The 144,179-nt window shown below is 40.8% G+C and overlaps 5 protein-coding genes across 7 annotated transcripts in view; 3 read left to right on the forward strand and 2 right to left on the reverse strand.

The window, feature by feature from the left end:
- LOC121298543 (zinc finger protein 710-like) overlaps window positions 1-3,216 on the reverse strand; it is a gene marked incomplete at its 5' end in the record, with an annotated part of 10,269 nt that extends 7,053 nt beyond the window's left edge. Inside the window, 2 exons of the mRNA XM_041225669.1 lie at window positions 1-258; window positions 3,081-3,216. The exon at window positions 1-258 is cut by the window's left edge and continues 1,220 nt beyond it. Coding sequence (XP_041081603.1) covers window positions 1-258; window positions 3,081-3,216 — 394 coding nt within the window. The remainder of the gene's footprint in view (window positions 259-3,080) is intronic.
- Window positions 3,217-57,080: 53,864 nt separating this feature from the next.
- sema4ba (sema domain, immunoglobulin domain (Ig), transmembrane domain (TM) and short cytoplasmic domain, (semaphorin) 4Ba) lies at window positions 57,081-91,930 on the forward strand. The gene is made up of 15 exons (XM_041226861.1): window positions 57,081-57,228; window positions 71,348-71,733; window positions 82,359-82,519; window positions 82,822-82,884; window positions 83,013-83,111; window positions 83,652-83,763; window positions 84,179-84,295; window positions 85,101-85,258; window positions 87,420-87,601; window positions 88,325-88,475; window positions 88,694-88,904; window positions 89,084-89,199; window positions 89,381-89,538; window positions 90,132-90,217; window positions 90,931-91,930. The coding sequence occupies exons 2-15, from the start codon at window positions 71,613-71,615 to the stop codon at window positions 91,716-91,718; spliced, it is 2,523 nt and encodes an 840-aa protein (XP_041082795.1). The 5' UTR covers window positions 57,081-57,228; window positions 71,348-71,612; the 3' UTR covers window positions 91,719-91,930.
- Window positions 91,931-101,313: 9,383 nt separating this feature from the next.
- Window positions 101,314-112,243, forward strand: zgc:162879 (ras and EF-hand domain-containing protein). Of its 2 annotated transcripts, none has more exons than XM_041227039.1 (17): window positions 101,314-101,962; window positions 103,986-104,135; window positions 105,330-105,420; window positions 105,951-106,046; window positions 106,647-106,724; window positions 107,077-107,192; window positions 107,448-107,516; window positions 107,729-107,810; window positions 108,059-108,141; window positions 108,270-108,495; window positions 108,754-108,867; window positions 109,221-109,365; window positions 109,848-109,929; window positions 110,424-110,538; window positions 110,987-111,100; window positions 111,198-111,274; window positions 111,559-112,243. In XM_041227039.1, exons 1-17 carry the CDS (start codon window positions 101,637-101,639, stop codon window positions 111,659-111,661), a joined length of 2,067 nt encoding a protein of 688 aa, XP_041082973.1. In that variant the 5' UTR covers window positions 101,314-101,636; the 3' UTR covers window positions 111,662-112,243. The 2 variants fall into 2 exon arrangements, with proteins under 2 accessions (XP_041082973.1, XP_041082974.1); XM_041227040.1 differs by having other exon boundaries at window positions 101,315-101,962; window positions 103,989-104,135.
- A 1,017-nt stretch (window positions 112,244-113,260) lies between these two features.
- On the reverse strand, window positions 113,261-116,447 carry LOC121299255 (small EDRK-rich factor 2-like). Its single transcript, XM_041226921.1, has 3 exons — window positions 116,342-116,447; window positions 114,110-114,218; window positions 113,261-113,690 (listed from the first exon to the last, which is right to left on the reverse strand). The coding sequence occupies exons 1-3, from the start codon at window positions 116,346-116,348 to the stop codon at window positions 113,624-113,626; spliced, it is 183 nt and encodes a 60-aa protein (XP_041082855.1). The 5' UTR covers window positions 116,349-116,447; the 3' UTR covers window positions 113,261-113,623.
- A 110-nt stretch (window positions 116,448-116,557) lies between these two features.
- Window positions 116,558-120,204, forward strand: LOC121299254 (putative nuclease HARBI1). 2 transcript variants are annotated; one of them, XM_041226919.1, is made up of 4 exons: window positions 116,558-116,645; window positions 118,061-118,854; window positions 118,953-119,358; window positions 119,851-120,204. In XM_041226919.1, exons 2-3 carry the CDS (start codon window positions 118,167-118,169, stop codon window positions 119,351-119,353), a joined length of 1,089 nt encoding a protein of 362 aa, XP_041082853.1. In that variant the 5' UTR covers window positions 116,558-116,645; window positions 118,061-118,166; the 3' UTR covers window positions 119,354-119,358; window positions 119,851-120,204. The 2 variants fall into 2 exon arrangements, with proteins under 2 accessions (XP_041082853.1, XP_041082852.1); XM_041226918.1 differs by lacking the exon at window positions 116,558-116,645 and having other exon boundaries at window positions 117,806-118,854.
- Window positions 120,205-144,179: the final 23,975 nt, after the last annotated feature.

Here is a 144,179-nt window from a genome sequence, read left to right on the forward strand (position 1 = left end):
GAAGGTAGTCTCCATTGGCCCCGATGAGCTGGTCAGTAAAACCATATTCCAGTTGCTCCTGCTGTGGAGGAGGGGACACTTTGGGTTCTCCGGTGTAGAAGCCATTGGGCGCTATGGTGGCTCCAAACACTTCGTTCTGAGAAATCAAGCCTAAAACAGCTGCCTGCGCCAGGGAAAGCACGACCACGGGGTCCGTCTGAGTTCCACTATTGATCAACTGTTCCATGACTTTAGTGTAACATCTAGTCAGCCTACAGTCTTCCAAGCAAAAAGAAAAAAAAAAAAAAGGTTAGGCTCAAAATAAGACAGATTTGCAACTCTCAATTTAGAAGGCATTCACTCCACACTAACTAAATTCAAGCCCCCCTCATATTATGAAATCGGGTTTGATGTCCCAAACGTTCTTGTGGGTGTATTATTGCTATATTATAAATATCAAATGGTTCTCAGCAGCAGTAATCCAGAGACTCTGTGACTATCGAGTCTCTCTTGCGGAGAACAGAAAACACATTTGATTAGCACTGTAGGACAAGGCTGAGACTGGTTAGGACTTCCTTCCTGCTCACTAAAAATGAAAAATACAATCCCAGTCCAACCAGGAAGCCAATTTCCTTAAGAAATCCAGATGCCTTCCTGTTCATTTAATAATGCAGCCAAGACTCATGTAAACAGCCACAACCAATAATGAACTTATTCAAATATGTTTAAAATGACATGAGACGTCAATGTTAACTGCACAAGAAGCATGGGAAAGCAAAGCTCAATATGTGGCATTCTGCCTCCCTGCAGCGACTGACAGCCCAACAGGAAATCTGTAAATAAGACAGAGAACGCAACACTCTTACATAGTGAAGGTTTGTAATATAGTGAAGGGTTAAAACCTAGCATGATCCCCAGAGAATTACTGCAATGCTGAAATCGTTGCAATGCTGAAACACAAGTACAGAACCCGGACAAAAACCTCAACCTGCTTCCTGTTTGGTCAACCGTAGACAGAATACAGAACACTCCGTGACTCGTCTGAATTGTTGTTCCTGAAAGCAGTAATACTGTAGTTGCCTGTGTTTCTGAACATGCTGCAGTAGAATTGTGTATTCTATTAGGTTCTGCCCCTTTAAAAAGTAGATGTGATATAACCTTCTCCATCTAATAATACTGTACAAGAGTCTGCCCCTTACCATTGAATTTCCTCATTCTGAAATTCTATGATGCTGCAAGACCCCTTCAACACGAAAGGATAGAAACGAGTTCCTAATGATTTGTTTTTGGAAGAGGGAAGGAGGTCCCAGTGCTTTATAATTAGGGAGGGCTGTATGTGCTTCCACACATACTGTACTAGGCAAGTTTGAAGCTACCATTTCACTCAGTGGGGGAGGAGGCTTCCTCACTGCACATTGTGCAGCTAGCTCTCTGTACTGCTGCCACTTAAAATATTCTGCCAATGCAGAACAGAAAGTAAAAACAAAGAAATGAGAATTGAGAATAATTTAGCAAAACAATACAACAACAAAATAAATAATGAAAGCATGCCAGCAGAAACAGGTATATTAGAGGAGTGCAGCAAGAGAGACTTATCAGGTAAAAAGAAAAGGACAGCGAGAGAGAGAGAGCGCAGAGGAAAAAATAAGAAAAGGGAAGGTAGAAAAGAGTGAGAGGGGGAGGAGGGAGAGAGAGAGCAGAAGATAATGTAAGAGGAGAGAAGAAAAGAGGAGACCGGGAGATTGTGTGAAAGAAGGGAGGGAAAGAGAGGGGGAGGGAGAGATGGAAAGAAAAGGGAGACAGCAAAGAAGAAAGGGAGGGGAAGAGCAAGAGAGGAGAGAGATGGAAAGAAAAGGGCAGGGAAGCAAGAGAGAGATAGAAAGAAAAGGGAGACAGCAAAGAAGAAAGGGAGGGGAAGAGAGGGAGAAAGGGAGAGGGTAGGGAGAGAGAAAGAAAGAAAAGGGACACAGCAAAGAAGGGAGGGGAAGAGACAGAGGGAAAGAGATGGAAAAAGGGAGACAGCAAAGAAGAAAGGGAGGGGAAGAGAGAGACAGAAAGAGAGAGGGTAGGGAGAGAGACAGAAAGAAAAGGGAGACAGCAAAGAAGAAAGGGAGGGAAGCAAGAGGGAGGGAGAGAGAAATGGAAATAAAATGGAGACAGCAAAGAAGAAAGGGAGGGGAAGAGAGAGGGAGGAATGGTGGGGAAGGAGAAAAGGAAAGAGAGGCGGAAGAGATAGGAACAGAATTAGAATGAGGGTGAAAACAAAAATAAGGGAGGGAGTGAGCAACTGACAGTAAAGGAAAAAATGAACCCCTTAACTCCCAAACATTTCAAGACTAAATATAATATGAGATTAAGTCTTAGCGAAGCAAAGTACAGCTACAGCCAAAAGTTCTCCATCACCCCGTAACATTTTACAAATTTTGCTTCGTAGAGTCGAATGAAACCTGCTGAATAATGTTACGTTTTACCATTCTGAATTACATAAAGCTTTGTAGTGTTCCATATACCTAAAAAACTAACAAAACTGAAAAACGTGGCATTTCAAAATCATGAAATACTGGACTACTATTACAGCTTCCAGCGGACTTCTGCGATATAATAAAGTTGATAAAGTCGAATATATTATATATATATATATATATATAGTTCAGTATATATATATATATATATATATATATATATATATATATAAAATCACACACACCTCAATCCTAAAATTCTAGGTGATGGTGATGCAAAACATTTGGCCATAGTAGTAAAAATAATATAATCAAAGTGCAGAGTAAATGTGGAGAAATGAGAATACAATGGGTGGGGTGAGAGAGACAGCAGAGAGAATGAAGAAACAAAGACAGAGATGAAAGGGGTAGAAAAGTAGAGAAGAAACCACAAGGGGTATGGATATAACACACTACTGTGAGAAAAAACAAAAACACTGGCAATGTTCCACCGCAAATATTAACACCTGTTCACTCCAACTCTTAACTGGAGCACAGATAGAGAGGGGGACAGAGTGGAATTTAGGAAACTAACCCCCCCTCGTGTAAAGAAAAAAAATAGGTGTAAAGACTTCAGAAACCTCTCTCTCACATTCTTACCTCTTTTTGATCCTTTTGTTTTCCAGGACACTGACTCAGGTAAAGCCCACCTAGTCCTGTCAGAATACAAGTGAATGGGGAGAGGAAACCAAGAGCCCCTTGAAGCTACAGGGGTGTACAGCAGGATTAAGAGACGTCACTGAAGTGAAAGAAAACATCTGGAAAACTAAGAGCTGCACAACGATGACAGGCACCAGGGAACTCTTACGCAGATTAAAAGGAGATTTTTTATTCTAGAACTTATTCGCCTTTAAAAAAAGAGAGAAGCGAGAAGGAAACTAAAATGAAATGAAACTCCAAGGGGAACATGACTCATATCAAAAAGAGTTACTTCTCTCGGGACTTGAAGACTTGAAGCTGCCGGTATACAGGTAGCCCAGCTACAGCCTGATTGTGAGTTGATTACTCACAGCACGTGCATGACTAGATCGTACCTTCCTGTATGTAGAATAGCAGAAACAGTCTACCTAAAACCTTCAGTAAAATAAGAACTTTAACGAGCTGAAGCGCTGTAAGACCAGAAAAAGACAGCGGTTTCAGCAAGTGCATTCATAATTATTACACTCAATTTAACTGATGGGTTTGCGTTTAAGGTGACCTTAACAAAAAACATCATCTACTATTAGCTGATCTTTCACACAAGCTAGCTGCAGTCAGTATTCTTTACAGCCACACATGCAACGAGCATTCAAGGAAACACGGGACAATTCGATTAACTGAACTGGGAAAAGGCATTTTAGGAATACATAAATCCATGAAATAGCTTAGAAATGTGGAGAGATTTTTATTAAGATTTGAATTATGCCTCCAGCCACAATTTTCCACCTGATGGGGAGAAAGGCAGTACTAGCAAAACATAATTAGAAAAGACACGCAAAAAGAGAGGGATGGTGGTTAGGGTTAGGGTTAGGGTTAGGATACATCCCTGCTCCCCTTTGTACTGTATGTTTAGTACAGAGTCCACAATAATAATTCGACATTCTGTATTTTCTGTAATACACAATTTGTATTTGCTTACGGGCAGTCCTGAGGTATAAATTAGGTTGTTTGAAGAACACTTTTGGGGTTACAAATTATTCTCTTTATTATCTGTGTGCACTCTATTAAATTTTTTACATGCTGATATTAAAGATGAGCTGGGAAAGACTGTAGAGGAAGAGATGGAGATTGTGGAGATTATTTAGTTTGCACTGTACTGGAAATGTTATTGTCTATATATGCAATCCAAAGTCAAACTAACTAACAAACAGAACAGTTCCTTCATGGTTTGACATTTCCTCTAGGAAAACCAGCTACAGTACGGGAACTAATTAAACCAAAAAACACAGGAATGCTTGATAAATAAGAAACTCCTCCGCTTGAATTAAAAGACATCACACTGTACATGACAAATTGAACTGCTTACTTTATGTGGTATGCATGACAGAAACAAATGTGTTGGACAGCTCGAAAGTAGAGGGTCCAAAAAGCAGTGAGCTATTGTAGTTATAATTCTGTTTTTAGCAATCAGCAAATCAGTGTGATGACTATATGCAGAATTCACAATCAAAGCCTGTACTGTAAACCACATACAATGTGTGTGTGAGCGTGAGAGTGAGAGAGACCACACAGACAGACATAGAGAGATGTACCTGAGTAACCATCACTGCACAAAGAGATTCAGAAATCCCAACGCGAGTGAATACCAGCAGATAGAGGAAAAAGGTGCAGTCAACAATGGGGGGGGGGCAGAACAATTTAAGAACAAATGGAATTAAAACGAGACAGTAAACGTGAAAAAAAATTCAAAACCACAACTCAATTAAATGTGAGTGGGGAAAAAAATTCTAATAGTTAAGATTTTATCTTAGAAAAATGCCACTGTTGCACAACTGGATCAATCTTTTGTAACCCTTCGGAAGACTGTCACTAGTACAGTAGGTAAGCCAAGCGTTCTGTCGCGCTGGTGATATTTAATACCAGGATTGGTTTAGTACCAGGTCTAAATCAGCATGCAACACTTCTCTCAGTTCTAAACATGTATAAAATGCAGAGTGTAGTCTACAGCAGTATTTAGCATCTTTTGCTTTTTCTCAAAAATACCCTCTCCCCTGGAAACAGACTATCTGCTACCAACTCTTTCCAACTACAGTATCTGAACTAATAACCACCTACAGTAACTACAGGCAGCAGGGGTGGACATCAGCAATGAGAAAGCCTGTATTTCTACTTTTATCTTGAATCACTTCTTCAGATTCTTTAAAACTGGAATGCTTTGTCTCTGGCAGTACCTTCTTCCCGTTCCCATGGAAACTCATCTCTGCTCTGTATACAGCATCTCCCCTCTGTTTCTCTCTCTCCTTTCTCTTATCTTCCTCATCTCTTTCATCTCTGCCTCTCTCTCTCTTTATATACTCTTCCTACACTCTCCTCAATTCCAGTTTTTATCTCTTCTCTTTTATGTCTTTCACCTTATATATATCTGAAGAAAGGCTAATGCACTGAAACCCAGACACACACACAAACTTGGAAACATGTGTGCTCTCTACCGAGACATACAGTAACCCAACCGACCATTTTCAATGCATTCATTTTCACTTCCACTTGTTTCCCTGCTGAAGCATGTTTATACATGTTGATCTGCATTAGGAGTTACCCTATTGATACTCTACTTGTTGAAGGGTAGTACAGTATATAGTAGTAGATTGTGCAGTCACAATTGTCACAGTAGAGGAAGTCCTTTTTCCTTTAAACATGCCGTGTGAAGCCTTTGAACCTGGGATCACAACGCCCATGTGCTGTGGCGTTTCCATCAAAGTGGCAGCCTTGCTATGCATTGGTCCATCCTTGTACTAGCAGCTTGTGTAATACACTCCTTCTGCACTTAGCAGCTTTATAGAAAGACTACCCCACGAGAACTGACTAAACACTTTTAGTGTTTTATTATGAAAAATAAACAGAAATGGGCAAAGGCATACATATGTAATTTTTTTTTTTTTTTTTTTTTTTAAGAACTGTTTTGAGTGGACTCCTCAACTACTGGTCTGCAGACTAGAAGGGCATTTCTCATTCCCAGACCGGTACATACTGTAGCTCTGTACTGTTAAAACAGAAAAGTGCTTGATATAGTGTAAGTGCGAGATATAATAATAATAATAATAATAATAATAATAATAATAATAATAATAATATCACCTTCCAGCATGCATTCCAGGCCTGGGCAGTCTGAGAAGCCCCAAAATAATCTTAAACAACATCACCAGCAGTATTTTGCTAAGACCCAAGGTGAAAACGTAGATCTCGTATGGCAGTGATGGACATAGACTTAGAAATGCTGATGGAATAACTAAGCCTCCAGAATCGCTGGATCAGGATTATACTGTACATGGATCAAGCAAGCATTTTGCAGAGTGCTGAATGCGGAGGTGGAAATACAGTCTCCTGTTTGACTTCTTTCCAGATCTGTGTTGTTTTCTGGACTGGAGGGCCAAGGGGTGGGGGGAGGTCTCTCCACAAGAGTGTTGAACCTCAAGCGTTGAACTTCACAAGCCTGAAGCAGGGGCTTTCTGTAATCTGCAAGGTGCCTTTAGGCCTTTATAAGCACTGGTGTTTTTTTTTTTTTAAAAGAGTTCTGAAAAATACACTTTAAATGGGAATCTGGGCACATAGGTATATGTAAATAAAGGATTATGCACTTAAAGGACTGGAGCAGGGGGAAAATATGACTGTTTTGATTATAATGAGGAGTGTGCGCAAAGGAGGTAAAGAACTTCACGTTCAATATTTTGGTTCCTGTACATGAGTGGGGGAATAAAAAGTATTTTTCTGCTGCAGCTGTGATTGAAACTAACCCCTCCCCCAACATCTCTTAAAATACCAGAACTATTCAGAAAAGAGAAGAAAGAGGAACTGAATAGGGGAGGAGAAGAAAATGGAGCCCCAGAGAAAACCAATGAAAAGAAAACAGCAGAGAAAAGCAGGCAGAAAGAAAGAAAAAGAAAGGCTTTGAAAAGAAAGAATTGAAAACACAAGTGAATAATGTGTCAGTGAAACAGACCCATGCTAAACGGGAGTACAAGCATAAAATAACCTCCACTTCACTGAAAATACAACTAAATTAAAAATCAAAAAGCATCAATACTCTGTATTTGAGGCCCTTTCTGTTACCTATTTTAATTACAGCAAAGCAAGAACAAGTTGCGTTTGCATAATTACCAATTGTGGTTCACCTTTCAAAGCTAGCTAGTGCAAACAGACCTTGACTCACACCTTCAGCGATGATCAGAAGCTCCTTAAAATGAACCCCAAATTCACACTCTACAGTCAGGCTCCTGCTTATTACCAGGTCAATGTGCATTGCAAGATCATATTGTATATTTCTAGAGATAAAACAAATCATCCTGCCTGTAATGAAACAGCCCCCTTCACCAGGTGCACTTCACTGTTTTCATAATACAGTCCCATGTTCTGCTACTAGGAGTTATTGGAAAAGATGAATATCATTAAAATGAACGCTGTTCATTAAGGGAAGCACTGTAGTACATCTGGAAATGATCTAGATCTGTATGCTACTTCTTCACTGGCCAGCCTGCAATGAGCTTTTACTCAACACAATGCAGCATCCTTCTCCTCTCCTTTACACCACAGCCAGTAATTAACCCTGACTGGGTTGGTCTCCACGAGGCTGGGAAAACCCACTGCGCGCAACTCTTTTAAATTTTTTTAATTTGCATTTAATTACAGTTTGTTTTGATGATCCTGGGTAATAGGTTTACAGTTGGAATGACACTTTGGTGTTGACTGCCAACAAAATCTAACATTGCCCCCACAGCCTGTAGTGCAATGTGGTACGCTGGTCCTTATACAACCAATCATAATCAGCCTAGGACAAGGAAACGCTGGTCCCCATCAAGGACTCTTAAGGTATCTGAGAAAAAAACAAAAAACACTATTACAGTACAAATCTGTGATAATGCATTCTTGGGCTGTCATGTCACAAATCCCCAGAGAGTCACTGGAATACGGTTTTACCGACCAGCTCATGGGGCCAGTGGAGACCTTCCATAGCCAGAGCATGGGGAGGCACCGGACGCAGAGGAGAGGAGGAAACCCGGGCGGAAAGGGAAAAGAAAGCGGAGCAGCAGAGTTACAGAACCAGATACAGTTGCACTGCACCTCCCTTGATGTAGCCTCAAATTCAGAAATCAAATATTTATTTATTTATTTATTTTTAAAGTATGCCATGAAACAAAAACGCTTAAGAGCAAACATACAGCAATTCTGGTCTTTTCACCAATCAAGTAAAGCACGTTTGATTACCGCTGGTACCCTGGCTGTATAACGTAGTTTTATTACAAAGAACAAGATTCAAGTGCTCACTAACTGTTCACCCGTTGACTCTTGACAGTACGAGTTCAACAGAAATTTGGAAACTAAACTCGTAGATCGCTTGGAGTGGTTATTCATGTTAGTAGCGCCCAATGTTTAGTTCAGTGTGACTTATGTGGACAACGTATTTTAAGCACAAACAAATTACCAAAACTTTGTACATGAACTTCAAATGGAAACAAACTTTTTTTTTTTGTCAACAGAAGTTATCATGGCTTAGTTTGGGATATAACACCGTGCGGTACGAAGCTAGTGACATGCCCAGCACGGCGTACAGTACAGTCGGCTATACATCCAGCTTGCATTCGTTTCTGCTCTTCTTTCTCCTTCTCTCCATTTTTCCCTCAGACGCCATCTGTTTGTGGCATGAGGGAATGTGGAAATGAAAGAAAAGACGACATGTTGGCTGTGTAAGGACTGACCTATTTCGTTTTTTATAGAAAATATACGCGGCAAATAGCCACAAAACACACAGAGAAAAAAAAAAACCTCACGAAATCGTATAGATGACCGTGCCAAATAAACACACGAGCAAATTGAAATCAAAGGCGATTAAAAACAAGCATATTCTTTTAAAACGAAACTGAGCAGGCTCGTTTTTTTACCGTTTTGCTGTGTTTATCAGTTATACAAAACCCATGAATAATAACCTTAAGGATATTGAACTCACCTGGTCCCGGTGGAGTGAAACGCTGCTCGGAATCTCTTTCTTCGCTTTACTGATATTATGCACACCCGTTTAGCGAAGCGGACGCTCTCTCTCTGCCTGTGTATTGCAGGAAGGAAGAAGGGAATGAGATAGAGGATGACGTGAACGAATAAACAGCTCCTCCTCATCGGCAGCAGAGAGAAGAGAAGAGAAGAGAAGAGAAAACACACAAACAGGGGATTTTAATCTCCTTTGTTTTTCGCTTCCTTTAAAACTGCTTCGCCTTTTTTTTCATTCAGCTACGGCTGGGTGTTTCGTACTGTCAGTAAAATCCCCTAACAGTTTTCATAACTTTTCACCACCATGTAAGACTTTTACCCTGCCCCGGCCGAGGAGTGTGTTTTACATTGTACCCCCCTTTCGATGTATGAGTCTGTATGTTCTCATATAACTTTGTTTAAGCACTGAAATACACTACCACACACTGTTACAAACAAAATATTATAAAAGATACACTACTTTAAACATCGGCCTGTAGATTGGGATTACTTCACTGAAACTACCAAGGACACGTGTGTTGTATGAACGTATGCATGCTTGTATGCATGTGTATTGTACGTGTAAAGCAGAACAAAGTATATTAGTATACAAAGGAACTACCTGCTAGCTTTAGCTAATGGTTATTTGTAATGCAACGGAGATGTGTTTTGGAGTTCCTAATAATTATATTGCGTGGATCTGTATAGAGCTATAGGAGACACAACCCACGTTTCTATATCAACACGGTATGTGTAAGTGTGGAAACACAGAGATCCGCAGTCCCTAGGACTTGAAAAGTTATAAAACAACTTTAATCTACTATAATCTGCATCGCTTTCAACGTTATTTTTGGGGCAGACCTTGACCCGTGCTTCAGCTCTCCACATTGGAAATGTTACACAGCTAGGGAATGCAATTATTCTGTAACCCCGAAAATACTCAAAATACCCTGCCGAGAATCCGTGGTCGTATACCGGAGACTGGCGTGCACCAACCAGCAGCACCTCACGCCTGGGGCACAGGGTACTTCTCTTTCACCGTCTCCCTGGTCTCCCTGCACCCAGGAAATAGCAGAGCGGTCCGCTAAATTATAAAAGCAGCACGTCACACCCGGCTGCTGTAATTCTGCTGACTAGTATAAAAACGCGCCTCCTGATACCTGAGTCCCGCATACAGAGACCTCTAGATTAAATTCCTGACGTGTCACCTGACACACGCAACACACAGCCAGTATATTAGGGTTTTTGTTTGTTTGTTTGTTTGTTTTTTTTTGGGGGGGGGGATGTTGGAGTCAATCCTGTTGATTTATATAATATCACAATACTACATATTTGTTAAATATTAACTATTTCATGTGGTATTTACATGCCATTCCTTACTAGCCTGGAGCCGATATTACTAATAAAACTGTCAATAAACAAACAAACAAACAGAGGCTTCATTACTGAATTATTGATGAAGAAGCTCTCTTGGGTTCTGGGTTGTACCATTCTCTGTCTCCCCTCTCTGGAATTCAGTAACAGCACTCAGAGCTGTGCTGGGTTTGCGCAACTCCCCCTATCTCAGGGCAACAAGGGGCGGTCCAGCGTCACTCCGCAGACTCGTGATTGGATGCGCTCCCTGGTCGCGTGGGCCACACCTCCGCGCGCTGCAGCTCTATAAATACAAGGGAACGGTCTCTTCTTCGCAGTGTTTCTGAGAGCGTCTGTGTGAGTGGCTGTGTGGTGATGGGAGTCTCGAAAAAAGATAAATAAACATCTATACAGTACATCAGTGACATACACCACACAGTACAAAGGAATCTCACAATAATACCCCCCCCCCCCCGGGTTCTCAGCTTTTGCTAAATAATATCCATACACAATTTAATCAAATTCGAACAACAGTTTCTCTCTGTGTATGTAAAATACAACAAGGGTAAATATGAAATAAGGCCGAGCACGGTGCTGCTGGCCTCCTTCTGGACCAATTATCTGGGTTGACCCTTTTCACAAAAACGCCAAAACCAGCCATTTCATCCGTCAACTAATCTGGAATTTACCGTCCTGACACCTGGCACCAGAAATCAACACAGCGTCACACAATACATATATTGATAAGTTATCACACACTATTATTCCGATATTATAAATAACTATTAACTAGAATTATACATTATCAAACATCGAGAGAGAACATCAAAAAGTCCTGTCTCATACAATATTTGCATCGTTTGAGGTCAACACACAATCTGTCTGAGGCCGTTGCTTACCTAATGAAAGAAAAAAGCCTTAATCAATGAGAACAAAACATTATTATCAAGAAAAACCTGGAAATAAAGTTTTATAACTGTTTACAGTCTCAGGGGGAAACAAATGTAACAGCTATTTGTAACAAAACGAGCCTTGTGTTTGGAGAGAAATGAGCGAGGTCGCATGAGAACGTTAACTGTGCGCTCCCTCTTGTGGTGGGAGTGGTGCCCTACACATATTTTATTATTATTGTGCTTTTTAACCACAAGGGATCAGATTTTCTGAATGACGTTCCAGTGATCGTCCACATCGTTTTGCAGCAATTAGCCTGTCGCATAGTACATTGTTTGTTTTCACTGTGAATGTGTATATACAGTAAATACACACGTAAATGTTAATACTAATAGTTCATGAAATAGTTACAAACAAAAGTAAAATAAAATCAGTACATATATTTGCCTGGATACGTAGTTTATCAATATCATTTCTGTGCAAAAAAATCATTTAATAAAAATTATATTTCAAGTCTATAGTGCTACTCGGTGGTCAGATGGGAAAAAAAAAAAAGTTGTTTGTATTCAAATGCTTTATATAATATAATATTACAGGCAAGCAATTGAAAAGTAATAACCCAACACAATATATATTCGCTAAACTGCTAAAAGTACGGGTTGTTTTATGAAATAAAAGGAAATAACTATACGGATACAATCAGTACAAAATTGCAGCCTGGAAAATATCTATTTGCACTGCTATCCATTCCCGCTAGAGGGCGCCAGAAGCCCATTAATCGCTCATCAATAGTTGTGGGCGGTTCACGGTAAAACGTAGCCGACTGAGATGAACCGTTGACTGAACAGACTCGGGTTATGATATTTTCTAGCTAATAAAACTTTGCGAGCTGTATTCTTTTTCCAGAATGTATCCAACACCCATACTGCATGGCTGTCTGTCTTCTTTGTAAGCGAGTAAGTTATTCCATTTGTATTTGTGATTTTACAGCGTGGTCAACCATGACACCATTGTTGTTTTTGTGAGGCATGTCAGCGCTCACTTTGCCTCTTTAGGAAGGATTGTCACTCTTGTTGTTTCATTAATAATCATGAATTGAAAGTGGAGACAATACATTAGTAGGGAGTACGAAAGTTTACTTCATAATTGAATGGCAAGAAAAACATTCAACTTTAAGAGTTTCAGTATGAATAAACTTTACAAAAAGACAACCCTGATAGAAACCACAGCTTCAGATTCCACAGCTTGACCAGGGACACAATATAAAAAAAAACACATTTTCCAATAGAAGGCAGCCCACTTATTATAACTGTTATAAGTATCAACACTCATAACATTTACCCTGGTATTTACCACATAGACCTGCTGTGTAATAGGTTTGGTTTGATAATCCCTCCTCTCTTCAGTGGCATTAAACTCTGCAATTGTGCAATACGATCCACGATTCTCAACTGTGTTTGTGTGTGTGTGTGTTTGTGTGTGTGTGTGTGTGCAATCTCTGAAAAGGGAAATTATCTAGATGAGATCCTCTTTTCATAGACTTTACCTTATAGTCAATAAAAAAACAAGCTCTTCCATGGAAGTGAGATTATACAGTGTGCTAATTCCTGAGTTTTTACTGTGCTGTTCTCCTGAAAGGACTGTGTTCAAGTTGAGTTGGTTCCTCCCACACAAGGAATTGAGCGCTTGTTCAAACAGTTTCTCCTTAGAATACAGCTGGGAGCACCTCGAGTATCACAAGGAGGACACTGGCAATGCGGACGAGCAGATCCAACCTGTCACGAAATCTGGACCTGTTCTGTGCACCTCATTGCAAAAATAAGAAAGCTAGCATTGTTTTTGTTTTGTTTTGTGGGATACATAAATCCCTTCTGCCTTAAAGGGTTACTTGTTTCCATGGCAATTAGTGACAGGTTGAAAGGTTTGTAAACTGTGTGTGCGGCTCTTATCTTTGCATGGGAAAGATCTTCTTTATAAAAAACAAAAACAAACAAACAAACAAACAAACAAAAAAACTAGAACAATAGTGAATTTACCCAAACCACCTGCCTTGTAATTCACAGCTGAAATGTAGCCCTCTCGCCCTGTCATTTCTGCATGCTATTATGTGCCATTGTTTGTTAGAGTACACAGCAGAGCGTTGCTAGGTGAGTTAATGTATAATCTTTAGCAGAGGTGTAGGGGTTTGTCACGAGACTACTGGAGGTTCTTAACCCTACACATTCTTTACCTGGAACCCTTTTGTTGAACAGTAAGTATCCTCAAATGGCATGTTGTTTGCTTTGATTTATTTTACCTCACTCTTACTGCCCTCTGGTGGCTGCTGTCATTCTGGTGTTTCTGTGTTGAGTTAATTCCATTTTGCTGCAGAAATCTTCCTTTACCTGTCTTTGAATTGTCTGGAGAATCCTAAATGCCGGGCTCAGGCTTCTTCATTCCATTCAAATAGTGTGACAGTGTCACCTTTCAGCTCTGTCAGCCTGGCGTGTCTTATGTTTTTACCCCAGGCGACCCTTTTCGAAAATATTCACCCCCGTTGTGGGATTATAAACACCAGGCTGTGAAGGCAAGGCAGTACAAGATTGGTGTTATTAGATCATCCGCTGCCCTGTAACACACTCAGCTGTGGCACATGAGATGTTTTGCCTTGCACCATCCAAGGCGCCTGCCTGCTTGAAGTTGTACCTCATGCTGCCAAAACAAGAATCAACACAGCGGGGGGTCTCATTAAGATTCCCCAACCGCATTCTACTGTGTATTCCCAGTGCCGTTCCCTGAGCCAGTTCGTTGAGCTCAGTTTGACCTGAGCATGAAAGCATAATGAGGGTTTGAATGGCAAACTCAATCTGTTACCTTTAGGTGTCTAGTAGGAACAACTCTGTCAGCTAGACAGGAAAATCAATATCTGCAAACTAGCCTGGTGAATACTATATTACTGGGTTTTTTTTGTTAGCTGCACAGTATAACAAATTTACTGGTTGAGAATTTTGCTTCCTGTATAATGGGTGTACAGACGTGTATGTGAAACTGAGAAGTCCTTTGCCTCTTCTCCTCTCTGGGGTTTACTTTCCAATGAAGAACTGACAAAAGCAATTGGCTATAAAGGAAAGCCCATTTTACCAGTGTGCCCACATTTCCTTAGCCTACGGGAGTGGAACAGCCCAATAACTTACTAACACGAGTCCAGTACTGCACACAACACATCTGAACACAGCACTTACAGGACAGCAGATATTGCTGTTGATAATGACAGTACTAGCAGAACTTGGAGGAAACAACGTATTTGAAGGTAAGAGCAGTTAATGCTCTCTGTAACCCCCTGGTCCTTAAACAAACACTTAACAAAGCTGCACGGTTTTGTTACATCGTTAATGTAAAACAGAAAGCTGGCATCAGAAATAGGAAACAATAGATCCAGCAATGAACATATTGAGAAACCGTTAGTCATCAGCTAGCTTGTTCAGAGGGTCTTTAATGCATGCAGTGAGGTGCTAATGTTTCTGAAGTTATCCTGGTGTTCGAGCATTGGAAGAAACCACTGATTGACAGCTCTGAGGTAATACAAAGCCAACCAGCTTCTGCACAATGGGAGCTCATTGTGAGGGTGTAGTGAGGGGCAGGCTAGTTAAGGAAGGCGAGGGAGCGCCTGCAGATCTGCCATGTTGGAGATACATTATTATCAGTTAATCAGCACTGCCTGATGCACTACCTGCTACATAGTTGAATGTGTTGATAGTTAGTTGGCGAGGGCACTTAATGTAAGACAAGGACATGTATCTGCAGGTAATGATCACTGCGGAGGCTGTTATGAAACAAACATGTTTTTGTGCACAAGGATATTTCTTAAATGTGTCTTTAGGTTCTATTGTAGCACAGGCAGCCCGGGCTGCTTGAACGTGATGTCGCTGTTCAAAGCGAGTCTCAAGATTCTAAAGTTTTCTTTGCTTTGTAGAGAGCGTCTACCTGTGAGATAATGACAGCTCTACTGGTAACCTGGTCGGTGCTCATGAACTGGGTAACATTAAGGAGGGAGTGTTAAAGCAAACAGAAATAATATAGTACCGGTAGGCCTAATTCATGTTTAACATTCTTCTGTGAAGAACTGAAGAAACGTGACCAGACTTCTGCTGAGTGCTAATATAATCTAATCTTATACTCTCAGGCTGCTCCTTGGAAGGGGTTTTGATTTGGATTCCAGTGATTTTTTTTTAGCTTGGTTCTGATTTGGATTCCAGTGATTTTTTTTTAGCTTGGTTCTGATTTGGATTCCAGTGATTTTTTTTAGCATGGTTTTGATTTTGTTGCGGTTCCCCTCCTGAATAGTGCACAGATTCCCTGCTGGAACAGCAAAGCAATCCAATTAATTTCAGCAAATCCAACTCAGCAGCTGGTCTCTGCGAGTGCCAGTTTAAGAGGAATGTTTTCTGTGGATTTCACAATAGAACAAGCGCTGCTGCAGCGACTATGAGGATCCAGGCAAGACCTCTTGCTCAGCTGCTGAGTAGCAAAGAAGCTCTCGGCTGTGTTGTAAACTGTATGTGCTTTAGATTAGTTCCCCTAATTTGTAAGCATTGTCTAGGTTTCATGCTGATTTGTGCAGCACAGAGTGGCTGACGCAAAATGTTTTGCTGTTTACATAAAACTAAACAGACTTACGTAAAACAAGACAAGGGTACACCATAACTGTTCCACGATCTGGAGCTGCAAGCAGGACCAATCAAGGATGTTTGGGATTGTGCATTTGATACTTCAGGGGCATCAGCTACATCCTTCGAAAGACCACAGATTGCACTGGCGAAAACAAAACTGGCAACAGTCAGTGAGAATGCAGTTCTGCAAGTCTTGAGACCTAGACATTATTAACTCTCTCTGTTCTCTCTTGTACAGCAATATATAGCTTGTACTTATAATGCACGCGGTAGCACCAATTACCTCGGCTTTTGGCAACGGCAATTTCGGAGCTGTAACAAAGTGCACTTAAAATATGCAAATAACAGGACTGGCGGGACTAATTCCCAGTTTGCTGAAGAAAGGTCGTGTTCTGTTTTAAGTGCAGGCTGTGTCAGTGTTGTTTAGAAACATGTTGATAAGGAAGCATGTACAGTATCGATGTTTTTAACAGGCTCATTTTCTGCCCTGATTATTCCAGGGGTCAGGGGTTATGATGGATCCTGCTTCAACTTTGTCTTATCATTTTTAATAACATTAAATATGTAGCATAGGCTGTTCTTACAGTCCTGCTGGTTTAAATGGTAGAGCTTCAGTCCTTTCTCAAAAAGGCAAGGTATTTTAAATTGAAAAATAAATAACTCATAAGGGAGATCATCTTTACAAAAAAAAAAAAAAAAAAAGTGAAATCCTAATAATTCAATTATCAGATTCCAGTAGGAGTTATTTGGCACATAATCTACTGCCTAAATTCCAGTTCTTTATCCCACAGCCCAGCTCTCAGAACTGGAACAGCCATGTGGGAATGATAAAATAATAATAACAGTAATACAAATTGAAAAAGCATCCAGTGCCTCAGTCCTGGTTGAGAACTTGCTGCCCTGTTAGCTTCTCTGGATTGAAGCTGCTTCCCTGGTGATCCCGGGGATCAGCTGATGCTCTGCCAGTACCCTGACACGGATTTCAGAAGTTCAACACATTATTAAGCACTGCACTTGCCAGCTTTAAGAAGCCTGTGACCATTACTTTAAACACTCAATCAAAAGACATACAAAAATAACTGTGTGTACAAATCTAGACAAATGTTACAACAAGAAGACAGTGATGTTTGTCTAAATGTAGCAAACAGTTTCTTTTAGTATTCTATGATACAGTTACAGTTTCAGCTATTTCAATGCTATAGGTGAGAAGTTGCTGCTGCTGACTGGTACCTAATCTCTTCACATGTGTTGTAGTTCAAACTCACTTGAAAGGTCTAGATGCTATCAGACCTTACAGAAGAGGTTCCAGAAGAGAGCGGAGGTTCCAGAATGCAGCAGTAGCATGGCACAGTGAAGAACCCGAAGATTCTCAGTGCATTCTGCTGGCAACCCCCCCACACCAGCTGAGTCTGATTGCTTGAATACAGTGGCATTGGAAAAGGAAGACTGAGAAATGATTCACCAGTAAGGCACCTAGTGCTCACGCCTGCTGAGGTCTGTGTGATAGAATAAAGATGCCTTGTCAAAAAAAGCCTGTGAGCAACAGTCATTTAGAAAGAAGCACTGCATGTCAAAGCACAGCTCAGCATCAGATTACAGTTTAATGTCATACCAGCTTCTCTCTCTGATTTGTAAGTTTTTGGGTTTTTTTTTTTGCCTTTGAATAGAGATGAAGTGACCTGGTAAAGAGAAATGGCTGCTAACTGAAAGGATCTGTCAGCTCTCGCTGTGTCCTGGTAAGAGGCAGTATTATTAGTCACCTCGCTTTGACAAATGCATTCTCTTCTTACAACCACAGCAGGATTGCAGGACGTCTGGAATTATTTTCAAATAGCAGGGGGACCCATCATGTCACAGTGCCAGCATCTGAATGGTAAAAAGCAGCAAGAGCTTTCATTGCAAGCATTGCTTTTCAAGCTTGAGGAGGGTTGGCATCTAATCGTGTAAAGCTCGCTGTAAGGATTTTTATATGGGCTTTCTGTCCTGAACTAGCCAGAGGAATCTGTCTCTCTATAAAGCCTCTTACAGCAGGGTTTGTACAGTGCGCTGCAGTGTTGAAAGTAGCAGCTTGTAAAACTGGAAACCGACTGATGCTGAGGAGTAAAGAGGTTCAAATGGGTTAGAATGTACAGGCTGTAACCTGACTCTCCCCTGGTACTGTAGTACTGTTCAGATTCATGTTATGTTGCATCCCAGTATAGTACATTTGACAGTTCAAATATCACAATGATTCCTCCCATGACTAATAAAAGTGGTCATGGGAAGGGATTTTAAATGACCCAAGGATGGCACAAGCTGCAATTCTTTCAGAAGTCTCTTGTAAACAAGGAGCAAATTAGTAGCCGCTAAAAGGCTCTGCATTCATCAGTTTAAATATTCTTGTTTGGGAGTACTGGAGAGAAGCAGAGAGCACAAACAGTTCTGTATGAAAACACATTCCATTCACTGTGTGGACGCAGTAACTCATCATCATGAAACAGCAAGCAAGTTACTGTCACAGTGCTGGTCTTGTGATGGAGTTTGTATCTGCTGATTGTGTCCAGCACACAAGCCCATACTGCCATCAAAATAAGCCAACATGCGGAATGTTGTTTTTGTTGGGTGAGGAGGTTAGAATTTCCCTTTTAGAATTCCCAAGAAGCTGCCTGTACAATCTTCTGATGCTGAATTGTTATAGTAAAATAAACTTCAGCTGGGGGTTTCTATCTTTCTCCTATAGGAGGTTGTCCAGACACATGCTATACTGAATGGAAATAGGATGCACGCCCTTCCCGAATGCAAACACCAGCAGAAATTAGTTTTCACAGAACTTGCTGGAGTAGAAGGTGCAGTTTAGAGTCAGGTAAAGCAAAGTGACATTCTATGGTGACATTCACTCAAAACCTTATTTTATTACATTAAGGTGAAAGTCAACACACGCACATATTTCTCATTTTGACTAATGCCATGTGTTTAGAAGTCTGTGAAACGGTTTTTGACTAGGAGTCTTTCTCAATGTAAGCTTTGAGAAAGTAACGTTTTCAAGGAGGTGTCTTCCTGATTTGGGTGTGTTTGGGGACATCTGGAAGTTTGAATACTGGTGTTGTACATGCAATGTATTTGTATCTGTGTTACCTTAAACACCTGAACCCTGCTATGTGTGTAACCCCCTCTTTGTCACCATATTAACCAGCTAAGGAACCTCATAACAGGATTAAGGGCTGTTTGCAACATTCTGGTGAACAAGGAGCTGGAGGGTCTGTGCTGTCACTTGATTCATTGATTGGGCTGCATACAATTAATGGGTTTGGAAAATTAGCTACCGCTTAGTAACATTTTAAATCCACTGGACAGAACTAACAGAACAAACGCAAAGTGCTTAAAATACTTTCCCTGCTTTGTTTAGCTTATTTCAGTTGCATTCATTGCCCTACAGTTATATTTTATTTTATAGATTTAATGCAACTCAGTTATAACCCAATCTATCGTTAGAGTATAAAAAAACTGATAGGGAATTAGGATTCGCCCAAACCCAACATCCGGGCGACTGCAGTGGTATCCAGGAAAGAAAGGGTTAAAAGGGTTATTTTAGTCACAATGCTGAGTCTCCATGTAGGCAGATCTCTAGTACTGTTGCAAATTACCCCAGTAACAGAGGAGGCATGCAATACAAATAGAATTAGAATAATAGTTATTATTTCCAAGGCTTAAAAAACACAGCAATCACTTTGTTCCTGTAATCCCATAGGTCTTGTATTTTGTAAAGTAATATTTACGAACCTGAATGCTTAAAAAACACACAGCGTTTTAGCTACGGAATGCCCATCTGTGCAGTTTAGCTTTTGCTGTGTAGCTCGCAACAGATAGGTATCTGTGCGGAAGACATGGGAGCATCGCAATGACCCAGCTCCTGCAGCTGTTGCCTTGTCGTTACCACCCCTGACCTCTGCTCTAACCCAGCAGCACTACACTATAATATAGAGGCTGTGGACCAGATCTGCATCTTCTGAATAACTGCTCTTGGCAGGAGCGAACTTAAAGTGTTTCGTAAAGGATGTTCTATTCTGCTGGTCTTGGCTGATACTGTTCCACCAGCTCTGTCATGCAAACTCTTTTGTTGTTTTTCTTGTTTTGAAACATACTGTCTTTAACAGAACGTGTAAATGCCCTAATGGATAAAATCAAGCAAGAGAATGTCTTCATGTGCTTTGTACAATCGACACTCCGCCTGATTACCCAGAAACCCAGCAGGCGTTTGTACAGAAGAGGAGTTTCAAAGCTTTTTTTTTTTTTTTTTTTTATCACATCTTTCATCCGGTATTGATTCCCACTTTGTAGGAGGGTGAGCACAAAGCAAAAATCGCCACTAGCTAATTTTTTTCCTGTGGGGGAAAAAATAAATACGAAAACCAGTAGTTGAAATTTTGGACAAAACCAGAACAGCTCACATCACAACTGACTCGTGCCAGGACATCAGTCTTGCGGTAGGGAGTTATTTTGTTTAGTCAGAGCATGCCCTCAATGCGGAGTGCAGAACCTCTTGGAGGAGGGTGGATAGATTGTTAAAAGCCTGCAGCAATGCCTCTTACAGAGCAGCACCACCTGCACTGTGCAATTCCCAGGGTGCTCATATATAAGCTCATATATATTTCTGGATATTGCATTCTCAGAAGTGGCCTCCGAGTCCATGGTAAAGTTGTTCTTGGTGCATGTTAACTTCAACACTGACACAGTTTTGTTCAGTTCATTTGCAATATGAGTTGCTGAAGCTAAACATCTAAGAAGCTGCTGTGCTTGTAGTTTTTAGAATACAAGCTGCAGAAACTGATTAAATGCCTGCCAAGCCCCACGCTGTTGGCCACGTCGCCTGCAATTATAATTTATTCTAAAGCCCACAGCTGTAAAATGATACTGTTTCCAAGCCCGACTTCATTTTCACTCAATTGAAAGCCGAGACCATGTGAAGCACTTCAAAGACTGGGGTTGCCCTGTGTCAATATGATGAAAAGAAATTTCTACCGGTGGCTAAAAGTTGGAACCTCAAGAATAAAGGCAGAGGAAGGTTATCACAATATTTGCATTCTGTCCAATATCATGAATACAGAAGTACTTCCCTCCGGAACACTGAAAGCGCTGAGTGGACATTTCATTGAGCTCTACAGTACCTTTGCTGTACAGCTCTGCGCGAGTTGAGTTTGGCTAACATAAAGTATATAAAAGTGAGTATCCTTTACCCTGCATTTCTATGTAAGCTCAAGGCAGTTATAATGAGCACGTTTGGAGCATGTGCATGCCTTCCCCTGCTGATTAACCAGTCAATGAGAGTGAGTGCTGAGCCTTGAGTCCTTGCTGAGTCCTGGGTCCACAGCATTGGACTTAGCTTCTTTGCATCTTTGCATCAATCACTCATTTTGTTATTGACTAGACTGTAAGCGATAGTGCTGTGCACAGATGGCATGGCATAAAGACCAATCTTCACATTACCTTAACACAGACACGTTGCCTGGAGAAAAGGAACAGACTCATAGGCAGAAAACAAAAAGGTAGGTTCATGCAGCAGGAACTACAGCTGAGGTATTGTGTGTGCAATGTCACTCCTCGCCAAGGCACATCAACAGTAGATCTCAGTTACCTTGGCAACCAGGATTTCTGACGCAAGGTATTAAATCCCAGCTAAGCATTTAGTACTGACTGTCCCACTCTGAAAGTTAGTCCATTTTACTTCCATGAATAGATACGAGTTTCACTTTAGTGACAGCAAAATGTATTTAACTTCAGCCAAAAGCTTCTGTATAAGGATGCAATTTTGAGGAAATTTACTGAAAGAAAAAAAAAAAAAAAAATAATACACAAAAAACTACAGCACACATCAATTTTGTGTTTATCCTACAATAAATCTATATAGTTAAAATTGCAATGCCAGCAATTGCTGAAGACTGTAAAAAGCCAAGGCAATACAAAATTGGTCTATGAAGCATAGAAAATCATTTTCTATTCTATTATTCTTTTATCCTCTGGTTTTGATTGCTATGGAAAACATTGTAGAACATTTTGTATTACAGATCTTGCAAAAAAAGTTAACCCATACGGGTCTCCCAGCCGGGAACCAAGTGAGTTTTTTAACATTGCTGCACCAGGGAACTTTCCCAAGACATGGGCTGCTGCCCTTAGACTTCACAACGGCTGTCTCACAGTGAGGTCTCTGTATACGTGGCTTCAGTTTTAAAAACAGGCATGCTTTATGTATTTTATAACTCTGAAGAATATATTCCTACAGTGCAGTAATTATTGGTTACTAAATACAAATATTCTATTTCAAGACATGTAGCTGGTACATTACTTGCAAAAGTTAAAAAATGAAGAATGACGTGAAATTATTATTAAGTTTTTTTTTTTTTTTTTTTTTTTTGTGGGCACAATCTGAGTTGTCTCTGCAGTAAATGTTTATGACCTTGCCATGCTTCTCAGTGATGCTAATGTGCACAGCACTGCGGAAGGTTTGATGTCAGTGCTACTTTCGGCCGTACTCTCATGTTCTGATCGTCTCATCCTAGAAGCACGGAGTAATATTCCACTCCCCAGCTCGTTTGAGCCAGCTTGTGGCGTACAAACAGGTTTGTTCGGTCTGTTTTCCATTATATCATTATTGATTTTTGGATCAAAACAATCTGTACTTTCTATAACATTGACTCAAGAACCAGGTCTGCATTCCAGCTGTGCTCCGCAATTCCAGATTATGTCAGGTGGCTTTTTAATTCCTGAACTAAACGCTGTTCACCCTTTTGACTGCAGGCTTATTGGTATGTAAGTGCTGCAATCACCCTCATCTCAACCTCCGTCTGGTTTTCATCAGTATTTGTTTAGTGTTTGTTTAGGGTTACGCTTAGTAATGGCTACACCGTGCAAAATACACTTCCCAGAGTAACCTGCATGTACTGGACAGACCTTGGCATGTTAAAAAAAACCCAGTTTGAACCTGAAGATATGTAACCAGAAGAGATCCAATATCTCCTTGTTCAGGCATGACCTGCAATGCACCAGCACAGTTCTTTCTGTACCGATAACATACAGTGTCAGTGCATTGCCAACACCACTTCATACAGAGCCTACTATAGCTTTCCTTAGAGGTGGTCCATCCAAGTGCTGGTCAGTGTTTTGTGTTTGATGTGGTCATGTTTATGACTCTTTTTCTACAGCAAACCCTTTGCTCAAATTCGTAACCATGCTTAAAAAATGAATCACATCAAGACCAGGTGCCGAGTTTCTAAAACTTTAGTCAAGCTTTAACTTCTGACTTGCTTGCTAAGCAAAGTGCTGGGCCAACGTTAATATTTTGCAGAATGAATCCAATCCACTCTGTTTAATGTGGAAGACTGAACCGTCGCGGCAGTGATACATTCAATTGCATATCAGCACAATGCTGACTCAGAACTGTGTCTCCAAACACCTATTGGCATTTCTCATCTTTCTGCATGACTTTCCTACCTGAAAAGGGTACAGCAATTTGCATGCGTGCCAGCTTCACTGTGCTTCACATGCCAAAGGAGATTACAGGTGCAATAATAGGGTGAATACAGGCCACCACGTTTCAATAAAGCAAACATAGCAAGTTATAATGAACAAAGTCTATGCGTCTGTAGAGGAAGACTTTTTATCTTCACCAAAGGGACTGAGTCTGTGGCTGTTTAAAACAGGTGGCTGCTCTAGGTAATAACATTTCCAATAAGCATCAGAAGAGCACATTATTGCTGCCTGTTACACAAAACAGAAGAAGGTGTCAATATTCCATCGCTCCAGGGAGGCACACTCCTTTCTTAAGAATGTGTGTGTGTGTGTGTGTGTGTTTTGTGGTGTGAAGATATATATTATATATATATATAGATATATATTATATATATATATATAATATACATATATTATTCATTATAAAAAGTAATTTTATATAACGACATCCTTGGGACGGTCTTTACGAACGGTGTAGCTTGCCACATCGATACACTTACTATAGTTCTTGAATTTCAATATCAAGAACATAATTATAACTGTGGTGCAATACTATTATTATTATATTATTATTATTATTATTATTATTATTATTATTATTATTATTTAGGATTAGAGAACACAAAAATAATTGTTTCATGGACGGATTGAAAGGCGCATTTGCATGCATGTGATACTATGGGAAGGCTGTGCTTTCAAATAACACAGTGGGGTTGCTGAAGGGAGAAGGGGGCGCTGTGCACATGCATCAGGGAGGAGGCTTTGGCAAGCTTTTCAGCTGTAGGCTTTATCAGTACATGAGAGCCAAAGCTGCCTGGGGACATGGTGAGGTCATTTGTTTTGACATGTTGAAGGCTACACTATAGTCTTTAGGGTATTAACCCTTACTACTCTGCAGTGCTGTAGTGTATCAGCTGTATCCATGTTCAGTAGTATTGGTATATTTACAAACAGTTCACATACAGTACTGTATTTGTTTTGTTGCAGTATCACAGTTGGGTTTTCATGCAGGACCTTTTTCATTTTTAAAAGCTTTTTAATGTCAAACAGATGAAGTGACTGTCGTTTGGTTATGTCAGTTGAGACAGCCCCAGTGTGGTGCTAATCTGGGACTGTGAATCTAGTCACAGGTGTTTTTAATAAATCATATTGTTTTGGTAATTAACATTAACAGAGCCAGGTTTCTTTGTGGTCTTGGAGCAACATTATAAAAATGCAATGAGAGGAGTTTTTGAAGTCATAACTTGCGTCTCATCGAAGGAACTGTGCAGGTAAAGCTCATTGCGTATGCTCGTTTTGTAACAGAAAATATGTTGCTTTGCCTTCAAGGTTAAAACCTTTGATCCTAAATGTAACTTTTATCTTTATATCTGTGCACAGAGTCCTTACTAAAAAAAAGATAATCAATCGAATTACTTATTACCTTGGAGTAATGTGTTTATGAATGCTTTAAGTATTAAAGTATTATGGACATTTATACTTTACTTACTGGCTAGATTTTCAGGTTTTGTAGATGCTGAAAGCTGCATACACAATAATGATCAATTGTACACTAAAATATAAGCGTACAGCATTGGTAAAACAAAACTTGGTTATAGGGACACAGCCCTGCATAACTGCCCTTCATTTGAAACCTGCTAGGCTAGCTAGATCCTGCTACCGCTTGCAGCAACAGGAGATTAACCACGGCTGCAGATGTTTTACAGGAATCACAAAGGTGATGATATATACAAGTCCAAGATGTAGCGCAAGTTCTTCACCATTACATAACACTGTACAGTCAGGAAGCAACCTTGAGAAAAATGGACTGATTGATTGATTGCTGTCGCTGGGACTGAGATTTTAATGATTCTCTGCGAGAACTTTTAAGACAGGTTAACTATTCCACTTCAGTAAAGGCACCTTCTCCCAATGACCACACCTCAAAAAACAATAAGACTCCCAGTGCATAACAGCTTGACCCATTCCTGGTTTTATGATGTCTTTAATAAGACACACCTGAGCTTGTTATGATGCACTGCAGCTAATCAAGCTTGAACTAAAACCTGGAATGGGTGAATGCTATGCAATAGGAGTCTTATTTCCATCCTGGGATATTCATTGAACTGTTTAAGACTGTTGTTGGCTTCTTTAACAGTTAGAATAAATTGATTAATTTGTGAACAGGGCCCATAGAAGTTAAGATTAGATTAGTTAATTGAAGATTAAGCCATCAGTACCAGATCTGAGACGGGCCATGCGACTGTAAAAGGAGTGAAAGTATTGGAGAGTTCAAGAGTTCTAGCTTCAACATTCTAAGCAAGGGTTTTTGTCCCTTTACTCTTTGCTTGCTTAGTGTCTCATGATTCGATTTGTGTTTGACCTCGTCCTTAGCATTGGTCTGATCATTAATAAATGAATTGCCCATTCTGAAGAAATAGAGACCTGTTTCAATAGGAACGGCACTGCCAGTGTCAATGCAGGCGCCAGTCTAGGTGCATCAAAGTGGGTAATCTTTCATCACCCAGAGCTCTGCCAACATCAAACTGAGCTCTTCTGTCCTTTAACAAGCTTGTACACAGAGGCCTGCAGGATATAATGCACCTCTCCAGGGTGTGTTGCAGAGGATTTTTAAAACACCCCAAAGTTGTATTTGTGTGTAAAGTTTGCTATAAAATCACTGTAGCAGTAGCTCCTGAGTTCCAGAAATGTGTGGAACCCGGTGGGTAAAAGAGAGATCTCAGATTGTTTAATGCACCCAGACAAACTCCTGAAGAATGAATCCAGCCTTGGTGCCCATACCAGAAATCTGATAAACTGTGCAGGCAAGCTGCCAGGAATCTTTTTAAAGACAGCTTTCTTCAAGGCTTGTTGTAATGGAAACCATCTCAAACTGTGGCCAGTGGAAATGGGAATGGGGTCTATCAGACTGTGGAACAATTAAGGATACATTTACTTGCTGATCGGTGGGGTAACTAAGTGCAATACTTATTTACCCTTAAGGCAATAACTTGTAGGTACAGAAAATTCATGACATATATACTATGTCATATTTAGTCATTCAGGAGCAGACAAGGGATCAATTCTAGGATGTTTTGTACACAGCCAGAAAAAAAAGGATTCTACTGTATAATTCTCTCCACAGAGCAAAAGCAGCATCATTTAATTAAGTCTAAATGACTCAGTTTAAAGTAAAGGGATATGAAAACTCATTGAGGCACAAAACCCAGAGGAAGGTCTGTAATTAAAAAAAAACAAAAAACATGATTGCACTCCATGAATAGGAGAGAACGGCACTGCAAAGATAAGGATATACACCTTTCAGATATTAAAAAAGATGACCTCACCGCCTTAAAGAGCACAATGCAGTTTCATTAAAAAATCATCATTCTTTCAATATTAATTTCGAGAAAGAGCTCCGAGGTGAGACCAGAAGACTAGAGTTTGTTCTAGTCTTGCTACATTCAAATCAGACTGCAGAGGGGGGAGGTCTGCAGACAGGAGGAGTAGGCTGTGAGTTGTGTGTTGATGAGCATCATCTACATACTGCATCAGCTGTCTGTAAATGGAATCCCAAGAATACAAAACGAAACTCTTTGAACTGATCAAACACCATGTTCTGGATTATGACTAGCGTAGCTGGGAAGCAATTTTAGCTCTGGCAGTAAATCCACAGGAGCTGTGTTTATTTTTATTGAATTCAAAAGAAGCTGTTCCCTTTAAAAAAAAGTAAGTTTTTTCGGCTGCAGGCTGTATATCACTGTGTTTTGGTAGCCGCTGGATCGGGGTGAAGCGTTTTAAGATACAGAAATGGTTCAGAGGAGCTGTTCTGTAGGAGGTATAAAGCCTTTATAACAGCATAAACAACAAGAAGGAGCACTTTCATTATTGTTCAGAGTAGTTCTTTTGCCAGTTTTATATCGTTCAAATAGTTTCATGGGAATAGTTCCTCAAACTACTATAAAAGCACAATTAGCAATAAAATAAGGATCACACATATTTTTTTCATATTTCCTTCTCATAACTGAGTGCTCTGTTTTCAAATCTCCATCTGTTTTGCACAATACCCATAAATACAAAAACAGACGTTTTACTGAGTTACTGAGTGAGTGTTATAGTGATGATAGCAACGTTAATTTATGTTCGCTGTCAGGCGTAGCCCTGTATTGGGCCTCTGGGGTATAAGAACACTGCCCTGCCCTTGATTTGAAAGCCTTAGTGCCAGCTGAACTTCCTCCAGTACATCCTGTCCTGTCATGCACCCCACCACCTCCCACCCCCTCATTGCACTGGAACATCTTATTTTCCATGATGATGAACAAGCCCAAACTCCCTCTTGACGTCACCTTAATAAAGACCTTTTAGAGAGCTGTGCCAAAGGAGCTCAGAAACAAGACTTGTTCATTGGCTGCCAGAGAGGACCACGATGCTTGCATAGAGCACACAGGGTAGCAGCATGCTCTCAGTGGCTTGTCACGAGCATTAGGGTGCAAACATCAAATAGCATTTATAGTACAGTGCATTATAGCTGTAGCAGTGTGCTATAGCGTACTTTAAATAGCTGACACAAAGCATGAGCGCAGTTAAATGCAGTTACAGTGAATGCACGGAGGGCTATTATCCTGTGCTTGCGTGATGAGCAGCATTAATGTATAATACACATTTATGAAACCAAAAACCCATTCTTTTTATAAACCTCTCTGTTGTAATTGTCTCTTAGTCGCTCATGCTATAAACCAACTCAGATTTCTTGATAACCCTTACAATAATATACTCATGAAGAGCACTGACATAAATAGATAGTGCTGCTCCTGTTCCCCATTGTACAGGCAACTCCTTCATCTTATTGTACGTTGTTTCTGTAATGCATCAGCAAACCCAATAGCTTATCGCGCTGGTTCATACTGGTGACACAAGTTATACCTTACTTCTTTGTGTACTGAGATTTCTTTGCTCACCTGTAATCCATATCTAATGTACTCCTGCCACCATCACAACACAAGAGAGTTTTACTGTCTTAAGAACATCTAGTGAACAGAGAACCCCGAGGCACTGTAAAATTACAGCTTACTGTCATTTCTGAAAGAATGAGCTTCAACAGCAACACAGGGGTGCAATAGTGGCACAAAGGCAGATTGGCTTTTCCAGGACGTGCTTCATAGTAATGTCCACTATTACAACCAACCCTAGGAATCATCAATCTTGGATGCTGTCTAACAAATCTCAAAATATAAATCAACTGAGTATTTTTTTTTATCAATATCCTCCACTCTGGAAGATGAAGGACACAGCTTCTCATTGAAATCATCAACTCTTTATCTCCCTCCTCAAAAACAAAAGAAAGTAAAGCTGTTAATGCATTTAATTAAGTCAATATCTGTAATAAGGCAGAGTGGAAGCATGGCGAAGCCTAGCCAAGCAGTATGGTATACATATTGTAAAACACAGCAAAGGGGACTGATTGAATGAGACTACAGAGGGACACGTGGTTCAGGCAAGGTAAACTGCTCATTTTCAGCAGCAGCTTTTTATATGAAGAACGATAGCACTGCACAGATAACAAACTGGAAGTACAGTACGGCCTTCAACAATCTATCACGGGAATCAACTGAAAGTAGCATTCCTGACAGGCCCAGCAAGCAACCTGAATAAACAGCTTTTTCAGTGCATTGTTCCATAGCTCCAGACAGCAGCTCTTTCCGATTAGGCATTTAAAGGGTTACATCGTTTCGGCTGTTCATCTGACTAAAAGCTGCCGGTAATATAAGTAAACTAAGACGCCCAGGTAAGTGCAGAACATAGCGTCTGGACCCATTGATTCGAAAAGCATTAGAAGTGTTGTCATGAATGGTTGAGACGATCCACAGTCTCAGATGGCTGCAGGCAACCCTGTGACTCAGGATAATGTGGAAAAGGATAATTCTGTCTCGCCTGTCGGATTTAATCATTACTGGAACTGTATAAACCACTGAAGAGTGGTCTTGCAGGAAGCACAGTACTGTATCATGCGCCAGCTTGCTGTCAATGATGGGAGAAGTGGAGTTGTCATAATGTTGAGCTTTAGCTTATCGTGACATTTATGTACAAAATGATTAGACTGTGCTGAGCCAGAAGGATTGTGACTTTTGGGTGCGAATGTTGGAGAATGAATGTTACATTTGAAAGAGATTCTATAAAACATAATGAAAAAGTTTTTTTTTTTTACTTAGCATTGCCCACACACACACACACACACACACACACACACACACACACACACACATATATATATATATATATGGAGTTTATACTTAGAAAAGTTGACATGTAAACATATTTATACATATGCTGTATACACATTACTATACAGGTACATATACATTCAGTTCACAGATGTGTAGTACCCTCATTTGAAACAATTTGAAAAGCGTCATGAACCGGCTCGGACTGGACCACATCAGTGTCGAGGAAGGTCCAAGCCATCGTTTCATCCCTGGTTTGTTATTGGAGCAATGCATGCAGGCCTCCAGCAGCCATCACCAACTGACCTATTCAAAGAATGTCTTGTGGGCTGGGTTCAAGGGAGTGTAACAGTTCCGATCGCACAGAACAGGTAGATTTAATAACCATCAAATCCACCACGCTCGCCGGGCCTCTTGCTGGCACCAGCTCCTTTAATGCCAGCTGCTTTCTCTTCCAGCTCATTGAAGATTTAGAAGCTCAGTTACACATGGCATGCTAGTAGACCTGTTTCCGTCATCTTAGCATGGAATGGGCCAGCCTGAAGTGTTAACAAGTGCTCTCGATAGGACGCTGGTCCAGCCACCCTTGAAGGACTGTGCAGAGGCCGCTGGCATATGTGGTTTCTTCCATACTCTGTACCAGGGTGTGAACAGCGGATTGGTCAGCAGTATTTTTACCCAGACTGCACTTGGTGATTCATTAAAGCAAATCACACCAAAGTTGCGATTCCCTATGTGTGTATATTTTGTCCGTGTCCGTTCTAAAAAAAGTTAACTTGCTATAATGCTTATTTTAAACAGATTCTCAGGAATAAGGACGTGTGTGAGATCCTGCTGGAGTTCTAGAGAGACCGTGTCGCAGTGCTTGAGAGACACAGTTAAACAAAAAAGTGATCATTTATGAGATTTATGAGGTTTTTTTCTTTTTTTTTTTCTCATAGCTTTTTTGGTATATGCAACTTAGCTTTAAATATCCAGGTACAGTTTTCAGATAATTGTCACAGGTTAATCTTTTCTTATCCACCTGGATTCTACCCAGAGAAAGGCATGTGCAGCACAATTAAAATTATTGTGATCAAAACAAAAGCAGTGCTTTTACCATACACCCGTTGGCTCGTCTCATTTTTCAGAAATGTGCTTTGAAGTCCTGTTTCCAAAACCATCCTGCTCTGTTTAGAAACTCTTTAATTCCTTTTGATGTTTATGTGGCCCAGCCAGCTGTGAGAAGTTCCCTTCATGCAGCAGTAACTGTATCTGCCTCCCTGAACCCTGTTTGACTTGCTGTGGTAACACGATCCTGCTTGATTGCAAAATGCAATAAAGTTTGATTTGCCAATATTGTCATCAAAGCAATGTGGCTCAGGGTTATAGGATGATCAGAACTGCCTGCTGCATGGGCAGGGCTTGATAAATCATCTAAACGACAGTGTACCCACAAACCTTTGAGAGCCTGAAAACCAGACTCTACCAGAGGCATGGAAACCAGCATCTCTAGTAGTTAATGTTGGTTTCAAAGACAACGCGATCCAAATAAAAGTTTCTGCTGATTCCTGGTACAGAACAAGTTCCTGTTAAAATCTATATATCCAAAGTTCAAATATACAATTAATCCAGCAAAGAACCACATGATCTTCAACATGAGAGAAAGGGGCCAGTGATAAAGCTACTAAATCTTATACAAGGTAAGAAAATGGCTTTAAAAAATAGATCCTAGTTAGGACAGCTCTCCTTTAAGCAATTACAACATTTTGGGGATCTGTTGAGAATTCTGAATCTTACATCCTGAAACTTAAAAGCTGCACACACACCCATGTTGTACGCGTTTTGGCTTGCATAAGAAACCATTAACATGGTCATTGTTCAACACACATTTCATTTATTAAATGGTCTGAAGCAGCTGCAGGGGAAGTGCAATGCTCTTAGGGTGTTATGAAGTCATATTTTAGACAACCTTCTGCAAAAACAAATGTTTTAAAAATTGACACTGATGATAGAACTAACTCTTGCATTACCAGCAGAGTGCAATCATTACAAAAGAGGATAGCCACTGCCTAAGTTTTTTTGGAATGGCGAAGGGCCCCATTGTCTTGAAAGTTGCCCTGCATTCTGCATTCCAGGGTGAACCTGATCAGCACCAATGCTGAGGTGTTCAAAGGATGATACTCCTTCCAGGGGAATCAAAGGACACAGTCTAGTTTGAATAAGCAGATGGAAGGAAGCTCAAATACAAATGCGGGAGGATACATGTGTGTGGTAGATCATCCCTCGTGGATACCACGTTCATTTGAACATGTTCCATGACCATGAGGATCTCAGTTTCTATAGCAATCAGCCATTGTGGCTACTTTGATCCCAGGCAGCTGCATTTCTTATCAAAACATTAACAAAACCCCTGTCCTGGGCAGATGCAATGGTTTCATTACACACACCCTGCCTCTTATCTCCCATCAGAATACAAAACCGTATTGTAAAAATGTATTGCATTATTGTATTAGACTAACAGAGTAATTCAGTTTCCCTTTGACCCATTTCGTGGTCTTTTCCCAGCAGTTCAGACCTTGAACACCTTGAACAGTTAACTGGAATGACTCTCCGTGCCACTAACAAACCCATTGTTGTTGCAAATTACACAGCTGCAGTAAAAAAAAAAATATTGCCGAAAGAACAGCCCATAGCCTGCTTTCTATCTTGTCTCTTTATAACATCACTGCTGCGCCAGCTAGATGAGTAAGACTGCATCTCTGTATGCACTCCCTGTCATCTCCATCTCTCTGATGTCAGATATAAGAAGCTTATCACATTCAGGTGTAGCAAGTCAGAAGCTAGCTGACAAGGCTGATGATCTGTTTGTTACTGGTCAACCTGCTGCTTTGTTGAGCTGAAACAGTGAGCTGCAACACTCCAGAGAAAATCACCCCTGAAGTCAACAGGATTTGGTCTTGCCACTGTGGTTCTGTACCTGACCTCTTGCTGTAAACTGGACCTCTGCCTGGAATTTCTGGCTTTCAAGAAGGCACAGGTAAGTCTGCCTTGGATATAGTTTGTGAGAGTTTGAGAGTCTTTCTAATAATGATTCTAATCGTATGACTGTAATTGGATTTGATGTATGTGTCCTAATCCTGCTAACTGTTTGTTTAGAGAATTGGGAAGACAAAAACATATGCACTTGATATCTTTAGTGATGGTCTGATGAAGTTTAAAGTCTGCTATTAATTTGCATGCAGTTGTGTTTTTTCTATATATTACTCATTAAACAACTGGAGAAAATAACCTGTAATATCAATCTATTATAATATTGGAGGGGTCTGTGAATGAAATGCCAGCCTAGGGGTATACAATGGATGTAAAACGTTCCATAAGGCTCTTTTCACATCCAGGCTGTTGAGTCATTTTACAGCAGATCTCAGACAGCTCTGTTGCTGGTCAATGGAAGACTGGCTGACTTGCAAAAATAAAAAAAACCAGACAAGACAAAAAGAAACACAAATGTGAACCCTGTAATTTCCTGCGGGTGTGTCTGCACCCCCCAGTCTCTGCTAGAGCAGTGTGGACCGTGTGGCTGTTCTGACATCACAGGAGCCTTGGAGCTTGATGTGGTCCTCTCACAGCTTTACTGGGGTGCCCTGCTCTCACTGTGGTTTGCATTAAGAACTCTATTTAGAAACAGCTCTGCAATGGAATAAGTCACCCAGACAAAGCTAAAACAAGCATGCACTCCTCTGTTTTCAAGGCACTAGGTGATTCTTGATTGAAACAATTACAAGGCACTTTCTCCAGCCACTCCCTTAGTTATTTGCGATCGATCTGTTTCACATTTTCCTGGAATCTCTCCTGGTGTCCCTCGCAGGTCTTGTTGGTCCTGGATGGATAGAGAAGGTTCATGAGGTAACCCGTGGCTGACATCAGCTGGCTGGGTTTGGACCTGCCCAGATGTGTCTAGTAGGCGGAAGGATGCAGGCTGTAATGCTCTGTTTTCCTGTGTGCTTGTGTGTGTGTTTGGATCAAATTGAGGATGATGGAATGGATCAACCCCACCCTACACCAGGGACCGCTTTCAAATTGCTGCAAAAATAAGTGTAAACATATTAATAGGGACTAGTAAAATTCCTTAACAGATGACAAGAATACACAATTTAGTGTTATATACTATAGGTACAGTTTAGTGCAGTATTCCTCTGGTAATTGTTGACCAGATTTGTTAATGCATGAATGGCAAAACTAGTATGATGAGTATGGGCAATCTGTGTTTAGATTTCTTCTTATTTTTGGTCAAAGGTAATGAAAAGCTAGCTGTGTGTATGTGGTACCCGTCTAGCCAGCCTGGGTGATGGAATCAGGGAGGCACTTAAACATATAGAAGAGATGCTGGAGCAGCAGCAGCACTCAAAGGGATAAGATAGCATGAGCTAACTAGTGTGAAGCAAAAACACTTCTGAAAAGAAATCTCGCCTCATGGAAGGACCCTGAGGAAGGATCGTCACGGGGCTCCTGGCTCAGCCGTCACAAGTCATTAGTGCAGATGGACTCTTGAGTTGTCAAAGGTGATCATCGCAGATGGTGCTTGAAAGAGATGAACCATAGCTGGAATGAGGGCAGGTTGGGTTAGGTGACTGGAAACAGTATTAGCATGTACAACTTATCATAAGCATAACAGGCTCAATATTGGGCTGTATTCATGAAGCATTAGTGGTGATCTGGAAATGTATTCTTTGCATCTCTCAGCATGCTAATGCCAAGTCTTCTCTAGTTTTACCTGCCACTCTTCACTGGGTGTGGTGTGTGTGTGCGTGTGTGTGCGTGTGTGTGTGTGTGTGTGTGTGTGGGTGTGTGTGTGTGCGTGTGTGTGTGTGTGTGTGTGTGTGTGTGTGTGTGTGTGTGTGTGTGCGTGCGTGCGTGTGTGTGTGTGGGTGTGTGGGTGTGGGTGTGTGTGTATGCGTGTGTGTGCGTGTGTGCGTGCGTGCGTGCGTGTGTGTGGGTGTGTGGGTGTGTGTGTGTGGGTGTTTGTGTGTGTGTGCGCTCACTGGTTTATATTGTAATTGAGCAATTATCACTGAGGATGCCACTGTCTTTGTTTCTCTACAGTTTCACACAATGCTTGTACACACCTCTGTAACTCAGCAATGCAATTGGACGGCACTGCCTGTTCCATCTGGTTCACTTTGATCATGGTTTTGTAGCCTTTGTTACCTTTGAACTCAGTCGATACTGGCCACCTCTTTGATTCTGTTGCATTGTTTGTATTGTTGGTTAAGTCACAAGCCTGTTGTCTTCATTTTTCTTTCTACCACAAATAGAGGTTTGGTTTATTGTCTGCATATTTTTCATTGTGTAAAAGTTTAAAGAAGGTATTCAGTTATGTATTGGCTAGCTTACTTCCTTTGACAGTGTCATTATTACTGCAGACAGTTGGCTGAACCCAGATGTGTTTTTTTTAAAGAATGAATTTGTACAGACTTTGACAGCTTTGTATTACAGACAGCAGTTGACAGCATAATAATACATTTTGTGCTACAAATATATTCAAATATTCATTCATGGAAATTAGTTTCTGAGGCAAAACTGACCTTGTTAGTTTCCCAGGAGAAGTAACCAGTTCAGCAGTTTTTTTGTTCTGTGCAATTCTGTAAGGATGAAGAAACCACAGACTTTTTTTTTTGCTGAATGGTTAAAAATATATATTGTTGTAAGAGGCAATTATGTTCTTAATTTTTACTGCAAAGTCATTTTCAATGTTTAGGGGGGGGGGGGGGTGGGGGGGGGGGGCGGACAAACACCTGTCATAACACTGTTATCCAAACCTGCCAACTACCTCTATAAATGTTTCCCCTCGCAGAAGCACGGCAGAGTTTAAAAAAGCATGGTAAAGATAGGTAACTAATGCATAGTATAACCATGGTAAAACTGCAGTGGTAATAAAAATACCAGCAGTCAGTCTGTCTTTTGTGTCACAATATATATCAGCTGTACACTCTGGGTACTCTAACTCTCCTGGCATGAGTGCTCTGTGACAATGATTACAGAAATTAGAAAATATTCAGAAATGTTATTTATGCAAAAGCTGCTGTTGTGTTTTTTTTAACAGGATTTTACTTTGATTTGTGGATCTGGCTTCTATTTTGATTCAATCCGCCCCTTTCCAAAAGCGATGTGCCTGCCCTGTTATAAACCTTGTGATTTCCTTTAAGAATGTTGTTCAAACGTGAAGAATCATAGTGAGGAGCACAGCCTGTTTTAATGCTGGTCACGTCCGCACACGTACACTGCTAGGCACGATTGGTCATGTTGGGCATTCTCTCCTTACTACCAAGCTGACCTTTCTTTCAAATATCGTCACAGTCATGCATTTCTGAGAAGCAGCTGAAAAAACAGAGTAAACAGACGTGTTGCAGGAAATGTGAAAACAACAACAAAGTTGCTTCATAACAGAATTGCGTTTGGACAGCGGACTTCAGATGTCTTTGCTTAGGGCTTCTCTCGACCTTTGGTTCTGGGTCCTGGTTACAGTCCGGCACTTTACATTAACTGCCTCTAACTGCTGTGTATTCACGTAGTAATTACTTAGGAAATACATGTAATTGCAATGTTATTATGCATAGTTACAATGCACTTAATTGCACTTTATATGTGATATATGCAAGTACACAATTGTACAAGAAAAGGGTTAGGGTCAGGGTTCTCTTCTAAAATCTGCTACCTGAATATCAACACAGAGGCAGGACTGGATGAGGGGACTTTCATCCGTGCTGCAGCCTCTCTGATTCAGCTCACTCGTACTCACAGAGATCCCGGGCTCTGATAAAATCAACATGGCAGATACCATGAGGCGCCCCCAGGAAGCATTCATTCTCCTTCCAAGAACATCTGCTCAGAGGATCTGTGGAACAGGAACATTCTGCCTGCTCCAGATCAGATGTGTGCTCAGCACTCTGATGAAACCTGCCCGCAGGCTGGCGTTCTGCTTCACAAACCCTAGGACGTGACAGAGACCAGGAAGAACTATGAACTGAAACTGACAGAGGCACACTATTGATTCCATGGAACTTGTTCTGTGCTTTATAGAAATTCATTAGAGTTGTTCTTGTGGTTTCTGTAGAACACAGTAATTGAGTTTTCCTGTGAGGTACTTATGCAAAAGGCACTAATCTATACTATGATGGTTGCATTTTGAATAATCGAAATTGCTGAAACCGGTATTTTAATTATTAGAGCACACATATTCTATTAGTTTAATTTCATTGTCTTTAATCATTTCCACAGATTTTAATACAATCTTTTATTAGCAGAAACGAGAATGGGGTTTGGCAGAAGGTGAGCTATGCAAAATACCCTTAATATTCTAAAATCAACAGACTCCATTGGGTAAACTGGAAGAAGACATGATGTGGTTACTTAGTTGGTTATATTGCACTCAAAAGCACTGAAGAGAAAATAATCTTCCTTAAAATATATAATTCTTGACACCTGTCTGTCTGTCTGTCTTGCTTGGGGCATTGATCAGTCTGACAGAATCAATATTTTAAAGCTGCTATGGTGTTTGGCACTGTACAGATAATCTGTAAATAGAACATAAGAAAGCCAACTTCAGACGTTCTCCCCACATCAGAGTACCATTCACACTGATGCCCAGGGAGCTGGAAGCTTCAGTGATTCATAGACTTTATACTTTTTGTGGCTTTTGGGCAAACTGGGACTCTAAATCCAACAGCAGTAATCAATGAGTGACTGAGATATTGTAGACTGAAGCTAGGATATGATTGTTTCTTTTGACACAAGATGCATTTTCTTGTTGCCAGTATACAGTATGAAAAAAATACAGCTGATGCAAATTCGCTTTTAACATCTGTTGACACATGAAGCTGTGGTTGCAGAGAAGATGAAAGAAATGCCTGGAACTGATTCATCTGGTCAATAAATCAAATAGATTTTCAGTTGAAAAGAAAACACAAGGCTACAGCTATGAAGAGCCGCAGTTCCACGTGTTTGAACGTATTCAGAGTATGAATGGTGCTTATTCCAGCAGGGTCAATAGAAACCATTCCTTTTTAGAATGTTTCAACATCAGCATCCTCCAGCAGCAATGAGGCTAATGAAGATGTTAATGAGCCATTGCATTTAATAGATGGGATGCAGTTCTTTGGTGGGAGTCTGAATTGCAATCAAACTATTGTCGAGTGGAAAGAGTATCCTCGTTTAGAAACCCATTCAGTAATTAAGCCTCCAAACAAGTGTAGCTAATGCCTGAAGCTCAGCTCTCATGCATAGAGCAACGTGAACATGCATACAGCTACTCCAGGGTGTAGAGACAGAGTTCATCTGGCGGAACTCTTTGGCTCCCTCATGCAATAACTCCTGAAGTGTTATGAAACACCTGGTTCTTCTTTCATGCTTCATGAATTGTGGACTGACAAGAGCAGGGAATGATGAAAGTCTGATTAAACAGATATCGATCTTACTTACACACAGTCTGGCCTTAGGGGAAGAAACAGTTTTGTTTTTCTTTAGAAAAAAAAAAGTTTAACAAAAACAAAAGAAATGTCTCTAGTGGTTGTATTTTACTTGAGGCACACGCAACACAGTAATGAACCCGAGCCCTGAAAATAAACTGGGTACACTTTAACATAATGCACTAAAAAGAGAGCACTATAATCATGAGAAACATCCCTCCTTACTGCGAGGAAGAGGAAGAGCAAGGTAAAGCAAACACTGAATTTAATAGGGAAAGCACAATGGGGCCTGAAACAAAGCAGACACAGATGCGATTGCCTTCTCTTGGCTGCTGTCGTTGTTCAGTCTGGTTGCTGCTGTAAATCAGCTGTGATCGGTGTTGTAAATTTTCACCTTGTGTTTCCAGAATCTTGTTTCAGAAACGGCTGCTCCACATTGCTGGTGAGGAAAGCGTTTGTGATGATTTCACTATCAATGTATATTTTATAATAACTGTAACTAGGCTTATAAGCATTACAATGATCCAGGCATTAACATGGCAGCTGGAACAAGTAGTACTTGAGAACTGCTGGGCCTGTGAAAACATTTTCTGATGTTGACACACACACAAGCATGCATGCACGCACACACGCACATACGCACATACGCATGCTCGCATGTTTGCAGTCCTATATTTGTGGGGACTTAGGGTTAGGATTAGGGTTATATAACAGGTTATATTTTTATGCTTTACTACAGTTAGCGAAAAATCAAAATAATAACGATATGGATTACATTCAGGTCTGTGTGTCTGATTTTAAAATAGCCTGAGCAATAACATGACTGTAGCACCGCCACTAGGGGTGCAGTTCAGCCATTTCAACATGTGTATTTATCAGTGGAGTAGCACCTTGTTAACTTGATGGATAGTCTGTGAAAATATAATTCAGCACAATGATGTGGCCAAAAGTGTTTATGTTGGTATTGTAGTGATATCAAGTAAATGGTTGTATTTAGATCGGTTGGTTTGCAATGTGTGGGTGTCCCACGTAATTCAGTATAAACAGTCAGTCAAACGTTTTGGTCTAGCGGAGGGATCATTAGCCCACGTTCTATTAAGTGTACAGCACAACTCATTATTATATTACAAACTGTGTAGTGAAAATAAACGATTACTTAGTGTAAGCTGTGCAGTGCTGTTTATTGAACGCCCAATTTACTTTCTCAAATAATACGCTGGTGTTGCTGTGCCGACTCTGTGAAAGGGAACAACCAGTTATGCAAGTAAAACGCTTAACCTCAGCAGTGCGTTGCAAGCTGAAGAAACCGAATCACATGTAAGACAATACTGTTTGATTGTCTTCCTTTGTTTGCACAGTGAGGTTGAATCCAGGTGAAACGTATTGGATCGTGCAAACAGGTTAATGCGCCCTGTGTCACCTTTCACACACGGGACTGGATTAAAATCATTTATACGTTGAAAATACACCATACTTTAACCCTTGAAAGACCAAGCTTTTTTATAATCTTTTTTGTGAAGGTTTAACATTCCCGTCCTATGAAAAACACAAAAACACATATACACTTTGAATGAATTCCAAAATAATATGTGCAGCTCACCAAATACAATAAAACACATTCATCTCTATGGGCTTTTGAGTTGGCTTTTTAAATCCAGTATATTTGAGCTGAAAGACCAAAGCTGGTCCTTCTAGTCCTGGTCTTTGTTCCAACCCTGTTCTAAATTGTTTAATTGAACGGATTAAACCCCCTTCCAGACCCTGAAGGAGTTATTTATCCTAGTGTACCTATTAAACCTGGAGTGGAATGCCAGTACGGTGATTGGGCACACCTGTATTACTGGATCAAGGCCCTTTGTTTAATGGATAACTGGCAAGGTGGGTGTGTGTGTTACGCATATGACCCCTAATTGGTCTAGAGGGATGGGTCCAGACTAGTGAGAGAGCCAAGGACAATACCTGACCTCATGGCTCCTGGCACTGCTGAGCCAGTTTCAATAGAGGTGTCGTTCCTCACGTATTAGAAAATGGAGGCGTGATTAATATGTTTCACAGCAGCAGCAACACAATGTGAATCACACCTCAGAACAGCGTTGAAACTAGCACCCGGGGAGGTGTGTAAAGCAATCCCCTTGAAGAGGCCTCCCTCTTTCCAAACTGCAAACTACAATGAGTCCAGCAGCGACTGAAACTTCACTGTGAGTGACTGCATTCCTTCCCCTTGGCGGTGTTAAAGCAGGTGCATGGTGTCCCTTGTAAGGCTATTGCAGCTGATTGTCCTTGCAGTGTGAAGGTAAGGCAGCAGTGCAGTTTATACCATTGAAAGGACTCTGGCCTGTGCATTACCAGGCGTTGCTAAGGTAACCAGGGATACTGAAGAAAGGGTCAGACAGGTGACTCCAGCGCTTTGGTCATCTGAGTGTGTTTAAGTGTGGGCTGTGAGCTCTCAGGGGTGACAGTCGCCAGCAATAATTTCCACTAGCAGGAGGACAGGAATTTGGAGCGATGATTGCACTGGAATGGTGCCAGCGCTGTTTTAGAAGATCAGTAATGTCCTGTTTACAGGCCCTCGTCTGCATTCTGAGTAAGATAATGGCCACTCAGGTGTACCGAAACAGTTTGCGTCTGTTCGCTTTAAAATAATTTTTCTAATAGATGCGTCACATCAGACAGGCTTTGCATAATCCTAGCAAACAAAGATCAATAAATCTCTTTTTTACCAGGGTATTTTTTCATGGCATATTCACAGCTGTTCCCATGGTTTTAGCAGCATTTAACATAGTTTACCCTGGTTTCCATGTTTATTAATATGCTTTATCACACCTCATTATTCTTTACAATGCTTACCTATACCTGACCATGTCTTCACTGCCATTTATTACACTTTGTTCTGCTATTACTATGGGAAACTTTTATAAGGGATGAGCCGTAGTTTTCAAGCAGCAGGTGTCTTCATTACATATCTTTTATTTTGTGCAAGCATTATAAGCTTGGTATGTCACTATGTGGATTTTGGGTAATATTGAAGACATAAAGGGGTAAAGATGAAGTCTTGTAAAGTTCTACACGACGAAATGTAAGATTTGTTGGCTCTTATTTTGAAGCTGCTGTAGACTGTGCATGAACACAGCGCAATCAGAAATCACTAGAAGCACCATGCAGCTGGCGTCTCCCACATTATTTTGCAGTTTTATTGTGCAATTCTGTTTTACTATACTGCGCATGCTCTAAACGAAAGTGAAGGATCATGGCCGATACTAGGCAGCTGACAGTGGATGGTGGATATTTTCATGCCTTTAACACTGGGTTAGTAAGTGTCTCATAGCTTGGCTGTTTTGCTTGCAGCAGTGCAGTGTTCGGCTCATTCCTAGCAGGCTGCTTTTCAAACTGGCATCTGACAGCTTGACTGTTTTAGCCAAGCCTTCAGAATACAGCCTGCCAGTGAGCAGCACCAATGTGTGCTGCAGTTAAAGCTGATGTTATAGTATGGAGTTGACTGAGCTGAGATTGTGACTGAATTTTGCTCGAGTCCCCTAACCCTCTTTATATGACTTCAGTAGAATGGAAAAAGGCCTGTTTCTGATGTGCAGTATCTGTGATTAGTGGGCGTGGGCAGGGAGCGGTGCTGGAGGAGAGCCCTGGGCATCGGCACGCCTGGCACGGGCTGAGCATGGATTAAGTTCTTACATGGAGGTATGTGGAGATTGCACTGCTGCCCTTCCATGTTAGCGACAGGAGCAGCTGGGGACCCCACCCCTTCGGAACCACAAACAACAAGAAGAAGAAAATACCCCAATGCTGTTGCCCTGGCTTATTTCTTATTAACAGAAATGAGGGACGAATGCAGGGCTGGGATGTTGATGTGCCGTGTGCTTTTACTGTCAGGAGAGACTGAGGGAGCGGTTGAGGTTAGGTTGGGCTAAGGTTTAGTGTAGGGTTAGGGCTGCGGGCTAGGGTTAGGTATAGGGTTTAGTTACAGACTGATTTTCAATAAACTTCCGATAGATAATTGCCAGTATTTTAATTAACATTTTTACACCCCCCCTTTGTCTTCATCCACTATACATTCGAAGCCTGTAAATCCTCTAATGGGAGATGCTGGACACAGCCTCATACTGTATGCTCACTGTGTGTGTTTTTTTTTAAATACAGATGACAGCTTACATGACCAAACATGATTGCAATTACAGTATACCATGGGAACCGACCCCAGGGCACATCAGCTTGATTGGTCGGTTCTCTCTCATTGTCATTTAATGTCGGTCATCTGGATGTTAATCATCAGAAATAATTGCTTTATGTTTTTTTTAAATCCTGGGAACTAACCTCAATCAGTAACAGGTTTTTTTTTTAATGTTATTATGGTCCTATCAAACTGTTTAAGTTTGGGAAGCCTCTGTAATCCCTTTTAGAGCTGGTTAATAATTCATTAAAGCAGCAGAGATTTAAAGAGACAGGAAGGCATTGCGCGAGTCTGCCGTCCCGTAAGATATATGAGGCAATGATGCTACTCCCACCAGCTCTTAGTAATCGCGGGTGTGTGCTTGTTGCACCATTAGCTCATGCAGGCGCTTGTTTGTGTCTGGAGGCTTGTTCACCGACATGAAGATCACTGATTGCATAACTAAAGCAAGGTTTTGGGTGCCCACAATCCCCCCTTCTCTAAAGCTGTAAATCAGCTCTGCATGGGTTTTTAATGTTTATGCATGACTGGAATTGTCAATCCCCAGAGTGTTCTTTATATGTGAGCGCCTGTCTCATGAAATTAAGAAGAGGCTGGCTCAAGCCCAGAATTTCCAATCCCTTTACCTGAATAAACAGGGCTGTAGTTAACAAACACTTCAAGCAGCTCCCTATAGCCATCTAGTTCTGAAGCCCCGGTTTGACCAACGGAGGCCTGCTATTTGTAAATGTCTCAGTCAATCAGAAGTTGTTATCCCAAAGGTACTGTGTTCCAGCTAAACTTGTTAGAATACTAGAATATTGGAACACTCAGTGCTGCAGGCCGAGTACACACGCATCTGCTTTAGAAGAGCAATAGAACCACAGTGGGAACTAAAATACAGACCTTCATTAAGCTTGCAGGAAATCAAAATAGCACTATGGTCAGTTATCAGGCAAACAATGCCAGCTGCAAAGGAATCCTTCATAAAAGTTTATGATACATTTGCATGGTAATTGAGCAGTTTTCCTGTGCTTTCCCCATGGATACTATGCATTACCATGGTTTACCATACAGGTAGAACCTGAGTTTTTTAAATATGTGTTACCGTCCCTCTCTGGCCTTTACCATGCTTTCACTGTGCTTTCTTACACCTTGCAACACATTTTTTTGCTCTGGTAAACTTTTGTAAGGGTTGTGCTGGAGGAAATATTTCTGCCGTTTAATTGCAGCTTTGTTCACAGGGTTGAGAAAAGTCTGAATAAAATCTGAGCCATTAAAATGATCAAATGAGAGACCTGGATTTAAATGGTAACGTAGGTAGACTAGAAGAATAGAACCGACACACACAGGTCTAAATAAAAAACTCTGAATGGAATAAACCAACAGATTTTTCCTCTCTGGGAGGACACAGACTATTTCAGTGAAAACAGTCATGAATATCCCTGTATCACATCAGCAGTAGTTTCCCCTACCCAGTCGCCAGCATTGCATTAGAATATCTGAGTGACCCCTAACCCACATTATGCTGTTGAGAAAATATCATCAGAAAACAGTGGAAATACCAGAGCGTGAGGATCTATTGCTAAGAGGCCACACTGTCCTGCAGACACAGTCAGTCAGTTTGAGATAGAAATACCAATCCTTGGTGTCTGCCCTCTACATTCTTCACAGTTTAGCCCACCATACCCCTATCCCTATTAAGAAAGCAGATTGTTGTGACTTAATGATTGCAATATTCAGTCAAATTCTTTAGCCAGTGATGACATCAATGTACATAATCTGATATTCCATAACACATGATCTCATAAAATAAGACACCTGAGAGAACAAGATGATGTTTAAAAATGATCTGACTGAATGTTCAGCATGTTGTTAAACATGGTAACTGCTATGAAGCATGTTCGGAGAACACCAGAATCGCTCATTAAAAGAGGTACCCAGATTGGGTTTCCCCCCGCGGTTTCTATTCTGTAAGTGGCAAAGTAACTGTTAAATTACACTCTGCTGTGTGAATACACATTTCCATTGCTCTGCTAAAAATAACTGCCTGCTATGAAGTATAGAAAATCATTTAAAGCAAAGGGTTTTTCTTTTCAAACTCTGAAGTACTATGATGCCAGGATGCAGTCTTTCATCACACATACTCGACGAGGGCTAAATATTTTATTTTCCTTGTTCAAACGCACAGTAATCTAAAGATATAAAGAGCCCTATAAGGCTTTGTTTGAGTAAAATCAACATCTCCAAGCTATCTTTAATGTGGCTTTCCATTAAATCAGACGTGTCACATGGTCATTTTTAAGTTCTGCTCACAATCTACTGAAACAGTGTTTAGTTCTGTGATCTCTGACATAGTGGCTGTGTGTCAAAATACAAGCGAATAAATAAATCAATAGAAATAAAGTGCAGCAGTACTCAGGGTGGACTTCGTGGGTTATTTGTAGTCAGTAGTTATTACAATGAATCATAATCAGGTGTTCTTGTAAACCATATTTAGGGGGTATGATAAATCATCTCAATTAGTGAGTTTATAAACCTGCCCAGGCTTTTTTCACCTTACAATGGTGTAAAGATCAACGAGTCAAGCAAGCATGTCTTGCTGCTGAAATAACAACGATTCTGGCTTCAGATCAAGCCCTACATACTACAGTCTTGAAGCAGATAGTGCAGGTGGCTCAGTTATCAGCCAAGAAGATATCTACTCTACACGAAACCTGTGTAAGAAGAATAATAAACTGCGAGGGGCAAGTCTTGTTTGTGTAAAAAGTGCCAGCGCATTATTGATTCAAGCCAAATCCTTAGGGGTGTGTCCAGATCAAAATCACACAGAGAGAGCTGGATACAGTTTAATACTGTCGGGCTCCCTGCAATTTAAATCTAACAACAGGGAGCTTTAGATGCTATGCAGTACTCATATAATCGAATACTTTGGGGCTGTGCATACAATGATAAATGCTGTCATTTTCCACAATCAAATAAAGCGACATGTCTGGACCATGTTCAACCACCTCTGCTCCCCTGCTTGTCTATTATAGACCACTGTGTGGGAAGAGCATTAAGCAGATATTTCTATCTCTGCTGCTGGGTGACTGTTCAGAACTGCATGTCCTTTTAATTCAGGAGTTTCAGAACTGCATGTCCTTTTAATTAAAGGGTTTTCATGATGTTCCTCAGACTACACTGTACTGTCACACGGGGGGGGGGGGGGGGGGGGGGGTCTTGTGGGAAAACTGTTGATGGGCTAGCTGACATTTAAGATGTCAGATAACAGTGTTTGTTTGTAGAAGAATATACAAAAGTCTGTAACACTTTATATTGTGTCTTTAATTACAGCGTCTTTGCATAGTAGTTACTTAGTAAATACATGTGCACTTACACACAATTACAATGATATTATGCATAGTTACAATGTACTTAATGTGTAAATCCTTTTGCATGGTATAACCCTAACCCTAAGCCCCTAACCCTTTTCTAATACAATTGTGTACTTGAATATATCATGCAAAAAGATGTACACATTAAGAGCATTGTACCTCTGAATAATAGCATTGTAAATCTTCAGAGCAAGGACTAACTGAGTGTGGGGTCTGTTCAATAGATCTGAACGGTAAAGCAACATCTGTAAAGGTGCCTGTGAGTATTTAAATATGCCACATTTAGATGAACAGAAGAGACTCCAACGTTCGTCATGCTGAACTGGTCTTCACATTGATCAGGTCACAAGGTTGTTGAGTTCATTCCTGTTTTCATTCTCTTTTGAAACCCCAATGCAGCATCATGTATAACAGCACCGATGAAGCAAAGAGAAACGGCCGTAGACATATAGGTGTTTATGTAAATGATTAAAACTGGCAGTGAATTACAAGCAGACGTTCTAGTAAACCCTTTTAATACCCTGCTGATAATGAACCGCAAGCTGCACATGGTCTTTATTCAATGATATACTGCCAGCTCGGCAGGATTCTTTTTGAAAGGCAGAACTTTGCTGCGCCGAGGCTGGATTCCATTACTCTCTGTTACAGCACTGCTCTGTCAACCCACCTATAACAAAGCGTGCAATCGTAGGCTTCTCCGTGGAGACCCCCCTCCCCTGCACAGCCCACCACTCTCCATCGAGTTCACAGGAGAGCTCAATGATGTAATGTGCATTGACTGGAAGCAATCCTTGCGCCAATGCATTTTTTGTTTCTGCTTGGTGGTTGCCTGCTGCATGTCTGTATCAGCTATAGCATAGACACGCTGAGGGAATTTCTGTGCAAGTGCTGTTTGCTGCTGCAGCTCATTTCTGCTCCTCAGTGCCAGAGAAAAAAAAAACAAAAAAAACCCTGGTAAGACTGATTTTATTCTGCTAACCACATTTTGTTCATTTTTTACATGAAGAAAATTAAGTTTGAATTGTTACAAATGGCATAATAATGAGGGGGGGGGGGGTGTTTGCACAGCACTGGGTGCCTTGTGTCTGCGAGGCCAGTTTTTTTGTCGCTCGGATGGTGGGTACCATGGCAATAGATTGCTTTCTGTTGCCGTGGTTGCCGCTACTGCTGCTTCTGCTGGCTCTTGCTCTGCCTGTAGTAGGGTGCCGGTAACCATGGTGAGAAAGTGGGATTCCAGAACTGGCTTCTAAATTGATAAGGATGTTAGTGGGCTCGCTGGGCTGTCAGGAGGTGAATTTTTTTCCAGAATTAAAACATTCTGATCTTGTCTGCCCAAAAGATATAAAATATAATGATTTCATTAAATAATTAAAGGAACTTATAGTACAGAATATTGTCTTTTCCACCAACAACAAATTATATCGATATTAATATTTATTAATTTATTGTTTCATTTCAGAATCTTGTAAGTCTTAGAACAAATATAGAAGAGTTATTATCTAACAGAATAATCACACAAAAAAAAAAAAACGTGTTTTCTTTTTTTCAAACAATGACTGCAAATTTAGTTAGATGACGTCTAAATCATCATTTCAAATGAGTAAAGTACATTGATATGTAACGACCCTGTGTGCAAATATATATATATATATATATATATATATATATATATATATATATATATATATATATATATATATATATATATATAAAGCAACAGGGGTATTTAGCCAATAAAATCTGTACATTTTAAGCACAATAACCATGAAAATATCTCCTCCAGCACCTGCGCTCAGTGCAAAATTACTGCTCAGAATATTATCTTTTCTTAAAATAAAATAAAAATTTATCATGAAAGCTATGGAAATGTATGGATCAGATTAGGTGTATTTTCTTTTCCTATGAGAAAGCACAGCAGCCCATTGTTTTAGATGTGATACTGGCACACACACATGAGCGTGATAGTTATCTTAGGAACAGCGCACTCTGGACTGCAACGGTTCTGAGTGTTGTTCCTCAAGCTCTCAATTTAAAGCTTCTTAATGCGGATATTTTCAAATGCAGTGATTCTTATGACTAAAAATAAAAATCGTTTTAAACATAAGATGGTAAGATTACAGTCACTGGCGCATAGTAAATTAAACTTGCAAATGCATTACAGTGGGCTCTACTGTTATCTACAGATTAGTTACCAGATTAGTATTGATTTACAGGGTTTACAGAGTCAGGTACAGCGCAGTGGCTTTTTCATTGAAAATGTCTCTGAACTCTTAAGGGTTGCACCATGTTAGTTCTAATGGCAATGGCAGGGTATACATCTGCTTGCTCACTGTACAGTAAATTCATTTTCAGTGTCTCAATGTATATACTGTAATAACAAATGCACTGCATGCAAGTATTGCTAGCTGTAAAAAAAGGATACATGCCTCTGCAAATAGAAAATACAAAACCAAGGCAGACAGTAGAAATGGATTCTGAATGAGGAATTATAGCACTGCACCATCACACATGGCATTGAACTGTGCAGTGTAATTTCAATATGATCCCAAGAAAGTGAACACAGAGGATGTAGTTAAACAGGTTAACACATATGCACTGGGCAGGGCTGAAGACTAAGGGCTAATATTAATATGATGAAGGTGAGTCACTGGCATACACAACAGCAGAGCCACACTGTTGTGACTTTACAATTGGATGTGATCCAGAACCTAGAGAGACACAAAAGAAAAAGTTTAAATACCATGACCTTTTACTAAACATAAAGCAATGGTCCTCTACATAAACTACTAAACCAATGCTAAATAACATAAAGTGAATACATAAATATTTATACAACCGCATTCTTACGAGACCCCGAAGAATACATAGCCCGCTGCTCCCAGTGATGATATATATATATATATATATATATATATATATATATATATATATATATATATATATATATATATATATATATATATATATATATATATATATATGTATGTGTAAATAAGTGCAATCTCTAATCTAAGCAGAGCCCGCTGTAGCTAGTGATAGAGAAATCCCATACTATATCATATTAAACAGGTAAGAGTTGAATGCTAGGGCTTGCATATGGTATATAGTAATACCTTTAACCCTTTAGAGATGATCCAGTGTACTGCTGACTTTAGCTGCTTGGACACTTCTGGGGCATCCCTTTGCATGTGCAGGTTTCCCTTTTCCTGTATGTTTAACAACTCTAACAACGTGTGAAGTAGGGACACATGTTCAAATAGCAGGGACATTTTAATGATTAACACGGAAGTGTAAAAGTGTGAGATTGGAAAATGTGTCAAACTAGAAATGAAACAAGGAATGAGAGAGAGAGAGAGAGAGAGAGAGAGAGAGAGAGAGAGAGAGAGAGAGAGAGAGAGAGAGAGAGAGAGAGAGAGAGAGAGGTCAGTATAGTAACTCTTGAGAACCCATGGCAACACTTGCAACACAGCTCTACACAGTCAAGATTATAAATAAATAAATGCTACGGTTATGCTTAAATGGCTAGCAAAGTGTAAAATGGGAGCAAGCCCGTGCTCCCAGTGTTTACTAGCATCAGTCTTGCTGTTAGAAATCTTGAGGATGGTCTTCAGATGTCCCAGTTCTTGGCGTGCCTTCCTCTCCTCCCTTACGGGTGAGGGCTGCACAATAAGTACAGTTGCAGGGTGTCACTTTGTTTCTATTAAGGAAACTGGCTGTCGGCATTATAGCCTGTTTTCCAAGCACCATATTTGGTCTGCTCTTGGATGTTGTGAAACCAGGCCCTGAAGGTAACACACCGGCTTATTTAGGTCAGTGCGTTCATCTGCTATGTCATCTATATAGTCTACCGACACATAAACATAATGTGGAGCTCTGGCACCAGGCAGACTGCTGGATTCCTGGATCGTCAGACCGTGATGCGTAATCAAACTGTTACATCCACTGTGACTGCACTGTGCACGCTCCCGGGTGAGATGAGGACGATTAGAAACACTGTTTCTTCACGGGGGGGCTTTGATTTTTCTAGGAAAGATGTGGAAAGTTCACTTTGCCCTGAATTACATCAGACTATTGATTCTGCTTCAGATGAAAATATATATATTTTTTTAAACACACAAATGAGGCCAGATTGCAAATAAAACAGCTAAAAGCAATGTCTAATCTTGCATCTATTAAAGTATGAAATGACAACTGATGTCTTACTCTGTATTGAAAATAAATACAATAAGTATTTCTTTGTTTTCTCCTTTACTTAAAGTACATTTTCAGAACAGATAAAAGCAATCTTGATGGCAATGACTACACAGAATGGGACTTTCTCCAAGATCCCCTTTTACACTACTTTACTGTTTTTAATCTGCTGTATGAAATTACAAACTGTTTTAAAATGTTCCCATTTTAGGTTATGGTATGGTTTCAGACATGACATCGCATGAGCTGTTGTTCTACGTGTGACTTGTTTTGTCAGCAGTGTTTCAGCTTTTCAGATGCAATGTATTTTCAATGTTTCAGATGCAATGTATCTGGTGGCCAGCGGATCTGAGAGCAGTGCTGATTTCCCAGGATATTTGACTCTCTGCTTGCTGGTAATCCAGGGTCCTTGAGACATGTCATTCCATGGCATAGTATTGAGAAGGAGGATTTGGAAATGTACAGAGGATACATAAAAAGCTGTTCCCTTGATAAAGAAAGCTGTTGAAAGCATGCAATGCAATGCTACACAATGAAGTATTAATGGAGCTGGCTTTTATGAGAATCACTCACTTCTCCTTCTTCACTGTCTAAAAAGCATTTGCAAACAAGTGCATCTTTTCGGATAAAACAGGAGTTGATGAAAGAGACTATGGATGATCGGCCAACGTTATGATTCCAGCACCTGAATAATAAAATCTTTGTAATAGATTATCACTCTGATATGTCCATTTTTCAAATAGTTGTACTGTTATTATCTTTTGTGTGGTTTCTACTTTAAAGCGTTTGAAAATGTGAACGCTGTAGCGAGTTTCTTCGTGAAGCTGAGTAGTTTAACCCAGCAATATGTTATAGTGTATCCTTGTATTCAGAAGCCAGTCTATCTGAAATACGATTGCGTGAGGCATAGGAATCAAAGTTATAGCGCACTTTAGGGACCGGAGTCCACTTCATTAGTTTTCACTCTGCTCCCCCGGAGGTTCATTTATATATTTCTGACATAATGACTTGTTCATTTTCCGACCCAGCCTTTTAATCCATTCAGCAGTGTGTTTGACCTGTTAAATAATACAAATAGGGTCAGCCCTGTGAAAATAAACAGCTGCTCATTTATTTCCAGGCGGGACTAATTAAACGTCCTCATGCTCCCCTCGGGGGGAGGTAATTGTGTTAAAAATGGATCATCGGTCTGCAGCTGGCTCAGTGCTAGTATAAAGGGCAGGACCTCGTATGAGAGCCCTTTGACCACCTTCTTCCAAACCTAGCTTTTGTCGAGTTTTTATTCATTTTACAATCAAAGTCGACTGCCACAGAAAGCTAACATTAAAGCTGAATCACAACTCTTGTGGTGACCACTCTGATGAATTCCAATTGGTTGGTTCCCCCCTAGAACATTACATGTGACTGGTTGTTTTGAAGCAGTGTTTGTTTGCACATTAAACACTAATGTAAACAGGAATACATTAGGATGGAAGTGTGGTTTTTTTGTGTGTCATTGTAGCTTCCGCAGACTGTAGGGAGGTGTGATTACAGAGGGGGTGCCCAGAGGCTCCCATGGCATCAGCAGATTGACCGTGCATTGCAGGGTGTGAGTCGTGCAAGCGTAGTTCGAATCCTGTCCATGCCAAGTTGCTAATTTTTGCTGGGGACCATGTGAGAGTTATATGACCTTTGCCCTCTCGCGAGGTTAGAGAGGTAAATCAGCTGAGGAAGGTTTGCTTCGTCGCATATTATCGACATCTACTGGTCAGGTAGCCACAAGTCCAGGCGGGGACTTCCAAAGGATGCTTAAAGAGAATAGTTTTAGAGGGACATTATCAGATTGCAAGATGAATATGGTAAAGGAAAATATCTTCCAGATAATTTGCAAAGAAGTTAAATCATTGTACACACCATATAGATGGATGGATAGATAGATTCAAACTGAAAGATATTCCAATCAAAAGAGAGTGTCAAGCTCAATGCAGCACTGCAATAGGGGCTGTGAAGATATCTTGTTTAGATGTGCTATTGGATCTCATGAAACTTTGCTACAAAACAACATCCAGGTAGAGCTGTCAGGTTGAAACATACCAAACGGTGCTCAGTTTCAATCAATGAAGTTATAGCGATAAGTGATACCTGGGCTGAAAAACTAAATAAGGTGTTATCACAATGTATAGCAGGCCAGTCATTATATGGGCATGCAGGCCAGTGTGGAGTGGACAGGATGTGACACATGGCTGAGGTGTGAAGTGACTAACACACCTGCAGTCAATACTGGCTGTGAGTCACCTCCAAACTAGAACTCAGCATTTAGAATGTGGATTCACTGGCAACATATAGTCAAGCCTGCTTTCAAACTGTCACTCAGGGGATCATCAAAAAGCGGTCTTTCCAGCTGCGTGATTTAAATAAGCACAGAACTGAGCTGAAAACAAGTTAGAAAAAAAGCAGTCAATTGTAACAGGTAAGAAGGGTCTACCTGTAACAGCGAGGTTTTGTCGTCGGTTGGCATTGTGTGACATGCTGTGGCTCCTGCAGTTGTTTCTCATGTTTATTTTAATGGGTAGCAGAATAAAGAACGGTGAATGTATCACCCCACTCACTGTGTTCTAGCTTATTTAACTAGGCCCTCTGTATATTCTGCCACTCATTAACCAATAATGTTAAAAACTAACAGACACATCAATCTGTGAAGGCCACCGTGGCTAAGAGATTTTTTTGGAAAATGTAGCTTTATTTCCATTTCTCTTAGATTTTTAAACTTGGCAACTGTAGCACAGAAACAGGTCTAGCAATAGGACCTCACTTTGAAGGGACTTTTGAAAAGACCTTGTGTTTTGTAAGATGCCCCCCTCGCTTTTGAACACAGGACTCCTAACTGTCACTACAGCGGGTATTAGCAGGTAATGACCGCTGAGTCAGATATAAATGCTTAATTAATATGCCTTTGTCCTTTGCTTCTGTATAATTCTTAATTTATAAGCCACATATTTATTGCAGCATTTGATAGAATGACACAACAGACCCGGGGTACAGCGTGGCACATGAGAGCTGCATATCCAGATTCTGTCCTCCTGTGGAGCTTTCTTTAGCTCATAGGGATCAAGGCTCTTTACAGGTCATCTCACTTTTATATTCTCCTTTTAAAATCTGTTTAAAAAAAACCCCTGATGTATTAGAAGCTTAGAGACACGATTAGATAAAAATTATTTTCAAAATGTCTACTACCAATTTGCCGGCAAGCTCATCTAGGGCTGTGAAAACCTAAATAAATAAATAAATAAATAACGGTAGGGGGAAAAAATTAATTGAAAACATTTTCAATTAGTGAATCACTGGAGAATGAATTTTGTGTGGTGACATTTTAATGGCTATTCAAAAAATTATAGTGTAGCGAAAGCCTGTAACGAACTTTACTTTTTTCAAATAGTTTTGGTTTGTGCTAGGATTGTAATTGGTGTTTTTCTAATAACAATTTTGAGCAAACAGTATCTAGCATCTAGTTCCTAAGAGTTGGTTTTCCTTGGGTCATTCATTTAACTGAATACTAGATTGCTTCCTGTAGCAGGAGTTCCCTTGGAAATGGGGTGGTGAATAGCTTCCAGGTATCAGAGAGCATCAGAGAGAGGAGCGCCGCGTCCCCCCCCCCCACTCACCCAACTGTAGTGCTGAAACGCAACACTGCTCAGAAAGTCTACATGCAGGGAGAAAAAAACAGTGTAGAAACACACCAAAGCTCTACATAACCTCAAGATAAAACCAGTGCTCTTTTTCAAAAGAACAGTTTAATGAATTCCTAACTGCATTTAAGCAGACTTTAAAAAAAATAAATAAAAAAAAACACTAATAACTGCAATAATAACCATCATCGCCTTTTTAGTGTGCAGAGCCTTGTTAGACCTTGCTTGAGCGGTCATGTCATCACTTTATCCTGCTGGCACAGTGTGTGTGTGTGTGTGTGTGTGTGTGTGTGTGTGTGTGTGTGTGTGTGTGTGTGTGTGTGTGTGTGTGTGTGTGTGTGTGTGTGTGTGTGTGTGTGTGTGTGTGTGTGTGTGTGTGTGTGTGTGTGTGTGTGTGTGTGTGTGTGTGTGTGTGTGTGTGTGTGTGTGTGTGTGTGTGTGTGTGTGTGTGTGTGTGTGTGTGTGTGTGTGTGTGTGTGTGTGTGTGTGTGTGTGTGTGTGTGTGTGTGTGTGTGTGTGTGTGTGTGTGTGTGTGTGTGTGTGTGTGTGTGTGTGTGTGTGTGTGTGTGTGTGTGTGTGTGTGTGTGTGTGTGTGTGTGTGTGTGTGTGTGTGTGTGTGTGTGTGTGTGTGTGTGTGTGTGTGTGTGTGTGTGTGTGTGTGTGTGTGTGTGTGTGTGTGTGTGTGTGTGTGTGTGTGTGTGTGTGTGTGTGTGTGTGTGTGTGTGTGTGTGTGTGTGTGTGTGTGTGTGTGTGTGTGTGTGTGTGTGTGTGTGTGTGTGTGTGTGTGTGTGTGTGTGTGTGTGTGTGTGTGTGTGTGTGTGTGTGTGTGTGTGTGTGTGTGTGTGTGTGTGTGTGTGTGTGTGTGTGTGTGTGTGTGTGTGTGTGTGTGTGTGTGTGTGTGTGTGTGTGTGTGTGTGTGTGTGTGTGTGTGTGTGTGTGTGTGTGTGTGTGTGTGTGTGTGTGTGTGTGTGTGTGTGTGTGTGTGTGTGTGTGTGTGTGTGTGTGTGTGTGTGTGTGTGTGTGTGTGTGTGTGTGTGTGTGTGTGTGTGTGTGTGTGTGTGTGTGTGTGTGTGTGTGTGTGTGTGTGTGTGTGTGTGTGTGTGTGTGTGTGTGTGTGTGTGTGTGTGTGTGTGTGTGTGTGTGTGTGTGTGTGTGTGTGTGTGTGTGTGTGTGTGTGTGTGTGTGTGTGTGTGTGTGTGTGTGTGTGTGTGTGTGTGTGTGTGTGTGTGTGTGTGTGTGTGTGTGTGTGTGTGTGTGTGTGTGTGTGTGTGTGTGTGTGTGTGTGTGTGTGAGTGTGTGTGTGTGTGACTGCTCCATGCTGGCTGGTTCGTGACATTGAGAATGTGATGTTCACATTCTTATTCGTGACATTCTGAACCTGGCATTCCTGCTAGTTGCTATAAAACTGTTTTCAACGTTTAATAAATGCGACTTGGTGATAAATAAAGAGATGGTACGAGAACTAAACATCCATGACGTGGAATCTCTCTATTGCGATCATCAAAGAGTAATGGTGTTGGGACTTCCTGAGGGAGATCATCATGTCTCAATTGTAAGGGACTGACAAGAGTGGAAGGGCCCCAATAGGAAATAAGATCACTTACCTTTGTAAGGATATCCTGGGTAAAGCATTTCCACAGTTAAATGGAGGCTTGATGGATGTTTCCCCAAGGGAGCTTTTTTTTCCTGATCTGCTGTATATTAGTTTGTTAGCTGATCTGCTGTATATTAGTTTGTTAGCTGATCTGCTGTATATTAGTTTGTTAGCTGATCTGCTGTATATTAGTTTGTTAGCTGATCTGCTGTATATTAGTTTGTTAGCTGATCTGCTGTATATTAGTTTGTTAGCTGATCTGCTGTGCTATTAGTTTGTTAGCTGATCTGCTGTATATTAGTTTGTTAGCTGATCTGCTGTATATTAGTTTGTTAGCTGATCTGCTGTATATTAGTTTGTTAGCTGATCTGCTGTATATTAGTTTGTTAGCTGATCTGCTGTATATTAGTTTGTTAGCTGATCTGCTGTATATTAGTTTGTTAGCTGATCTGCTGTATATTAGTTTGTTAGCTGATCTGCTGTATATTAGTTTGTTAGCTGATCTGCTGTATATTAGTTTGTTAGCTGATCTGCTGTATATTAGTTTGTTAGCTGATCTGCTGTATATTAGTTTGTTAGCTGATCTGCTGTATATTAGTTTGTTAGCTGATCTGCTGTATATTAGTTTGTTAGCTGATCTGCTGTATATTAGTTTGTTAGCTGATCTGCTGTATATTAGTTTGTTAGCTGATCTGCTGTATATTAGTTTGTTAGCTGATCTGCTGTATATTAGTTTGTTAGCTGATCTGCTGTATATTAGTTTGTTAGCTGATCTGCTGTATATTAGTTTGTTAGCTTTTTTCTTTTTTATGTTTTATTATATTTAAGAACTGACAGAGTTCCTAGATAATGACGGTGTGGTTCATTTTCAAAGGCTACATTTAATTGCTGCTCCAAAAGAGAGAGATAAAAATGGCCTGAAATTACTGTAGCACGTGCAATGCCTATGTGTTCTGTAGAATGAGGTAAAACTACAACATTGACCCTTTATTAAAAACTGCCAGTAGACGGTTATACCAGTGCTCTGAGAACCAGAATTTCAACTTCGAAAAACAACACTCTTTCAAAGTTAGTCACCATTATATGTTTTAATATTGTAAAGAGCCTGACTGCCAGCTTTGTTTTGAAAGACCTTGACACACATACAAGATTACTAAGGAATTAGGCTTATGGAGGGTGGGGGTAACTGATTTAAACAGATAAAAATAGCATATTAATAGGACATTGTTAAAGAAACCAAACTCTGTCATTTTTATAAACATTAAACTGCATTTAATTCATTCCAGCTAACTTTGAAAAGAGCTAAACCGACTGCTGGTATCAGTTTGTGTTATCTGATCTATGGAGCTCCCAAATAATCTTTCACAAAGTACGTGCTCCGCTGGGGTCTGTACAGACTTTACCGAGGAGCTAAAATCTATTTCTCTTGTCTAAAGTCAGCTCCTTAACTTTCAGAGACCTGCTTATTCTACTTGTAGTTTGTCCAGAAAAGGAACACAAAAAAAAGTTTTATTCTTTGAGTTAAACCTGTGAAATTCAACAGAAGTAAACAGTCTAGGTTCTTCTTCTTCTACACTACTTTAAAAAGGTAGAATATGCACTGTAGCTCAGCTGTGTATATGCACTGTAGCTCAGCTGTGTATATGCACTGTAACTCAGCTGTGTATATGCACTGTAGCTCAGCTGTGTATATGCACTGTAGCTCAGCTGTGTATATGTACTGTAGCTCAGCTGTGTATATGTACTGTAGCTCAGCTGTGTATATGCACTGTAGCTCAGCTGTGTATATGTACTGTAGTTCAGCTGATGATTAGTGTTTCATGTGCAAGCTTTTCAGCCCAGCAATCAGAGCAAACAGACCTTGAGCTCAGAGGGAGGGGCCATCTGAATGATTTGCAGTGCGTGTGTGTGTGCTTGTAGTAAGAGCATATCATATCACTCCCACTGTGTGTGTTAGAGAGACGTACAGAGATCTGGTACAGCTTACATTGCTTGACTTTTCAAACCTGTTTTTCCCTGAACCTTTGGAGGTTTTTAGCAAGGTTCTTATGGAGGTACCTTCTTGGAAGAAAGGAACATAAACCAAGTAAGTGGAGTTCGACATTATCCCAGAACAAAACCTTAAAGCACTTCTCAGAAAGAGACGCATGGCACTTGCCTAGTGAAGCATCAAGAGTGTTCAATACTGAAGGAGAGAGGGAGAGCAGCAGTGTGTTTTTGACTGTAGTATTGTTGGTATTCCTCTTAACTTAAATGGATTTCAAGAATGCTTGAAATATACCTGATTCTATCTTCACAACATTGAATAAATACAAAAATCATCATGACTTACAAAATAAATTATTTCAAATTCAAAGGCCGCCGATAGGGGAGTAATTGTTCCCTAAAATAAGAGGTATCTATTATAGAAAGGCCAGTGTGCGTGACTGGTGTGTATTATTGTAGGGACTGTACAGGTGTTTGTCAATTTCTGAAACCTTAAACCTAACCTAATCTTGACCCTAACCTCAGGTATCCTTTGTCTCAGCAGTAAAAAGTGAGTCATGGTTGTTTGCCATGACATTGGTGAAAGATGGAAAGGGCTTGGTATAATTTGATAAAGGGATTGGATTCTGAGCTCATGAAAAGAGCTGCATTGTTTAAAGGTAATGCAGGTAATTAATCTTAATCTTCTAATTGATATACTGGAAAGTATACCCCAGGTTTCCTTAATCCAGGAATACAATACTGGGGAAAATAAAAAACAGCAAACAAGCTGAACACAGGTAAACATGTTAGACTCGATTTTAAATCATGCTGACACTTTTGAGGACTGAAGGAATTCACCATGTGTTGTTTTGAGTTTTTTGGGGAATATCGGTATGTAATATTCAGACTTTCTGTTTATTGACTGTATGGCAACGAAAAGATGATACATTTTGTGTTTTATTAATTGAAACGTAAAATTAGAAAAATTCCACATGGGTGACTCTTCTTGTTATCGTGGTTTCTTTGAGTCTGATCTGTTTAAGACAACAGCTGACATCTCTGTCCTGTGAGCAGGCACTCTGACAATGAGCGGCTTGCTCACTGTGGTTGGCATGCTGTTTGACGACTGAAGCACGTTTGTGGATGCCTTTCAGCCACTGAACTTTCACAACTAGCTGGTGCTTCACTGACTTTGCTGTTGAGCAGCAGAACAATTCTTTTAATTTTAAAAGGGAACTAGTTCCTTAGTACTAAATGCATCCCTGCTAATATCTATAGAAAGTGTTTGTTAACATGTATTGCACGTCAAAACTGCACGCCACTGTGATGGTAAACATTTAAAAGCACTTCCACTGGATAATCTTCCACAGATCAACGATAAGAAGAGATGCAGTGCTGGATAACATCTCTCACGGCATCATGTTTTCACAGCATTCCTTTTGTGTATCAGAATGAGGTCCTAGGGGACGAGAGCATTGATTGAGTCAGCCTGAACAGAAGTATTTACATATCACAGGGAAGTCAAACATACAGTATACATGATGTTCTTATAGCAACATGGAATGTAAACACGCTGAGATCTGATCCCCCCCGCACTTGTATTCTTGAAGTGGTACTTTAAGTGCCCTTTCTCCAAGATTACACTCTGTACTTCATGGGGCTCACAACAGTGCTCCCCACTCTCCGAACACTGTTTAAACTCTTTGGAATTCAATCCCATTCTCCTGAAGAGCAAATCCTGATCGTTATCTCAGGTCTCCCGGGACTGTGTTCCTGAAGCCAGCCGTGCATTGCAGCCCCACGCATTTACCGGCAGGGCATGCTTCATCAAAAACATTCTCACATTAAACGCTTTATTTGAAAGATGCAGAAATGTAACCTAGCCAAGCAGGTGTCCTGGAACATGCCCTTCATCTGCCAAACTATAGTGAGCTCTCATAAACCTTTCAGGTCCCTGCTCACTTAAAGGGGCAACAGTAATATACAACAGGCATTCAGATAAATAGCTCTTAAAGGGGTAACAGCAATGCAGACTAGGGTTTGTTACATTATGGAGAGTTTTTCTGGAGGTAATAATATATATCTATGAAGGTCTATTTTAATGATCTTAACATCACAGATCTAAATACCACGCTGTGTGATCTTGCTCTACTACATTAACAACTGCAATAAAAATAAATGTGTTAGCTTGTGTTTATTAATGCTGGGTAAGTGCACTCAGCTAGAGGTCTTGAGGTTAAAGAACATTACGAAACAAATGACTGTGTATTTGATGATGGGAATTAGTTTTTTACAGACTTCCTCCTTCTGGAAATAGCACTCGGTCTTCTCCATATTCCCTGTTGGTCTCTGTGCCATGATGTGGGAAATGCCTTTTTCCTTGGATGCAGGCCAGATGTCGTTTCGCCTTGCTGATACCAGAGCGAGTCCCTGAGGTCCAGTTTTTAAGTGTCCCAGTAAATGTATGTATTAAGGTGCCCTGCAAGTGTTCTCAGGGTGTAGAATCAGCTTGCAGAATCTTTCTCCAAGTTTTTCTTCACTATTCCTTAATATTCACAGAGAAGGTGGAATACTGATTTTTAACTTCAAGGAATGGTTCCTCTGAACACGCTTTAGACAGCAGTGAAAGCAAACAGCCCGGTCAATAGAGGTGAGGCTCGTCTTCTATACCCATTTCTGTTTCTATCAGATTCCACATCGTCTCCTTAGTCAAGTGCAGAGCTGGCATCTGTTAGCTCTGTTGATATGCGTTCCAGTCTCTGCTCGCTGTCACACATGATGGGCCTCAGAGCAAAGCACAGCAAGTTCTTCAGCTCTTCCAAGTGGCCAGGGCAGCGTGGGAGACGTGCACACAACTCGGAGATAGTTACAGCTGCAGATAAGACTTGAAGGGGAAAAAATAAGTTTGTTTTCTACGTGCCTGGATTTCACAAGCCAAAATGTCAGCATGTTGGAGGAGCCAATCTCCCCAGAGTTCTCTGTGAGCCAATAGAAGAATATTACGCAAATAGAAAAACACAGGCCCTGCGTGACTGTCCAAGGCAATATATAAAGCAGGCACTCGTTCTCTCAGTCTGTGAAAGCTCATAAGCAGGCAAATTCTCTACCCGTCTTCAAAACTCGTGGGTCAAAAACTCTGCAGGTGTTTGGGTTATGTGCAGTATGTGGTTGTCAGTGTAGGATAGACTCTGGTAATTGATTGTTGTAACTATGCCAGGAAATCTCTGTTCGCTACTGGAATTAAAGGCAGCCTCTTGCAATACAGAACCATTCAGTGTAGACGTTGTTACATTTAACACATGGCTACAGTACGTCAATGTGCTTATTATAAACACTTTTAACCTGAGTGAGAAGATACTAGTTAAAGACAGAAAGACAAGGTCAAGTAACTAAATCTCCAGGACCTGGCACCAACCTTCAGGAATATAAAGAAGAACAAGAAGCTGCTTTTAAACAACGGATGCAATTCTATCTAATGAATCTGCTATAAAGAGGAAGTCTAGGTCAGTATCTGTTGCGCAAACACAATGCGGTATACAGGAGACAGACAGACAGCAGAATGCAATATAAGGGTTTTTTGTCATGATGAAGAAAACCTCAAACCAGCATTGAGTTACTGAAAAAAAAAAAGTAATTACAACTGGAGAGATTTTTTATCCCTGAACAATAACATGTGAAAACCGCTGTCCTGTTTTGTGTCAGTTGCTTCAGTCATCTCTGTGTACAGATTGCACCAGTCCCTGTGTTTGCTCATCTGACAGTCTCATTTCGGCATCCTCACTCTGTTTATCTGCAGTGTCATGTGTGTACTTTTAAACCAGAGCTGAACTATGAGAACAGAAATAAGGGGTGAAAAGGGAATTTGAACCAAATAAAGCTGACCATCATTCAGCAAGGCATTCTATTACAGTGAAAAAGAGATTTAATTTTATTTTATTTTACAACACTGTGTTCCTTTTTCATCATGGAGTCAGTAGAGTTGGTCAGTTCATGCTAGTAGTTTGGGGCTTGCTGTGTGCCAGCGAACACAGATTAGTTATTATGCCTCTATTACACGCTTGACAGAGTTTTAGAAATAGCCTTTGCAGGACTTCGTTTGCATTCCACTGAGGCAACTGATTAAATATTTCAATGGCTGCAGCTTGCATGTCTTTGGAAATTATTTAGAGGGAAAACAAAAAACAGCCACAACAAAACTAAAAATGATTAGATCATCAATCCCTATTCTTTAGTGCTTGGTCCTGTATATTAATCTCTTTTCCATATCTGAACTTGGGAAGCCTGTGGCTCTGCAGGGGTCATGTGCAGGCTTGCTGGATCCTGCCCACTCTCTGCTGGCGATGTGCGCCCTGCCTTTACATAGAAACAATGCGCTCAGGTGCTGGGGAGGGCCCAGCGTGTCTTTACACATTTGCAGCGTATTGAGTGTCGTCAACAACTCTTGCTGGCTTTGAAATGCATTCATTGCACCTCAGGGAATTTGGTACATTTTTATGCTTTGACCCATTTTGGTGTAGTTCAGTTGTTTGTTTTTTTGGAGACACCAGAACAGCAGTAGGGCACAAACAGGCTCACCTTGAACCATGCGGAGTGTGTCTGATGTTGTCCCCAGAGTTGACATTCCTCCCTAGTACTGACTGCAGAGAAGAGCCAGCATTCCACAGAGCCCTCGGTAGCAGCTGAAGGAGTTAGATCTATCTAATTTAAAGGTTTGGGTCAGCTTCAAGAACTCTTTCCAGTTTCCCAGTCTCCAATAATAACTACAGTGGCTTCAGTGCTATATCTAGATGCTTTAAACTTAATACAAACCACTCAAGGCATCAATATTGGATGTATTTCCTTCCAAGTGAATTAGTTGAATGGATTTGTGAAAAAAAATACTCTTTTGGTTCGTTCCTGCTTGTAAAGATTTAGGCTAGAGGCATCGCTCGAATCTAATAAAATGCTTCTTTAGTTTTTTAGCAGGCAGAGTAATGAGGGAGAGCAGGAGCTGCTGCTGATGCTGCAAACTTTCCCTCAGATTACTTCATAGGCACTTTCACAAAGGAAAATAAGACAGCCTGCTTCATGAGGAGTCTGAGGCTCAGGCTTCTGACTTATCTTAGCCTGTCGCTTGAAGAGAAGGCTTTCGTCATGCACTGTGCGGATTCCTAAATGCAGACTGATTCAGGGTCTTGTCACAGTAAGCCCTAATTCTTTGTTATTGCTGAACGGGTACAGGCCAGCTTGCCATTTCACATCTTTTAGTATTGATCAAAGCTGATTCCAGTTGATACTACTGTAGGAACAGAAGCAACTATGACTGCCAGACACAGCGTTCACCAACACATCACAGATATCCTCCAGCAACTAGCTGATTCATCTCGCTTGCCCTGCTGAAGCCTTGTGGCCTACAACTTGACACGGGAAGTTTGTTCTCTTTTAATTGACAGCACAGATCTATGTGAAGGCAATGGCTAACTGGAGTGTGCGTTAGCCAAAGAAGCAGCATCTTAATGGCACTGGGACCTTCCTCTAACAGACAGACCACTTTGTATATACAAGGCTTTCTGGCTTTTAAACACGACAGTAACCAGAAAACACATTGGGTTTGGCAGAAGAGATTTTATACCAATTTCCATTGCCATATAAGGAACACTGTGCAGTCTAGGGAAGATAACAGTGCATTTGTAAATGCGTAGAAATTCAGGTTCAATTACAAGCACAGACAGCACCCTCACCTCTTCTTCAAAATTCAGTCCCTGAGAAAGAGGGGAAAAAAGACAGAAAGGTTTGGGATATTTTTTCAATATAACAGTATGCGCTGTTAGCAGAGTTCATAGCATTTGTGATGTCTAATGAATTTCTATTAACTGGCAATTTTAGGAGATAATTGAAAGCCGAGTTTCATGCCTCTGCATCTGTCAGTCGCTGCTTTATAACCGAGACCTCCTTGTGACTCAGAAACTTGCAAGTCCTGCAAATCAGCTAATGCTGCCAATCACTGCAATGAGTTTGCATGAATTACACTCTGGGGGGAAATAAAAAGAATTGCAGCAACACATAATTTTAAGAGAAAACCTTGTATGCTACAGTATGCAACTAACGATCATGTTTTATTTTGACAATGCTTTCAAGAACAGTACACAGTCTGTCTACCATACTGATGAGGTTTAGAAATACTGGTGTTCCAAACACAGACACAGGGATTGACAGCGATATTGACGGGGTGATGCAAACTGGGTCGACAGTGCAACTCTTTAATTGTGGTTCGTGTGGGAAGAGGCAGTGATATCACTACACAAGTCATTGAGATCCCATGGGTTCATATCGGTAACTGAATCATTGTAACTTTCATGATGTAACAACCAGCAAGCCCATTTGAAATAATAACTCTAGCATAATACTTGTTTCTAAAGAGTGTAAGCAACCCTTTTTGTATGCACCTCAAGATCTACTGTACAACGCCTGCAATACAAACAAAGTACACTGCAGATACACAAACATTCCCGGGGTGGCTGATGCAGCGTCCCTCTGCTTGTGTTTGAGTGACTAATGAGGTGGGTAAAAAGGGATTGGAAGTTGAAGGACCATATTTACCATCACCTTCTCCTTAAGTTGAGGGATATGTGATATAGTAAAGAAAAAAGATAGCTGTTGTCAGTCTATGCATGTTAAAGAATTTCAAATTACAATGAACTTGCATTCTTGTCACTGCCATCATTTTATTGGGACTGATGCTTCTTTTAGTAATGCTGAAATGTTACAGGAAGCAAATTATGATCCATCCTGGTGTGTCTCAGGTGTAGGTCTGTTTCTCATTACGAGACACCCACATATTTACGCAGATCATCTCCCTCTGTGCATCACTAGGCTGCAAATTGTTTCTTCACTAGCACAAACTTTTCTAAGAGAAATGATCTTTTGAACACTTATCTTAAACCCGACTTAATTTCATATGGGGTGGAGATGAGAGCGACAGCAGCCTGTGTTAATGAAATAGATCCCTCCATCGCATCTCTTCTGTACAAACGCCGCCTACCTCACCAAGCAACCCAAATTGCCATTGATCCATCTGATTGGTTACTCTTTCTCGGCTGAAGTCCCAGTAGTAACGTGATTCTTGACAGATATTTGAACCTCTTTCACACAGAGCAGTTTGCTTGTCAGCTGGAGAGAAACTTTGACCAAACCCGGAGCACCATATACTTAATTAGCAATCTGTTTTCCTTTGTAAATTAAATGGATGCTTTATATCATCTGTGCTTTAATGATGTATAATTTCTTGCCTGTTCAATATCCCATTACATGTTCTATATGATGTAAGAAGTTTCTGTACTTTCTCTCATTTTGAAATGTATCTTAAGGGCTCTATTTTAATTCTATTTTTAAAAGCCAGCAAGCGTTAGCGTTCGGGGAGTACTGTCATGGTGGCACTTCAGTAAATGGAAGACAGCCTCTCCCTGCTCTGCGTCCAAGTTCTTCTTGTGGACTTCAGGGATTAATCTTGGTTTGAGCGCCTGAGGAACAAGTTTATTGGAACATGTTGGCTTTTATGAGCTAGGAGGGGATGACAAGTACAAATCCCCAGGTTCTTTCCTTGTGACAGGCGGTTTATTCTCTTCACTAAAAATCAATACTACTGTCATTCTGTATGGGGACAGCACTGCATGGGATTCTGAAATATGTGGTGCTTGAATAGTTGCAGGACAGCACTGCATGGGATTCTGAAATGGATCATTGTTTCGGGGAAGAAAACAAATTATTTTTAGCTGATGTTTTTTTTTTCCAACACAAACAACAGGAAATGTGTATTTTTTACTCTTGCATTATATTTTCAATAATATTTGCTGTATATACTGGGGTATGTTCTTTCATAAACATGCACAAAACAACCCCGCATGAAACATGCAAAAACATTTGTGATTCATAAAGAACCCCATGTTTTTTGTTTTATATAATTCCACATGAAATAACTTGTCTTTTATTTTTTTTTAGTTTTTGAGGGAAATTGATTTCTATTATCTTGTAGAATGGTTCTATTGTTATTTTTTTGTATTCTTATTTATTAATTGTATTGATTTTCTTAAACTCGCTGAAATGGTGTATTGTTTTTGACTTTAATGATGGGTTCCACTGTTCTGAGTTGGTAGAGAATTTGCTGGGAACCCAAGTGGGCAACAGTAATAAAAAATATGGTTGTACCTGCATGGTGTCAATCAACACAAGACGACACACTCATAATAATTCAGTTTCATACAGAAGAATCAAACAGAGCCTTGGCAGATTTAAAGATGGTTGTTTTGGTCTGCATCACAAGCAAGCAAAGGCATTAAAGAGGCTGCTGTTACACAGATGTTGGTTGTTTTTAGCAACGTTTCCTGCAGTGTTAATGTTTTGTAAATGCCTCAGGGTCTCATTCAGGGAGCACTGTATCATATACAGTGTACCCAAGTATCTCCTTTATAAAAGTACCGCAGTGAAGGCACAGCAGTGCGGTAAAGCGCAGACAGGTATTGTGAGACTTGTGAAATGCATGGTTTTATCTTGTGGAAAGATGTTGACAAATGAAGATTACTTTGAAAAATATTTATCCGGGCTGCAAATAATAAGCCTCCTCGTCGATAACAAGCAAATAACTGCAGCTAAGGAAGAAGCATCTTGCCATGTCACTTGAGGCCCCCCATTCTAATTTGTAAATTCAACGATCTCTGAAACAGCACATGGAAGTAATTCCAGCTCAGAACAGTTCACCCAAGAAGGTAGTTAAAAATAAATGGGGCATTACTTATGATAAGATAAACCAGTGAGTGCCAACAGGGAATTTCTCCCTAAGCCGGCGTGGCTGGTATTGGGAATACTGGAGATTTTCCAGTTTGCCTGCATCCAATTAGAGCAAAGCATGGCAAAGGACCAGGATCCCACTTTGGGATGCTTTTTACCAATCAACTTTTCAGCAGGCTTTTGAGCAGATGGCAGTATTTTCAGTTGCTGATGGCATGGTAATTATGAAGCCTACAGTCTTGTTCCTGTATGGCTACAGATTGCTTCCAGGTGTTATTGCAGTTGAAGGTTTTGTTCTTTTTTAAATGGAGCTCGTCTTGACTTCATCTTATTTTTCCCTCCTGGAATGTGTTTGGTGTTAACCACGGTGCTGCTGCATTACACTTCAAAAAGCAAAAAAGTTCTGCCTAGTTATAAAGGACACGTAGCACTTGCCTATCCTTGCTGAGGCATAGAGGAGCACGGTTTCCAACAGGATACTTAACATCACTAATGAAATCCTCTGTAGTTGACTGCCTGAGACCTTTCAATTTCTGCAGCAGATACAGTACATGTGCCCTTTGAGACACATTAACTGAACGAATCACACATTATTAAACCGGCAATGAATGAGCAGCCAAGGCTATCTGCTGGGTTTCCTTTTGAAGTGAGGACTCTCTCCTCTCTGTCACGTCACAGCTCAGAAGATGGCTGCAAACAGATGAGTTGAAAGCATGGAGAGCTAAATCTCACTGGCAATTATAGGCACTTTGGTTTTAAGAGTAATCCACTGAACCACCAACCCCCAGCCATGAAACATTTCAGAGTGCAGCCCTGTATTCTTATATATCTGAGGCACTAACGTAAACGATGAATTAGCATGTAGCAGGGAGGTGGGGGGTGAGGTTGCAATGTAGCCCAGGGAGCCTGCTCCAGGCAGAAAAATATCATTCAGCATAGACTGGGAAGAGGGATTACTTGTGACAGGGTAATGAAGCATGGTTTAGTCAGATATATGGAACACTGGCATTAAAAAAAAGAGAGAAAGAAATAATGCCTCCCACCTACAGCATTTCCAACTAATCTGGGCGTGTTATCAGTTATTAAGACAATTAGAACAGGAATTGGATTAGTAAACGTTTCTACAGTTTGTATTTTCTATTCAATCTGTGGTACAACATCATCTTAAATCTGCAAGAAATGAGAAGTTCTGTGTCAGAAAGAAACTGGAGGTTGTCTGACAGCACCAGAACAAGAGACTGTAGTTTCTGTGCATTCTGCAATTCGCAATATATTGTACAAAGCAGCAAAAAAAAAAATTTTAAAAAGGGGAAATTGCTTGCGGAAGGTAAAATGAACCCGAAGTTCTGTTCCTTTTGCTTACTGTTTGTTCCATGTTAATGTAGCCTCCAGTTTATTTATAACACAGCCTTAAATCATTTAACAAGCCTTGTCTGTGCGTGGAGAATTTTAAACGTGATCCCGCAGATTACTACAGGACTGGAGTGTGAGTTATGATGACTCAGTAAAGTACACTCTTGTCAAAGACTCAGTTCCTAGGAATAATTTGTTAGTTTAAAAGACTCATCGTCTGTTTCAGTGTATCGTAGGTTCCTGAGCAAAACCTTCTTCGAAGCACCCTTCTGGGAAATCAAAGCATTACAAAAAACAACTTAACCTATTTAGAAGATTTCTGAGACCTTGAGAGAACAAGCATTTTTAGTTCAAGAAACACACTTTGTTTTGTGACTTTTAGCACCAGACAAACAAACATAAAACGATGGAGTCAGAACTGACTAAGAACCGGCAGACCTGAATTGTGGTACCTACAGTAAAAGTCAATGAACCCAATTGAAATCCTGGTCATGACTGCAATGTTAACTCCCACAGGTGCCATGTATTACCACATGCTTCTGATTAACAGTGAAACCTAGTGCTGTTAAATGACATAAAGATACTGTACTATGACTGTAATGCAAGCGTGTGAAAGGAATTAATTGTGTTTGAGACATTGTTTCTCCTCTCACATGCTGGCTATTGATTCACAGAAGATAATTTTGTGCTGATTCATCCACACGTGTACACGAAAGTTTGAAATAGGTAAAGTGATATTCCATCAGTGCCCTGTTGTGTAATTTAAATGTAATGAATGAATCCTTGTTGTGAGGGATGATTTCAGTATTCTTTTTAGTAATTTAACAATGCTGTTATATCCTGCATTCAGACAAGGATCTTTGTTCATAAGGAAATGAGCGATACACTTTGCTAACTTTACCTGCACGTACAGATCTTGTGTAAACTTTCACTTTCTTCATTCATGCTGCATCGCAGCAGGATTAATTGTCCCTGTAAATGAGTCTATCAGACAGTGGCATCTGTCTGTCACAATGGGAGTTCAGCTAAACTTGCTTCTTACAAAACTGCCTATTGATGCTTAGAGTCCTGCCTCTAGGCAACGTGTTGGTGTCTAGGACCTTTGCCAGTGCATGCCAGATTGCTTACTGAACAGATAGATATTAGAAATAGGGCATGCTTGAGACATAGTGATCCCCCAGGGTTGCAGATATTAAAAAGAGTTTCAGTGAGCAGATCCAATGAGTGCATGAAGATGCCACAGACCTTTTGAGTGAAATTCACTCCACCCAATAATGTGAACTGCGACCTCAGAGAAGAACGGTCAGAATTCCAAGAGCAAGAAGCAAGAATACAAACATAATCAAGATGTACTGGTTACTGGTGGCTACAGAGATCGCTTTAGAATGAAATAAATCCTCACTAATCCCTGTGGTGCCTCCATCATGTTTTGGCTGTTTCCAGCCTGCGCTGGTGTGAAATTGGTAACTACCGTAAATGTGATTAGGAAGATTTTCAGTAATCCATGAATTCTAGCTGCCTTCTAGGTCATGCTTTTTATTGTCTGTGTATGAACTCAAAGGATTATACAGCTCATCTAAGCCTGTAGTCAAGCAATATCCAGATAACAAGAAATATTAGAATCACACCAGTACTCCCAGGTCAAGTTTTTCCTGAAGCCACATACGTCTGGATAATCAATTTACACACCCTTCCATTGAACTATTGTTTATTACTGTCTCAAGATCAGTTCTACTTTCATATTTGCTTTTGCCTAAGATGACACATACTGTATATCATCTTTATTAGTAATATATTACATTCTGCGTGTTTTGTATCGTTTAGCCAGGGCAGTGCAGTCCTGCAAGGAGACTGATAGTACTGCCTTAGCAGCTTAGAAAACAACCAACAAGAGCAGCTGTTAAAATGAACAGATCCTTGCAGTCACAGACATTTATCTGCTGGATCACGCAATGCACCTGTTTGGTTTCTCAGTAAAATGTACAGCACAGGAGACCTTGGCGGGCAAGGTCACAGTGGTCATAAGGAATGTCTTTCATCCTGGAGAATAACTGTCCCCAGGGTCAGAGCATGCATGAAAGAAATGGAGAAATTGAGATATAAAGATGCATGTGGAAGTCAAGACTAGGTAATCAAGAGTGGCATTTTGGTGTTGACTCCTTAAATACAAAGGACGGACCAACGACTGTATTTAAAATCTCAGAATTCAGATATGACTGTAATAGAAATCTCTTATGAGTTCTGTAGGGCTGCATCTGATCGATGTCTTTGTCAGAGTCAATTGAATTAATATAGATCTGAGTCTGAGAGACGTCCCGTTCCATTTAGATCTTTAAAGTTCTCTGCCAGATGTACAATTTAGGTCTGATATCAGCTATAGCGATTTGCCTTATCATTGCTGATGCTTTTCAAGGTGGAAGCACCTCTTGAGAATTACTCTTTTAAGAATTTATAAAGTTACCAGACATCCTTAAATTCTCTTTAAATTACCAGTGCATTTATACCAACTGACAACATGCAAAATCCCAATTGAACCAGTGCTGTGTGTGCAGCCTGTATTCATTTGTGTGCTGTACTTTGTGTGTGGTAAAGAGTGTGTGCATTAACAAACTCCAGAATTACTTTAAATGAGTTACCCCTGACTGTGATTATTCCAGTGATGCTGACCTCTATATAATATTTATTCTAAGCAATTTCACTAACACAGAGTTTAACAACTTTGAATGTGGGAACAGATGGTAAATCTGTGTCTAAATTATATATTGTTTTCTTCTTTTCTTTCGTCATAAGGAGATGCACTGTACGTATCTGAAATGTGTATGTTATTTAAATAAAGCAATACAACTGCAAATGATTTTGAGAGATTTGTGTTGGTCTTTTGCCAGTTTTGGTTTATGCAGGTAAGCATGCTTGCTGGTAAATGCTTTCTGTAATTCATTGCATGAGACAAAAGGACACAGCAGCTCATTGTAATTACTTAAATTGCCGCTAGTGTTTTGCTCACATGGTTCCAATTACAACCACCATATTTGGAAAATGCAATACAATTGTACACTAGGAAAAGATACTGGTGGCATTGCCCTGTGTATGTGAAAGTCTCTAGGTTTATCAGTTAAGGTTAACAGGTTAAGGGTTACAGGTTGACGGTCCGTTTTAATGACCTTATTTTATTTGTCCAATTAGCCTGTTTGAAGCGCAGACTGCATTGGGTATTGCTCAGTGACTCACTCGGTTATCTCTAACTGCAGTGCCTGATGATTTTATTTGTGATGCAGAATGTGGTTCTGCGGAGAACCTGCTGCAGGAGTTCCAGGCGGTTCCATCGGGTCTGGGTCTGCAGTAGACTGGAACCAGATTCGCTCCTGAAATGGTTTAAACTTCAGCTTCATGTGGGTTTGTCTGCATAGCACGGACTTGTACTCTCAGGACACTGCAATAAGCTCCACTATCACAGGGATTTAACTTGCTTCTTTTATTGAGGAACCCAGAGGAGTGAGCTCATCCTGGCTTTGTTTTTGCAAATGAAAACAGTAGCTTGGGAGTGGAATTCTTTTTGGTCGAGTGTGTGGGCTATGTCTCTTTCTGTCTTTGTTAATACTGGGCTCAGTTATTCGCTCTCAATGGGAGGACTGGCATATGAATAAAAGCCGTGCTGAAGCCTGACAAAAGGCTACTGTGCTAATAATCTTGGCCTCTGCGTCAACCTTATGTTTGCGTCACATAAGCTTCCGGAGACCCAGGTTCACTTTTTCCTGGTTAGTTCATGATTTCAAACCCTTCTCTTATCTAGCGGATATTGATCTTTCAGTCTGAAGTGTAGTTATACTGATTATTCTTATTAATTATACATGTATGTTGATGTGTAGTACATGTGCTCCGTCTTGCAATGTCAAGATCAAATAATAAAAAGTGACTGTAGATTAAAAACAACTATAGTAAATGTATGAATGAATGATTGAGCTGTTGCTGTATTAGTCTCTGGAGGCTGATATTACCTGCTCTTTGTTTTTGTTTTGTGTAGGATGTGCTCTTGTAAAATGCACTGATCCAGCACGGTCTAGCTGCTGCTCTTGCCTATACTGCAGTTTATATTAACCTATGGGTGTCTCATCTTTTTTCAGATTTCCAGAAGAAGCCCCGAAACCTGCATCGATCTGGTCAGGCTTGTGAGAACTGGTTTTCCAGGGAGATGAATGCTGATTTGCAAAACACCAACTCCAAGCCAAGCCATTGCTTTCACAGGAACGTCCCAAGATTCCCGGAGTTCTGAAAGCATCTCCCTGGGATTACACAACTGCAGTTATTCAGTTGCAGGGGAAAGCTTCTATGAATGCGACTCAACCTTAAGAGATTTTTAATATAAGTTGCTGCCAGGCTTCTGTAACCATGAGGACAATCGCTGTGGATTATCTTTTGCTATTAGCTGGAGCAATGTGTGCGGCTGGCTCTATTCAAGCAGCTTCCACAAATGAGGATGATGTCACTCCACGGATCAGCTTTCAGTACAGTAAGTAAAGTTGCATTCATAACCCCTGGCACGCTGCTAAACTACGCAGAGAGATGCATGCTTACAATTCTGTGTGCCCCAAAACAGGCTGGGGGGAGAATGATAAGTACCCCGGTGTTCTGTTTCAGTGTCATACAATGAAAAAGGCTGGGCAGATTACAATCCTTACATTATTAAAGTCTTTACAAACTCTGAAATACTTTGGATTCCTATAGTATCTTCTTGCTAGCCTGTTCTTTTGTATGTAATACATACATAGGATTGTGTCGTTGTTTTGGTGAGTGGCTTTTAAAGTTACTGCCTCTTAAACCTAAGCCGATCCTAGAAAAGATAATAAGACATGAACTAATAAAAGGAATAAAGATGTTGTTTAAATAATATTGATGAGCTGTTTAAAACAATAGTTAACCCATAACATTCATTCACCATCTGACTTATTCAACATCATTTATGTTTGTTGCCGATTCAATTAGGGTTGGCTGAGTTTTAAAATAAAGAGATGTCTCTACAAGACAGTCAGTGTATTTGGTCCTAGGCATTTACCTGCTCTTTCCTGAGGAGTGTTATCACCAGAAAGGAAGGAACAACGCCATTTATTTTTGTTCTTTTGGAAACAGCACAGCCGTAATAAACTTTTGTATGTGTGTGTGTGTGTGTGTGTGTGTGTGTGTGTGTGTGTGTGAGTGAGTGTTATCTGACAAACTTTGTAACAGAGACTGAGTTTCCAGTGTTTTTGATCTATAAATAAAAGCAGCTTAAGGTAGCCTGGTGTATTTTAGGTGCTGCTAACTCTTCTCCCCCCAGTGGGCTTCGGAGGGCTTGATGTTTCCTCACTCACTCCAGCAGCCTCTGGGTGTTGATACATAGTACATTGATAGCAGGGGCATGCCAGCCAGCCTAGGTCCAACTTTGTATTTGTTTCTTTGCGCAAGCCACAGCATGTCCTCACAGCCCTACAACAGACAAGGGTTTAGGATCACGCAAGGGGGTGGAGTTTTAACTGCCAGCTGTTTCGTTAACTAAGAGGGGTGTAATTCACGGTTACCTTTTAAGGAAATCAAAAAAAGATTTCAAATCGTCCAGACTGTGTAACATTTAGAATGTAGCAGGCACTGTCTCGGCCAGCACATGTTAGGTCCTCTGGGCGGCTGGTAAATTCTGTTATCTTCACGGTTGGTATGTGATCTATTCTATTAAACACTTGGAGTTGGAATACCCGATTTCAGCTCCAGCTGTCTTCCAGATGCTTTTAATTTCTGGGAAATTTGCAGGTAATTAAAGAAGAAGGAAGTAGCTCTATAAAAACCTTAACAGAAGCTGTAGGTTTACTGGCACCTTTATTTATAAATAGTGGGAATTTCCAAAGCCCTGACAGCTCTTTGTGTGATGTGCAGCTCAGCCACGCAAACAAGTTCAACAGTTTTTGGAATTAGTGCAGCACTTAGAGCCAGGCAAGTTGCGAAGATTGGCACTTGCTCTGGTGAATAGCACAGTCTGTCAAATCGAAAATGTCCAGCTCCATTCTGGCTTAGCGTGTATCTATTTGTAATCTCACTGCATTTTTGTTTCATTGTATTTATTATCACAGCTTACCTTCATGGTTTTAGCAGCACCTAATGAAGAGTCACTTGTATTTGTCTTCGCCTGCAGTTTGATTGGTAGGTTTTAACATGTTAAGAGCAATTCTTCGTTATGATTCTATTGTCTTCAGTGCATTTGAAAACAATAGTGAACAGTTGATTAAAATATTAGCTGTGACTGTTTCTCAAGTGTGACCTGTACAGTCTGTAATTGTTAATGTGCTAATAATGGTTTCATTGGACACTTTCTTTTTACAGGGAGTAACAAATTTGGGAATCTGTAAGTTCAGATTACAAAAAAGGCCTTGTATTCGCCCATCTAAATAAAAATAAATAAATTCAATTTGAGTCACAGGCTAACATACAGTACTCTGCTTTGTCTAACTAATTAACTTTCTGTGTATCAACTTCGCTGTGGCTGATGCAATTTCATGACGTGTATAAATCACAACGCCACACATGCAAACATACAGAGACACCCACACACAGAGACTGGGTATGCTGCCAGTAGATGTAAGTAAGACAGATGCACAGCTTGAGTTCCAACCCCTCTCCTGGGTGATTATGTGTGTATTAAGCCCTGATAGAATCCAAGTTGGCCTCTGATGCTCAGGTAGCATGCCTGCTTGTGCTTGTTCCTCTGGGAGATGATTTTTATCTTATCTCTGCCAACGCACACAATGACTTCACAGCATCATCTCGATAGAGCACTTAAGAAAACACACAAGTCATGCAATAAATGGTGAGAGAAGAAAAAGTAGTCCCTGAACTTCACTGTCTTAGATATTCAATTTGCACAGAAGAAGCTTTGCACAGCATAAGTTACATTGTAAAATTTCCAACAAAGACTGAATTGTTTCTTTGAAAACAGTAAAACCACCTGACACTTCACTAAGCTGAATGAGCTCTCGGGCCAGGGTTTGAAGGTTATTTATTGTGTGTTGGAACAGCCCTGAGTTCACAGCAAGAGGGCTCCTGAGGCCAGATCATCAACAGAGAGAGAGTTATTTTAGTAATTTCTTCAATGCTGAACGTGAACTACGGTCTTGAAAGCTTTGAATGCAGAAGCATTGGATTTGACAGAAACATACTGCTTTAGTTAACAAATTCAACAACCACACTTAATCTTTAGCCAAGGGTTGGAAGCTTAGAAGTTTTTTTACATCTGGTGCGCACTAGTTTACTAATTGAGCAACTCTCTCCTTCTGTACAATATTTCAGGTAACCGTACCCCTGTCACTGAAGCTCCCGAGAGTTCCCCCAGATTTAAATGGATTTGATAATGCTGTCACACCCAGCTTGGCGTGATGGTCAGTCGCACGTGGATATGTGAGGCTGGGAGGTGGATAGCATCAGACACAAATCAAGCGTCTGTCAAACGTGTGTGCTGCAACAGAGAATCATGTAAAAAATAAGTAACTAAATGGTATGCTTCAAGAAACTTTATTCTCCCCAAGTTTACTGTCAATTATAGCGTACGGTTTGTGCTATTTTCCATATTCTAAGCTAGACACTCTACAGAGGACTCAAACCTGATAATTTCTAATGAAGCAGGACAAGCCAAACGCTTTTTTTGTAAACTACTGTGCAGCATATTCCACATAGGATTGTCTACAGCCTATACCAGGGGAAGGCAACCTTGGTCCTGCCAGTCCAGGCATTTGTTTAAAATGTATGCTTTATTTAAAATAAAAGTAATTATTTAATTACACCTATTAGCCCAATTATATCTGCAGTGGAATATCCCAGATGCCTGTGCCTTATGTATGTCGAATGTATTTTTAAAAAAGGTGTTTTCCCTTGACTTGATCTTCTAGCTTCCTAGAAGTGTGCTATGGTTAATTGTCAGCAGTCTTGAACAGGTGCAAGGAAGCCTGCGCTAATGAAGACGCTAATCTCACATGAATAATTAATGCGGCTGTGAAACGCTTGCAGTGTGACGATTACACCGGCTCTTATAATACTCACATCGGTGCAAATCTGTGGAGATTTTACACGGCACACAAAACCTGTGGAGTCTGTCTTAGCTTGAGGTTCTGCGTTTAGAAGGATCATTGTCTCTATTGATCATTCAGGCTCTGATTTGTATTCTAAATTGGAAGCTGTGAAAAAGGAATCTTAGTAATACATTTGGACACATGCTGCTGTTAATGCCATATAACACGTTAAAGCATTTGTCTAACTTTGTCGGACAATGTTTCAGGTTAGGGTGTCATAAATCACCACAGCTGCATTTTGACCAGGCACAACTCAGCTTGAAAGATCCAGTGTAGTCTGGCTGAGCACATACATGACTATAGATACACTTCAGAACACAAGTACATTCGGTGCACAGTGCTGTAGCTGTGTGTTTGTTTATTATATTAAACAGAGAGAATGGCCCGTGTCATTGGTGGCCAGGCCTATCCTTACATTAAGGTCACAAGGACTGAATCAGACAGCTGTGCTGGAGATGTAAGACATATGACTTAGCTTGCCTATTATGCAAGTTGTGGCTTGACTACGCCACTGTTGGGGACTTTCAGACGTGACACAGATCTGAGGTTCTGCTACTCTCCAAGAGCCACATTTACAAATAATTTACCACCATGCTAAATTTGCACCATTTTACGACTTTTATAAGTTGTAAATCTAGCAGTCCAAAAAACTAGAAGCCTGCAGGAGCCCTTAAATGACCTTCCTGAGTTGTATATTAGATGCTTTGTAAACATCATTGCCATGTTTTGTGGGCACATTTAGGTCTGTCTAGACTTTTAATTAGTGTAGTCAAAGAACTTAACCCCTCCTGCAAAGGAACTGTACTGTATAGCTAAACCTGTGTAAGGAATATGGTAATCTCTTAAGCATCAAGGTGGGCATTGTAGTTTAATACATTGCATGGAGACTCGTGCTCTTAAACTTGTACACATGTTATAATAAATCTCCATATTAACTCCAGATGGGTTTACCAGACTCTTTGCTAGAATAATCCTGGGCAGTCCTGTCAGGAACACATTGGTGCATCAAAGACAAATACATTTAGGTGGGTATTCAGCAGTTAAAATGTGGCTTTGAATTACAACTCTGATTTTCAGTAGCTTACAAATTGGAGTTAAAAACCGACATGAAGAACTTGGAACCAGAGATGCTTTCTTTATTTTCTGTCTCTACTGATGTTTCCTCTTCACGTTTTACAATACAAACAAATCCTTGATGGTTTAATTAATCTTTCATTAACTTAGTCTCCAACTTAGTTCTTCTAATGTCTTAATGCCCTCGGACACCTAATTTCTTATTTGTTATGCTGCTAGTTGCCGACTATCTTACACATCTGAAAGGATGTATTCCCAGGCTTGTGTTCCGGTCAGTTGTCATACAGCAGGCTGGGTTTTGATGGCAGTGTCTTGCGGGGTGCTGCATGCCTGCAGGAGGCTAATAGCATCTATCTTATTCAATTCTTTCCGGGAGTGCTGAGCTATGTGCGCACTCTGTAGCATTGGCTAGCAGTTCTGGATCTGCTTTCTTTCTGTTTACCATTCCAGTTTCTTCTGCAGTGTTTTCAATGGCAGGGTGTTGGCCTCTCTGGCTTGGACAGTGGTTGGTGTCCCAGTCTGAGGTGACTATCTGTGGATATGGGACTGGTATCAATCCCAACTCCAACTATTGGTCAAAATAAGGAACTTAACAAAGAAGTGCTGATTCAGAATGTGGTCTAGGTATCGATCACCGTGGGAATCGTCATTAGGACTTGCCTAATATTGAGAAATAAGTCCATCACCCTTTCATACCTCCATTATATTTGATGGGAGGTAGTGGAAAGATGTGCTGTAGCATGTTACACTTCATACTGTGAGGCATGTCCTGCTTTGTTGCAGGTCATTTATCAGTAGGTGGGTGAAATATCTGGGTTTGTGCCACCTGGTGCACATATAAGTTGAATAGATTGCCAGATCTGATTCCAGAAATTTGTACAAAAACAAGCCCTTGGCTCTAGTGGTTAAAGATGAGGGTTAGGAGCCAAGATGAAGGAAGGAAGGAAAGATATTGTTTATATAGCCTCTTTCACATAGTGAAGTCTGAAATCTCTGTATAATCAATGAGAATCGACTGACAGACAGGAGCACACAACACACACTAGCTTCCATCTGTGTCCCAGAACATTATTGGAGTGTAGAATGGGTGAGATTTATTCAGGACACAGAGTTTAACACTATGATCACACAAAAGTGTCCTACAGTATTTTTGCAGCTTTCTACCCCCATGCTTTCCCCATGGCTATACTATACATTTACCAAAGCTTACCCTGGTTTGCCATGCATATTAATATGTGTTACCATACCTTGCTATTCTCTACAGTGCTAATGTATGCTTTACTGTGCATTGTTATACTTCGCTTTTACGACGGGATTATAATTGCATCTGTAATCCATCCACTGTATCCCATATCCAAGAAGAATCTGTGGAACAGCCCCTGCTATAATGAGACACGCTCCTTGTTATAGATGCTAGGCGTTGGACTGTTCATTATTTGAGGTGATGATGGGCTGTAACAAGCAGAAAATTATTTTGCCTGGATTGTATACTGAGCATGATTCTATTGCTTTTACCACATGTTGTACTTGCAAACCTGTAAAAGTCTGTTGCACATTACCCACTATGTTTACATCCTGGAGACTGACAGACTCTCCAAGACTGAGGAATTGAAACCTTACATTCTCTCCTCAAAGCGCCATGTTCACCTGAAATAATCCCATAATTATAACTCTCAGACGAGTTTGGAAGGGTTGCAATTTATTTTTCTTCTCCTTAGCATCTCCAATATTTAAACTTCTGGGCTCTTTATTTTATTCCATTAACTCCAGATGGAAGAATGTTCTTAAATACAGGGTGCCGTGTTCCACCAGAGTTTGGAACCACGATTAATTCATCTTTGCAAGATGCATCTTGCCCTGCAGCTGCAATCTACTCAATCCGTGCCGTCTGTCAATTGCCAATGCTACAAAGCATCAGATTCTACGTTTTTGTTTTTTTTTCTTGACATTCTGAATAGCTTAAACATCATCACAAGCTTATTATTTTATTCAGATCAGTTAACATGTTAACATGTTTTCTAACAGGGCGGTATCACATTTTAAATAATTTGCATAATATATCATCATTAGCATAATTACAAGCACTTTATTGTCCAGATTAGTAATGTTTTAACCTTATAAGCTCTTTCTGTTCTGGTAAACACCATTATTTTACCCACATATGAAGCCTTTCAGGGCAACCAAATAGACAATTTTTCCAAATACACCATTGTTTCTTTGTTCAGTCAGTGTTTTGGTTGATGTGGGGTACTGCTGTTTAGAGGTATAAGCACAGGCTAAACATTAAAGGATTATTCTTTACAGTGTGGCTACTATAATCACTTTATTTTTTACCTGGTTTAATAAAGAACATGTTGTTGAACATACTTTCCTGCATGTAAAAAAAATCAAACCCTAAAAGAATGAAAAGTGTTTCTTACTGTACTCTTTGGGTTGAATGGAAGATGTTTCGCTCTGGGAGAACCACAGCGGAATATGAAACATCTCAGGGCAGGGTTCAAAGGGTGAACAACGTATCAAGGGAGAGAAGCTTTGTTATGAAATTCAGCAAAGGCTGTGTACAGCTCGTAGCTAAATAGGGTTATAATAATAGTACTACTACAAACAATGCAATAATGCATACTCCTGCTAATGCATTAGCAGCCAGATACCTTAAGTGCAATAGGAGCTTGAAAAGCAAGTAAATAGATTCATACTCATTTTGAAACCTTTGAACATCATTCCTGAATTCCCTGAAGGCAATTTGAACATCATTTTTGACTGGGTTGAAACGACTTAAACAGAAATGCCTGTCCCTGCCTACCCCCGGCACAGTAAACACAAGAAGATGACAGTAAGTGGCTCATCAGTGTGGTGTATCTGACCTACAATAAACAAGCAGCTTGCAGGCAGGATCTTCCCTCCCTGCGTGTTCAATGGATTCCACTTTCAAGGGCTTTCAAAGATATTTGTTACTGCCCTCCCAGCTGAACGTCTACCAGGGCATCGCACAAAGAAATCTGCCTTTTTGAGCTCACTCACCTCTTGTGGTCTCTTAAACAGCATGACCCTTGTAAATGTTAACCAGGTTAAGTTTCCATTGCACTGCCTATACGGTGGTACTGTTACACACACAGCCGTGCCTTGCCTGGCTTTTACCATGCTCCCCTCTGTTTTACCGTGCTTGTCTGCACTGCTGTAGTATGCTTTCACTATGAGTTCTCTGCTGCTGACCACATGTTAAGACCACGTTTCTATTTCAGACAAGCCATATACATTATTCACTTTTTGATTGAGTGACATGGAAGACAGGCAGCTTACATGGCGAAGTTTGACTATTGGGATTGTTCACTTCTATAACGAGCCTGGCTCCTGATATTGGCTTGGTTTAGGGTCACCTCCCAAGACAGTTTCCTTTTTAGGCTCCTAGACAGATTTAGCTGTAATGAGGTCCCTGACACTCACTTAACTCTCTTTTATTATCCTGTCTCATCCCCCCGAGCGTGAAGAACTTTTTGACCTCACATTCCTCAAGGTTCAAGATTGCTGTTTAGGAGTCCTCTTGCTCCTGAGCATTTCATCGAAGAGCTGCAGCCTGCACAGGCACTGTCTATAGGAGCAGCAGGATCACACACTGAGTTAAATGTGTTGCTGCTCATGAGATTTAGTCTTGAACCCCACACTGCAGAATCTGGCCTTTTTACAAGAAAGAGGATGACTGCCACCAGTAGGTCTGTAATAGAAATAAAAAAATATATATAACAAAAACACTAATACATTTTTTATGATTAAGTGCTGTAAGTGCTATAACATAGCAAGTTATAATGAACAAAGTCTATGCATCTATAGAGGAAGACGTTTTATCTTCACCAAAGGGACTGAGTCTGCGGCTGTTTAAAACAGGTGGCTGCTCTAGGTAATAACATTTCCAATAAGCATCAGAAGAGCACATTATTGCTGCCTGTTACACAGAACAGAAGAATGTGTCAATATTCCATCGCTCCAGGGAGGCACACTCCTTTCTTAAGAATGTGTGTGTTATATATATATATATATATGATATATATATATATATATCTATATATATATAGTTTCGTGGGAAGTAATTTTATATATAACGAACATCCTTGGGACCCTTTACGAACGGTGTAGCTTTGTGAACCCTGACATATAACTATAACACTTACTATATTGAATCGTATACCAAGAACGTTCATTTATAGCTGTTGCAATGTGTACTTTTTATTATTATTATTATTATTATTATTATTATTATTATTATTATTATATTATTATTATTATTATTATTATTATTATTATTATTGTTTCTGTAAGTGGCAGATTTAAGCAACCTTGTCTCTTATGAGCCAGTATAATCCTGTTATTTGCTTTGCAGGATTCACTCCACAAGCCTCAGCTGCTCCTGTTGAAATGTTCAGGGTTTTAAGAGAATAGAATCCAGCAGCGCTTCTTCTGTAAAAGAGTTGAACTATTCTGAGTCTGAATGAGCAAGGCGTGAATAACGTAGAGCATGGTTTTCTGAAATGGCAGAGGAGAGGATATGTTACACAGCCTACTTTGTTAATAAACTACAGACACAACTGCAGAAAGGTTACAGACAGCTCCAGTCAGGCCACCATTCCCAGCACTGTAATTAGAAGTATGTGGTTTTAGTTCTGGTTTGCCTGAATTGCTCAGGAGACCAAGGGTGTACTCTAAATGAAGGCTCATGAAAAGGTCATGTTTTTGTAGCTGTTATTTTATGTTGTCTTGGAACTGAGACTGGGTGTGGGGTTGAGGGAGTTTAGAACTGTAATCCTTTTGACGAGAGCCGTGTTTCTTTTCAATGGGGACCATGCTGGGATGAGATTAGCCTGCCGGTGAAATTCACCTCAAGATTAATAGTTGCATAACAGGCCTTCCTATCTGTATCCTCGCACATGCCAAGGTTAACGAGACAGATGTGTCCAGATGTCCACAATGACTACCTGGCTAGTCATCACTTATGTTACATGTACACTAGCATCCACAGTTATCATTAGAGGTACAGACTCTAGTTTTAAAACAATAAAAATGAGGTTTGCTTTAGTTTATTTGGCAGCATATCATTACAGAAGTCATTACTTCCATCTTCCTGAGAGAATGATGTCAGGGAAACTGAAGTAAATGCAGTTATGTTATGGCCTCAACGAGTCGCTTTAGCCAACAGCTTTATGTTACCAAACTAATCCCTTTCATTCATTCCTCACAGTCAACTTCCTTACCTTTTGAAAGTACAGAGCTCGGAATAGATCCCATTTTTAAATCATTTGTCTTTGCTTTTTCAGTGACAGTAACCACACAGTGCAGCGACAGAGATTTAGTGGTGTAAGGAAATCAAATCTAGCTGTGGTAGAAAAATGTTGTTTTCCCAGTTAGTTAAAAGCATGTTTAATCCTGATGAGGTAAGGAGGTGCAATCTTAACTAATACCGAAAGCACAAGATCAGCCGGCACGCAATCACTGGGAAACTGAGATTTCCAACACTACTTGACACTGAATCTGCACATGGAAAATGAAGGCTCTTGCCCATTTCTCTGGCTTGGTAGCCTAGTACTACAGTTCCACTCCAGTTGGGTAGAGGGGTACAATTCTTTCCAGTTGACCACTTGATTATGCTAAGCATACCCTATGAGGAGTTCTACTGAAATGCTCTTAGAAGTGCCAGGGATATGTTCTTTTTAAATACAGTAAGATGCTCTTTATGTTAAAGTTGACACAGATCTGTATAAGTTTGGATTTTAATTCTTTGAGAAAGTCTGTTTCGGTTCTTGGATGTAAATTGTCATAGCAGTTGCAGTCTCAACCCCTTGGTATTCCACCATTTAGTAATTCACAGATTTATTATTGAAATCTAAGTCTGAGTTGTGGCTGACAAGTAAGGAAACAATTATGATCCTTAAAAGTACAGAAGACACCTTTTTAAATGTACATTTTTCTTTCTTTCTTTTTTCAGATGATAAGGAGAGGACTGCCAAGAGGTTCTCCGCAGAGGGGGTGTTCAATTACACCTCACTGCTGTTGAGTGAAAACGACGACGTTCTTTATGTTGGTGCGAGAGAGGCTCTGTTTGCGCTGAACATCTCTGATTTTGGAAACAGCAAGCTCCACAGGAATGTGAGTGTTCTAGAACATACACAGGTGGAAAAATCTGATTCTAATCCATTGTCAGTACTGCATACAAGGTTGATCAATCCGGACAGTGACTCCTGTAGTATGGAGGTGCTGTACACTACAGCCGGTGTGAAGAAATCCCTTGCACTTCAAGACGTCTGTTGCATATAAAACAAGACATACTAGATGTACATTGGCAATGTCTTTCTTTCTTTCTTTCTTTCTTTCTTTCTTTCTTTCTTTCTTTCTTTCTTTCTTTCTTTATCCAAACAGTGTTTTCATGTCTTTTTTTTTATATACCATAGTTGACATGGAAAACTCCAGATCACAAAAGAAACGAATGCAGTTTTAAAGGAAGGAACTTACAGGTAAGGGCTACAGTAGAGCGTTGGAATAGCAGTATGGGTTTAAATTGAGACTGGGTCTCAACTTAAAAACCAAAGAATGTTGATTATCTCCAACTTAAAACCTTGAACTGTACCTCCTTTTCTTCTAGACGGACTGTTTCAATTATATCAAGATCTTTCTCCAGATGAACAGCACTCATCTCTATGTGTGTGGAACTTATGCCTTCAGTCCCCTCTGTGCTTATATAGTGAGTGCAATCATCATTTGTATTATTCATTTTACTATCAGCAAATACAATACGGAACAAAGACAGTGGGAAGCAACTTTAAGTAACTTTACCCTGGAGTAACTAATAATTACTAATATTACTTAAGAACTCATAATTTAGTAAAAGATCAATTAAAACGTTCTTGTCTGCTGTTTTGAGTGGAGCTTTTATTTCCTGTAGTGCTGGAGTTGTCTTTCCTAAACCAGTGGACAGATCTGCGGCATTCAGCCTAACTGGTGTGCTCCAGTCCCTGTGAGCTCTTTGAATAGATACCAGAAAGTCTTATTTTACAATAGGAAATACTAAACCAAAACAAGCAGGCTCTTACTGTGTAGGGGCACTTTTTGTTTTGCTGTAAAACGAATCCTAGACATTGTGTAACAACCAGATAGTGTGGGTAGTCAAGCCGCTTGGCGGAGTGCGGCCAGCCAGGAGTAAATCATATGATAGTTCCTGGGCTCTGGACTGTCACATGACCTGCACCATTGTAACAGCTTTCTCTGTTGTTGTTGCTTCTAGAGCATTTCAGATTTTTCTTTGGTGCAAAACACGCTGGGGGATGTTGCTACAGAGGACGGGCGAGGTCGATGCCCGTTCGACCCTGAATACAAGTCCACTGCCATTATGGTTGGTAAGTGTCTGAAATTATAACTTTGTTACACCACCTTGCATTTAAAGCCATCTTGGACAATCATTAATCAAGAATCAATTATTTTGGTACTGTGGACGATAGGTGCAGAGAACTTAAAGTAATAAAACTCATGTGTGTAGAATTTGGAGTCCTAATGATCAAGGGATCATTAGGACTCCAGATTCGACACACATGATCACCAGTCAAGCTGGAATATTATCGATGTTATGAAAACTCAGCTCTCACCACACAGTACAGTCAGCATTTATTTTGCTTAAAAACATTGTATGAAACCCAGCTGCTGACAAGCCTCTTATCTTACTGAAAGCTGAGGTCTGGTCATCCTCCCTGCACATGATCCTCAGACCACAAGCACGCTCTGTGTTAAAGATGCTGTGTTTGCTTTTTGTTTTAGATGGAGAGCTCTACTCCGGGACAGTCAGTAATTTCCAGGGAAATGAACCGACTATTTACAAGAGTCTGGGCCCAGGGACCCCCATTAAAACGGAGAACTCCCTCAACTGGCTTCAAGGTAAAGACATGCACACTTCAACACCTTGTGCTGTCACACTGCTAACATTGACAACCGGAGGGAGGGAAGACACTTCTTTCTGCCATCTAGTGAGAGCAGAAGGAAGTGCACGAGCCACCGGAAATAATTTACATCGTAGGGGTCAGTTGGTGGGAATAATAATAATAATAAAATATCTACACAATGGTTAAAAGGCTGAACCAAATGAATGAAAGCGTACAGTAGGCAAGCTTAAACAATCACTAATCCAGGGGAGAGCGATAAGCCTCAAGAACAGTAATGCCATTTTCTTACTCTCTGAGATAATTGAAAAAAGAGATTAGTGAAATGGGTAGGACCAGCCCTATCAGTTACAACACATGTACATCAAACGGTTTCATAGCAATTAAGAATCCAGTGATAGCATACCTTGCTCATAATTTACAGGGAGACGCTGTTTGATCCTTTTGCAAGAAAGCTTATATAATATCCACACATTAACATCTTAATAAGCCAGCTGCAGAAACAGTGTCTTTAAAATATTGTTACAGATTTGTTGCCAAGCTTCTTAAACTAATCTATTACAGTTTTTAAAGTAATTACACTACAGGTCTAAAGATGCCTGGATTAGCAGGGCTATACCCTCATTCACTGGATGACTGCATGCAAGACAAAACAAATAGTTAAAATGTACATTTAGACTTTGCAGTGTCTTCATTACTGAGGTATGTTTGTGATTATCAGTGTTTTCCGGAGTGGTCTGTATTCGTGTGGTTGCACACAAAGCTGGCGTACAGAAAGACTTAATTCATTTTTTTTATTTTAGATCCAGCGTTTGTGGGTTCCGCTTATATCCAAGAAAGTCTTCCGAAGGGAAACTCGGTGGGAGATGATGATAAAATTTACTTCTTCTTCAGCGAAACGGGGAAGGAGTTTGATTTCTTTGACAACACAATCGTCTCCAGGATTGCCAGAGTGTGTAAGGTGAGAGAAAGAAAAATCTTCCACTAGGGGGATTAGCAACTGCACTTAACAAGCTGGAGGTATGCTGCAGGCCCAGGGAGATGCCTGCATTTCCCTGATTCTTAGGAGAAATCGAAGTATTGTGAACCGCGCTCTCATTACAGCAAACATTCCATTCAGCTTTCGAAGTAACAGAGTCTCAAGTACTCCTACTTTTTTGACTGTTATCATAATTCATTTAGTTGAGCACCGATGGTAAACTGAACCCTTCCCTGCGTTCAAAGAAATTGCTGGCAGAGCTGTTTCTCTAAGCGGTTTGTTCTCTGCAGTTCGGTTCATTTCTAAATGAAATGGCAATGACCGTATTCATAGGCGTTGATTATTTGAAAGTCCTTTAGAGGTTAATAGCTCCTGTTCATTTTGACTGATGGAATTTATTTTCTAAAGCAGGCATGCTTTAGTAGAGCTGTAGCATGCAATGAGTGATAGTGTTAGTTCAGAAGAACTTTTAACTGCAGAGTCCTACAGTTATTTGCCAATGGGTCCCTTTGGTCTATTCTAGGTCTGGTGTAATTAATGATGCTCATTGCAAGGTTTTGTGTTATTTTAAACTATTATTAAGTGTTGCTTTGGCTGCTATCAGGTCTATTCTGTAGGGGTTTAGCAGGATAATTAGTTACTACCCTCTGCTGGATGCACAGGGTAGCATAGTCTTGGCATGCTTCACAGAGAAGCTTGCTGTGCTGGAGTGACGTCTGAAAGGAGAGGCAGGGCTGGGGGAGTCTGCTGCCTGTCTATTCGCAATGATTTTTTAGCCCCTCCCTCTCCAGTTTGTGAATGTGAAGAATGCTGGAATGTGACCATGTGGACTGGGGTAACCAGAGCAAGATGCTCCTGAATCCCAGGGTGACAAGCTGATGTGAAACATGACCCCACGACCCTCAGAGACAAGTGGCTGAACATGCTGGCTTGTTGATTTCCTTACTGAAGCTAATGTGCACTGAAAGGCATAGTCCTGCACGGGATTAGAGCTGAAACGACAGCCGAAGGAGGGCTACACTGATGGTATGGCTGAAATGTCAGAGTAAACAGTTTTACGCCTCACATGTGGAGGAGAGGCTGGGTGGGAGTAACCACTGGACACCTCTTTCTGTTTTACTTAGCGTCTCTGTTTTTTGTACTGTTTATTCAGGTGCTGGATAAGCGGTCAGGGCTTGTTTCAAAGCATTGTGGTTTAGAAATGTATAGAGCACAATACTGGAGATCAAGAGATGCTATCCTGATTCTAGTAGGACAGTTTACCATGATGAATCAGCAGGTTCATTTTGCAGTTCACCCTACTGGGTGAACACAGCCCATTGAATTGAGTGGAACGGCAAGGGCTGGGCGAGAATCGCAAACCCTTACCGTTCAATCTGTGTAGCAGAGAGGCAAGCATTTGTCAGTATTATTAACTCACCAGCTGCTAGGAGAGATTCATTACATTTGTTTTTAAATCACTGAGTATTATTTACTATATTTCTCGATTGTCTCTAATGCATTTCTGTGTTTAATTCTGACTGTGCTTTACTTCAGTTTGGCATGCTTTTACTGTGGTATTCTGAAGAAGACTTGCATAATCCATAAGGTATCTTAATCAAGTCACTTTGTTCCTTGCATCTCAGTCCCACCCAGTTGTAAAATGTGGATATACAGTAATAAGCAGGACCCCCACAGCAAATCAGAGAGAGAGAGAGAGAGAGAGAGAGAGACAGAGAGAGATGCTAAAAATGAGCTGGGTTATCATGAGTGAATGCTTTCCAAAACAAATTGAAAATGGTTTTCAAAAGCCATTGCACAGCCAAGCAACAGTCAGTACTACATTATTTCCACTGCTTTTCGAGTTTCAGTTAGTGAAAAGAATAAGATTTAGGCTTCATCGAGAAGTGCCTGAAGAGCTCTTCCCCATCAGATTTCGGAAGTACCAGTAGTTCTTAATCATACTTTCATATCCATGCGATACTACACTTTTACTACACTGTGACACTACTGCACCCTCTGCAGGACTGCATGCGTATTGCAACCCCCTCCGGAGTAATTAACACAGTGCACAGTGTTGTGAAGGAAGCAAACTTTGTTATAGCGTTTAAATCTGCTGTTGATTCTTGACTTTAACTCGCGATTGTATCTCCTCCCTCTCCAGGGTGATGTGGGTGGAGAGCGAGTGCTGCAGAAGAGGTGGACCACCTTCCTGAAAGCCCACCTCCTGTGTTCCCTCCCAGACGACGGCTTTCCCTTTAACATCATCCAGGACATGTACGTGCTCACCCCTGGGAAGCAGGACTGGAAGAGCACCGTCTTCTATGGGGTCTTCACCTCTCAGTGGTAAGAGCTGAATCACACTGCAGGGGTGGAAACAAGACTCCTGGTGAATAGCAATTCCACCCATTCCACATTTTACTGTTAACTTCATTAGCCAGTGTGTATAGGTAACAAGCTCAGGTGTGTCCCATTAAACTCATAGTAAAACCAGGAATGGATCAAACTGCTATAAAATGGGAGTCATTGCCATCCTTGCACTACATTTCTCTACTGGCTGCATTTCTACACTAATAAAACTGCAACCACCTGAAACTAAATACTTTAATATATCACTGTCCAATGTTTAGGGATGGGTCTCTGTTGTAAGGGAATAGTCAGATAGAGTAATGTTGTGTATAGCAGGTTCTTTTATCCAGTATAGTGAGAGTGATAGGTGGGCAGGTTGCACATTATAGGCTGTATTTGCATTTCCACTTTTCATTGGAAGCCCGATCTGGTTCTATCAGTGCATCTGATTATGAATGATAGAGTGTGAATGCATGTCATTCATCCGTCTACAGTATTGCAAGCGCTGGTCAGTAATCTCCAACCACAACGACAGAGCCAGGAAAGAGCTGTTCCACACCTACAGTAAAAACAGCAGCCATATCTGTTCATCTGTCTTTACCGTATTATGAAGTCGGGATTAATTAACCATAAATATTCAGAGAAATATTTGCATGAGGAATGAACGTGAGGGGTAATTGTGTTTGATAACATGTCGTCTGGTTTTGCCTCTGTCTGCAGGTACAAGGGTGCGGCTGGTAGCTCTGCTGTGTGTGCCTTCACCATGGAGCAGGTGGAGAACGCCTTCAACGGGCGATACCGCGAGGTGAACCGTGAGACGCAGCAGTGGTACACCTACAACCACCAAGTACCTGAGCCCAGACCTGGAGCGGTGAGGAACTGCTGAGTACCTGTGGGAAAGCTACCTGCACACGTCAAGCCCCACTGCACACTGCGTATCCAATATGTTAAAAAAAAAAAAAAAAAAGAAAAACTTGTTTTGTGTTAATATGATTGCAATGCACTTATAGGAACCCTAATGCTTCATGAACATTCTGCAGTCTCTATGCGTTCAGTGCTTGACCGTTTTATTGTCCCATTCCTTCGCAGTGCATTACCAACTTGGCGAGGAAGATGGACATCCCTTCCTCCCGTGACATGCCAGACAAAGTTTTGAATTTCGTTAAGGACCATTTCCTAATGGACGGGGTGATCAGGAGCCAGCCTCTGCTTCTCAAGAGGAATGCCCGATACACTCAGATCGTTGTCCACAGGGTCCAGGGCATCGACCAGGCGTACGATGTCTTGTTCTTGGGCACCGGTAGGTAGAGACCAGAACATGCCTGACCACACGGAACGGAAACAAAACCGCTCACTGTGTTCTAGACACGTTTGCTAACATGCTTCAATGCAACGGTGATGAAGAGTTAATATGAGGTGTAAAGGTGCATCTTCACGTGTTGGAGAACTTAACACTAAGCTATCCTTCGTTTTTGACAGATGACGGCAAGCTGCACAAAGCGATCAATGTGAACAACAAGATGCACATCATCGAAGAGATAGAGTTGTTCGACAAGCCCCAGCCGGTGCAGAACATTATACTGGACTCCAAGAAGGTAGGGGATGGTTAGAAGCAGGGCCAGTCTGCAAGGTCAGTGCAATATGCTCCTTGTAATTAAATTGTGCCATTGAACTGGGTTGGGCTGGGCTGACCCAGTGCTCCACACGCTGTATTGTGCTGACACCGTGCTTGTCAAGGATATTTATTTCTTGCTTTCTTCCTCTTCCTCCCCCCAGGGCCTGCTCTACATCTCCTCATACACCGGGCTGGTGGAAGTGCCGGTAGCAAACTGCAGTAACTATCAGAGCTGTGGAGAGTGCTTCTTATCAAGGGACCCGTACTGCGCGTGGAGTGGGAGGAGGTGCAGGGATGTGCGACAGGCTTCCCCAAACAGGTGAGGACCCGAGCAAGGAGGAGGAGCACAGGCAGGGTGAACTACCAGCTGAGCATTACACTACAACTGCACATGTTTTATACAGTGCAGTGCAATAAATTAGTATTGGTATTTACATAGTAGTTACTTAGTAAATACATGTGTACTAAGACATAATTACACTGTTGTTATGCATAGTTAAAATGGACTTAATGTGGACATCTTTTTGCAAGATCTACCCTTAACTCTAAAATCCTTTTCTGATACAATATGTACTTACATATATCATGCAAAAAGATTTACACATTAAGTATATTATAACATTGTAATCATGTGTAAGTAGACATGTATTTATTAAGTAACTACTATGTAAATACACAGTAATTAGAGACACTTAATGTAAAGTGTCACCGAAGTGTTCCCTGCTTATTGTTATAATGCATCCCTAACTTCAAAACACTTCATGAAAAAACTAAGCCAAGTAGAGCAATGTTTCAGCTCGTGCCATCATTGCTGACCTGCATTCAGTTTTGGATTGCAAGAAACGAAGCAGTCAAAGAAACGCCTCTGCTACAGAAACTCTTGTCCCTAACATGCTGTGGTTGTGGTTTCAGTCGCTGGAAGCAGGATGTGGAAGACGCGCACACAGAGCCAGACTGCAATGGCTCATTAGCCAGTCCCCGCACTGTGAAGACTACAGGCGAGTGTCTAATCTCTCATCCATGCTGGCTGGATCCTCTCTTTCATTTATCACTTCCCTATGCTCTTTATTCTACAAAGCAGATCAAAAGCACAACATACGCATGCAGGGCTAACCACTAGGTACCACGATCTTCACACTGCAGATACCTAATGACCCCAGCAACAGATTAGGCTCATGAAGGAGTGATCACATATCAATAGAAGAAGACTTGCATTTCCGGGTATATGTGGAAGCTAACCAAGATCTCCACATTTAAAATAAGTTCATGTAAGGTACTTTTGCAATAGTCTGATGATACCATCTGCATATTGTATCCTTTATTATCTGAGAAATCAAGGTAGCTCGTTAGCCCTATACAAACTTTTCAACTTTTCAACTTCTATTAGAAACCAGGGGCTATGTTTATAAAGCATAAGTGTTCTCTTAAGTGCATTGCAATTGTATGCATTTGCATGCTAATTCTTCTTGTAAACAGACCCACTTGCAAAAAAATGACTAGACTAGAATTGCTAAAGAAGAGATGGGCACGTGCAAGCATGCAAACCATTAGATTGTTTGGCAACCTGGGTGCCATCAGTCTCCATGGTAACAGACAGGAGATCAAGTTAGAAGCTTATTGGGACTGAAGTCCTTTTTTGATGCAGAGTAGGACAGAATAAAGGAGAGAATATTAACTGGATTTTTTCTTTTATCTTTTATTTGACTTACAGGTGGGTCCCAATGCCAGACTTTTGTTTTACCGCCCAACACTTTTAAAATCCTGCCCTGTAAGCTGAGGTCGAACCTGGCCACTCGGAAGTGGGTTTACAGCCCGAGTGCCAGTAACTCCACTTACGTCAGCCCTGACGGCGGCCTGGTGGTGGTGGCTAATGCAGAGGAGAAGCGGGAGGCTTACGAATGCTGGTCCATCGAAGGGGGGTTCCGGCAGCTGCTTGCCAGCTACTGCGTGGAGGCAGAGACCACTGCAATGGAAACCCCCACCTCCACCACCTCCACCACCAGGACCACAACCCTTCTCATGGCCGAGGACAAATACATCCTCTTGCCCAGTGAGAACCGGTCCGCGCAAGACAGTGTCAGGACCTACTGGAACGAGCTGCTCATCGTGTGCATCCTCCTGGGGGTGACCGTGCTGTGCTTCACCCTGTTTCTGATCTACCGGAACCGGCAAAGCATGAAGACCTTCCTGAAGGAAGGCGAGTGCTCCAGCATGCAGCAAAAGAAGCAGCGAATGGCAGGGAAGCCGGCTGAGAGTCTGCCCCTCAACGGGAGCACCATGCCCACCTCCATCTCCACCTCCGATCACAAGGGATACCAGACCCTGAACGACAACTACATCTGCAGCACGCCCTCGCACGGGTCACCGGAGAACAGCAAGGAGTTCACGGAGTCCGAGAAGAGGCCGCTGAACCTCAAGGAGAGCCACGTGGAGATCTCCCCCACCTGTCATAAGCCTCGTGTGAGGCTGGGATCAGAGATCAGGGACTCCATAGTGTGAAGAGACACTGTGGTGTTAATACTCAACCATAGGACCAACTAACGAACAAAGTGATAGAGCATCATTGTTCTTCTGAATTTTAAAATGACAGGGAGCCTGTTCAAGGAATGGTGGTGGTGACATTACAAAGGAGGATGTCCTTTTCCCCATGGTTAATTACTTCAGCAGCAGTTTCTTTCTTTTTTTTTTTACGAGGAGCCAAATGTTTCCAAAAACAAAGGTTTTTTGTTAGTAAGCATCGTCAAGATTTTTTTAGTGGGACTGATTCGGGGGTAGGGGGGGGGGGGGGGGGGGGGGGGGGGGGGGGGTGATTTGATGTTGTGTATCCAGTGGGAACAGCACCAGACATGGAAGGAGCAGCAGTTCTTAAGCACGTTTTCAATTATCTCCAACCTCACGCTTTCCACTCTGGTTGTGATGAAAAGCTCAAGGCAATCTATTCTGTTTTTAATATAAGGATCGACTTATAAAAGTGATGTTGAAGAATCTGTCCTGATTCACAGACCACCTTTCAATTCAAAGCTTTTAAAATGGGACACAACGTGTCAGCTGCCTCCATTAATCAAGTTCCAGCACAGGATTGGCTGTGAGGCTCCATGAACATTTCATCACTGCACAGTCCACGGTTGTGCGCTGCATTCATTCTTAATTAGTGAACAAGCCTGTCTATCCTGCCAGACCATCAGGAACTGGATACTGCCAACATTAGAAAATGACTTTGACCATGCACCAACTGAGCCAGCTGTAGCTCCAGAATCCCTCCCTGCACAGCTACAAGTTCACCTAACACTGCCAGGTGTTTCTGTTCAAGCAAAAGGTGCCAGAAAGCCTGGTCCAACTAAAAATCTTCAGAGAGAACACTACCAAGACTCTGCATTATTAATGGAAGTGCTCCCATATTCTCTTTAAATTGAATGAAACACAGTTCTTTCATCTGGAAGCCCAATGTTGGGTGTACCAGCAATGACGGAATAGTTGTTTAAGGCAAAGTATATCCATCACAACAGTATGGTATTACAGAGGTGTCCTCGGGAGAGCTTTATATTTTCACCTGAAGAGAAACGCCCATGTGTAGATGAACAGTGCTGTACATGCATCCAATGCAAAAAGCTGTGACGACCTTGAGCGTGGAAGAGGAACACATGCCTTCTTTAAACCTGCAGCAATGTGTACGCAATGGAGGAGGCTTACTGTATGCTTTCCATGTGAGCTACATTATAAAGCGTCTCAGTATTAACCCTAGCAGAGATTAAAGGAACAGTGAGCAGCCACTTATAGCCACTTGCCTACTTCCTGGGATCATGAAAGATACGCGTCGTGTTCCATTGGACCATTTAATGCAGAAACCAGAGTCTGAAACTGAACCAGTACTTCAGTGGCAACTGACTTGAGTCAGGGTTCATTTTCAGGCTTAGAAAAGGGTTCTGAGGAAGTGAGGGAGCCATCTACTGGCCACATTTCTAGTCAGTCGTGACTAGTCAGTGTGGTGTGTTTTGCATGTCGATGGAGTTTTGAACAAACACAAACAAATCAAAACATGTGTTCATGTTTATACATGGCATAACCAAAACTGTCGTATGTTGTGCCAAAACCCTTGTTTGTTTAAAGTAATGGAAAGGTGTTTTTAAACAAAGATTTGTATTATTATTATTATTGTTGTTATGATTTTTTTTTTTTTCATTATCAGCATGGCTATTCGCTTTTTTCATTTATGGACAACAATGAACAAAACAAAAAAATGTACTTTATGACCAAAATCAATACAAGTTCACAATGTAGCTTCTTCCAGAATGTGAAAGTTAGAAGACATCTCTGATGGCTTAGCAGAACAGTCTACATTAAGTTTTAAAAGACCACAGCTAAGCTCTCTCATTAAAGATGTGGAGAACAATCAGGCTGTTCCTTTCGGTAAAGCAATGGAATTACATCTGAAAAACTGAAACACAGCACTCCTGAAAGAATACCGCTAGCATTCTGTGCTATAAAAAAGCACCTCACAATCCAAGGTAAACAATCACACACTGAAGGGGAAGTGGGTTAGCCACAGTATTGGAATTGTTTGTGCAACGCTAGTCAATAGCGCTGTGTAAAAACAAACTGGGAATGCAATGAGGCAAATGTTTCGATTCTTGGAAAGCTTGCCTTGATGCAGAGGTCTAGCGATGTTTATTTATTCACAGCATGCAGATCTATTTATTAAACAAACAAGCAAACACACACGAGTAACAATAAGTACAACAGCAATGAAAAGCACGTGCATGTCCTTCATAACCTGGTGCCACTGGAAACGCTAATTAGACCATTGCAGTTTCTTTACAAGACCAGCCCTGATTGTAGTTTCTTCACAAGACCAGCGCTCTCCTTCAAGTTTGTTCAGTAATGAGAATGTGCCACACCCTAATAGAGCCTCAATGATGTGGTTTATTTACAGTCTTTGACAGGCAGCCTCATTACAGGATGGACAAAGGTGTTAAAACATTGAAGAAGAACTCAAACTAAACCAGACATTGAAACATTAAAACCGGTTCTAACACAACTGTACCTACTTCCAACACTGTGTAAAAAAAAAAGTACTACTTTCGCATAGTAACAGTAATATTGATGTCGCAGTAATAGTTATTATAGTGTGTAATTCGCTGTACAATCATTTCCAGATGGGAGTTAATTGAATGTATTCTTTCTGACAATGTAGCTATGAAACAGTGCTAGTGCACATTAAGGATCCTGGTGAATATTGTATATATGTACACTGTGTGTGTGTGTGTGTTGCAGTTTGAGTATGACATGCACTGCTGTATAGAAAGCTTGCTTTACCTTAGTGAGTGCACATTGCAGCTTTGTCTACTTTCTTTTGCACCTGCAATACCTTAGCTTGGGGGGGGGGGGACTTTTTGTAAATTCAGTCACAATGTGTTTTAGTGGAAAGTGTTTGAGCATCAGTTTTAAAGATCACTGCTGTATCATTAGGAGATCAAACCTTCATTCAACTAGTTTAAATACCCAGCTAAGTCAATTCCTATTGGTTTCGATAGAATGCATTAACAGTAAAAAATCATTTTGATCCGGGCAATCAAAAATTAAAACATGTATCAATAATATTATCTACTTTGTCATTGTCTTCTACATGCAGCAGTGTGCACGTGCATTAGAACACCCCACTGCTTCTGTAGTTTTGATTTGTTGTGTATATTATATCGATCCACTGGAACTGAAAACCTTGGACAATTGTCAAAATAGGCATATTAGTAATTGTCTAATTTAATTGATGACTTTAATAGACCACACATGCAATTCATTAAAACAGTAAGAGAAATAGAACACAGAGCCAGACATGCTAAACTGCATGAAACTTTGTACACCTTCACACACGAGTGCCTATTGCTTATAATATCAGTGATTACTAAGCGGAAATTGAAACCCTCCCACCCTGAGGTTGCAGATCGGTATGTAAAGGGTATAAATGACAAATCTTGCCCACTGCTGTACATGTTCAGTCCTAGTCAGCGTTGGGTTTTATTTGTACGTTACATCATGCTTATCAGATACTTGCACCAGTTTTGGATCACCTCCCCACTGTATCTCCCATGCTGTCAGCACACCTTTTATGGTCAGACTCATTAACTGAACGTTCCTCCTGTAATGTCTCAGATCTTTTCTGCACATTAGTGCAGTTCGTATTTGCACTGTGTCATGAGCATGCAGAATACAAGGAGACCATCAGATTCAACACTTCAATAAACATACAACCACAAGATTCAAGCATTGTGTCAAAATAAATTCATGGGTTTGTTTTTTGGAATGCACTGCATTTTTTCGATGAACCTCTTTTTTTTTTTTTTTTCTTTGTTGTACAGCTTTAAGAATTGAAACTGGCTTGGTATAACCCTGTATGCAAAAGAGGTTTCTTGTTTGTTTGTTTGTTTTTTTGTAAAGTGGCCTGTTGATGTAAAAATATCTTGTGAATCCTGTATCGGAATATTGTCACGTTTCGTTGTTGCTTATACTTTTGTTTTATATATACTGTACATACCAAAAGCACTTTATTTTAATTTTATAATAAAAAAAAAAAAAAATAAGGATTTAAGAACAATCTGTTTGATCTCTTCTCTTTATAGTCGTTCAGTCACATTCATGAAAGTCAGGTGCTGCTACTGTCACACAATGTTAGTCAGTGTCACTGGAAACAGCTGTTTGTCTCTTAGAATTAGTACTCTCCATGGCTCCCAGACCGGTTATACACAATTAGCTTCTATCACGTAATATTCATTACTGTGAATGCCACCCCAACAACACCAATAAGGAGGTATGATTTGCATGGTCCCTGGAAGATAGGAGCTGATGCTTGGAGGAAGTCATTCTGAAATGGAATTGCTCAATATTTGATGCAAATTGATCATTAGTCTGAAACTGAAATGATAGAAACCGGTCAAGCCTTCCGAGGAAGTCTGCGTCAGTGTATGTATATGTGTGTGTGTGTGTGAGTGTTACACAAGCTTCTTCCCTCCCTCTGCTCTTACTGCAGTATCGAGATGTTATCTCCCCTTGTTTCTTCATTGCAATAAAACTCCAATATGTTTCAAATCTAAATGGCATTTTTAAAGGGCTTCTACCTACTTCTAAGTAGTTTCTTACAGTAATCTTTACTGTACCACTTTAGAAATAAGAACAATGCTACTCCATAATATATTATTTCTGTCAAGCTGTCCTTTTCACTGTTAAGTTGTCAAGCTGTTTATGGAAGTTTTAATGATTTAATGATTCAGTGTTTAAAGTTCAGACAGAAACATGGAACAGTTAACACCAACAGGTGTTATTTTGGAATCAGGTCGGTTCGCCATCCCACACAGCGTGATGCTTTTCATAATAGGACAGGATCCTACAGGTCATCTCATTTTTCATTTGTATGTTAAATGCCTTCTGCCATCTACTGTAACTATCGCAAATGGAGAGATAAGAGAAACGCTGGAATCTGTAAACCAGGCTGTTCCTTCTCAAAACACAGCATTGACTTCAGCCAGTGAGCATCTCCGAGGTGAGCCTACAGGACAACAAACTAACTACACCAGCAGAACAGGTGATGGGTTTTTCCTTGTCTTTTTCTAATCACTTACACTTGGTACTGGAAAGCATCCTAAATTACCCTACAATTGAACTGTGCTATAGAAGTCCTGCAACGTCTTGCCTGCTGGGATTTCCACGACAACAGGAATCTGGCCACCTGAGATTGCAATTCTCAATATAAAGTACTACTGTACTTCCTGAAATCATTCGCAGGTAAATGAATGAGAATGAATGACGTTGGATCAGTATTAAGATCCATTAAGATTCATTAAAAATAAAATCAATAGTCTAAAGGCTGTATTGATTTTTATAAGCCCTTTGTTGTATCGATGCACTGGATTTCCGATGTGTTTTGTAATATGAGATCTCCTTTAATGACACCCGAGACTGAAGCAGCTGAGCTGAATAATTCAAACTAAGGCACACCATTTCTATGACAGGGAACGCTTTACCATTAGTTCCATTTATAAGCATGTAATTACAGAATAACCACCAAAGTAATAACCTTTCAATTCAAATGAAGAAAGCATGCATTAATGACACATTTATCATGGGCAGCTTTGGAAAAAGTGTTTGCTTTTCTTATTAATTGATGTCGCATGAAGCCTTTATGTTTTACAGAATTCAGTATTACAATGCTATAAATATAACGAGCTACCCGAACAGATGGCTAAATGCAGATGATGTAAATGTGTGCAGATCTAACTGTTAACAGCTGATCACAGGGACTGCAGCAATGGGATTTCACTGCATTGTTGGCATTGTGTTGAACAGCAATCACTACATTTTTATATTTCAGTAATGGGGTTCACCCAAGAATAAGGAAACGATCTGGAGAAGCCCTATCAAAGACTAACAGACCTAATCATAACAATAGCCATTAACACTCCACCAACGTCATTAACACAACCATGCCTGCAAACAATCGCTTTTTTTTTGTGCTGATGTTGGCCAGCTTTTCCAAAACTTCTGAGGAAGCGCAGCACATTAACCCCAGTGCCAGCCACTCCACCACATCTGGAGAGGTATTTCCATGGAGCAGCTACCAGCTCCATTATCCCTGAACATTACTACATTACCATCCATCCAGACTTCCAGAATAGGACCTTCACTGGGAGGGTGAAGATCCTGCTAGCTGTCTTGAAGGACATGAACCACGTGGTGCTGAACAGCAAGAACCTGCAGGTGAGGGAGGTTCTTCTTCTGCCATGACCAGAACATCACAAACAGAAGAAGCTCTCGCTGCGCTTGCAGGAGTCTGTGCAGAATGAACAGGTGGCGTTCACCTCTGGCACCACCTTGTAGGCAGGGAGGAAATACAAGCTCTTTGTCAGCTACACAGCGGCCCTCTCCAGCAGCTTCTCTGGGTTTTACGAAGCCTTCTACAGGACAAGAAATGGGACAACAAGGTACACACACACCCTGCTACTGTACATTTAACATCAGAGCAAGAGGCTTGGCCCATGACGTTGTATTGCCCTCTTGTGGTCACATTACTATACTGCATACCCTTACCATTTGAGTATGCATTTTAATTGTAAACACATACACATTATATTATGTACATTGCATTTATATAGATAAACTTCATGTTTCATTTTGTGGCGGTTCCCTCCAGATAGTGACAAAGAAACTGTGAGCCATTGTACTAAACATGTGCAACAGAACCTGCGCACCGTCCTCCTCTCCATCTCCAAGGGGTACAGGAGACTCCCCGCGGCAAAGCATGCAGAGAGACTCTTCCACCACTGGATGGATGGAAGCTGATAGGAAACCCAGTAAGTAAAGCTAAGATTCTCCCACATCTCCCACACAACTGAGCCGGGAGTGAATCATTCGATCAGTGACCTTGTTTAAAAAAAAATACATCTGTAGCCCCTTCAATATTACATCAGAGCATGGTTGTTGATAGTGGTATAATTATACTTTGTTAGACATATATTTTGCCAATTTAATGACACATACATATTAATATAATTCATACCCTCCTACAGTTGTCGCTAGACCAAGCCCTAATGACTGACTCACATGTGGACATTGTGGCAAGCAAAACCACATTTGTGCAATTTACATTGCCCTGTCAACAACACTGCAAGGCACCTACAGTAGTAAAAGTCTTGTTTCAATGACAGTCATTATCAAGTTATCAGATAGCATTTGCAGCCAGGCAGTAAAGCCTTTCATTGACTCACATACAGGATCTTCATTCACTGATGCTAATCAGACGCAGGGAAACAGCCTGGTTTGCAGCTTGGAATAAGAATGGAAGATTTTCGAAGCACTTAAGGAAACTTCAGAATTTCCCCCAGATGTTGGAAGTGGACTATAGCAGGGGTGCAGAAACCCAGTCCTCCAGACTGTATAAAGGTCTTTTAAGAATGAACCCATTAAGCGCTGGAAGGAGGTTCAGTCAGGAAGCAAACTCACCAAACAACCGGAAGTTCCAAAGGCTCCTCACTCCAGTGTCTCTCCAGACAGAGTTCATAGGAAAGTTAGGAAAAAGTAAGAGCAAGGCCAGCTATTAGTCATGGTTAGGGTGTGATTCAGTGTACAAGGAAATATTACTCCCTGTCCAGAATCACTAAGTCAACAGTATACCTACCCATGCAGCATGTAAAGCATTGGTCTGGGATTGTATGTGGAAAATAATGCTGCATTATCCCCACCCTTCATTCTACCTACATGCATTTTTGGAATGTAATTGAATTTTGATTTACCTCTTACAACCTTTGCACTGGAAACAAGGTAATTAATTTTATCAGTGCTAGTTGATAAGATTGAGTTCTGCCAGCCCACAATATAACTGAGGCTGATGCAGAGCCCCATATGAAAGAAGTTTGATCTAGGTCTTCTGCTGGTGGAAACAAACAGGACTGATTTCACACTGATTTTCAGATGGACACACAGATCAAATCTTACAAGTTCAGTATCACTAAAAAGAGACCATTTATATTAAAACATGAAAATCTTGGCGAAATGTGTATTTCGTGATTTATTTATTTTTTGTAACTGGATTTATTTATTTTTTAATCTTAAATGTATCTTGTAAAACAAAGGCCCTCATTCCTAGCTGACCTGTGTGTTTATTACGTGCACTAATGCTAGGTGGAGTACATATTTCCCCAGTGATTGAGTAAGATTGTGAAAAGAACTCTGTTTGGAATGCACCAGGGAAAAGTCTTGTTTGCCGAAGGGCGCTTTGGAAAGACAAGCTTATCACAGTGCAGACCACCTTTTGTACACAGGCACTGCAGGTGTACAGTACCACTGTGCTACACGACCAGGTGTAAAGGACAGTGCGGGAACAACAGGATCAATCAAAAGAACTTGAATAGAGTACCACAACACCAGCAATGACTGGACTGTGCTGTACCGCCAGACACAGCGACTGAAACAGACATTGCGATCCATTGCGAAAATAAAATGCAGACCGCTCAGTGAAATCCTGTGTGTGATGATAATGCACCCGGCAATCAGATTCTCTCTAAAAAAAACAAAGGGTCAGTCTCGTTTCTCCTTGACACCGCGGTCACAGCTCTGTACCACTGTTTCGGTAGAGCAGGGCAGCCGTCGTGTGTAAAGTACAGCTCTAACTTGCAAGGGATTGTCCCTGCCTAGCAAGGAAAGTGTGGGAGACTGCAATATAAGCACCCCAACATGGAGGAGAGGAAAATAAAATGCATGCCAAATGAACAGTTGAGCACAGCAATGATATGGTGAGCAGTGATGAGGCTAACGATAGGGAGGGGGAAGTAACTGAAAACAGCTTGAGCAATCCAACACTTTACAGCGACAGTGAAAGCAGCTGAGCAAGTACTGTAGGCCTACTGTTTTAAGCGGATAGGAACCAGCTCCAAAAATGAGTGTAGGTAACCATGGATACAGGGAGGGTGGAGAGTGTGTGCTGAAGGGGGGTGTTCCCGGCTCTCCCTGTGTGATGTCAGGGATACTGTCAAATTAATTGCAATTCCCGCTGTAATCCGTGTAGTTGCCAAGGGAAGAAATACAGACCCCTCGCATTGCAGTGCTTTCCGTACCAGTGTTTGTTGATGAATGGAGCAATGTTGTAAAGGGTGCTCGGTTTCTTCCAGTATCACTTGTGTTTGTTTCTGACAATGAATACACTAGTAAGAAATATCGGGTCTATGCCTTCCTTACCTCCTCGTCATTCTCGAGGACACTAACTGAGAGTAACTGTATATTTGCATTACACAATATTGTAAGGAGAAAAAGTCGACTGATATAAAAAGAAAACAAGGAAGGCTTAGCAACAAGGAAGCTAAACGTGTTGTTATTGATTGAGCAACGTAACAAGTGTCTTTAACATAAAAAAAAATATATTTATAATAAATAAATAAATTTAAAAAAACATAATGTCCGAGCTTCAAGAAAACTGAATAGTTATAGATCGGTAGACTTCATTTCGGTCTGTTATTTTAGTTTCGGTTTTCAAATTAGCTTTTATATATACAGTTATTCCACAAAAAAGAACAGCATAGCAGCAGGGAGTTCTCCTTAACACAACTCAGAGCGCCTTGTCGGAAGCTATGACGTCAGTAAAGCACGAATGACTCCGACTCTTGCACCTGTTTGAAGCTCATTAGGAAACACGCTCTGCCCGGGACCGATAAGCGAGTTCAGTAACATACCTGGAATACAGCGCGCTGCCAAAACAAGAGGGGATTCGGGGCACGGCGATTATATACTTCACAGCGCTTTCCAAGAAGAAATAGAAACGTATTATTCTTTGTGTTGTTATTCGCATCCACGGTGAGCCAGTTTTGCGGTCTACAGTACCCGATAACACTTACTGCGCTGAACCCGATCTCTGTATTTTAATAAACAGACTCTAAGTGTATGGAATCACAATCACCGAACAGCAAACCCGACCTCAGGAGACTGTTCTCTGCCTGCGATCTCAATAAATCTGGAAGGATCGAGTATGAAGATTTTGCGGCGGTTTGCCGGGAGCTGAGCGTCCAGCCCTCGCAGGTGCGTCTTCTCTTTAACAAGTTCGATATGGACCAGGACGGGTGCATCGACTACACGGATTTTTCGACTCGGTTCCAGGAAGTTTCAGAAACTTTGGATCTGGCTTCTTTCGACGGGTCTTCGCATTCACACAGAATCGCTTGGGAGGAATTCGAAGAGAGACTCGGGGATGAAGTTCGCTGTCTGAACAGGTAGCTCACAGTACCAATTCTATTGTGTAAACCTTTCACACGGTATTAATCTATCCCTAACCCTTACCTATCTTTACACACATGTATTAAATATACAGTAGAGACACAAGTGTTATCTATTTATTAAATAGTGGGGTATTAATGCAAATGAAAATCTTACACGTGTACAAGGCAATTTTACATCAGATTCAGTGACACTCAGCAGACACCCCTGTGAAAACGAGAAGTCCTCTTGAATTTACAGGCATCTCAAATATTCCAGCAAGGCTCCAGGCTCTTCTATTGCACCTCCGCTGGTAGACTTGCCACTGCTGCCCCACCGGTTTCATAGCGGGGTGGAGATCTTGAATGATGAGAAGACGAGGAGCCTGGCTGACCCATTCGCACGTGTGCATCGTGCTGTCTATACCCGCACCTGTCCGGGATTAATATAATACCGGTGCAGCGCTGTGCTTTGTGCCGTTTGAAGCAGGTGTATGAGGGCAGTGTTGCTGGCAGTTGGGACAGGCTAGAGAATGTTCTTGTATATATATATATATATATATATATATATATATATATATATATATATATATATATATATTTTTTTTTTTAGTTTCGAGTGTTTTTTTTTTTTTTTTTTTTTAGTTCAAATTATTTTCCAAAATGTACCCTACCTTTAAAGTTGCAGGCAAATTCCACAGCGGTGTCTGAAGTACTTTCACTGTCCGCAAGGTCGGTGATTCGTATGGCATTACAGTCATAGCATCCATATTTAAAACGCATCAGAAAAAAAAAAAATACAAAGAAGGAATATCGGATCTACAAACAGAAGGAATGTAGGCTTTGGAATGTATTGTGCGTTCATTTCGTACATGGAGTCCGAAGCGTCAAAACCCCTAGCAGTCACGTTTAGTTATCCCAGGTGCTGATAACGCTGCACTTACCTCCACACAGCTGCAACGCATAGGGAACACCCTGTCCTGTTTGCAAAGCGACTGGCTCGGCTGCAGGCCCCCCGATTGACTGATTCTACCTGTTGCATTTCGGATATCCAGTTCTATTCTAGACCTGTTTGCTTATATATATATATATATATATATATATATATATATATATATATATATATATATATATATATATATATATATATATATATATTCTGTTCATTTTGTCGGAGTCGTATTTGCTATATAAAAACACAGAACTCGGTCCCTGGTAAGGCATTGAATAATGTAAACTAAATCTGCTGTTGCAGCAGCTAATGTGAATGTAATCTAAGAAAATAGTTTAATATTACAGCTTGCAAAGTTTCCGTGGGAAAGGAAATTCAATCTTTTAAAAGCTAGTGTCGATATTTTTACTTCTGTTGCCACTGGAACCTGAGGGCAGTTCTGTACTACTATACAGAGGACTCGCTCCTGGAGGTGTGTCACCGTAGCTACACCGATCACTGAAGCTCAGCACTGCTACAAAGTAGCGGAAAAAACGTCTAGACAGCGCAATGAAAACGTGTTTGTTTATTTATTTTTCTCTAGAAATAAGCAAGCATTTTGACACTTTATTTTCTCAAAACAATAAACAACGTAATTCCGTTACTTGCACAAACTTCCGCTTTGGTTCTGAAAGCAAACAGCTGAAGTGCAACTGCCATTTTCCAAGACCCCTAATTCATTCCCAGGCTCCTGCTTTCTTTGTGCTTGCTTTTACACGAACCCACAGTCTCTGTATACTGCGTTCAACTTAGATGTTTCTACAACCAATGGTTCATAAATGAATAGGCTCTTAATAGTGTCACTGTACATCCAGCCCTCTGCGTGTCACACTTTCATTGAGAACACAGCAAGTTATTTCACACTCTGCAAGTCGTTTTAATGTACTTTACAAGACACAAACACCTCATCTGCTTATTTAATGACATCCAGGTTCTAATTCCAATAAGCAGTCAGTTTCCAGTCTAATTGTACCCTACTCTGTGCACTGTGGCTCTATGTCAGGCCATGGCGGGGGTGCGTGTGTTACTGTATTGTTGTTCTCTTGAAAGCAGCCGAGACCAGTTGGCAGAGCTGTACCAGCAGATCCATGCCTGCTCGGAGGACGCTGTGCTCCAATATGAGTTGCTCATCGAGGGCCTGATCAGAGACCGCAGGGTCCACTGTCTGGAGACTGATAAACTGGAGTCTGCTCTGAGAGGGTAGGAAAGCGCTGGGAGTGCTGTGTGACAGCATGAAAGTTTACACAGTATTTCTGCACAGTATTTTTGTCATCTTTACAATGGTTTCCCCATGATTAAGCTATACAATTCCCATGTTTGACTCTGATTTGCCACGAAATACAACCCGACTGTCCTGATTTATCAGAGAAGGCTGGACATCCAGTAGTTTTTGCTAGAAGCAAGTCCAAGTGCAATAGCAAATGTGTAAGCATTTAAAAAGTAACCAGTTTAATGAGCACAATTGCTTTTTGAGGCTCAATAAGAACTCAGTGTCCTCATCATGGATCTTTCATTCAGAAAGTCTGGAAAGCTCAGTAAAAGCTGTGATAGGAATGCAAATCCTGTTCACATTAATCTTGTTTTCAAACCAAATCAAATCCTGCTCCAGAGACTTGTATGCCACACCCTTACCTAGATAGTGACAAGTCTCACATTCCACCTGTGTGGATCACGCTGTGGCTTTCACACCCATTCGTACTTGTCACTGCTGAGGCCCTGTAAGCAACTGCTCTACTGTATTCAGTCAGCCAGTTCCTCATTTAGGCAAACCTGATTGTAAAGTCAGTTAAACATCTGCCAAAGGAAATAAGAGGATTAATAATAAAGAAAGGTAATATTGCAAAATCAGTAATTAACAGTTTAAGGGAACGTATGATCCATGAAATTCTGGCTTGTTTATTTATTCCTTTTTTTTTTTAGTTTTAGAACAAAAGCTGTCAAGGTAGCAGTGGGAGGGGAGTTTAGCTGTTCAACTGGTTCTTACAGAATCCGATCAGTGGGTGGAATGGGACCTGTCAGGCAACTGCTTGCATGATCGTACATTTAGTCAGATTCACATCTGAAACCGTCTGTCTCTGCTGAGGCTGAAAGGGCAGTAAGCTGGTGTTGAGCGAGGGATTAGGATCTTCGAGGCAGAGTAACGTAGTCCTGGTCTAAATACAGAGAAGATACTAGGACAGTCTTTAAAGAGTCTATGGGGAGGAAAGCCGCTGTGAATAATTTTAAAAGCAAAAATCAGTTGAATGTTGCGTGGACTGAAAAGTGGTGTTGCTGTAAGCACAGGTTTTCAGGCGCTGTGTTGAGCATCTCTAACTACTACATAGTGAACGGGATTCAGACTGCATGAGGGTTATTGCCAGCAGGGCAGCTGATGGTCTTGGCTGTTTTATGCAGGACAGAGGAGATGACTGCGAGACAGCTGACTGAACTGGAGGAAGATCTACAGCAGCAACTCTCCAACCTGGAGAAGAGAGTAAGAGAGGAGGTGAGACCACACTATAGCGCTTCAAATCAAAAGGCATGCATGAGACCTAGGGCATGTACGGTGCAGTACGCAGTGCTGTGAGCAAATGGGAGGAGTTTCTGAATGTAGAGAATAACTTTTTGAATGCATTACATTGTTCATTTAAGTACATGCATTATTTTATTCATAAAGTAGCCACCCAAGTATAACTGAAATACTATTAGTACCTACAACTAAGTTTTTTTTTTGCTAGTTTTATAAAGAGGCAGATTTTTCTGCCCCTAAAAAAAACAGGATTAAACTGATATGAGTAGGAATGAAAGCTAAGTTGAGATGGAAGCTTTCTAACTTCATTATTGTATTACAGCTTACTTTTGTAAGTTGAGTTCCAAACAGTGTTGATAACTGTGTGAGTTGTGTGCGCTTGCATTCCTATGGCACATAGAGTGTTCTATTTCCAGAGGACTGTCTTACCGGCCTCTTTGAAACAAAGGTTTCCCTATGAGGACCCTGTAAACAAAAACCTGCTGCTTTGGTTTCACCCCTTTCAGGAGCGCCAGAAACTGGAAGCAGCAGTTGCAGGCCTTCAGAGGAGACATGAGAACGAGGTCTCTGATCTGCAGGCAGCTGCTGACAGGCTCAAAGCGGTAGGAGAGGAATGATTGCAATGGGCTTCTCTGTCTGATTTTTAAAGGGGATTTGCTGGGTTGTGTTTGCTTGCTGCTGAACAGAAGCAGAGTAAAGGAGTGGAAGAAGGTATCTTGTTAAATGTCACTGTGGTTTTAACATTCCTGTGTAGAAGAGAAGTCTGTTCTGGGTGTTGGGTGGTTTGATGGAATATAGTACTGGAGACTGATCTCAGTTGTGTCTCTTGACCAGGTTTGTTTGAGATAGTCTGTCTGCTTTTAGGTTGCAATAAATAAGAATAATAATAATAAAAAAACATAACACACTTCTCATTAGTCTAACGCATTTCTGGAAATCCCTTTGTTTTTCTCCAGATACTTTTACTTTTTCAGACTATTTTCTCTCTGCCACCATATTAGATTCACTTCCTGTGCAGCAGGTATTAGGGCCCCACTTGAGGCTCGCTCTCAGTTCCTGTGTTGCAGATATAGGGTCCTAATACCTTCTGCACAGAAAGTGAATCTATAGAGCGGCGGTCTTAGCAACTGTAAAGAACAAGATTTTTTTAATGTATTATTTGAAGTACTCTAGTTATTAAATATACTTTTTTTTTTTAACAGCAAGAAGAGTATCTGCTGCACTTAATCTCCAAAGAGGATGTTTCTAAACTTAAAGATACAATCTGTGAGCTGACACAGGTATGTTATTGAATGATAACCCTATCTAAAACAGTATTAGAAAAGTCTGCGAATCCTTCTGGAATATTAGAATTGTCAACCACTGTGGCTTATAGAAGTTTTTTATCCACGGTTATACTATGCATTTACCATAGCTTACCCTGGTTTGCCATGCTGGTTAATATGCTTTACCTTGTTATTCTTTACACAATGCTTTCGTGATGCTTTATTATACTTTGCTGTGCATTTAGTGTGCTTCATTCAGGGGTGTACCAGATATCCACAGGTAGTCACTTCCAAGATCACCTGCTAGGATTATGTGACAGTGGAGAGCAGTAAACATTTCTCGTGTTGGTTTGCTTGTTTCTTTCAGGAAAAGGAATACTTAAGGAAATGCCTAGAAAAAGCCAAGACGAGTGTTTCACTTCTTCAAGTAGAGCTGGATCAACTTAAGAATGATTTTACAGACCAAAAATTACAACACGAGAGGTGAGACACAACACAGGTATTGCATTGAATTGAATGTGATGGGGGAACCTTACCTGTGAATAAATCGCACCTATATACCAGATCTTCCACAGGAAAAGCATTACATTTACTTCGATGTGGTGATTAGAGAACTGATTTCTGTAATAAATATATTGTATCATTACAGTACAATGCCTGGCATTATAGAGCACTTGCAGAATAGCCATGTCCTGCATATGTAGTTCACTAAAATCACTTTGCTTTTTGCTTGATTAGAGAGAAAGAAGCATTGTCCAAGATGGCAGAAGAGCAACAGTCGTATTCCAATCAGATTGAAATACTGCAGTAAGTTTTAAAAAAATAAATAGAAATGATCATAACTGGTTTGTTGGTCAACTTTCCTTGATTACGATTATGGTAAACTATGGGGAGAAAAACATAGCAAATCCTTTGCTGCACAGATCTGTCACGTAGTAAAATACGTCCTTAGTAAAATAGAGAGCCTCTTCTTGTAGTCATTTTAGGTTTAATCTTGGAATGTAAAATGTTTTTCATAGGGGTGTAAACAAAACACTGTACGACAGCAACGATGGGCTGAGATCGGCTCTCAGTACAAACACTGGGTCTGGAAAGAAAAGGGTGAGTCCCAGTGCTTGATCCTGATCATGTGGTGCTGTCCCGTGAGTGACTGTAGCAAAGAACTGTCTAAAAGAACAAGCTGTTCACTCTTCAGACTCTCATTCTTCTGTGTTTTGATCCAGTGGTTACGGAAATTGTGTGTTTTGTTGACCCTCAACTTTGACTGTGCCTGTGTGTGTGTGTGTGATCTAGGGCTGCATATACTTGATTGATTTTTATCTATCTGTTTTATTTTTTATTTTCTTTAGCACCTCTCACCCAGGGGTCGAATTCCAATAACCAGAGTGAAGCCCAGTGAACAAAATGGGATGCATGTCATTAGCTACAGCAGGTAAGAGTGAATACAGGGGCATTGTATTGAACTTTTTTTTTTTTTTTTTATTTATTTGCAGAGTTAATGGCACTTCATGATGGAAGTTCATTAGAGAATGTATTACCTTTGTGTTTGTTTGTTTTAAGCTTTGCTGGTGAAGACAACAGCAATGCGTTGGATACGTATGGACCCACGCCTGCTAAATACTCTCAGGTTGCCAGCTGGGCTGACAACTACCTGGACAGTGGAGTCTCCGACTCTCACGATGCCATCGACGACCAGGACTCCAGCAATGAGTACGACAGCGATCACAGCAACTACTCGGAGGGGACTGTGCACTACAGCTACTCCTGTGTGCCCTCAGACATTGAGGTAGACTCATTAAAACAGCTGCTCTACATCCATGTGCAAGGGGGTACTATGGCATTCCAGTCATGTTATTTTTAGCTTTTGCTCAGCAGCGACATTTGAAGTTCTTCCTTGAAGAGAACTGGCAGAATACACCACCGTTGCAGTATGCTGTTACCTTTTTCTCCCTAAAAGGACTGCCCTCTAGCCATTGTGCCACCATTCTCCATATACTGTAAGACATTTAAGAATGTTTTTTTTCCCCTCTGCCCTGATTTCCAGATGTCTGAATTGAAGTCGGAGAGGATGTTCGATATGGAGTCCTCTTTGGCTCTGAGCCGCCGCAGTTCTGTTGGCTCTTCGATTAGGAGACGCCTTCCAGCATTCAGCCAAAAGGTACAGAGATGGACCTGCACACCTGTGTGGCCAGGCTGGAGCTGTGGATTGGAGAGGGGCAGGAGCTGGGGACTCAGGAGCATGGTGATAGTGCTATGTAGGGGGCAGTGTTTGGAGTTGGGGACTTTGAACGAGGTTTGCCTGGTGCTTAGCCTTGGGGACTGGGAGAGCGGGTTGTTGAACGGTGAGAGTTGGACTGGGAGGCTTTGTGTAGGGCAAAGTACCAAGATAAGGAACGGGGAGAGACGGAGTTCAACCAGATCTCTTTATCTACGATCAATCGAGTCTAGTTTACAGGAGCTGAGAGCAGGGATCCCACAGGCATCCCAAATACAAGCTGTTTTTGTTCACAGCTGGCTGATAGAGGAATGGAGGATTCCCAGGAGCCGGGTCCAATGTACAGGCTAGTCCTCGCAGGGGACGCAGGAGCAGGGAAGTCCAGCTTTCTGCTGCGACTGTGCATGAATGAATTCAGAGGAAACATCCCCACAACGCTGGGTAAGGAGAGTCCAGGTGCTGCAGACCTACTGCATTGTACTCCCTTCATAATGCATCTGTTTTCAAATACACCATTTTTATGTTATTAGTTCTGCTGTGATCTGATAACGCTAACTAACAAAGCTTCACTAGTCCTAACAGTGCCAGTATATTACAACTACATCAGCACTTGTATATTCAGGTTTTCAACAGCTAGCAGTAATGCTGGAGATGAACTGCATGCTTGTTTGTATTTGTGATCTGGTGGCAGTTGTCCACATGTTTCAGTTGATCCTACCGCTAGCCCCTATCTGTTTTACACAGTAGTTCTCCTGGGCAGATGCTGTTCTCTGGGCTGCCATGCATGCCTTTGAGACAGACCTGCCTCGTCTCCCAGGCAGTAATGCATGTTCTGAAGTTCTCCTTCTTGGTACAAACACAAGGTGGATTTTGACTAGTTTTAACATGGGTCTGTGTCTGCATTGTGCCTGTGTCTGCATAAGGAGTTGATTTCCAAATGAAGAAGTTGTTGGTTGACGGAGAGCAGACAACGTTACAGATCTGGGACACTGCAGGACAAGAGAGGTTAGAGGTTTTAAAAATGAACATTTCTATTACAGTTAAATGTGCATTATAGAAATGGTGCCATATCAAAAAAACAAGCAAACAAAAAAAAAACTTTCTTTTCAAAAGGCCATACTATATTGTAGCTGATAATAACCTTACAACCAGACTTAATATTAAGCAGATTATGGTCCTGGGACTGCACAATATAATATAATGTGCTGTGCATTCACTATCCAAATTGCACTTGTATATTATTCTGTATTATTGATATTTGAATATACATGTGTGAGAAATCTTGATTTAAAAACATGAAACAAATATTAACAGGGATGGAAATAAAGACTCCCATTGCATAGCAGTTTCACCCATTCCAGGTTTTACTACAAGCTTGAGTAGCCGCAATGCATCTAAGAAGCTCAGGCGAGGAAATCCTAGTAAACCAGGAATGGATCAAACTGCTATGCAATCAGAGGATTATTTCCATCTCTGTATTGATCTGCTTCTGTTTCCAGGTTCCGCAGCATTGCCAAGTCCTACTTCCGAAAGGCACACGGGGTGCTACTCCTGTACGACGTCACCTCTGACAGGAGCTTCCTGAATATTAGAGAGTGGATTGATGAAATCCGGGTATGCGTGATGATGGTTTTTGTATCCCGGGGCTTCCATGAGTAGGCACACTGTACAGCTTGGGTTGACTTTTAAAAGCTCAATTGATGCATCTCTGATTACTGTGTAGTTACACGGTAGTTGCTTTGTAAATTACATGTGTACTTAACATTAGAATTGTGTATTTTTGCATAGTTACAATGGACTTAGTGTGTACATATTTTTGCATGATATAACTCGAACCCTTTTCTGATACAATTGTGTATTGTACAAAAAAATGTACATGTTGTAACTATGCATAAAAACATTGCAATTGTAAGTACAAACTAAGTAACTACTATGTAAATACACAGCAGTGTACATTGTTACCCACAGCTGTTGTAGGACCAGTAGCTCAACAAGCTCTGATTAGTAACTCTTACCGTTTTTTAATGACACTAAGGGGTCAATGTTTTTTTTTTTTCTTTAGGATTCCACAGATAACCCCATTCCTCTAATTCTAATTGGAAACAAGTGTGACTTGAGAGCAGAGATGCCGGAGTCCAGCTGTGTGAACACTGCACACGGGGAGAAGCTAGCCATGGTAAGCGCCGCCCGCCAGGGACCTCCTTTAGAGCAGTCATGAAAAAGACTGTTGTGAATAATAAACCCGGATTCAGAAACTGATTTCTCATTTGCAGACGTACAATTCCCTTTTCTGTGAAACAAGTGCTAAAGACGGTACCAATGTCGTGGAAGCTGTCCTGCATCTTGCAAGGTAATTGTGTGTGTGTGTGTGTCTATATATATATATATATATATATATATATATATATATATATATATATATATATATATATATATATAAAATTCTGGATATGATTTTAATGTAATTGGGTGGGAGTATGATCATAATCGGGTATGAAGCCTGGCTCTGGAATTCTGGATTGCTTATTCAGTGTTCATTAAGAGAACAACAAACGAGCTGCAGGGATACTGTTAACAGTAATTCACATTTTATAGGCATGCCTTTTAAATGATAGTTTTCTTCTGTTTACTCAGGGAAGTGAGAAAGAATGTTAATATCAAGCAGACTTCCGAGCCAGTCATGAAACTGAGTATCCAGGATGGGAAGAAAGCACTGACAAACTGCTGTGGGATGTAGACACCACCGTCTCACCTGGCATCTGATCATGCCCAAGTATTGTTTTGTGAATGGATCCTAAATACAGCAAATGAACTGTGTGGGCAAAATCGGGCAAGTTTTGTTGGGTGGTTGTACAATCAACACAGCTGATCTTTTCTTTTAATGCTTTTGCTGACATTAAAAAGATGGGATTTTAAAATTCAACAATTTCAAACAAGAACAACATCTGCTATTGCTTCATAGTAACCCTCCTGTTGCCTCCAATAAGCACGAATAGCAAACTGATCACATTTCAAAGCTGTTCAAGATGCATCAGGGTATGTGTTTGTGTGGATAAGATTTTTTTTTTTGTGATGTCATCAGTGCATCACAACAGTTTTAGCTGCCCTAGGAGAACTTAATATTTTTTAAACTGTTGCATTTAGGTAAATAGTTTGTGTATATTTAACCGGTATATTATTAATGTATTTTGTACAAAAAAAAGTTGTTTTTAACATGAACAAAAATGAAGGGATGTCTAAAATTAATGCTGAAATCATGTAAATGTTAAACGGATTTGTATGGCTGTGTTGGTGTTGAATTTATTAGTTTTATAGGAAATAAAAATATATATGTTTGTTACAAAACTTACATTTAGTTTTTGATCATTAGACACTGGCCAGCCCATTCAGTACACCACACAAGCATCAGTGAAGATATGCTTTTAGATGTCTTGCTGTAACTGCTCATGCAGTTGTGATGACATGTGGCGGATATTCTGTAAAGTTTCTTGAGGTTATCAGACCTGGCCACAGTGTCTACAGTAGGCTGTGAACTGCGAATTATGCGCCGAGTCACTTACAATAAGACATTGATTTAACATCTCATCCACAGGATGGAGCACAACGAGGTGAAGCGACTTGCTCAGGGTCACACAGTGAGTCAGTCAGTAGCAGAGTTGGGATTTGAACCAGTGACCTTGTTATAATCCCTGGACTTTAACCACACTGCCTACTTATATAGCCAACTTATTTACTCATTCATGTTCCAAGTCAAAAGACACATTCTGCAGAAATCTCTACATGTTTGACATAATAGGGTGCGCTTAGAAACCTGCACTGCCCCCAAACTAAATTTGTTTCCAGTTTTTTAAACTACCTAAGCATATAGAGTTTTCAGTAACTGACTTCACGCTGCATCAAGGTTAGCCCTTAATTTCAGGCGTCTGTCATTGACTTCTAGTTTGCATTATTCCTTACTTTCAAAAGATTGGTATGAAAATTTTCCAAAAAACTACCAATTACAAAAGGTTCTGTTCTTTACTGTAAAGTGCTTAGGACTCCTAAATTATTGCAGAGGCAGTTCAAATTTAAATAAAAAGGGGGAGACAGACCCCATATAGACTGCAAAGATTGAAATCTCTACTGCACTTAGTATTCAAAAGAACAGGAGTTGGCTTTTAAAGACCATTTCACCCTATGGTGGCTGGAAGTTTCCCACAGTGACCGATACTTGCGATTTCAGTACTCGACAGTCTTGCTAGCCAGGATAAACTTCCCAGCCAGCTTGCATAACCTCAGGATGCAAACATCCCCATTTACAAAATGACAATTGACACACTAGTTGCAAGACCACAGGTGAACTAAAAAGCTAGAGTTTTATTAAATAACTTCAAGTGGGAGGCAAACTTTAATACAAAAATACAAGATTGTTATATAGATTCAAGCAGGGGAATCTGCTCTTCTCACTTTACACTGTAAATACTGCTCAGAAGAGTGAAGCTCATGCATGCTGGTCAAAGTGCTGCACCCAATTCAAAACTGCTCCAGTTAAAACACTACAAGCCAGAAAGATATACAGCCCCCCCCGCCCCCCCCAGAAATTACAAGAAAGTAAATCTATATATTGGAACTTGGGACGAAAGGAAAATAAAATCCCAGACAGGAAGCTTGTGTCGGAGACAAACTTCTCTTGTAAGCGAGGGTTAGTCCTCTTGCCGTGTTATTTGGGCTTCTCCTGGGGCTTTTCCTTGGCTTGTTTCTGTTTCTGTTTCATTATCTCAGCATCCCTTGAAAGAAAAAAGGACACCAAGTTTATCGGGATAAGCCATCTTTTACCTGAAACAGAGAGGTGGACACCCCCAAAACATTTACTAATAGTTAGAATAAACCCATTGCCCGTTCACTGGAAAGCCCATTTATACATGGCACGCCCATCTCCGTGGAGCCCTTCGGAGACGTGGGTTTCGACTGTACTGCTTTAAGAGGCCCTATCATCTTTCCAAGCAAGCTGAATCAAGCTCAGGAGTTGTATTCATGTTAATTACAATGTGCTTGTTACACACAGGACTAGCAACTAACCCATGCAGATGAGTGCACCTTTTGTCAAAAAAAATCTCTCATTTTCTTCCAACACGTTTATCCAAGGTTATTGTACAACGTTGTTTACGTACTCAATATAAAACTTGAACACCAACAGCCTGACTACCTCAGCTTCCGTGCAGCAGCAGATAAGCCATCATCACTTCTTTTTCCTTTGGTGCAGTCACTCTGCTTCTTGGCATTCTTCTGACGTGCAAGTTCACGCTGGTTTCCCCCTGTCAACAAGACAACAGAATGACAGAATGATGGGAATAGCCTGACTTAAAACAAATACGTTATTTTATATCTCAAACTTATTTCCCAAATCTCTACCTCCCTTTAAATGTTAATTAGTTGTTAAACCATCTCTGCATCCTAAAAAAGAGAAGACTACTAATTAAAAAGACCGGGTTTAAGATTATTTCTCTTTGCTTCAAAATTAAGGTGATTTTAAAGTGGACTTGCTATCAGTGTACACTCTGTACTGGGTATTTTACACTGAAATTAATCTGTAAGGACAACTCAAGTGAAATTAGCAAAAGCACAACAAACTAGGTTATTGCAAGAATGAAATACAATTAGGGTCAGTGATGAGCAAGTAACAGAATTTACTGTCTGTTTGAATTAAATTAAGCAAAACCAAAATCAGACTCAGTCAAGGTAAAGGTAAAAACAAAAGTGACATTTGTAGTCAACAGCTTTTTCTGAGATCAATTAGGAAACAGAAAATATGCTAAAAAGACATTGTGTGATCAAATAAAACCTGAAAACTGCAAGTACTCAGGAGTAGATCACATAGCGATATACACTGGTGGTCTACTAACAAGATAAAACACACAGAATAGTACAATATATTCATTGAAAAGGTGCGGCAAAGCTTAAGCGCACATTTCATTAAAGTGGTGCATTGGTTACCCAGGGAACTCAGATTTCATGCCAAGTGAAAGCCCAAGTTGTGCATAACAATGGGTTTATCCCCGGGCTTCTCAAAGTGCGAGAAGAGGCGCAGTTCCAGTCCCTGCCGCCTCTTGGTTCGAAGCTCGTCTGTGCAGCTGCAATGTACAAACTTCTAGTTTAGAGCGATTTAGACAATAATTAGCCACCAAAAGCTAGTGCTGTACTCCACCAGCTGGGCTGAACCTGTTTTAACCCAATTATGCAAGATGTAATGCGGAGCGGCACAGAAACATAAGCAGTCTTCTAAAATGACACACTACACAGACGATTAGTACAAGCTCAAAACCTTCCCGAAACAAACGCCATCCCAGCAGCCACACACACACGCACATGTATTTCACGCTGGAGTGCAAGATCGTATTCTCTTGTAAAGGTGGTCATGTAATCTGATGAGCAGTTTTGTCTAAACGCATGTTAAACTTGACTTGGTTTCTTTAGTATTACTGAACACTTGTGTGTTTGAAGTCAAGGAATGTGCAATGCATTCACATGTTCCTGCAAGAATATAATGCAATGTGTAACAGTCTCAAAACAATACTGCATATTTAAAACGTTGTAATATTTAAAACGCACATCACATCTGGGAACTGGTAGGATAACGTCCTATTAATAGTTGCTCTGACAAACAGACTTTAAAATGACGACAGCGTTACAACTGAAGTCAAGAGATCTGCGGGCTGCTAAGAACATGCCCGAATCCAGACGCACAGGCTGTGCTAGAAATTTCGATTACGTGGCAGAGGGCGCTGCAGCGCCACAGCCTCGCCTGCACAGCACAGGCAGGCATTGCAAAAACAACAAATCACAACAACACTTTCAAAACCAAACAGCTCACAACGGCAAAAAAAAAAACAAAAAAAAAAAAAAAAAAACACACGATTGATAGCATGTTTACAAACAAGAGCACATTTTGAGAATTTAAAATACCTGTTTAGGGTTAACTAAATACCAATAGATTTGTCCGGCGAGTTTGAGCACTGTTCCTAGAAACTTCGCCTACTTACTTCTTCCAAAGAAGCTTGGTTTATAACCAATCCTCTCAAATATGAAGCATTTCATCTGATGCTTTATAACAAAAGTTTTCACTTTGTTTCATCGGCTTCTAAACGACTAACGAGAAACAACAATAACAAAATTGTATCCCACACAACAATCAATATCGAGGCTTTTGTAGAACAGATAGCTGTGATTTTTTTAAATGCCTATTTAAACTCAAAGTGGAATATTAATTATTATTGACAATGTACGTCAGTGTTTGGCCTAATTGCCAGCACACGAAGCCCTTACTATACCAGCCTGCATGCGTTACAATATAAACGTGCGACAGGCAGAGCATTTTAACAACAATTAAAGTAAGTAACACTTAATATAAGAAACGATCAAATAAAAACAAAAAGCTTACTGGTCATTTTTTTATTTCTTTCCTTTTAGTTCCCGTTAACGCACCACACGGGCTTTCGCTCAGTCGTGCCAACGCCACAAAGCACCCCAGCAACGCGATAGTTCAATGTCATAGTACCGTCCCTTTCTATTCTGATTGGCTACTGTTCCAGCTTCAGACTCTGGTTTGGATTTTCTGATTGGCTACTGTTCCAGCTTCAGACTCTGGTTTGGATTTTCTGATTGGCTACTGGTAGGAGTTGTTGCTAGGTCTTGTGTTTTTCTCCCCTCAGCTCTTTTTTTCGTGTTTGGAAAGTCATTCGCGGGTAAGGGTTTGTCCTCGTCCGGGGGTGTCGGGAGTGTTAATGCCGCTTGTTGTTTACCTTTCAGCACAGAGCAGTGTGGTCATCTTGATGCAGGACGGGGAACGGCTAGCAACGAAAAGGCAACGGGTGACCTGTGTGCCGAGTCGAGGGTCTCATTGTTCAGTGCTGGGACCTTCACAACAGCAGCCTGTTTGATAATACTGTGCCCCCGTCCATGCAGCGCATTCACGTTTTAGTTACGCTTCCAGAATATAAGGCTACTTTATATTTTAACTGCTTTTGACATCGATCAAATTGTATTTCAGATGTGTTTCATGTTTACCGTATATGGCGTAGTGGTTGTTTTAAGTGTTATTTAAATAAATCTGACGGAACGATGAATGTATTTATATCGAACCTGCGTTGCAGGTTTCCTAAGACTTTATACATTATAGTATGTAGATGTCTCTTTTCACGAGTTCTCTGCTTCAGTCCTACAGTACATGGCAATTCAGGAATACACGCTGGTTTATTGTAATACCTACTTATCATTAAACAGGCAACCCGCTCAGGTATTTGTGTATATATGGTTTTGTTTTTATTAAGAGGTGTGACTGATTGAACTCTTGAAACCTGACATGAGGGTCTGTACCGCTGAGGTAGCTTCAGAACGCGACCAGCCACAGATCTGGAAATAGTCTCCGGCGTCTAAAAGCAGCTCAGAGGTCAGCGAGGCCTTGGTCAGGAGACTGGTGTATACCTGCTTCCATATGAGCCCTGGGCAAATGCAGAAAACCAGGGAGGACTTTTACAAGGTCACAAACGTCCTGGGCGTTACTGACTGTACACGCGTTGTTTTTAGACTTGCACCCACTCATTTATGTATTTCTGTATTAGGTTTAACTCAAGCTGTTTTGCAAAGGGAGTCACACGAGTCTGCCCCTGTACTATACAGTGAAGGGAGAGGTCCACATCACCATGGGTTGTTTTGTTTTGTTCCCCTCTGGGTCCAATCCCAGCTCAGCCACTGACTTGCTGTGTGTGACCCTGAGCAAGTCACTTAACCTCCTTGTGCTCCATCCTTCGGATGAGACATAAAACAGAGGTCCTACTGTAAGTGACTGCAGCAGTTTAATGCATAGTTCACCCCTAGGTCTCTGTAAGTCGCTTTGGATAAAAGCGTCTACTAAATGACTCAAATAATAATAATAATAATAATAAGAAGAAGAAGAAGAAGAAGAAGAGTGATAATGTGTCAACATCATACCTTATGTTCTTAGTGCAAGCTGCATTGTGACACCCATGGAAAGAATTCTGAGAGTGGGACAAACCCTCCTCTTCTGAGAACCCCCCGACTCCCTTGGGTTGCCTGGCTTACAGCTCTGTTAGTTTAGTAGAAATCACATTAACATGTTATTTTGTTTCTCTCTTCCAAGGCCTTGTACAGTCCAGCACACACACATACGCTGTGGCTGTTTCCGACCTGGCGTGGTCTGTGCTGTTTTCACCAAAGAAGCTGAACCTGTGGACTTCTGTAAAATAATGTCTGACCTTATGGTGGTACTGGCTGCACTGAATTCGAGAAAAAAACAGAGGAGGTTTTATCCCCGAAACAGAGTTTACCGGCCTCGGATATCCTTTCTCAGTCTGACTGAAGAACAAGTCTTTGACCGCTTTCGTCTGAATAAGCAGTTCATATATGACTTGTGCGAGGAGTTAAAGGGGGATTTGGAGTGTCACCGAAACAGCAATTATGCTTTGCCCGTGCCGGTAAAAATGACTTCTGCCCTCACGTTCTATGCCACCGGTAGTTTCCAGAACGCGGCCAGCGGCTCGACTGGAATCAGTCAGGCGTCTATGTGTAAAAGCCTCTCTGAGGTCACAGAGGCCTTGGTTAGAAGAGTGAAGAAGTATATCTGCTTCCCTATGAGCCCTGGGCAAATGCAGAAAACCAAAGAGGAGTTTTACAAGGTCACGCAGTTTCCAAACGTCCTGGGTGTTATTGACTGTACACACGTTGGCATCAGGGCCCGCACCGAAAACGAGCCCGCTTTTAGAAACTCCAAGGGATTCCACTCGGTGAACGTGCAGGTAGTGTGTGACGCCAAGAACATCATAACCAACGTCCTTGCAAACCACCCTGGGTGCGCTGACGACGCTTACATTTTATCAAAGTCTCGTTTAACAGAGATATTTGAGACGGAAATTACCAGTAACTGCTGGCTTGTTGGTAAGTTTGCCAGTTCGTATATATTGGACAGATTTATTGGTTTTGTTAAATAGTAGCAGTGATGACTGTTCAGGCTCTGTGCTTCTCTTCTTGTTCAGGTGACAGCGACTATGACTTGAAGCCTTGGTTGATGACCCCCATTCCTAACCCCGAGAGTCCAGCGGAACACAGGTACAACGAGGCACACCAGCTTACTCATGCTGTCATTGACAAGACCAAGAGCATCTTAAAGACTCGGTTCAGGTGCCTGGATCGTTCTAAAGGGGTTCTCCAGTACAGTCCCAAAAAGGTCTGTCAGATATTTTTGGCTTGCTGCGTTCTGCACAATATAGCAACTCAGCACAACATCTTAGTAGATGTCGACGAAGGCATGGAAACCCCAAACGAGGACGAGGACTTGAGCCCGGTACTGGATGAAGAGGAAGAGCTGCCTGAGGAAAACGCCTCGAGCGAGGCTGCAAGCATCAGAATGGAGCTCGTTAGAGAACATTTCTCATAGAACAGGTATGTGTGCAAGAAAGCCAAGTGGCTCATTTCAGTAAATCCTTACAAAATGTTGGCGTTTCCCTGACTCAGTGTGTGCAGTAGGGATATTTTTTTTTTACCCTGCTAATGCAACAATGAAATTTTGGAAGATCTTGTCTAGACTAAACAGAAATAAAACAATTAGGCACTGATTTGAGATAATCCACAGCTGCATATGTCTATTGCATAATTTATATAGCACCTCCAATCAAGAACAAAACAAAATATCATTTAAATTGCACTTTTCACAATGGTTTCAGTCATCACAAAGTGCCTTACAAATATCAGTGACCTTAACAGGTGATAGCGTGTTACCACTGCCTTCATGGAAGGGGCTTCCTTTATTGATTGTGATCTCCAAGAAGGGGGAGGTGAAGGCTCGGGATTGAAAGCGTAACAGTGTAGCAATGACTCGACCTGAGCTTGTGAATTCAGATCTAAACTGTGTCTTTTTTTTTTTTTTTTTTCTAGGTTCGCCAGTAGTCTTCTCTCTAGTACTCTTTCAGACTTTAGTCAGCAGAGCATTGTGTCCTTGGAAGGTATGTGTTCTTAATAAGCCCTACCCTTTTGCCGGACAGTCCAGGGCAGTCTTGGCTGGTGAGAGAAGGTAAGAGGAGGTCTGAGCTCTGCATGTGAAGAAGGCTCCTGCATCTGGTCTATCCAATCACTCCTTCCGCAATCTTTGGGAATACTGATGCATACTTACCCATGTGCCCCTGTAAGAACAGTGTTTTGGACCCACACTTGTTTCTTTGCTCTTACCATAATGGCCAATGGTGTAATTTCAGTGAATACCTTGTTAAATAAAGTTCAACTGTTATTTAACCACAAAGAGTGAAAGCATGTTTATTTTAGTCTTAATCTGGAATGTGCTCTTCGCGTCAGGGATTCTTTTCAAAGGTTTATTTATGTTCAGCAAATCTTTGTTAATGAAGTTCTGGGACAACACATCTTAACTGAACAAAACAGAGCATATAAAGGATAACAATAAAGGACCCCCACCCCCCACCCCTTTATTGGGAGGTAACACTGCACTTTACTGGAGCGGGGTGATATATGAGCTGTTGTGTTTTCTAAGGACATAGAAACGCAGTCTGATTGTTTTGCATTGTGTAGTGAAGCACATTGAAGGTGCTTGTTAATGCACAGGTAAGTGTGGCGAAGCATTATAAAAGCATAGGGCAAACGTGTGGAAAATCAGACCGCAACTTAGTCAGAGATGGATTTAGATTCTAGATTGTAAAGAAGGCAAGCACACACGTTTATTGTTGTTTATATGAAGAAAAAAAACCTAACAAAAAAACAGCATGGAACTGTTTGTTGTTACATACCAGTTTGCCTAAAGGAACACTGTTTATTTAATTATTTTTGATAATCTACATATAGTTAGAAATAAACATTTCAGAATAAAATCTGAAAGTGTATTTAAATTAACAGTGAACCGGAAAACACTGTATAAAAGACTTCATAGAAAACAATTATAATAAACCTCTGTGTGAAGTGCTGTATTGAATAGTGGAAATTGTTTAGAAAATTACCGCAGCAAACAGGGCCATCAAACATTTGTTACAAGCTTATCTATTCATACCTTTTTATATTCGGAGATGGGTTTGTTTTACAGACATTACGGTATAACATCCAAGATGGCGGGGGTCTGTCCTTACCGTAATGTCTTGAAAGCAAGCTCATGCAGGCAAGCTGCTGTAAGAGTGATGTCCGAAACGGGTGAGAAATGGTATTTCCAGAAGAAATGTTAAAATGGCTCATACTAGTGTGGGATTTAAACCAAATGCTCTTATCGCATGGTCCTGTTTCCAGCACTGTGGCCTCCATCTTCAGATGTCCGTCTCGTTTCGCAGGGTTCTGTGTTTCAGAATTGAGCATGTGGCTGATTGCATGTTCTGTGTTTCAGAATTGAGCATGTGGCTGATTGCATGTTCTGTGTTTCAGAATTGAGCACTGATTGCATGTTCTGTGTTTCAGAATTGAGCATGTGGCTGATTGCATGTTCTGTGCAGAATTGAGCATGTGGCTGATTGCATGTTCTGTGTTTCAGAATTGAGCATGTGGCTGATTGCATGTTCTGTGTTTCAGAATTGAGCATGTGGCTGATTGCATGTTCTGTGTTTCAGAATTGAGCATGTGGCTGATTGCATGTTCTGTGTTTCAGAATTGAGCAGCTGATTGCATGTTCTGTGTTTCAGAATTGAGCATGTGGCTATTGCAGTTTCAGAATTGAGCATGTGGCTGATTGCATGTTCTGTGTTTCAGAATTGAGCATGTGGCTGATTGCATGTTCTGTGTTTCAGAATTGAGCAATTGCATGTTCTGTGTTTCAGAATTGAGCATGTGGCTGATTGCATGTTCTGTGTTTCAGAATTGAGCATGTGGCTGATTGCATGTTCTGTGTTTCAGAATTGAGCATGTGGCTGATTGCATGTTCTGTGTTTCAGAATTGAGCATGTGGCTGATTGCATGTTCTGTGTTTCAGAATTGAGCATGTGAGCTGGCTTGCATGTTCTGTGTTTCAGAATTGAGCATGTGGCTGATTGCATGTTCTGTGTTTCAGAATTGAGCATGTGGCTGATTGCATGTTCTGTGTTTCAGAATTGAGCATGTGGCTGATTGCATGTTCTGTGTTTCAGAATTGAGCATGTGGCTGATTGCATGTTCTGTGTTTCAGAATTGAGCATGTGGCTGATTGCATGTTCTGTGTTTCAGAATTGAGCATGTGGCTGATTGCATGTTCTGTGTTTCAGAATTGAGCATGTGGCTGATTGCATGTTCTGTGTTTCAGAATTGAGCATGTGGCTGATTGCATGTTCTGTGTTTCAGAATTGAGCATGTGGCTGATTGCATGTTCTGTGTTTCAGAATTGAGCATGTGGCTGATTGCATGTTCTGTGTTTCAGAATTGAGCATGTGGCTGATTGCATGTTCTGTGTTTCAGAATTGAGCATGTGGCTGATTGCATGTTCTGTGTTTCAGAATTGAGCATGTGGCTGATTGCATGTTCTGTGTTTCAGAATTGAGCATGTGGCTGATTGCATGTTCTGTGTTTCAGAATTGAGCATGTGGCTGATTGCATGTTCTGTGTTTCAGAATTGAGCATGTGAGCTGGCTGATTGCATGTTCTGTGTTTCAGAATTGAGCATGTGGCTGATTGCATGTTCTGTGTTTCAGAATTGAGCATGTGGCTGATGCATGTTCTGTGTTTCAGAATTGAGCATGTGGCTGATTGCATGTTCTGTGTTTCAGAATTGAGCATGTGGCTGATTGCATGTTCTGTGTTTCAGAATTGAGCATGTGGCTGATTGCATGTTCTGTGTTTCAGAATTGAGCATGTGTGTTTCAGAATTGAGCTGATTGCATGTTCTGTGTTTCAGAATTGAGCATGTGGCTGATTGCATGTTCTGTGTTTCAGAATTGAGCATGTGGCTGATTGCATGTTCTGTGTTTCAGAATTGAGCATGTGGCTGATTGCATGTTCTGTGTTTCAGAATTGAGCATGTGGCTGATTGCATGTTCTGTGTTTCAGAATTGAGCATGTGGCTGATTGCATGTTCTGTGTTTCAGAATTGAGCATGTGGCTGATTGCATGTTCTGTGTTTCAGAATTGAGCATGTGGCTGATTGCATGTTCTGTGTTTCAGAATTGAGCATGTGGCTGATTGCATGTTCTGTGTTTCAGAATTGAGCATGTGGCTGATTGCATGTTCTGTGTTTCAGAATTGAGCATGTGGCTGATTGCATGTTCTGTGTTTCAGAATTGAGCATGTGGCTGATTGCATGTTCTGTGTTTCAGAATTGAGCATGTGGCTGATTGCATGTTCTGTGTTTCAGAATTGAGCATGTGGCTGATTGCATGTTCTGTGTTTCAGAATTGAGCATGTGGCTGATTGCATGTTCTGTGTTTCAGAATTGAGCATGTGGCTGATTGCATGTTCTGTGTTTCAGAATTGAGCATGTGGCTGATTGCATGTTCTGTGTTTCAGAATTGAGCATGTGGCTGATTGCATGTTCTGTGTTTCAGAATTGAGCATGTGGCTGATTGCATGTTCTGTGTTTCAGAATTGAGCATGTGGCTGATTGCATGTTCTGTGTTTCAGAATTGAGCATGTGGCTGATTGCATGTTCTGTGTTTCAGAATTGAGCATGTGGCTGATTGCATGTTCTGTGTTTCAGAATTGAGCATGTGGCTGATTGCATGTTCTGTGTTTCAGAATTGAGCATGTGGCTGATTGCATGTTCTGTGTTTCAGAATTGAGCATGTGGCTGATTGCATGTTCTGTGTTTCAGAATTGAGCATGTGGCTGATTGCATGTTCTGTGTTTCAGAATTGAGCATGTGGCTGATTGCATGTTCTGTGTTTCAGAATTGAGCATGTGGCTGATTGCATGTTCTGTGTTTCAGAATTGAGCATGTGGCTGATTGCATGTTCTGTGTTTCAGAATTGAGCATGTGGCTGATTGCATGTTCTGTGTTTCAGAATTGAGCATGTGGCTGATTGCATGTTCTGTGTTTCAGAATTGAGCATGTGGCTGATTGCATGTTCTGTGTTTCAGAATTGAGCATGTGGCTGATTGCATGTTCTGTGTTTCAGAATTGAGCATGTGGCTGATTGCATGTTCTGTGTTTCAGAATTGAGCATGTGGCTGATTGCATGTTCTGTGTTTCAGAATTGAGCATGTGGCTGATTGCATGTTCTGTGTTTCAGAATTGAGCATGTGGCTGATTGCATGTTCTGTGTTTCAGAATTGAGCATGTGGCTGATTGCATGTTCTGTGTTTCAGAATTGAGCATGTGGCTGCTTGCATGTTCTGTGTTTCAGAATTGAGCATGTGGCTGATTGCATGTTCTGTGTTTCAGAATTGAGCATGTGGCTGATTGCATGTTCTGTGTTTCAGAATTGAGCATGTGGCTGATTGCATGTTCTGTGTTTCAGAATTGAGCATGTGGCTGATTGCATGTTCTGTGTTTCAGAATTGAGCATGTGGCTGATTGCATGTTCTGTGTTTCAGAATTGAGCATGTGGCTGATTGCATGTTCTGTGTTTCAGAATTGAGCATGTGGCTGATTGCATGTTCTGTGTTTCAGAATTGAGCATGTGGCTGATTGCATGTTCTGTGTTTCAGAATTGAGCATGTGGCTGATTGCATGTTCTGTGTTTCAGAATTGAGCATGTGGCTGATTGGTTCTGTGTTTCAGAATTGAGCATGTGCTGATTGCATGTTCTGTGTTTCAGAATTGAGCATGTGGCTGATTGCATATTCTGTGTTTCAGATCTGGGTGGGAATGGTGGGTAGGTAGTTTGGAACTGGAAGACACATTTATTGGTTTGTGGAATTTTGCATGTAAAGGACTTCATAGTTTCCATCACCACGTTGGTAGCCACAGTACTTACTGATGTTTTTTTTGTCAGTGGTTTCTGGTTCTGGGTTGGTTTCAGCTTCCATTTTGGCGTTTCATTATCGCCTGTCTGCTTCTTCACCAGCTTGGAGAGCTCAATGTGGATAGCCTAAGAACAAGATACCATGCACTGTTAAAACACATCTGCAAAACTCCAGAAATGCAGCGGTGTAGCTGTAACAGTGACTCTTACTTACTGGTAACATTTTGTTCATTTGCAAGTTTACAGTCTGCTATGGTGCTGCATTTTCCCTGTAATTTTATAGGATTTGTTAACCGTGTATACTAAGAATGCATCTGCAAGTGAAATGGCATGACTAGGGACGGACTAAGTCACGAATAATGATGTTAAAAATGCAAAACAAAAGGTTTTTGTAGTTCCTGGGGTTACTGAAAGTGAATGAAGTTAGCATGCAAATTACTTTTAAATGTTTTTTTTGTGGAAGAGCTCAGTAATACAGTGAACTTTGTGTGCAGGCAAATTTTGTGATATACAGACAAACGCTGTCTTATTATGATTCACAACTGGGACAATACCGGCTTGACAGGTACATTTACCTGTTACAATATTTGCAAACTTACATCTTTCAAAAGGTAGCTTGTAAAATTGTATACAAGTCAAATATAGCTGTTGTAGACTAACCAGCCAGCAGGTGGCAGTGTAACTTCTGTATACTAACAATCACACCTTTTGTAGAGTTTTGGGGCTGTTCTCAAATCGCTCTATGCATGTCTGTTTGAGACACACTGGCTTTTGTTTTTGTTTTGTTTTTTCCCAGCAGTGTGCAGAATGCATATCCATAACTTCAAGCAATCGAATACTCAGAACAGTAAAGAGTTTATTGGAAATGTTTGTTTTGTGCTAAATTACGCAACTGCAGATGACTCTCCCTTTTACTACAGAGTGTCCAGTTAAACGTATATTTATATTGCTTGTATAATCTGAACAAACGGTACAGTTGGCACTGTCATTAACCTTTCTACCCTGGATTGCAGGTCTAGCTCAGGCTTGGTGGTGGCGGATTCAGTCTCTCAGGAAGGATTGGTCAGATAGGTTGCCATTCTGGTAATGTGATGTTTATCACATCCTAAATGAGATGATGAGACAGTGACTGTCCATGTGTTCAAGTTGATTGCAGCAGAGAGAAAGCAATAGCAATGAAAATGGATTCATGTTTGTTTAACATTTATTTTCAGTCTAGCACAGGCTCTTTTTATCCTGCAGTAATGGAAAAGGCCAGTGATCTGTTCATCAGAAAATGTGTGCAATTGCTTTAAAATCGAGCCCATTATGTTTCCGTACGGTCTCAATATAGATTATTAAAGGGTGGAGTTCTACATGCTGAGGGGCTCTGCTTTACAGAGGTGCACATGCACACTACACTGTACTGTACGCTGTGTTTTTAGTTTTTGTTTTCAGTTAGGTTGTATTGTAGAATGAGCATCTCCAGTGCATATTCACAGCCACTACAGTGACTGTAGTTAGTACCATGAGAGCACATTGGCGTCAATTTCATTTTAAGGTTTGGGGTCCAGCAGTCTGTCTTTCTGTTTGAATGTCTTTGGCATGAATCACAAAACAGCCGGGCTCTTCCTTTTTTCTATTTCAAGCCCCAATTGTTTCACTTGGTTTCCTTCTCTTTAATCAACTATGTATATTTTAGTGCTGCTGAAAGAAAGATTAGCGGGTTTGCCAAAAACACAGCACTTTTAATGATGAATCCCAGATTATCGTACAGAACCAGAAACAAACTTCCACAGTGCCTGCTGTTTTGCATTTCTAAATTCAGCCAAATTACATTTGCATAATAAAGAAATGAAGAATTTGGTATTATGCAATATGGAGAATGTGCAAATGTATACTGTGTGGTGTGTGTGTGTGTGTGTGTGTGTGTGTGTGTGTGTGTGTGTATGTGTGTGTGTATATATATAAATAGGGGGAGAAAGGATAAAAAGTGTAGTCCACAGAGGGAGCTGCAAGACTACAACCCCCAGAATGCCACGGGAGGGAGCCAGGATGGGGTTCACCTGGCTCCAGCCTGTAATCATTATCACCTGGCAGGTATATAAATAACAGAAGTGTTTGTTTGGGGTAGTCTCAAGTTTGTAAAACGAGGCTGTCACAGGAGAGAGAGAGAGAGAGAGAGAGAGAGACTATTACTATATATATATATATATATATATATATATATATATATATATATATATATATATATATATAGCACAGTGTCACCAGTGGCCAGATGTTGAAACAGCAATTTATTATACCACAATGCAAAATGTTTATTGTTGTCTTGTGATTCACAGAACAACGTTCCTCTACACGACTACAATCATCGGTTTTCTTAACCGACATGAGTTTCCCTGAAATAAGAGATATGTTTCAGTAATTATACTTCAGCAAAATATAGGGTTGACTCTAAATGGCATAATTATATAATATATAGAATCACAGTAATTATACCTCTGTTCTAGGTCATGTTGTTCTAAGTTAGTAGTGATCTGTGAAAGGGGAAGGCTAGTGTAAACAGGAGAGCACTTTAGTCAACGTAGAGAATTTCTAAATTTGGGAAAAATATATATACATGCTCTGTATTTCACAGAAAGACCATGCTATATGTTTTTAGTACCTCATCTTATCTATGCTTTACTATGCTTTCCGTACACTTTATTACACTTTGCTATGTGTTTACTATAGTAAAGTTTTGTAAGGGTAATTATGGCAATATCAATTAAGAAATATTAAAACACATCCAAAAATTATATTTCTGCAGCCTCTTTCTTTTTTTTCTGCAGCGTTATATTAGCTGTTATATTGGTAACAATAACAAACCATTGGGAGACCACAGTAAAGTAAGGGAAACAACCTGTTTCATGCTAGGGTTTTATTTAAGGAATGTTAAACTCGTGAAGACCGGTAAGCTTTCCTGTGCACCAAGCCTTAAAGGAAACTGTTTCTTATATGATTAAAAAACAAGTGGAACAAACAAGGGGTTTGTCTTGGAAACGCTATGAAAATAAGACTATGGTGAGACACAGTTTCTGTTTAATTTGGTTTTCTGGCATAAAAATAGTTGATGTGAGGAGACAAATATTTGAATCAGTAAGATTGATACTGAAGAGCTGCAGTGAGAGGTTAGTTTGGTTTACATGCCCATGCAATGCCTGGCCTCTGAGAGACTAACCCATGTATTCCACTGGGAATCTGACAGACCATACCCCAGTGCAAAACCACTCAGCCACCCAGTTCCACAAGAAATGGAGAATGGAGTCCAAAAATCTAACTATCAAATTCACTTGAACTTGACAAGATGTAGGTGGATTAAAGTTGCCTTAAAGAGGCAGACTGCCATGCATAAAACCAGATTGCAGTGTCTGTGCCCAGTGCAGACTGCTGTTTTATATCTTGCACCCGACAGCTGGCCGGAGCAGTTCGCAGTGGCCATTTGGTCATATTCTTGTCACTTGCAGTTCAGCTCTTGTGAGACAGTTTTCTTCACGATCTGGTATTCTGAACTGACCTGTTTTCCGAACCAACCATCTTGTTGTGAACTGATCAAAGTTTTAAATAAACAAAAACACCCTCAGCCCGAGTAAACTGCATGTGTAATTTAATTAAATTCCTGAACTACTGCTCCATTCTCTGTGGTTTAGAGAAAAGTGGTTTGGCAAGTATAGCAAGCCTAGAGAACAGGATAGGGCTTGCATTGCTGGAACTGGAGCCACAGGGAACAACACAGGTGGGTAGTCTCAGTTGTCTACAGTTACAGATGATCAGAGAGATTATGGATGGTCTGTATCTTGCCATTGTTATTGATTAATAGACTGTAAATCAACAATAATGATAAATCATAGTGAACAATAAAGTCACAAATGCAGTGTTTAGACTTAATCGAAATACAAGAGAGTATAGAAAGTTGCAATGCTTGCAATTGATTACATTGTTCTTCTTCTGCTGATTATTGGTGGGAGACATTTGGCCCATCGCCTCAAGCCATATTGCTCCCCAGCTCTGCAATTAGGTCAGCATAATGAACGTCTTGTCTTGCCTTGTTGCAGTCATGCAAGACTAAGATACGCAAGCACCCAGCCGGAACTCACAATTAGTGGAGCCTCTGCACTGAGGTTTGCAAGACCGATCTTTATATTATAAACCAAATATAAGAAATCAACAGTTATAGATTTGGTCATTTTACTGATGCCATCCCAGGCATAGAACAAAAACAACTAGTATGTCAAACTGCACTGGATAACATCTCTTCTACAATAAGAGACACAATACTCAATGACATGATATTAGGCATATTCCTAGATGCATGTCTTTGCAAAGTTACTGTAATTCCAGCTCGATGTTACTCTTCTGCACATTGAAATGTGTGTTTCATTAGGTTGCTCTTTACATTACCTGCTGCAAGCGGTCCCATCATTGGAATTGTCGTTTGAAGTGTAAAGACAAAAGCACATTTTCAGAGATGAAATCAATAACCAGAGCTTCATAAAACCAGCAGTATGAATAAGATATATATTTTGTTTACAACCAGAATCTTTTTTTTTTCTTCTCCAAAACAGAAGGCAAATTTAAATGGAATAATATTTCAAGCAGGAAAACATCTATCTCTATCAGGTCACAAAAAAAAAGAAAAATAATAATAATAAAATGCTTTCCATCTGAAAATAGAAGTCCAAGCAATCTTCTACCAAACACATTCAGGAATCAGTTTAAACTCTGGGAAGTAAAACGTGATTCGATGTCACTTATCAGATGGAAATAATTTGCTATTTGAAGTCACTTCATCTCACTGAAACAGACTCAAAACCTTTCCTGTTGGTATTAGTCCTGTGACCCGGATGACATTATCTGCTGGTCTCAAATTAGGAACACATTGATAATGGAAACACAATTTTAACAGGTGAAGCACAATGAAATGCAGAGGACACCAGTGGAAGTGAAGTGGCAGTGCTTTGTGAACGTTAGCATCTAAAACAGGGAAGGAAGAAGAATGCTCAATTGTGCAACAGCAACACTAAAAAGTTTTCATTTCAAGGAAAGTGGTTCTTAAATATCTTAATTTAACTTAACTTAAACATATTAAAGAAATACAAGTTTAATTAAGAATTGGGTCATCTCTGACAAATAGAGATTTCTGGGTTTGGGTGTGCATGAGATTTTAAAAAAAATCTCTACCATAAACAGTCTGCTAAACTATAAAGCATCTTCCTGGAGAGGAGAGTCACTCAGTTTAGCTGGATAGGATAGGAGAGTCACCAGGTTTAGCTGGATAGGATAGGAGAGTAACCAGGTTTAGCTGGATAGGATAGGAGAGTCACCCGGTTTAGCTGGATAGGATAGGAGAGTCACCCGGTTTAGCTGGATAGGATAGGAGAGTCACCCGGTTTAGCTGGATAGGATAGGAGAGTCACCCGGTTTAGCTGGATAGGATAGGAGAGTCACCCGGTTTAGCTGGATAGGATAGGAGAGTCACTCGGTTTAGCTGGATAGGATAGGAGAGTCACCCGGTTTAGCTGGATAGGATAGGAGAGTCACCAGGTTTAGCTGGATAGGATAGGAGAGTCACCAGGTTTAGCTGGATAGGATAGGAGAGTCACCAGGTTTAGCTGGATAGGATAGGAGAGTCACCAGGTTTAGCTGGATAGGATAGGAGAGTCACTCAGTTTAGCTGGATAGGATAGGAGAGTCACCAGGTTTAGCTGGATAGGATAGGAGAGTCACCAGGTTTAGCTGGATAGGATAGGAGAGTCACCAGGTTTAGCTGGATAGGATAGGAGAGTCACCCGGTTTAGCTGGATAGGATAGGAGAGTCACCAGATTTAGCTGGATAGGATAGGAGAGTCACCAGGTTTAGCTGGATAGGATAGGAGAGTCACCAGGTTTAGCTGGATAGGATAGGAGAGTCACCCAGTTTAGCTGGATAGGATAGGAGAGTCACTCAGTTTAGCTGGATAGGATAGGAGAGTCACTCAGTTTAGCTGGATAGGATAGGAGTCACCGAGTTTAGGTCATAGTTATAACATGTAAGTTGAGATGCTATTTTGTGTATTTAGTAGCAGATCAGCAGTTCAGGAGTGTGAGCACCTGGCATTTGCTGACTTTGGGCTTTTCAAATAATAAGCACATGGATTCACAAGCATACAGAAATCTTGACACTGCTGCAGGGCAAACAGCGATCACTGGAAAACATGCTGATTATTCACCTTTGTGGACGGTTCGAGCTTGAGAGCTTTCTTCAGAGTCTCCATTGCTTCCTGGAACTCCCCTTTATCTGACAGTAACTGCAAAGAGAATGGTGGAAAATAATTATTTAAAATCGAATTCCGCTTAGTTCTCCTTGTGGTACACTGGAATACTATTTACATTAAATAATCAGCTTGCATGTTTTCCCAACCATTGGCATATAATACTTCCATAATATCCAGCAGCCCATGCTGCATAGTACAAGCAAGTCCCTACAAGCAACTTGCTGTTAAATGAAGCTTTTCAGCAGCCCAGTCTTGGGCAACTTGCCAAATAGAAGTAAGCACAGAGATTCTCACCTTTCCTTTCCTGAAGAGAGCTTTGACATTGTCTGGGTCCAGCTCCAGAACAGAGCTGCTTGTTTCCAGAGCGTCGTCGTACCTCTCCAGCTTTATGTGCACAGCAGCCAGGTTATTGAGACACTTCACTCGGCCACCCCTCAGCTCCTCATGCTCTGGGGTGGGGGTGGCTGGAGGGGGCAGAGGGAGGACACAGCACTGAGTATTACTGGAGCGGGGCAACAGAGTAAAAAACCCTGTCCAATCAACACTAATGTGTTCAATATCATGTGGTGCCCTTTGACTGCTGACTTGACCTGCTGGTCATAGTTATAATAGAAAGAAGACAGGAACAGCAAGACTAGGTCACTATATCACATGATTTCTCTGGAATCAGGAAGTAATAGAAAGCAGCTGGCAACTTGGATTCTGCAGCCTCAGATCATGATCTCAATTTAACAATAAAACTCAGAACCACCCATGGATGGTTGTCAACATCCTAAAAATGTAAGGCAAAAGTAAAGAGAAAAAGAAAATACCATTTGAAGCTGCTCAGCCTTTAAAATGAGTTTCAACCCCCTAACCAAAGAACAGCTCTGGATCCCAGTTCAGTTTTCTCTCTGTTTATTTTTCTCTTAAGCCCCCCCCCCCAACCCCCTCTAAACAGAAAAGTGATGTCAGACATCCTGTTTACCTCCAGTCACTTTATTTTAACAAACTTCACAGAGCACTCCACCGATGGTAGAATTGTAAAGATTAAATTGAATGTTATTTTTTGATGCCCAGCTGCAAAACTTCTGGAACCTGACTATCTTGAAAACAACAACTGGCCATAGCCAATAGGGCCACAGTGCCTTTCACAACAACACAGCCTGTTCTGTCATACCAGGGAAAACGATCCTGAGACTGGAAACAGATCACGGCCTCCAGCTTAAAGGGTACTTGAAGTATGGAGTGCTAATAACTGGCTGAAATGGTTCAGGTGGCATTGTGTGATACGTTGCATGGAAGACAAGGAATGCTGGCAACCTTACCTGAAGCGTGTGCAGAGAGAACCTGCAGCGCAGTGCTGTAGGATTGGAGAGCCTCCTGGTATTCCTCCCTCTGGAAGTAGTAGTTTCCTCGCTCTCGCTTCTGGCTCCCGATTCTGATGCAGTCTGAGGCAGACAGGGACTGGAGAGAGGAGCTCTCTCTGACCTCCAGCAGCTGCAGCTCGTACAACAAGGAGGCGTCCGCTGGGATATCAGGGTCCCTTCAGAAAGCAATCACAGGACCCCCATTTAAACACAGCAAGTTTTAGCACAGATTCATAGGAAAACGTGCTGCTGCTAATGTGACTGCTACATTTTCCCACATAGGCACAGTTTATGAAAAAGCAGGTATGGTCATTATTTTGGGGAATGCATAATGTAGTCTAAGTGGACAATAAATAACACATGCTGGGTAAAGCCCCTATGAGGAAATCCAGAGCAATCTCAAATGGTTATATAGGCATTGCAGAAAATCCTTCCTGCTCTCTTAAACATTACACAGTCGGAGTATGTATATACTTCAACCAACCCATCCCTATCAACAAGACACGTGTGCGCTATATATTTGTATGTGGTGCTGTGACATCTCTATATTAAACGTGACCTATGTAGGATTGGATCAGGAGGAATTTCTAATGGTTGACATAGAAACGAAGCACTATTATTAAACCAGTCCCTGCCTGGATCAGCAACATAAAAACACATGATGAAGGTTTACAGAGGATGAAGTAGGACAGAGTGAAAGTACAGTCATCCTTTTTAACTACCGAATGATGGTGTGGAAGATAAAGAGATGAGCTCTGTTTCTCTGGCAAACTGGACGCAGATAAATGAATGTATTATAGTTATGTGTCTTTGGGAAGTAGGATGCAGCAGCACTATGGCAATGAATGCATTCTGTCACATTGACTGGATAATGTTTAAGAAAAACAAGCAACAACACCAAGCCTTTACATTAGCTTATAGATTGCGCCAAAAAGCTCAGCAACATGTATTACATAGTGTGGTGAATTCATTACAGTGGCTGGGACACCAGACAGCCCTGTCTGCCTCAGGTCTTTCCACTGCCACCACAGCTCATATAAATGACAGCATGTTGTAAAAAATACACTATTTATAACATGAGTGCAATCACCCACCAAGCGATTCAATACTACTCAAATATAACAAAAATAACTATGTTCTGCAGCTCATTAGTAATTACAGTACACATACCCAGCAACACATGCACTGTGCAAAACTCCCCATGTTACTTCCCAGCTTCACCTCTCCAGAAAGCTCTGAAACGTAATGCGCTTCCTCTCCAGAAAGCTCCAAAACATAATGCGCTTCCTCTCCAGAAAGCTCCAAAACATAATGCGCTTCCTCTCCAGAAAGCTCCAAAACATAATGCGCTTCCTCTCCAGAAAGCTCCAAAACATAATGCGCTTCCTCTCCAGAAAGCACCAAAACATAATGCGCTTCCTCTCCAGAAAGCTCCAAAACGTAACAGGGTTCCTCTCCAGAAAGCTCTGACACATAACGGGGTTCCTCTCCAGAAAGCACCAAAACATAATGCGCTTCCTCTCCAGAAAGCTCCAAAACATAATGCGCTTCCTCTCCAGAAAGCACCAAAACATAATGCGCTTCCTCTCCAGAAAGCTCCAAAACGTAACAGGGTTCCTCTCCAGAAAGCTCTGACACATAACGGGGTTCCTCTCCAGAAAGTTCTGACACTTAAAGGGGTTCCTCTCCAGAAACCTCTGACACGTAAAGGGGTTCCTCTGCAGAAAGTTCCGACACGTAACAGGGTTCCTCTCCAGAACGCTCAGAAACGTAAAGGGGTTCCTCTCCAGAAAGCTCTGACATATAACAGGGTTCCTCTCCAGAAAGCTCTGAAATGTAAAGGGGTTCCCTTGCAGAGTCATAAAAAACTATTGGGATCCCACAGTATTCCTAATGTATTAGCCTGGACCCTGGCAGAACCACAGCGTCACCAGCAATGGCAACACAATGGATTACGAGCAATTATGTATAGCACAGTGCACTGTTTCATACCATTGTATTTCACAATCAGAGCCACTGCATCAAGACTTCTTCATCATCATCATCATCATCATCATCATCATCATCATCTCATCGGCTTGCATTCATTCTCATTTGGTTGAGTGCTGATTCTTTTCAATGATGCCAGTCTGTTAAAATGACTTCTGCTGTTGATGAAACCATGGTTTGCCATTGTATCTCTATGGTATAGTGATTTGTTTAACTGCACTGTATGTATACTTTTAATTCACATTATGTAATATCTGCCCTTACTGTAAAATCATTATCTGATAAACAGCTTTGTGAATTCCTGGACTTTCATCCCCACAATGATAGCACTCTGTGCTAGTGCATGTATTATGCATTAGGGCAAGGCAACGGCAGTGTAACTGCAACCTCGATTTTGAAGTGGATCCGTTTTTGGGCCCTCTCTGGGATTCGAGTTGGTCACACGTCTTGGAAATACAGCCTGCTTCAGTCTTTAAACTGGACAAGAGAGGGCCTGGAAGGTTAACTGGTACATGATGAGCTGAAAAATAGCCAGGCCATCATAATAGAAATGACCACATGCTGCACATATCCTATAATAAACCATTACTTCCCTTTTTATTCCTAATTCCTGAAGCCCTGCCTCTGATCAATTAGCCTGCGAAGCCCAATACTGCATGCTTCCTGACAGTTCAGGGAGCATGAAGAATAAAACTCCACAAGACTTCCCCTAACCCCCTAACTCTAACCCAACCCCTAACCCTAACCTTACCCTTAATCCCCTAACTCTAACCCTAACCCTAACCCTTTTTCTGATACAATTGTGTGCTTACATAGATCATGCAAAAAATGTGCAATTGTGTGTAAGTACACATACATTTACTGTGTAACTACTATGTAAATGCTCACTAATTGGAGATTCTTAATGTAAAGTGTTACCCATGTATGAAGGTGCCACCCACAGGGGTTTAACAGCAAAACATGTACACACATGCAGGGGATGACAGGCACAGTACAGCATGGGAAACAACTCTCTTCTGAAAGTCCTCCTTGGCCGCATCACAAACATAAATATTAAATTAATTGAATACAGTCCATATTGCTCACAAAGTTGTTTGTTTCAACAGTTGCTTCACAAACGGCAAAGTAAATGAGATCCAATAACTTTGTCGCTGCAGGCATTCAATAAGATAAAAAAAATACAAACAAAAAAAAAAAAAACAGTTTCAGTTTTTGCCAGGAAAGAAATTGCCTTGAAGTGAAACCTGTTATTCTGGTCCTCCTAAACACTGATGGCCAATGAAAAGGTTTCATTCACCCTGCACTTAAATGAACACTAATGGCTCCTTAGCAGGTAGCTCCAACTCCTTCCATTTCAGTATGGGAGTGTTTTCTCGTGTTATTGTGTGCCCTGAGGTCTGCACGGTGAAATGTACTGCACGGTAGAGCCAAACGCGGATTCAGACTGTACAGAATTTAATTAGAACTTCAGCAGAGGCAGGATCCTTAAAGAAAATTAAAAAACTCAATTATGCATTATGTTCAAACAGCATGCACATATGGGAAACACTGCTTCCTTTCAGTATTAGGAATGATATTTCAGTTCTCTGAGAAAATGAAATGTTTATCCACTGGCTATCTTTGTTGGATGTGGATTTGTTTAACAACATATTTCAAGAATTTATTTTCTTTAAGCAAATGGACGAACAATAGATTTGACCTGTATATAAACATATTTTGACATTGTTAGTCACACTTGCTATATCAGGAGTGTTGATTTTAAGTTCATTTTATATTAATCGTTACAATGTCTTTAATGTAGTTTACCTTGTCCTTATACCTAGTTTTATACCCACTGTGTGATAAGCTGAACTCAACTTGATGCAGTGTGAAGGCTATAACCTTCGTGAATACATGCCCTATAGCGTATTCAATGACCCTGTAGTTACTGCTGTTCTCTACAGTAGTAGACCATAGGAAACAGAATGCTTTGGACAGAACCTTCTATACAAGCAACATTTAAAAAGGACAGCACTGCAAATTCATTCTAAGATCTCATTACTTTGTTTGCTTCTTTGATTCATTTATTAGGATGTCTGTTATTTAATAGCAGGCAATATCCCTGGCATACAATCATAGCTGCGGTGATGTAGAATAAACAATGTTTGTCTTGTTGTGTACACTGAGAACAGAGCTATGAATCAGCTGGTCTTCAGCTGTATAGAGGCCGTTGCTATGTGTCATATTTTCCATGAGGCAAATACTAATCCACCATTCCTGATAAAAGATGAGTCATTTGAAAGCATAGGTCACCGCTCCTGATCTGATGCACAGCACAGTGACAGACTCTCAATGACGTCTCAAAGACGGTGTCAGTGAAGAGACCTGTGAGGGTGTACGTGCTCCTCCATTGGCATGTACCTTCACACACTTACACAATGAAAGCCTCTGAATGTCACCCTGCCTGCACACAAAGCAATCGATTCAAGGACAGCACATGTGCTGCACTGGGTGAACAATATGTGGTTGATTAAGTTAACCAGTGATTGTATTAAATGATTGCAGTTATGATGAAGTGAGACTATATCCAGAGCCAGATCTATATGCTTAGGCTCAGAGAGTGCTCTTTGCATGTAAACAGAATCCTGCTACAGACACAAACCACATAAGTTGGTATGCTAGTCATATACTTTCTATTCAATTAAAGCTGCAGTGCTTCGCAATCTTGTTTCATTTTACTCAAACGTCTATTCTCACTCCTTATTGTTTGTTTACTGTAGTCTTGCCTAGTTTGGCCTTCCCTGCACTCAGCTTCATCAGAAAACCCAACCTTGACCTTTGTGTTTAAAGTTTGATTGTTTCCTAAAGGTAGTTTCAGCTGTAAGGAGACAGCTTCCTCTCTCCTTGGAACACGCTCGCCCAAGTGTCACTGTGACACCAACAGGCTCTCCACGCTACAGCTGGGGAGGTAATAACGTTCTAAATGACACCATCATCATCAATCTCTAACAGAGAATGCAGTGCTGGCACAGCAGCCCATGTTGTAAACTATTTGAAATCTCCATGGGGCCCTACACCTTTAACAATGAAAGCCGACCCTTTCTATATTGACACGGGGAGGAGCAGGCGTTCTGCTACATTCACACTTTTCAAGACTAAGCTGGCCCTAGTGGATTTTTCTACCGTGGCACCCCTAAGGGAATGTGTCAAGAAATACATTATTGCTGGTTTTAAACTCATTCACAGCAGAGATGTTAAAACCTATACTGTTACAATATCCATTTAGTCCAGCTCTCAGCATTATTATTTATTTCTTAGCAGATGCCCTTACCCAGGGCGACTTACAGTTGTTTACAAAAAATATATATCAGGAATTACAGAACAATTAAGAGCAAGATAGAAAATACAGTGACTTCAGCCCTAATAAGAGCAAATACAAAACATGATATCGGGGCAGTTCAAGAGCAGATAACAGTGTTGACAGTTACAGCAGGGTTAGATATGAGTGCAGGTGAAATACAAAATACTACAGATTGGGTTAAGTGCAGGATTAAAGTTTATGAATTGTTTAGGCAGCTGCACTTCACAGAAATAACCCTACCCCTCAGGGTACAAGAATTGCCACTTCCATGCAGTTCATTGGGGTGGTTAGAGGTAGGGTTAGGGGTAGGGTAATACTAAGGGTAAAGATAGAACACACAGGTCAAACTTGGTAAAGATACCATCATCAAGAGCTTAAATCTTTAACACGCTTCTGCCACCTTTACACCCATTCATGTTTTAGACCTCGGAACCATCATAAACATTTGAATTTATCGAACAAGCATTGAAGAAGATCAGCATGAAAAACATCAATTATTTTCATCTGAAGCCGGACAGGGCTTCTAAAAATGAACAAATGAATAAAAATGATCTGCAAAAGGAAAATAATTAACAGACGCTCCAAGCCTAATACCCAGACGAATTACGAGCTCTTCTATGTTTTAATGCCCGCTCTTCCTGGAGATTGCTTTAAGCAGAATCGTCATGGGACTCATAAAAAGAGCTATGGGCTGGACACACAAGCTCCCCAGATTTCCTGTAAAAGCAGAATTGTGTGCAGATGATCCAAAAGCAAGCTTCACTTTTACTGCACGCTCCCTTCCAGTGTATTTGTCTGTCACACAGGTTCTTTCTGTAATTGCCTGTATGTGTTGAACATGTGCTGCTTAACATTATCATACAGCATCTCTTTCTACCACAACAGAGAGAGTCAGGCATGGTTCCTTGTTAACTACAGTGCTGCGTGATTAAGGCATAGCAAAGTACCTTGAGTGGTTTGGTTATTATAAACAGGAACCAATGGAAGGATATAACCACACTTTTGCATATTAGTTTAGAATTGGCAGCTTGCAGAGCTAGCAAGCATGACTACTTGCTTTTTTTACGAGGGTTAAGCGGTTGTATACAACACTTTTATGACCTGGGTTTTGCTCCACCTCGTGTGTTATTCAGCAGTTCTCTAAACTCCAACACAGGTGAGCACACCGCAGATGATTCCATTCACGTAGCTCACCAGCTGTCTGCCACACTTGAAAGCTGCAGCAGAGTAACCTAAGGACACATCGAAAAGAGCTACAGTAACTTTAGACTAATTCTATGAAAATCAGAAATGACTGAATCAGCTTTTCTCGTCAATGTCAGCAGAAAAAGACAGGAGGCCAGGTGTTCTATTCAGTCGTCCTATCAGATTTCAATACAACTCACAACTCCAGTGCATGAAGGAAAGAAAGGATAGACAGCAAGGTGCTTCACGGGAATCACAGTTGCTGTGCACCTGCCTGGATATGTTCCGGTTTTCAGCTCATTCTGGGCATTTGATTGGCATGTAGCCCGTTCCATTGCCTGCATTTAAAAAATGCATGTCAAACTTTTATTTGCTTTAGAGCCATTTTCCCTCCTCACCAGATCAGCATGTAGTTGAAATAATTGTTTGCGTTTCAGAAAAGGGCTACACATTTCTACCTACTCGTGGAACAGACATGCGAGAGCGTCTGCCTTTGACGAGCTTAAAATACTTCAGCTCCACAACGATGATCAATGCTAATGAAATGACTTTAAAGATTAGACTAATGCTTTAACCGGAAAAGGGAAGAAGCTTGTAGAAGAGAAGCAGTAGAGCAGGAACAGGCACAGATTAATAACCAATCACAGCTCATTTCAGTGAACCATCCAAGAATCTTAGGTCTGTGTGGCACATGCCAGAATATATGCTTGAGATAATCCTTTCTTGTTTTCTGCATAACTGTGGTCCGGTGGGCCCCCGGCCTGGCATCCTCTGTCCTTCCAGCAGCTCAAAGTCGCAGATTCAATTACTGCAGCCTCACGATTTCTCACCGACTCACCACCTGCTGGGTCCCCGATCAGGTGACAGGGGGTCAGCAATTATTGACACCCAGATGATTCTCTATTGGAGTGTCAGTATGAAGAGCAGCAGATCAGAGACGGCGACACGGAATGCACGGGATACTTGTGAGAAAAGAACGCAAACTCTTAGGAAAGTTAACCGTGGTGAATTTACGCTTGCCTGACTTTTCCTTTGCTTATTCGATGCCAGCACCATGCTTTGTACTGTACCTCACCATACTATTGCGGAGTTGCCATATTGTGACTTTAAAGGAGTGCTTATCAAGGCTTTGATTGTGTGATTAATAATCCATATTTATTTTAGGCTTTCTTTTTAAATGTGCCATTAACAGGAGTCCGCACAGACACACACCCTCATGGCTGTTACTGCAACCTCAGCTTCTTATTTGTGTTAGTAAATTGATGTGGACACTCATTTAAATCTCATGATTTGCACCCACTTGACATTTCACTGAAAGGCAGCACTTATATTAAATATCTTTGGAAAGGGCCTGTGTTCCACTTTTCATGTTCACACAAAAACAGGAAGATCAATCGAAAGAGTAAGATTTTAATTATAGAAATCTTTATCATGGGTAGTGAAGGTGCTAACACTATGGACTCGTCTACAGTAGATATTTATCATCAGGAACCAGAAACAAGAACACAGTCATTGTATTCATCCTAGTTCATATAAGAAATATAAAAACAATTATAAATCCCTAAGTAACTAGTGTGTAAATACATAGTCATTAGAGACACTAAAGTTCCATTGCTAATAAAGGGCAAACCAGACGGTTGCACTTCTCAGTGAGTACAGAATGGAAACCATTTCTGCATTGACATGTAAAAGAGCAACGCCAAATCCTGAAAGCCAAACCATACCGAAACTGAGGACACAGTACCGAACTGAAAACTCTGTCCAGGCCAGAAAAAATGCACTGTATTTGTCTTTGGTATGTGTGGATGGACATCCCTACCTCAGCACATTACTATAGCAAGCATGCGGGCCTTGATATATGAATCCAGGCATGAGGAAACGGAGATGGCCTTTAAAGCCTCTTGAGCTGGAGACTTTTAACATGCAGAACAGATCTGTTCACTTCTTTCTGTTCAGGTCCAATGGAAACACTGTTGGCCAAACAAGCAAATGAATCTGGGAGCAATTAGCTATTAGGAACTGGATGAGCATCAGTGGGCCAAATGGTCTGTGCCAAGGAGAACCATGTTGATATCCATCATGTTAATTTGAACATAGTTTTATGCACCAGACAGCTTCAAGGTTATATACAATAGTGTGCCCATTGCTTTTATTGTTTTGATTTGTTGTGCATATGAAATCAATCCACTGTACCTTTAATTTAATTGATGACTTTAATAGGCCACACATGCAATTCATTAAAAACAGTAAGAGAAAAGGAACACATAACCAGAAATGATAAACTGCAAGAGACTTTTTTGAAGTTGTTTAAGATGCCTAATTAAAGCATACAGTGGTCTAACATCTTCACACACGAGCGTCTATTGTTTCTATATCATTGTGACCAACAGACCGACAATCTAAAATTCTCACACCCTGGGATTTTCGTGCAGGTCTGTAAATAAAGGACACCAGTGACCAGTGCTGAGGTGTTCTAATACATTTGCACACAAATGTTTGCTCAGGGTTTATCAAATGCTATTTTTTAGGGTGGGTTTTAAGGAAGTAAATTTAACTGTTCAAGCTTTCCCCCCCGAGCTGTCTGGCCTCGATTCAAATTAGGAGTTATTAGGTTATTAGGAGCAGAGCTTCACCCTGTGATTAAGCACCCTCCCTTTGATGCATTCACATGCCATTAGAGCCTGGTGATACTGTGAGTGTTTCACTGGGTTCTTCTGAATAAGAGCTGAGCCATAAGCAGGTGTGGCCTCCCTATGAATTCCAGCCCTGCCACCTCTACTGCTCTCTACACAAACTTGCTGCACGGCTCATGTTTCCACAGTGACACATTTCAAACGCACCAGAAGACCGGCGCCAGTGGCAGGGTGTGAAATACGTTTCGTATTCAAGGCAGGTCAGGGAAGCGGATGGCTAAAGCAAAAGTGGAAACCGACACCTCTGTTCAAAGCAATCCCACCCAGACAGACCTGCCCGTTTCCAGCTGATTTAGAGCCCACAAACTTTTTGTCAATTTTTTTCCTCTGAAATGTTGTTTGTAAACTGCTAAATAAATGAAACATTAAACATCAAAAAGCAACAGAAATCTTACTACTGAACAGCAGTAAGTGTTTGACACTGGACTCGTTATTATGGAAATGCTGTGCTGATACAAAAACCTGACTTTGCATTCCAATAAAGCCTGTCAGAATTTTCTCTGAAAAGCCTTGTTTTTACAGGATGGAAATGCCTCTCCTGAAGTCAGGTAGACATTAGCACAGTTTGCATGCTGCTAAGGAAGAGTGACTACAAAGCTTGCCTTGGGGGATTGAGAGCTAACACAATGAAATCCCTGAGCACCGCGAATAACACAAACACGCCAACGTTATGATGACAGCTCCTCTCTTAGCAGCGCCTGCAACTCAGATCAGAGCTAATGTAAGGAGACCATTAGGGAACACAAATATGGATTCAGATCTGTTTGGGATTTGGTGCTTTTTTTAAATCATATCTTATCAGAGGCAGCACACGGATCTGGAGACAGCTCAGGGGTGACCAGAGAGCCTCTAGTTTGTTTTCTGCTGACTTTACAGGCAAACAACTTGTAGCTTCCTGTTTATGACAACAGAAATTCATTCTGCCATGTAATGGTTAAAACTGAGATGCTGGTAATAAATAAGATGACTTAGTGAGACTAAAACCACTTGCACTGTAAGGTAGTACAGTTTAATTTTAATTCTATAGAGATTTATTATGTAGGACCTAATAGCAATTATTATTATTATTATTATTATTATTATTATTATTATTATTATTATTATTAGTTGTTGTTGTAGTAGTAGTAGTTGTCTCTGAGTCTTTAGTGCCTCTGTCAATTCTAATCCTGCACTTAGCCACAGTGGGTTAAAGATCCAGATTCAGGAAGATGTAGTTTATGAATGGGAACGATAAAGACATTGTCTTTCTATTTATCAGCAAATAGAAAGGGCACACAGAGGGGCACTTACTGTTAGAGAGAGGTCCATAACTACAATCGTATGGCATGAGCCTTAAACCAGCACATTAGAGACTGGGTCTAGACATGGAGTGGGACAGGGTTAAGTGGAACTTGACTATTAATCTAACCGCTCAGAGTCTTTGTAAAATCTCCATCATGCTGTTTAAGGGAGTTTATGACCCCCGGTTTTCATCCAGTGATTCAAAGCTGTTGATTAGCTCGAGCTTCATGCCTTTTTTTTTGCTTTGTTTTTGGCACTGCTTCGGAATCCCATTATTATCACCTTTCAACTGCCACACCCTAAGAAGAGAATTCAACATCCAGATTAATTTAAATGTTTTACGGTTCCCTTGTTCAACGGAACGTGAAATGGTGACAAGATATCAGTATTATTCTGAAGCATATGTGTTTGAGCAGGAGACTAGCAAAACGTCACAACATAGCCATGGCAGTCCCCTTTCACACTAGCATGCTCTATCCGGGTCAGGACCTGCTGGATCGGGACCCGGCCTCATGCGGGTCTACCATGCAATTTCAAACTGTGTCTCAATTAGCAAAAATATTTCTAAACATAATAAATAGAAATGTTTCCTTGCAGAAGTGAAACCTTCACTCAGGCATGGCTGTTTGTTATTTTGTCAGCTCACGAACAGCCGTCATGCATTTTGTCTCGCTTGACCTGGGTCAAAGTGTGTCGACCCACATCCTGAGGTGGGCCTCTGAGACCAGGGTCAACCCGCGTATGACCCAGGTACAATGACCCAGGTGTAGCCAGAACCCGGGTAAGGTCCCAGGTAGGAGTGCCATTGTAAAAGGGGCTGAACGGTGGATACACACAATTACCCCTATTGAATATATACTGACTGTTCACTAACATGTTACTGAACGTCAATAAATCGCTAACAGCATATTAATTACATGCAAAATATAGTGCTAATAAACAATTGCGAGTCCTTGACAATATAATTGGGAAGCAACAACAATGACTTAATTCAGTCCGTATTCTTCAAAATATTTATCACAAACAAGCAGCCCTCGGAATTGTCTGGTGTATAGCTGTTAACCTTAAAGCAGCAATTCCGAGATGGAGTGTAGAAAGCCGTGTTGACTCTCACTCTGGTTCTCTGCTTCCCCACAGGCTCATTAATCTGCCGCACTCAGGTCACTAATCAAGAAGCTGCCGCCACCGTCGCCTCTGCTGGGGTTGTTATGGCAAAGTCCCAGTCATCTGGGAAACTAATTACAGCAGCAATACTGTCACAGCCATTTCTGTGCTGTTTAAAACAACAAGCATACCAG

The sequence above is a fragment of the Polyodon spathula genome, chromosome 24, assembly GCF_017654505.1.
Source record: "Polyodon spathula isolate WHYD16114869_AA chromosome 24, ASM1765450v1, whole genome shotgun sequence".
Lineage (NCBI taxonomy): Eukaryota > Metazoa > Chordata > Actinopteri > Acipenseriformes > Polyodontidae > Polyodon > Polyodon spathula.

Excerpts from the sequence above, each read along its gene's own strand:
- sema4ba (XM_041226861.1), top strand. The coding sequence starts at position 71,613 with ATGAGGACAATCGCTGTGGATTATCTTTTGCTATTAGCTGGAGCAATG. Across the intron at positions 82,520-82,821 it reads ACAGCAAGCTCCACAGGAAT|TTGACATGGAAAACTCCAGA; the intron begins GTGAGTGTTCTA and ends TATATACCATAG. Across the intron at positions 83,112-83,651 it reads GTCCCCTCTGTGCTTATATA|AGCATTTCAGATTTTTCTTT; the intron begins GTGAGTGCAATC and ends TGTTGCTTCTAG.
- LOC121299254 (XM_041226918.1), top strand. The coding sequence starts at position 118,035 with ATGTTATTTTGTTTCTCTCTTCCAAGGCCTTGTACAGTCCAGCACACA. Across the intron at positions 118,855-118,952 it reads CAGTAACTGCTGGCTTGTTG|GTGACAGCGACTATGACTTG; the intron begins GTAAGTTTGCCA and ends CTTCTTGTTCAG.
- zgc:162879 (XM_041227039.1), top strand. The coding sequence starts at position 101,637 with ATGGAATCACAATCACCGAACAGCAAACCCGACCTCAGGAGACTGTTC. Across the intron at positions 107,517-107,728 it reads AATCAGATTGAAATACTGCA|GGGTGTAAACAAAACACTGT; the intron begins GTAAGTTTTAAA and ends TGTTTTTCATAG. Across the intron at positions 108,142-108,269 it reads CATGTCATTAGCTACAGCAG|CTTTGCTGGTGAAGACAACA; the intron begins GTAAGAGTGAAT and ends GTTTGTTTTAAG.
- LOC121299255 (XM_041226921.1), bottom strand. Across the intron at positions 113,691-114,109 it reads GCTGCTGCACGGAAGCTGAG|GGATGCTGAGATAATGAAAC; the intron begins GTAGTCAGGCTG and ends TTTTCTTTCAAG.